The sequence below is a fragment of the Crotalus tigris genome, unplaced genomic scaffold, assembly GCF_016545835.1.
Source record: "Crotalus tigris isolate CLP2741 ecotype Arizona unplaced genomic scaffold, ASM1654583v1 scf7180000017624.2573661763:2888555, whole genome shotgun sequence".
NCBI lineage: Eukaryota > Metazoa > Chordata > Lepidosauria > Squamata > Viperidae > Crotalus > Crotalus tigris.
In genome coordinates this window covers 2,584,003-2,704,318 of record NW_024096519.1, presented here as the reverse complement: position 1 = coordinate 2,704,318, position 120,316 = coordinate 2,584,003, and the positions used below count along the sequence as shown (strand labels likewise).

Here is a 120,316-nt window from a genome sequence, read left to right as displayed (position 1 = left end):
TTCAGTATTGTTGACTCCATATGGGCCAGTAAGAAAAAAAAATCTAAAGCTGTGTGACTTTTTTAGCTTTTACCTGTGTTTTATCTTTAAAAAATCCTAAATGAGTCACGAGAGCATATTTACTGGGTTTCATCTTTGTTCCTTAACATATTATCTGGTAAGGATAAAAAGGGAGGAGGGAGAACAGTATTTGATTAAGCAATAGTCCATTTGAAACATGAAAAAAATGCTTCCATCTCTTGGCTTTGGAAGCAATACAAGAAATAAATATATTCTCAGGTACCCATCCAACTTTGCAAAACCTTATTCTGGGTAATTATTAAGAAATGGGAAAGCATTAGACACCATTGCAGTTCAAGTAAAAGACAGTTCAAGTCTTGCCTTAAAATATAGGTGAATGCAAATAATCCTATCACAGTATGGATAGCAACTGGGATAAGGCTCATAACAGGAGACTTACCAGATTCTGAGATTGTAAACAGCCTGATCATGGAACTTAAAGTCAGTTTGAAATTAAGCCATCCTGAATCTCAATTTGTTGAGCTTCACCCAATCTATGCTTAGCAAGAGAACCCTCCCCCAACAGAGAAGGTTTGCACACCTTCTCATATGCGGTAAGAAGAACCTGCTTTCCTGCTGGACATAATTGAGAATTACAGAAATATATCTGAAAAATGTCCAATATCATCAATATGGAACCTGATTGGACACTTAATAACAGACTTGGCTCTACTGGGTATAGATGTATCGTGAGTGTTAATGGAACCTGGCTCCCCCATAATAATGCTAGCAATTGTCTTTTGATTCAGTAGACTTCAACAGTCACTTCAGGAATAGTTCTCCAAGCTACTGAAAATTAAATAGCATTGAACTTGGTTAGCCTTTACCAACCAATGATGTTCTACTGCATCTCTTCCTGCTGATCACAACAGATGCCAAAACCAACCTACCAGAGTGTCATCACTGAAGAGTAATAGAATTGACTGATATATACTGGACTCATGGAACAAGGGAATAGTGGGAAAAATGGATAATCATTTGTATGCTTGTAACTATTGGCATACTCTAATATATGCTATTATTATTGATATACCATGTATCAACAATGCATATGGGCAAAATAAGACTATAAAAGAACCTCCCATCAAATGAAACTCCAAGAAAAACTTGTAGTAGACCGGGTTTACCAGAGTATGAAGGTTATCACTTGTTGGGATAATTGGTCTTATATTGACTCTTTCAAATTATTTTCCTCTCAACGTAATTTCTCAGTCCATAGAACATAGGATTAAAAACTTTGAATTACTACAGCATTGTTTTTTTCTAACAGTGTTAATTAATGAACTACTCTTCTTAAAGATGTTTCCCTTATGATGTTACAAATATACAAAATGTATGGTTATAAGCTATGCTCATTAATAATGTGTATGTTGTATATAAATATAACTAGTGGAGATGCTAATTCTCAGTCCATTGTGGATTTTGTTAATGTTCTAATGAGATATGGAAACAGTATAAAAAATAAAATACATTTTGATATAAAAGTTCTCACAATTGTCCCCTTGTACATATATATATATATATATATATATATATATATATATATATATATATATATATATATAGTGTGTGTGTGTGTGTGTGTGTGTGTGTGTGTGTATAAATGGACTGAGAATCAGTATCTCCACTAGATAATTGACAGTCAAGATGAACTAACTTAATCGAGTAAAAATAGCAAAAGGGGGAAATTTTTACTCAGACTTTCACAAACTCCCAAATAAATTATCAAGCCTAATCCACATATTAAAGGATAAAGTCTGTAAACACAAATAAATTAAATTAGATCTCCCAGCAGAATTGCATGTTCACAAGAAGAAACATCATAGTCATACCTACACACACACACACACACACACACACACACACAATATCTCAAGTATCACCCTAAAATCAGCATGTTGACATTTTCACACCAGGACAAGGTCCCATATAAAAACTGTGTTGCTATACCCCATTTCACTGCAGCTGCCACTAAAAGCAAATTCTTTGCTTTTAGGAATAAATGTTTCTTCTTTCCTCACAACTGTGTGGATCTCATTTTTATTTATTCTTGTGCAACCCCTGCTCAAGTTGGAATCTCAAATTATTCTTCTGACAAATTCTATGATGAGATGGGATATTACATTATTATTAGTTAAATTCCATTTAATATTTATTTATTAAAATTTATTTTCTTTAAAAATGTTGGGTGACTTATGTCTTTTCAAATAGTTGTGATCATAATAGATGATTGTTTAATTTACACCACATTTTAAAGTTGCCATTTCCCTCCTTCGATTTCCAGAAAGTAAGTGCAAGAAAAATATCCATTTCACAGTTGTATGAAACCTGGAAAAGTAGTTTAGCATAGTCCATGTTGTTCTTGGCAAAAGGCTTCTTTCAGATTGCTTTTTCCTATTAGAGGAAAGAATTTCCCCATTGGATCAAGGTAAAAGCTTTATCCAATATGAAGTGCCCCATTTGTATAATGCAAACATAGGTACCATAGAGAATATTATGGTTCTAATATTTTGAATTGTCCATAAAACTCTAAAGAAGAACAAGTCTTATTCAAAAGGAACATTTATTAAGCATTTCCTTTACAAAGTACAATCAATGTTTTGTTTAAATTTTTGGATTGTTCCTATTTCATTGTATATACACAAAAGCTTAAAAGAGGGGAGAAAATATCCTTATTTTTGTGTTCTGTACACAAACATATTTAATAAAACTTGATCATAACACAGAGAACTTTACCTTATTGATTTGAATACTTAATATTGAAAAATTAATACCTGATTACTAACACAAAATAATAGAAGGTAACAACTTTCCCATTTGTAAGAAAATACTGTTCACAATTCATTTTTAAGCAGCTTTATTGGATATACTGGTGCTACTCTGAATTATATCCAGCTACAAGAATCATATGCCTTTTATATTATTGTAATAATAAATTCTAATTATTAATCAAGATTTAGTTTTATTTTCATAATAGGCATGATTCTTTAAAAAATATCTTTGCTGTTAGAAAGTAAGAAGATTTGAGGAACAAGGTTTAATAATTTCCTATTAGCAGCAGTTGATAGTAAATGCAACATAAAATTTGTTTTGTCTGTGGTATAAGGATTTCAACTAGCAGACTCATTTATACTACTTGTTATATGAATGTAAATGTCTGCATGTATTCTATAACTCTGAAACACAAAACAAAAAATAGATTTAAAAAAGCCATTTATTCTCATGGGTGACTATTGCGGTCAGCTAATATGAATGCACAGCTAAAAATGGTGAAAAGTAAAAATGCGGAAAAGTAGATATATACAGAGTTAAAATATAATTCTTATCCTCTTGAGATAGTGTTTCTGTTGACACTGTGTGGAAAGCAACGTCATTGTTTGATGCAAGCTAAAGCAACAATATCTGCTCCATTGTCACTGAAAGGACAAGCGAATCTGGAATGTTCAAAAGCAAATGTATCTCCTGTTTCTACTCACAAGGCACATGGGAGGCATGGCACTTACTGAATCTAAGCACAAAAAATAATAATAGTTCAAGAGTAGCAGAAATAGTAAGTCCTAAGTTACTTTCATTTTGATTGTCAGAAAGTCAGTCACTTGCATACATCAATGTCCACATAAGCTCGCTGTGTTAAACATGGCTTTCCTGAGAACAGAGCTAGGATTCCTTCCTGCCTTATCATAAGTGTGCATGCTCAGAGCTATGATCACTGTCGTGGCTGTCGTCATTTGCCAGGGAGTCCCCTGTATGTTGGAGACTGGCAGCACCAATACCAGAAAGCTCTGAAGGGAGCAGAGTGCCTTTTTTCACGTTTACCAATTCTTTCTCTCGGGCTGCAGCTCCCTGTTGCCCTCCTTTTACCCGTTTCCATTTCATCCGTCTGTTCTGGAACCAAACTTTTACCTTTAATCAGAACATGCAAACAAATAAGAACACCATCAGTAAATGGCCATACATCTCTCATCAGGGGAAAAAGCAACAGTAGGTGCTCGCTCCTTATGTTTTAAATTGCTTAAAACAGGCAATAAGCAACCTATGGTCCTAGGCTTGATGGGCCTATGATTAATTTCTGAGATATATTCAGAAGATCCACTCAGATCTCTGGTAAGAGCTATCAGTTGGTCCTTATGTCCTGTTGAAAAGAGAAAAGAAACCTTTACTTGATTTTTATCTCATCTTTACTATTGTTTATAAATAATTCAAGGCAATGAACATACCTAATACTCCGTCCTCTTCCTATTTTCCCCACAACAACCTTGTGAGGTGAGTTGGACTGAAAGAGATTGACTGATCCAAAGCCACCTAGCTGGTTTTTCATCCTTAGGGAAGAACTGGAACTCATGATCTCCTGGTTCGTAGGCCAGCACCTTAACCACTAGACCGAATTGTCAGAATTTGGTGTCAAAGCAATAATAGGTATTTTTCTTCAACCAGACACAGCATATGGTATCCTATAAAAATGCACTGGAAGAAACTATTTAGGATAAAGTCATTCCAAATAAATGCTTATTGTTTAAAGATTCTTGTACGTATGTGTTTATAGTTTTCAAATGGTTTTATGGTATTGCAACTATTATATCTATTAGGAAATATTTATAAAATTGCATGCCTATTTCATGTTAGAAGTCTAGCCAAGGATATGTTGCTTAAAACCTTAGATTGGTAACAGAAACATGAATTTAAAATAAGCCAAGCTGAATATATTTTTTAATTTAACTATTTTTGTGGGCTTTCGTTTGATATTTATAGTTTCCAAGTAGTTGTCTGGTGTTCCAAGCATTGTATTTATTAGTAAAAAATTATAAAATACTTTTGAGTCATCTGAGGATTAAAAAATCTTCCAAAATCCTATTGGGTTTTCTGCCAAAGTGAACCAACATGCCATTATTAATATTAGTTTCACCACTGTTCAATAATTGACTGATTAGCTCACCACTGTTATAAAGTATTGGAGCACAGACATTCATTTGCACCCCTAAAAGCAGACAGACTTATTAATCTTAAATATCTATTTATACTGTGGTCCTGGGATATCCAAAATATGTCATTCTAAGGGAGAAAGAACTGGATAGAAAATTCTGCACAGTGGAAACTTGTGGAAAGGGGAAAATTGCCATATCTTTGGCTATAGCTAATTATTCATGTTTCAGAGCTTTAAAAAAGCAAACTCAAGGACTTTTAGATCATGATGCATTGTACATTAGCTGAAGAACCACAATATTTCTGTATTCCAAAGTCATATTTTATATTCACGAAATATATAAATCAAGAATATATTTGGAAATTAATTTAAATTCTATTAAAATGATTTTGTTTTTAATTTTAAAGTTGAGACTTATAATGCGAGTTTGTATAATTCACTTATTTATGTTCAGTCTGCTATTGTAACTAGATTAACTGAAGTGTCTAGAAATTGGCATAATCATTTCAGATTAGTAAAAAGCTTCTCCACCATGCTGAGCACACATTTCTTTTATACAATTTGCCAAAGCAGGCTAGTAAAACAAATCTGGTCAAATGAGGAATGTATTTAATTGCTAACTATTCTGAGGTGAAGAAATACTGTTATGCAATATGTCAAAAGCTTTCATAGAAACAGTGTCAAAAGATTCATAATGCTTGTTCTCTTCATGTACTTTTTTTGATAGATTATACTTGTCAGTTTTCACAATGAATTTCCTCTAGTAAAATGGCTAATGCCAGCCTGCATTAACTATAATACTTAGGATGATTATGTTGATACAAAATCGGTGAATTTAGTAAACTATAGGTTAATACATATCTTGGTATCTTATCAAATCCTTTTTTCATTAGTTTCATTCATAACTGAACAAACTTGTTTGGAGAAGTGGGGGAAACATTCGTTTGTCATTGTCTGTCTATCTGCATGCTGTATTTACCTGATAGAAAGACACAGTTTCCTCCTCTGTGCATAATTAAGCTGTGAATTAGAAGGATGGGATGGGATGGAATGGGATAGATTAGGATAGGATAGGAGATAGGAGATGATAGGAGATAGGAATTTATAAGATATAGGAAATTATAGGAGACAGGAGATATTAGGAGATAGGAGATAGGAGATAGGGTAGGGTAGGGTAGGGTAGGATAGGGTAGGGTAGGATAGAATAGATAAGATAGGATAGGATAGGATAGCGCAAAATAAATACAGAAATACTATTGCTAATAAACAATAAGTTATTAATTTGATGGTTTTAATTTCCTCATCTGTCCATTTTTGAAGTGTGGCACCTGACAGGCATGATCAGCCACATAGATTGCATCATGTGTACATACATATATACTTACAACCATAATTGGGACTGGAACTATGTGAGGCAGTTGTTAAGTGATATGGCTCTAATTTTACAACTTCTCCAATTTTACAACTTTTTTGCTGGGGTCATTAAGCAAATCACCATGATCATTAAGTGAATTATACAATGATTAAGTGAATATGGCCTCCCTCATTGACTTTTCTGGTTGGTAACAGTAAAGTATCCCAAAATGTTGCAACCATAATAAAAACATAGTGGTTGCCAAGCATGTGGATTTTGATCATGTGATCATGACAATCTTAAGTGTGAGGACCAGTTAAAGTCATTTTTTCAACACCACTGTATCTTTAAACAGTCACTAGTTGGTTGTTAAATCTTTCAAGGGAAATCTTTATTGGGCAAAGGAAGGATTTCAACTGGAATGTCAGCTAAATTGATAAGATGTAAAAGGTGGATTTTCTGAACTATTTTTACTATATTTATTTACTGTATGTCCCATTCTTTTGGAGTGATGATTAAGTTATATTCATGATTGTCTTCCCTTTGGATATATATATAGCCATTAGAAATTAAAGGTGGCCGGGGCATACATTTTTGTCCAAAATGACATCATATGTATTTTATTCAAATTTCTCAGTCCATAGTTTTTTTCTCTTCTTAACATTTTCTTGCAAGTACAAGATCATTTTTTTTTATTTGGATCAACCAAATAAGGTTGTCATAGGAATTAACCAAGCAGCTTATTGCCCGAGCATATGGCATAGGCTCAGAGATAGTGACTGGTCCAAAGTTACTCAGCTGGCTTTCATACCAAAGGCAGGATTAGAACTCAATTTCTTGACTTCTAGCCTGGTACCTTAACCACTAGACCAAACTGGCTGTGTTCTTAGAATACAATTAATAGAATATATACAACATTCTATAAAGTATACAATGTAGCAAAAAAAATCATGTTTAGCTCAAGAGAAATGAGCAAATCAAGATCAAAAATTAAACTATTCTCCTATCACTATGATAAATAAAAATCTTATACCCTTATTCAGCACATGTAGTCCTCAACTAAGAACCATTCATTTAGCAACCATTCAAAGTTACAACGGCATTGAAAAAAGTGACTTATGACTTGCAATTACAAATAGTACAGCAGTGCCACAGTCATATGGACAAAATTCAACACCTGGCAATTGGCATGTGTTTACAATGGTTGCAGCCTGCTGAGGCCACATGATTACCATTTATGACCTTCTCAGCCAGCTTCCAATGGAGGGGAGGGACCACATGATTTACTTAACTGCAATGATTCATTTAGCAACCATGGCAAAATGCTTGTAAAATTATGTGTGGCTCACTTAGCAACCTTTGCTTAGCAATGGAAATTCTGGTCCCCATTATGGTTGTATGTCAAGAATTACCTCTAATGGAAACAAAGACTAACAATACAAAAACAGCAACCTTCCATTATGTCAAAATGTAACCAACTCCTCCCCCCCAAAACTGAAAACTTAAAATTTTATGAAGCTTGACTGAAGGAAATCTAAGACATATTCCTGTAAAATTTGAATTGTATCACAAAGGAATATAACGTCAACTTGTATTTTGTACAGCAAACTTAGAAATAATACAAAAGGAGAGATGTTTGTTCAAACTAAATAGCTTTCAGATTAATTAGTAGGTAAACTTTACCTTTATTTATATTCAGAAGTAGATGATCATAGCCTATTACTAATATAGATGAAAGAGCAGATGTGTTCAGTTTTGCAACTGTTTTGTTTTAAAAAAATACAGATTAATGTGAAAGGAAAAATAACATTCTGTATATCTGAGAAATTCAGATAGGAGAAAAAAAGGCTGAAGTAGAATGTAAAAATGATGAAACTAATGTCAAATATAATCATGCATATAAAATAGCAAATGCTATTAACATTTATTTATTTGTTAACATTAGATTTATATACCAACTACCTTGTCTAGGGGTGACTCTGAGTTTTTAATTGCACTATGGGGTGTTCTGTATGTCCAAGCTGATTTATAGTGTTGGGCAAAAACAGGTAGCTAAAGATATCTTAGCTGAATTCACTCTAGCAAAGCATATACGTAAAAAGGATCAAGGCAAGGACCCTCTGAGGACCCAAGGAAATGGAAGTGAGAGAACAGGTCTAGCCAAGTTTTTAATAATAGTCCTTTATGGCAATGTTCTCTAGAGGAATTAAAATTGGGCTGGTCAGTTCTAATCAGACTTCAGTTTTCTTTCAGCTTGTAAGAATATATATCTACTGTAAGTCATTGTCTTTTGCAGAAGAATCACAAAGAGAACGGAAAAACATATAAAATTGCTTGAAATATAATAGGCTAAACTGCAAAGGTCATATGTAAAAAGAGGTGTAAATTGGCAAGTATTGGTTAGTCTAAGGAAGTGAGTAAGCCTAAGGGAGTCTAAGTCAATCTAAGGGAAGCTAGGTTGGCCAACACATACAAGCAATGCCTGGAAGAAAGTATAAGTTAAACCATCTGAGCTGTCTCTAAATTTAGATGTCTTTTGGCAAAATCAAGAAGTAGTCTGTGTAAAACAAGACAATCTCTTTCTCCCTAACTCCTTTTATTCACTTTTACTTCCATTAGACCAGGTTGTGGATAATGTCAATTAATTTATTATTCTCTTGGCATGAGTCTTTCCATTTAATGAAGGACATTTAAGGGTAAGTGCTCTAATTTAGGGACTGAATTGGCCAACCTATGCATTAGATTTCAAGGCTGACACAGAGGTTAGATTCACACATGATGCAAAAGCAGAGTATAATTTATTTGCAACTGATCATCATACAGGTATTGAGCCATTGACTTACTCAGCAACCCTGGTTAAATAAATTCTGCTCTACTATGAATTATACACTAAGTATAAGGGAGAGAAGTAGAAGACCATAGCTCACTGGATGAACAAAAGCTTTGCTTGCCTAAGATTCCAGGGTTGAACTTCAAGATCTCAAGTGTCCATGTTGAGAAAGACTTTAAAGCCTTGTAAGAACTGAGTCAGGGACAGAAATGGTATAAAAATTAGTCTGACAACTGAACCATGGCATAGGAACTCATTATCTGACAGACTGCTTATTTCCAATCACTTCTGAAGTTCAGTCCTCTCAGTTAAACTAGTCATCCTATTGGACCAAGGAAACATACTTTCTTTGCAGCAGCCCCTGCCTTCTGGAATATCCTCATCCCAGAGACACCTATGACATCCACTCTCCTAGGTTTTGGAAGACCTTTAAGGTCTTCCTCTTTACTCTGTTTCCAGGCCTGGAGGTAGTATCCTGTAAAGCCCTTGTCATGTTTTAATGGTAGAGTTATTTTTAGACTGAGCTGCCACATTTGGCTTCATGGGGGCCATAATAAATTTAAATCATAATAATAAACCCATGATAAAGGGAATTATAAATGAATACTTATTTCACACATATCAGTAAAGCTTTTTTGCATTCTAATAAAAAGCTGAAAAGAATTTTGTACAGAATAAATATGGGATTAGGAAGTATTATTTAGCTTTTGAATAATTTATAGTTTAAACTGGGTATGGTTGATTTGTAGTTTCTATGTACTGGAGTTAAAGTACTTTAAATTTTTTGGGATATATGTATAGTGGATTGATGTTCATTTAATTTGTATGTTTTTTTTCCTGTTTCTTTAACACTGTATTCAGCTCTGGGAAGGAGGGGGGAGGGTTATGGGGTGGGAGGGGGGTATTTTATTGTAAAAAGTTTATAAAAATTTTCAATTAAAAAAAAAAGCTGAAAAGCCACTTCCAGTATAGTCTTAATTATTAGAACAATTTTGTATATGTACCTTCAGGTCGGTGTTGATTCCTAATGACTGCTTGGATTACTCGCTGTAATTTTCTTGGCACGATATTGAAAGTGGTCTACCATTGCCTCCTTCTTAGGTCTGAGGAAAAGTGGCTTGCCCTAGCTGTATCTAAGACATGACTAGATCACAGTTTCCTGGTTTCTAGTCTGATGGCTTAATCACTGTACCAAACTGGTCCATTAGAGTAATTGCAAAATTCACATTTATCAAATCAAATTAAGTAACATCCAGTTATTAAGAACTGCAGAATTCTCTTAAAGATGGCATTGCTTTCAGAAGCCAATTCATTCAACATGCTGAAGATAATTCCCACACTATGGAAGAACTTCCTCAAATTATTTAATTAAATTAAATTAAAAATTATTTATCTGTTCTTCTTTGTTAGAGAATGAATTCAGGCTTATCATTCAACCAGGTCTTTTAAAATGCTATTATATTAGATATTTTTGAAATGTGTTTTAATGATTTATTTTTTAAAAAAATATATTAAGCTATCAGATGGAACAGCATAGAATAAATTAAACAGTGAATTGTTGTGTTTTACATTTTGTAATATGTGCTAACTCCAGCTGGTGAGCAATAATGAGATAAAGTAATGGTATTTTTACAATAATAAAAATTATTATTTTTTCTCAATCTTCTCCATGTGGAGCTCAACCAAAGCACAGAAACCTAAACTGATATTTAAGCCAACTAGGAGGCTACCTGGCATTCACTTAGCAGAAATATTTTCATAGGTTTCAACCCATTCTGCTCTGTTACTGCTAGCTTTCTGTAGATTATTTCTTAAAACTTCTAACAATTATTTTTAAATTATGTTGACATCATAAAGCATCTAGACCTCTGTAAAACTGATATAGTTCAGCTTAACAGCTTAAAACAGGGATGTCAAACTGCCGGCCTGCAGGCCGGATGCGTCATATTCCCATCCCATTGCCAGCAATGGCAAAACTGTCTCGATATGTCATGCGACGTCACATCATGTCGCGAGTTTGACATGTCTGGCTTAAAATATTCCATGACTGCAAGTCTTCTTGGTAAGTTTTTGGAAGTGGTTTGCTGTTTTCTGCTTTCTCGGCCTGAGAGAGAAAGAAAGTGACTGGCCCAACTTTGGACCTTATGATGGGATTAAAGCTCATGGTCTCTCAGTTTCTAGCCTGGTGCTGTAACCACTATACCAGATTGGCTGTCCCATGTTAATTATTGGTTTTAAACTGAATTTATAATGAGTAGCTTGAGCTAGTCATTTAAAATATAGGCTTTCAAATATTTTGTAAGTCTGCAATACTGCATGTAATTATTTAAACCTATTAAGTTTTATCATGTCAGTAGGATCTACTTCCAGGTAGATGTTAGTTAGTTAGACTGCCAAATTCTTACATCTTACTCATTAGAGAACAAATTACATAAATCTCCTTTGGAAATAAATAGGTCTGAACTCCATTTATCACTTGTACTAAATATAACATCCTGGATGTTTCATATACTATTTCCTCAGAGATCAAATTTAGAGAGATGAAATCTGAACTTCCACTGGATTTCATGATGAGTCAATAACGGAATGGATATATTATCCTGCAACATTTCAGAAATAGGAAGGATATATGAATTCTGAGAATGAATTCTCTTAAATCCCTGTAAATCTTGTATACTTGAACTTATTAAATAGCTTCCTTGAAAATCTGGATCTCTATAAACAAGAATTATCAGAGTAAGAAAAAAATGTATTCTTTTTCTTTATTTTTAGAAAAATAAATGGCTAAGTTTGTTTTGCTTTTGAAATATTTTGATCCCTTTAATTAGTCAAACTTTATTCTGCATAAATCAATATCGATTACTGTATATTCCATATTCAGATAGTCATCAACTTACAATCAAAATTGAGCCCATACTTTTTGCTGCTGAGTTAAGTGTTGTGCCACATTTTATAACCTTTCTTGCCACAGTTATGAAGTTAGTAAAATGGTTGTTAAGTGAATCTGACTTCACCATTGACTTGGCTTGTCATAAGGGTGATCACATGATCCAAGAACACTGAGGTTATCATAAATATGAGTCAGTTGCCAAGTGTCTGAATTTTGATTATGTGACCAAGGGGATACCTTAATGGTTGTAAGTGAAAAACGGCCATGAGTCACTTTTTCAAACAATAGTTGTAAGTCAAGGACTACCTATATTTTAGTGGAACTAAAACACAAATCTTATAGTTGGGGACAATATAAAAAGTATATCAACATAAAATTCTGACCACCACATTAAACAAAATTTTGCTAGATTATATATTATTTAAATACATTTTTAGAAACTTGTTTTTCTAAAATCAGTTAGATTTTAAAGCAGTTCACAAAATAATTAAAATTATGTTAAATTATCCTTATGTATGTTTAGGTTACACTTTTTCCATTAACAAAAGTGTTTCCCTAAATATTCCATCTTAAAATTAACTATGAAGAACAGAGCACATGGTTTAGTTTTTGGGATTTTATCTTAAACTTTTTCTTATTATGCACTGGATGAAAAGTTCTGGAAAAACTGAATGTTTACTGACATTTTCTGTCATTTTTATTGGCAGTAATGACCCAACTATAGATTTTTCATAGCTTTATGGCTCGAACTGTTATGTAGCTGTATATTTGCATTTGTAGTTGCAACATGGAAAATATTTTAAGTTTTAGCCAACTTTATGAGGATAGACTTTTGTTTACTTTTCTCTTCTTTTTATCTATTCTATGTGTCCAAATCTAGTCCAAAAGATTTCCTAATTCTCCAGAGTCAATTTGATTATGTGTAAGGAAAAATTAAAATCCATTGTGTTCTAGATGCTCTTTTGCTACAATGACTATAAATTTTAGTTTGCAACATTTCCAGACAATAGTCCCTCTGGAATGATGTTTTAATTTAAAAACGAAAACTGTAGTTTTTCACAGAACAGCATTGACTTTTTATTTAACATTGGTTTGGATTCTGCCAATGTAATTTAGAATTATAAATAAATAGAATTACACATTTGTGCATTATTACTTGGAAATAACCACAATTAATAACAGCAGAAATCTACTTTGAATAAACCACCTTAATACCATAAGTCATTCTAAATGCAATTATTTTTATACAACTAGCTTGTGAATCTGACAAAGAATCAAACCTGATACCATAATCCTATGAAAATATGTTTGTTAATGGTATTTTGTTCTAGAGCAGGGGTGTCAAACTCAATTTCATTGAGGGCCGCATAAGCATTGTGGTTGCCCTTAGAGGGGTGGGGGGTGGCCAGGGTGGGTGAGGCTTACTGGGTGAGCGTGGCCAGCTCTACATTGTTCGCATCAAGGGAGCCTGTGAGAGCCTGGGCAGGAGTGGGACAGTTCTGAAGATATCTGGCAGAAGGGGGTGGGACCAGGGCAAATGCCAAGGCATGGTCCATGGAGGAGCCTCACTGTTCCTCTCAGGCCATGCGGGGGGGGGGGGCTGGATGGTGGTGCCACCACAAAATTGTAAATTAGCTCCCGGCCAGCCTGGGCCAGGGCCAAGTCAGCAGGGGCCATTCCCTCACTGTTTCCAGGATGGCTTCACAGGCCACAATAAACCACTTCGCGGGCCGCATCTGGCCCCTGGGCCTTGTGTTTGACATGTCTGTTCTAGAGTAAGAGTGAAATCAGCTTAATTTTCAACAGTTCTTTATTTGAGTATATTTTTAATGTCACAGATGTACAATCCATCTGGAATGTGTAAAGGGTTATGTGTGAAGAACTACTAAATTTCTAGAGGGAACAGATTTCACAAATAAAAGATAAAAAACTATTATTTACAATGATTTTCTTTAACTTGATTCTGAATGTACCTAGCAACATTTTATAAAAACATCCTATACAGAAGAAGTCGGTGAGGTATCCAATATCTTGAAAGGGAAGTATTGTAAAATCTGTACACTTCTAAAGTTATCAGATTGGGAAGAGGAGATGCTATTGTTGTTTATTACATTATTAATTTCTGAAGATTTATAACTTGATTGCAGCTTCAGCCTAACTAAAACTGAAAAAAAAAAAGAATACGGGAGATTATGCCCAGCAGGAAGTAGCTCAAACTTCAAGCTGAGTTTTTTGTCAGACAGTGAATAATTATTTGGGGAAAATCAATACATGGATTAATGTCATTATCTTTTTTAAAAAAAATCAGAATATTTTGAGTTAAATAAATGCAAAACAAAACTTCTGGGAATAAAATCTCCAGTAATTAAATAAAAGAGAGAAAGATATGGTGTTCCTAGTAAAAACCTAATGAAAAAATGAACTATTGTCATTTTGAGGTGCTACAATTATTATTCAACAAATTAAGTCATACATGTTTTTAATATTTATATTAAATAGAATATAAATGTCCAAAGAAATAATACCTATGCATCTTTTTAATTAATTTTATTGTTTAAATATTTAAAACAAAATAGTTTATATCATCACATATGACTAATATATGTGATCATATAAAATGGTAAAATATTTATGATTATAAATATAAAAATCATGATTGTATATTTTTATCATATATGCCTTATTTTATTTTGCATGTTCTATTTTGTTTTATGTAGTAAGTTTTATGTAGTGAGTATGATATAGTCCGGATCATTGATCTATAATAAATAATTTGAATTTGAAAAGCAATCATTAAAGACAAATATCCATTGAAATGGAATTGAATTATACTATTATATTATATTATATTATAAATAATTATATAGCTCCTTATCTTAAGCATGTAACTCTGGAAGGTGAACTAAATAGAAAGAAATATAAAACCTCTAACAAGAGCTGTGGTGGTGCAGTAGTTAGGATGCAGTACTGCAGGCTACTTCTGCTGACTGCCGGCTGCCAGTAGTTTGGCAATTCAAGTCTCACCGGCTCAAGGTTGACTCAGCCTTCCATCCTTCCGAAGTCGGTAAAATGAGGACCCAGATTTTTGGGGGCAATATGCTGACTCTATAAACCGCTTAGAGGGGTCTGTAAAGAACTGTGAAGCAATATATAAATTTAAGTGCTATTGCTACTGCTAATCATTTAAATATTATATAAAAAACACAAGTAAATAATCAAAGCACCAAAAAAAAGTTCCATCAAATATCCATATCTATTGGATTCATCAGAGGACAAAAGGCCACTTTTAACCATCTTTGGGAATGTAAGAGCGTCAGAACACCTTGAGACAAGGTGTTCTATATGGCTAGTGCTAAAGCATATAAAGAAAGCTTCCTTGATCCCACAAGATGATAATATTTAAGAGAAAATAAGAGAGAACGGATCTAAAATGCACCTACTCTGTGGATACGGTACAACCTATAAACCCTTAGAGATAGACAGTACCATAAATTTCTGATAAACTATTAGGAACATTTTTAATACAGCTAATAAACGGTAATGTAATTATTCTTCATTATAGAGTTTTTCCAATGTCTTTATTGTCTTAAAATTTCATCCAGAGATGAAAATAAAATAATTTTAAAAGTGATTATATTAAAGGAAAGAAACATGAGTCCCTTTATTATAATCACTTTTAAAATTATTTTGTGATTTACCATGCCCAGATATTAGATAATGTTTTGCTTCTATGCAGTCTATTATAAACATCATGTAAGGGTTATTAATGGATCTCATTTACTTGAAAATATTTCATAAGAAGTCTAAGAAACAGAAAGTCTCACTGAGATCCAACTCTTTTCTTCAATCAGGACAATCAACATATTTCTACTGATTGACATAAGAAGGCATTTCATAGGCATGGTTAAAAATTGGTTAGCCCATTCAGAAATTTGCAATTTTCTAAACTCCCATTTATCAGAAGCTACGTTAAAGATGTTATTCCTTACTTTATCCCTTTAGGGAATTGGCCACCATCTCTTTTTAACTTTTTTTAGGTGGCTGGCACATTTCCAAAGAATACATTGGACTACAGGCATCAATTTGTTTTGCTTTATTTTATTTTTCTAAGAACAATTATGGCTATGTTAAACTCCCCCAAGACTACTACAACTTGCCACAGAGTCTGTATGGCTAGGACTCAATCTTTATTGTAATTCAAGAATGGTAGTTATTACAAATAGTAATTAGCCATTTAGGCTGATTCTGAGCATCTCATATCTGGATTCAAATCCATTCAAATCTTCTCTTTCCATGGTTCCCTCTGTGACATGATATCCTGGCCCTCCCCTCCACAGTTTTGAACGCCAGTTGCTTATTTACATTATTTGCATTTCTGATCTGGAAAAAAATAGATAATAATTAACCCTGACAAAATGGATCCCATGTGTATTCTTTGAAATAAAGACAATTGGAGATCAGTGCTTTCTTTTGCAAAGTATACCAGCTTCCTGTACTAAAGTTAAATGGATTGCAAGAGAGAGATGCCTGAAGATAGATCAGTGTCAGCAGGAATGTACATATAATTTTATCCAGGCTTTTTTTCTCATAGAACGCCCTGAACGGACTTCCGGCACCTTTTTTGGATGGAACCTTGTAGGGTAGGCAAGGCGGGTTGTATGACATGTGTGAGTTCCGGCAACTTTTTTTTTTTTTTAGAAAAAAAGCATTGATTTTATCCTATTATTGTCATTATCTAATGTTCATTCAAACAAATAATTCTATGAATGCAGTCGTAGCATGCCTTGAGCATGAAGCTTTTTAAACTAAAGCAAAAGTTTCTTGGTGTATTTATCATACTTAACTGAAAGAAATTGTCCAACAAAAAGAAAAATGTCAGAAATTCCTTTCTCACAAGCTTTGTATTTCTGTACTCTTCATATGTTTAGTCCCAACATTTTTAGAGTAGTACCACCAGAACTGATAATTCTGGACGATGATTCCTATGCATATATATGGAAGATGCCCAAACAGATGGGAATCTTTTTGCTTTGTCTTTAGAGAGGGCATATTCAAAAGTCTACAAATTCTACTACAGGTAGTCCTCAATTTACAACAGTTTAGTGACCATTCAAAGTTACAATGGTACTGAAAAATGTGACTTATAACCGTTTTTCACAATTTTGACCTTTGCAGCATCCCCATGGTCACATAAACAAAATTCACATGCTTGGCAACTGTCCCAGGGTCATGTGACCCCCTTTTGCGACCTTCTGATAAGCAAAGTCAATGAGGAAGCCAGGTTCACTCAACAACAAGTTAGTTCACTCAACTAACTTATCAACTGCAGTGATTCACTTAACAACTGTGGCAAGAAAGGTCATAAAATGGGACAAAACTCACTTAAATGGGTCGCTTAACAACAGACAGTTTGGACTCAATTATGGTCATAAGTCAAGGATTACCAGTATTGAACAATAATTGCAGCTAATTTGACACAATAGTTTCCATTCCCCCAAAAGACAAAGGAAAAAACTACTTTGCATCTTACTTTCCCATCTGAGAATTCTATAGGTATACATCAAAGAAAAAATCTGACAAATTTAAAAAAAGTACTTCACATTTTAAACATTCCCCCACCACCACCTCCAGGATAATTCTATAATTATTCAGCAAAATGAGAGAGAGAGAGAGAGAGAGAAAGAGAGAGAGAGAGAGAGAGAGAGAGAGAGAGAGAGAGAGAGAGAGAGAGAGAGAGAGAGGGAGGGAGGGAGTGGGGAGGAGGAGAAATATCTCTGCACAATACCAGCTTGGAGACTTCTTTCTTTCTCACCCACTCCCTTCCTGGAGAGCTCCTACAGGTTTGATATATCTCAAATTATGCAGATGGTGCTGCAGCAGCAACATAATCAGTTATTTCTCTATAGAGTGCTGAATCACACGAAAAAATGAATTATGGCTTTGGGGACAATGCAATCATTTCACTGCCTCTTTATTTGTTGCTTCATTTCTACCTCTTCTCTCTTCCTCTCTCTCTTTCCCTCCCTCCGTGTGTGTGTGTGTGTGTGTGTGTGTGTGTGTGTGTGTGTGTGTGTTCCATAACTTTTCTATTAAAAGCCTGAGGGCAAAGCACTGAGCACATGGTAATTATAGCCTGTCCTTGAAGTTGTGATTGTTACAGCACCTGCATAATCATGTGACCAAATTCATGTTCTTTGGAGCCCATCCACATGAATGATTCAGAGTTCAATTCCCTCCACATGCCTATCTCCCTCCTATTTGTGGTCCTTTGACTGCCTTGCACATTGTTACCCCAGCCACTCCACTCCAATACCTGCCCCATCTCTAACTGCCCCACCTGATCGTTTCCATTTTCTTCCACCCATAGCTGATGAGGCAAGCCTGTCCTGCCCTTGATGAGGCAGCTGCTGGCACCCTGGGGTCTTCCTGAGGGCATGTGCAATTAGGCATCGGGAAGGCCTTGCCTCACAAAGGCCAATCAAGACTTGTCAGCAGAAAGAGGAAGCAAATGGCAAAAGTAGGGTGGCAGAAAATAGCAGGGACAGAAAAGTTCATAAGAGTGGGTGGAGAGCAGGGCAGGGAGGGGGAAGAATGCAGAAGAGCAGGACAGTCAGGTCAGCAGCATGCAGAATGTCCAATAGGATATAGGTTTGGGCGGAGAGATAAGCAGGTGAGGGGAATTAAAGTAGAGGCAAGCGTAAGCAGGGCAGAAGAATGTGAGATCCTGGCGTAATGACCATAACTACCAAAACTGCTATTACTAAACAGTATAATCATATGATGTTCCAGCTACGTTTCTATAATAATGGAGATTCCATTCCCAATTAAGGTTGTTAAGCAAGGACTACCTTTTATTAATTATATATTTCAGGTTTCTTTCTATCATTGTTCTCTTGTTGATATAATAATATTTTGGATTAAAGTCAATTTGTTCACTATCTCATGTAATGGGCTGTAATCAATTAAATTATATGTAATAATAAATATGTTCTTTATGCTGCATAAATTTTTTTTTTGGTTCTAAGATGCCTTGGAGTTAATATGATTCTGTTTCATTTTTATCATTAACATAAATAAATGGGTTTCCTTTAAAATCAACTTTTGAATTCCTCCAAAATCCTCTGAAATGATAGATTTATATAGCTGATTTATATTTGATAGTATGAATCCCAGGTCAATGGTTTTATAGCTATTTTATGGCTGATTTGTGATTTGAATAAGCCACCAGCAGGTGGCTGACCTTAGCTAATTTTGAAGAAACAAAGTAAGGTCTGACTTGGTTAGTACTTGGATAGGCTAAAATTATAAAATGTGGGTGCTATGGATTAGAGTGGGATGGAATATAAAAATAAAGTTTTCAGAAGGCAATGGAAAATCACTTCAGTACTGTAATCAAAAAAGGGATATAAATACTTCCATAATCACTAAGAGTCTAGCTCAGGGGTGTCAAACTGCCAGCCCGTGGGCCAGATGTGTCATGGCAAAAACACGCCCACCCCTTGCCAGCAATGGAAAAAAAGTTGTGATACATCGAGACACATCATTTGATGTTGCGAGCTTGACACCCCGGTCTAGTTTAATTCAAGGAACCTTAAGCACAGAAACCCTAAATGCAATTTTAATTTATTGGAAACAAAACTTAAAGTCAAACATTGGGCTTTTGACTTCAGTACTGTCTCTATTGAGGAATATCAATTCCATAGGATCTTATATGTGGGTCTTTCCCAGATTCCAGGAGCTGATTTTTGAAACTTTCACGCGTTCAGGAATAAGACAGACATAGTCAGAGGAAAGATTATGCTACTGTTCCGTAGCTTTGTTTTGATTAAAGACTTATTGCATGAAAAGTGAACTCTCTGTTAGCTTGGAGGAGTACAAAAAAGAAAAATATCAGGTAATGTATACCTGGTATGAGATTAACTGTGTTTGTGTTTATTTATACTATTTCTATTTATACCATATCTGTTTATTTAAACTATAGTAGCATCACAGCAATAAGGCAAATTAAAACAAAGCTACAGAACAGTAACATAATCCTTCATCCGACTATGTCTGTCTCAGAAGACCTTATTCCTGCAGCATGTGAAAGTAAGTTTCAGGTATGTACAAAGATTTATAAACTTAGTAAGTTTATATACTTACTCAGGCTCAGTTTTTATTAGCAACTTCAACATCAATTCTTTTCGTATTTATTTTAAATGCCAGAATTAAATGAAGTATGAGTATAGATGAATGGGGATTACAATAGAGAGATTTGATAAAGGAAATAAAAGGAAACATGCTGTCATTGAGAGAAAGCAGGCAGAGTGAATAAATGGACAGTATCTCTGGGAGAGAAAGACTAAGATAATTAATTCTCCATGCTGTTATAGTGTGCGAATTTTGGAAATATCTTTTTTAAAGATAATTATTGTTATCCAATAGGGATACACATTATACAAATGTTGCATTATAATCGTATTTTATTCTGTATATTCTTATGTTTATTTGTAACTTGGTTTGATCTAGTATGAGGTAACTTACAACTCCACTTGGAACACAATTAGCTTGTTGTCTATCCATACCTGTCTTTCAGTGAGATCCAGGTTCACAGCTATTTCGTATCTCCGCAGTCTGGTGAGGTAGTTATGATGGGCAAACTCTGCTTCTAACTCTCTGATTTGCTCTTTGGTGAAAGCTGTTCTTTCTTTTCTTGGTTTGCTATTGACCTCAGATTTATAATTTCCCTCTTGAGAATCTGAAATAAAGACAAAATCAGGTCCAGAGTCAGGACAATTCTACAATTTATTTGCAAGGAAATATTACATATGAAAATATTGTTATAGATTAAAACATTAGTAAATATTTTATAGTAAAAATAGATGTAATAAACATGTTTCTGATTTAAAGTCATTAAAATTGACTGGATTATCATTCAAGACCAACTCAGTGTTGCATTACTGATGTCAACACTAAAAATCATATTAGTTTTTGTTTCATTGTTTTGGTATTATTATTGTTTTATGTATTTGTTTGATTATAAATGTGAGCTACCCTGAGTTGCTTAAATAAATAAATTGAAAAGAATCTACAACAAATTCCATGTCAAATATTAATGTAGAGAGAAGCAAGGAGAACAGCAGTTCATATGTAAATTATAAGATCATCTGGCCACATTGTGCTATTAATCTTAATGGCAGAATAATACCATTAATCCCAGTTTTTTAAAAAAGAAAAATACTGGTCATCAATAACCATGGCAACAGAGGGTGAACTGGAATTTTTCTCAGCAATTCACTGAGATTTTCAAGGTTAGAGTGTAGCTATCCTAGATTGGATTAGTGATTGGTATATGCTAATTAAAATCAGTAAGATTAATATGCTCCATTGATTTCACTGTCCCCTTATTAAGCATAATTAAATCTAGATGTAACTCATTTGTTCATTACAAAACGTTTTCTATGCAATAATAAGACTTTCATAACCAACTCGGGCAAAGACACAAACAGTAATACATAGACTCAATGATACCATTATAAATTATACCAAACTGCTATCTTCTCATTCTAATTGTTTATGTCATTCAAAAGGCAATATAGTCATATTTTTATAATACTTTTCTGGAAAGTTCATTTAAGAAAAAACCTTTTAAATGTTTTTAATAATTAAAGTATTATTTTATTAGTTTTTTTCATGCAGTCCTCCAAGAATGCACTTTTTATTTTTTTACTATTACCTATTATGCTGTGCATGTTCTAATCTCATAGTGCAATAATAATTACAGTCTTATACTATAAACAAATATTCATCCTCAATCAATTATACAGAATTGTATCTTATATAAGATCCATTTTCCATATCAATTTAAGGGTGCCTTTGATTATTTGATCCCTATTTCTGTTTGATTTTTTTGCATTTTTTTTACTTGATAAATAACACTTCTATGAAAAAGATAAGCACATATCCATTAACCTTTATAGCATATTGTTAATTTATGGAAGTTATATCAATATAGGAAGTCATCCCATGCAACATGCTTTTAAATCAAACTATGATTCAGCTATCAGATTTCTTTGTCCTCAATTTTATAGCTATTTGTTTCTAATCTTGGCTATGCTATCTGCTGTAAATCCAAAATTAGCTAGTGTTCCACAAGAGAATCACTGGTCAACTTTTGGTTTCATCAACCATCTTAAAAATGTCACAGATAAATTCACACTTCGGCTGATGATTTAAATAGAAACAGCTTCAGCTTCCAAAAAGACAGTCTCATAAGCAGAATCTTTATGACACTGAAGGATACAACATCAGCATTCTGCAGATTATCATGTTCTGCCACAAAATGTTTACTGACTGCAACTTCTTTTAAGCTGTAAAAGACTTGGATCCATGTTAAACAGCATTCTTTAGAGAAACAATGAAAAAATAATAGTTTTAAAAGATTTTTTGTGATAATCTAATCATTATTGGTATTAGTGTAGTGGCTATTGAGAAAATATTTTATGGAAAACCCACAGGTCCATTTATTTATTTAAAAGCACACATTTAAAAAAGAACTGTGTACTTACCTGTAACCGTAGTTTAAAGTGGTTATCTGAATTCACACCCATGACTTATGTACCTATATAAAGCCCATTAGGAATCTTCTATAATCCCATTCCCTATGTGTACCATGTTACTAGGTTCTTGCCATAGTCTTTCAGTCTGATAGCACAGAGTTCCAAAAGACCAGGAGGTCACCTGAGATCAAGTGGAATAGGAAGGAGATTATATGAATTTTCATATGACTATTCAAAGCACTGCAGTAACAAGTGAGTAGCCAGCATTTCTCCAATGTGAGCTAAACCTCAAGTTCAAGAAAATATGCTAATATTTTGAAGGCCTTTTGGATGCAAATAAACACTTGAAAATATTGCAAATAAGAAAAATGTTGCAATTTACTGTTTAGCAAATGCTTACCAATGTTTATAAGTGTGCATTATGTTTACCTACACAAAATTACATAATTCATTGCCTTTCAAGTTAGATAAGGATTTTTGCCTCTGAAATACTCTCATATATGAAATAAGACTGTAAGTCAAAAATCTTGATGCCTGGGAAAGGAAGAAAAGTATCTTGAAAAGCAACTCTAAGTGATTTTGAATAAGAGTTGAATGAAAGAAAGTAAGGAAGAAAAACTAAATAATTTCAATAGAAGAGAAAATGTAAATGCTAACTTTAAGAGATCAACAACAAATCAACAATGTTCATGGGAGCCATGCCTATTTGTGTGTCAAGCAAGAAGGGTGGAATGCTTACCAATCATTTAAATTCTAAAGGATTCTGACTGGGTTTCTGTATAGATACAGATCTACTGTGCATGAATCATATAAACTCCAATAAATAATAAAATAATGCATTAAATGTATAAACTTTAGCAGTGCTTTTTTTCTAAAAAAAAAAAAAAAAAAAGGTGCCAGAACTCACACATGTCATACAACCTGCCTTGCCTACCCTATAAGGTTTCATCCCAAAAAAGTGCCGGAACTCGTTCTGGGCGTTCTATGAGAAAAAAAGCCCTGAACTTTAGAATACAGTATAGACGGTATTTGGACACATAATGAAAGCAAGATAAAGAATCCAAAAGAAATCTCCCCCTCCCTGTATTAATAGCAATAGATGAGATTAGTATAGGATTTGGGTCTTGTTGGCTTTAATAAAAGATGTGACTAAAAGGAAATGTGATCAAAGTTGATAACCAATCAATCAAACTTTATTATAGTCAAGACCAGCAAATAAAGCATTAAAACAATAATAATAGTAAAAAAAATTAAAATAAATGACAGAATAATTATTTTTTTTAAAAAAAAGGTTAATTAAAATTAGGGGTCGTATATAATTAATGAAGGCAGAAAAGGAAATAGTTTTTTTTTCTTTTTTAATTTAGAATGCCAAGTTATCAGACAAAACTAATGAAATCAGAGCTGGCCAAGGAAAGCACTATTTTAGCCACATGCATTAAATTTACGGCATCCACAACTAAGCCTGTATAGCTTTCAAGGAAATTCACAGACAGTATTTTTTTAGTGATTACTTGTTTAAGGTTTTATTAAATCTCTCAGTTCAGAGACAGAAAAAAAGTGATTTCAGAAAAAAAAGTTGCTGAAAAAGTACGCTTATACCATTATTATCTGTTTCTGAGCTTTTCAGAGAAATCTTTTTGGGATGCTGGACTCATGGAATTTCTTAAGCTTTTGTTTTGTATCACAAAAATCTGGCCTATTTTACTAGCCTAAATCTTAGGTAACTTCATCAGCTAACCTATCTATATTTATATTCCATAACCAACATGTGGGGCAGGCATGCCTGTAAAGGACAAAATGACAGGCATAATTATGAATCAGCATCACAAATAAAAAGGGGAGTCTGCAGCTGGGTCCACCATACTGAACCTCCTTAATTATGGATCCTTTGGATATAGATTGTTTCTTCATACCTACAATAATTTGCCAGACAAAGCAATTGCCAAAATTGGTAAGACATTTTTACACTTGTTTTACATTTTTACACTTATCCATAAAGACCAGTGGCAGCAATGGTTAAAGTTTCACATTTTAAACCTCAATTAATAATAAGCCATTGGTGTATTTCTTAGTTGAATAAAATGAGTCTAGCAAAAAAATTGATTATTTGCATTGTAAACTAAATGATTAGGTATGAATGCACAGGTCACATTATGTCAATTCAGAAAGATCCTGTTTAAAGCTAACACATGAGAAAACTAACTTATTAGATCTCTTTGCCTTTACTGAGTAGCACTGTTTCATTGGCAAACTGGCAAATAATAAAGTCTGCACACTACAATTTTATTGTGTATCACTGAATATTCCTAGACTTGAAGGCTTGGCAAAGTCTTTATGTCATAATTATTCATCTTATTGTTTTCATCTCTGCATGATTGTTTGCTTTATTCTCAGTCATTTGTTTTATGTAATTAATTGAAATCTTCATAAATATATTGAAATATATTTTCATACATAATTAATCATAATTAAGAACAGTGGTAAAGAGTATACAAAAATGTTTACTATTTAATCATGAATAGTTACTAATGATCAAATAAAAACATATATTTTAAAGCTATCCACATATAACCATGCAACAGGAATGAATTCATGCTGAAATTTATATTATTTCCTCATAATTTGTATCAAAGAAGTAAATGTAAAACAGTTTGTTAGAAAGTACTGATACACTTAAAAGTATAGGATAGTTATAGTTTCTATAATATTATTATGAAATCCTTACTAAAAATGTTGCTTATAATGCCCTTTCTAATATATTGAACATGATTAACTTTATATATTATTCTTACTGAAGTATTTGAGATATAAAATGAATTTAAAAGTTACTATATTTAATATTTAATTAAATGACATATTGACATATATAAATGATGTATTTGACATATTATAACATTCAAATCAGTAAAAAAGTGAATAAAACATAAATAAAATATATTATAAAATTTCCAAAGTGCATAGTAATCCAAAATCCTGATTACAAGACCTATGCAACAGAATGAGAAAACTTTTAACACCTGCATTTTCACAAATGCATTGCTTTTATTCAAATTTCATTTGAATATTAATTAAATGAAATTTGTTAAATATTGCTTTACCTGGAATTCCACAAATCTAAGTCATCTTAAGTCACTTAAAAAACATAACAATCTTTTAAAAGAGCAAACCCCCATGCATCAAATACCTATTCCTCCCACCATAATAACTCCAAGTTCTTTTCTACAAGTAGCTCCAGCTTGATTGTTCTTTATGCTTGCAGGATGTTTCCTAACATTGCATAGTATATTAGCATTTTCTCTTGCAGCCTTCCTAGCCAGGGACCACTTGAAACCATTCAGGGACATTACAATCTTATTGGCATCATGGTGTTTAGGTCCTATGATTCTATTAATTCTGGGATTTCTGCCAGCTGAATCAGAAACCCAATAAGAACAGGCATACTGAAAAACTGCAATGGAACAGATGCCAAAAGAGATAAAGAAATGGGAATCCTAATATCTATATTAAACAGAACACTATGCTCTTTCCCTAAATCATCCTTTCAGACCAAAAAAATCCAGATTGTTCTTCTCCATTCTTCATTTACAATGGAAGCTAAATTCTTGATTGGGGCATATTCTTCTCTATTACACTTAGTTCTCCCTTCTAAATTCTAGATATACTTTGGGCACACACCTGTTGTTTCCCTTTGTACCAGTTAATAGTATGGCCCTGAACGTTATTACCAAAATTATGAATTTAGTACTAAAACAGCTGAAAGAATGTGGCTAGACAAAAAAAAACCTTTTTATATAAATTTGTTCACTTTAGGCCTATCAGCTGGTGATCCTTTCAGCTGCTGCTCAGAGGATGACATGAAATTAGTAAACATCCATGAAATACAGATTGCCAATTTGCAATTTCAGGAGTTCATCAGCTTAAAAAACAAAACACAATCTGTGTGGTATGTACTGTATGCTATTGATCTAATAATTATACCTTCAGGAACTGCCTAAGCTATTCCTAAGAATTCACTCTGGTATAATCACTTACATGGTGTATTATTGCAATGTAATTCAGAGATGCCAGTGGAGCTATAGATTTAAGAAACTAACAGTAAAAATACCCTTGAGGTTAAACATTCTGGAAGAATAGGCTTAACATGATACTTAATTTTAGGACCCTACTTTTGTTTTCTTTGTCTTTTGTTTTGTACCATATTTTCTTTATTTTCAATTAAAACCAAATTACTTCCCTTTGTTTCTCTACTTACTATTTTGCTTTTCAAAACAGATCAATGTTATTTTACTATAGTCTTCCCTTTCCATTCTTAGGTATTTTGAGCAGCAGGTATTGAAAGATTTCATTCCTTTTTGAATTCAGAATCTGTATTGAGTAGCACCTGAATATTTTTTTTCTTTGGTGGAAAATGGCTGAAAAAAACCTGGAAGAGATTTCTGGCATGATTCATGTCAGCCTCCCATATGTTTCACAGCTGTTACAACTGAAGCAAAACCCTTCAGTTTTCCTCTTCTACCTCCATCATACGCCAAATGGTAGATGTAGCAGAAGCAACAGAAGACTAAAAATCTGGAAGGGCTACATAATTTGCTCCCTCTCCCTATATAACACTTTAAGTATTAACATATGGTATGTAACACCTGAGGTTAAAGGAAGCCATTATGCATAGGATATATTGTACTTCTGCCCTTGTTCCAACTTGCATATATTTTTATAAAATGTAAATTAATCATCAGAGTAATTGCTCAGTTGTAGCTTTTGTTCTGCAAACCGTTTGTTCTCTGTGATTAAGCTAACTCAATCAGACAACAAATATCAGGAAACATACCAGTTTGCTTCCAAGAATTGTTTCCCATTTAGACTCTAGAATGCTCCAGGGGGGATCTTAAATTTAACTGCTATGGAAAGAGAAGAACCTGCAAACCTTTGCTAAGAGACAGAGGGCTTCTTTTAGTATGGGACTGAACCTTTCAATACCTAGGCAAATATTCAACTGTTCTCCTTTTTCACATATGACAAATGGACACAGAGAGAAACTGTAAGACAAATGGTTATAATTATGTTAGCTGAGAGAATTAAACCATTAGATTCAGATTGGCTTTAGAGTCTCTCTCTCTCTCTCTTGTTGTAAAGCAAAACATTTATTAAATGAATTTTGCTTCATTTTAAAACTTTTCCTGCCACTGTTGTTAAGTGAATCACTGCATTTGTTAAATTAGTAACATGAATCTGGCTTCCCCATTGACTTTGCTTGCGAGAAGATTGCAGAATCTAATTACATGACCATGGGAGACTGTAGCCATCAAAAATATGAATCAGTTGCCAAGCATCCAAATTTTGATCACATGACCATGGGATGCTGCAATGGTTATAAGTACGAAAAAAATGTCATAAGTCACTTTTTTCAATGCCATTTTCATTTTGAATGGTCACTAAATGAACTGTTCTATGTCAAGGACTACATGTATCTTGTTAAAATGGGCACATTGGAAGTCCCCTGCTGGTTTTGGAAGACTTTCTTAAATTCATCTGTGAACTGTTGTTGATACTTTTTTTACCTTTCCTTCATTTTATGGTCATATAGAATAATAAATGTCTCCTACTTCCTTTTGGCTCCTTCATGAATTACTGCCTTGTGGTGGCGAAGGGGCTTGCATAACTCAATGAAGCTATGAGCTATGCTGTGCAGAGCCACCCAAGATGGACAGGTCATGACAGAGAGTTTTGACAAAATGTGATCCATTGGAAAAGAAAATAGCAACCCATTCCAGTATCTTTGCCCTGAAAACCCCATGGACAGTACCAAAAGGCAAAAAGATATGACACTGGAAGATGAGCCTCTCAGGTCAGAAGGTGTCCAATTTGCTACTGAGGAAGAGCAGAGGGCTAGTAATAATAGCACCAGAAAGAGTGAAGTGGCTGGGCCAAAGCCGAAAGGATGCTCAGCTGTAGATGCATCTGGTGGTGAAAGGAAAGTCCGATGCTGTAAAGATATTTTTCTCCATAGGAACCTAGAATGTAAGATCCATGAATCAAGGCAAACTGGACGTGGTCAAACAAGAGATGACAAGACTGAACATCGACATCTTAGGAATCAGCGAACTAAAATGGACAGGAATGGGTGAATTTAATTCAGAGGACCATCAGGTATACTACTGTGGGCAAGAATCCCTCAGAAGAAATGGAGTAGCCTTCATAGTCAATAAAAGAGTAGGAAAAGCAATACTGGGATACAATCCCCAAAATGACGGAATGATCTCAGTGCGAATCCAAGGCAAACCATTCAATATCACAGTAGTCCAAGTCTATGCCCAATCACTGGTGCTGAAGAGGATGAAATTGATCGGTTCTATGAAGCCCTACAGCACCTTATAGAATCAACGCCAAAAAATGATGCCCTGGTCATCATGGGGGATTGGGATGCTAAAGTAGGAAGCCAAAAGATAATTGGAATAACAGAAGAGATTAAGAAGAGGTGGCAAAAATACACAGAAAAACTATACAAGAATGAGCTTAGCGTCCCTGATAACCACGATGGGGTGGTCACTGACCTCGAGCCAGACATCCTAGAACGTGAAGTGAAATGGGCCTTAGGAAAGCTGAGTAACAACAAAGCTAGTGGAAGTGACAGTATTCCAGCTGAGCTATTCAAAATCTTAAAAGACGATGCAGTAAAAGTGCTACACTCAATTTGCCCACAAATTTGGAAAACTCAGCAGTGGCCACAGGATTGGAAAAGGTCAGTTTACATTCCAATTCCAAAGAAAGGCAATGCCAAAGAATGTTCAAACTATCGCACCATTGCATTCATTTCACATGCAAATAAAGATATGCTTAAAATCCTACAAGCTAGACTCCAGCAGTATTTGGATCGAGAACTTCCAGAAGTACAGGCAGGATTTCGAAAAGGCAGAGGAACTAGAGATCAAATTGCCAACATACGCTGGATTATGGAGAAAGCTAGGGAGTTCCAGAAAAACATCTACTTCTGTTTCATTGACTATGCTAAAGCCTTTGATTGTGTGGATCACAACAAATTGTGGCAAGTTCTTAAAGAGATGGGAGTACCAGACCATCTTATTTGTCTCTTGAGAAACCTATATGTGGGTCAAGAAGCAACAGTGAGAACTGGATACAGAACCACTGATTAGTTCAAAATTGGGAAAGGAGTCCGGCAAGGCTGTATTCTATCACCCTGCCTATTTACCTTATATGCAGAGCACATCATGAAAAAGGCAGGGCTAGATGAATCAAAAGTTAGAATTAAGATTGCCAGGAGAAATATCAATAACCTAAGATATGCAGATGATACCACTGTAATGGCAGAAAGTGAGGAGGAACTAAAGAGCCTCTTGATGTGGGTGAAGAAGGAGAGTGCAAAAGATGGCTTGAGACTCAACATTAAGAAAATCAAGATCATGGTATCCGGCCTTCTCAATTCCTGGCAAATAGATGGGAAGAAATGGAGGTAGTGACATATTTTATCTTCCTGGGCTCCAAGATCACCACAGATGGGGACTGCAGCCAAGAAATTAAAAGACACTTGCTCCTGGGGAGGAAAGCTAGACAAATTCAGACAGCATACTAAAAAGCAGAGATATCACCCTGCCAACAAAAGTACGTATAGTCAAGACCATGGTTTTTCCAGTTGCAATGTATGGCTGTGAAAGTTGGACCACAAGAAAGGCTGAGCACAAAAGAATTGAGGCCTTTGAACTATGGTGCTGGACAAGACTCCTGCGAGTCCCCTGGACTGCAAGGCTATCAAACCGGTCAGTCCTAGAGGAGATCAACCCTGACTGCTCTTTAGAAAGTCAGATCCTGAAGTTGAGAAGGAAGGACTCACTGGAGAAGAGCCTAATGCTGGGAAAGATTGAGGGCAATAGAAGAAGGGGACGACAGAGAATGAGGTGGCTGGATGGAGTCACTGAAGCAGTAGGCGTGAGTTAAATGGACTCCAGAAGATGGCAGAGGACAGGAAGGTCTGGAGGAATATTGTCCATGGGGTCATGATGGGTCAGACACGACTTTGCAACTAACAACAACAACTTCCTTTTGACATTGTACATAAATAAAGTAGATATTTTGGCTGTGGTTTGTTGTTCAAGCTTGTTTCAATATAATTTCTGAACGTTTCATTACAAAACTAGGTAACATCGTCAGCAGGATTTTCTTGTCCTATTGTCTTTAGCTTATATACACTAGTTTGTAATGAAACGTTCAGAAATTATGTTGAAATAAGCTTGGACAACAAACCACAGTCAAAATCTAAAACCTGAGCTACAAGTATTCTCTATTATTTCAAAGTACATATTTGTCTAAATGGAAATGGTGCAATTCTTTAAGAGGAGCAATTGGTCCAGAAGAAGAAGAAAGACAAGGAAAGAAATGAAGATTAAAAACAAGGCTGAAACCAATTAAAAGCTGTAATTACAAGATTATGTAATAATTTATACTACTTATTGTGCAAAGGGAAACCCATAAATGAAACATATCCTACATCTTTTTCTTTCATGCAGTTAAGTTAAAACTTGTTTAGCCCAAGAGTAATGAAACTAGCTTTAGAATTCTTGTTATTCATCGATCACTTACACTCCAACAGAACATTGATATAATTCAAACACATAAAAATGTTAAGAAATATATTTGTTAATCACATATTTTTTTCTACAGAAGAATTCCTTTAGTGTAGAAAAATAATATATTCAAAAGCTTTGTGTCAAATAGGACATCTTGTAAAACTAAACAGAAAAAGCAAAGAATTTTACTGTTCATGTCTTTGTTATCATATTAAGCATTTTTTAGAACATGTTTGTAGTTTTCAGTAAAGGTTAACAAACATCTTGGTTTCTATAATTACAATTTGTGGTGATTTTTGAGTGTGATATAACTGTACAGAGGAAATTAGATCACAACTTGTGCTCACTATAAGCAACATTTATTTTACTTTTTTAAGCTTTCTCATAAGCATTTACAACCTTATCTAAGAATAAGCTCTCACAGATAATTATTTTGTATACAAAAAAAAATCTCTGACTCAATTTTATGCTAATTTGTTTACCCTTAGAAAAGCAGAAAGGTTATGGGAAAAAATGAGAGCAAATATTTACAAGCAGAATAGTTTAAACTCTGCCACCTTCAGGTAAACCTGGAAAAATTATTCTTAAACTTGCTGTGATGTGGTAAAACATAGTTCATTTACTCAAAAATAGCATTATTTTTCTAAGTGTAATTTGGAAATAAGCATAGTTCAAAATTTTACAACTACAATCACAAAATGTTAAATGTCAGTTGTTATACTGATAATATGTTCCTTCTTAGCAGTTTTTTCCTAGTCATGTAATATCTTAGGAATGTATGTGGAAAGGCATTTACTCAGAGGACCAGTTGGTAACCAAGAATTAAAAGGTTAAAAAAAAATTATACTGAAACGAAATTTTATCTTTCAAATAATTATAGTTTTTATAGAGAATAAGGCATTTAATTAACTATGATCTATTACAAGACAAAGGCTCAAATACAAAAAGTTGCAAGATTCAAAAAAAAAAATTCAAAAGGGCTAGTAATTCCAAATTTCCAACTATTATCATGCTACTGTCCAACATGGATTTCATATTTTTATGGTTCCTTTTATTCCAGGGAAATGAAGCTCTATCAGAGAGTTTGCCTAAATATATCTTGACCTATATTTACAGACATAAACAATTTATTATGCAATATTAAGCTCCTTATTAAATATTTGGGACATTTATAATAAAAAGATAAACCAGATTTCTTTCCTCTTGCTTATTTTTAATGCAAATGTATGATGACCGTGGTACTAAAAATGACAAGATATAACAACTTACTTACACTACAACAAGATTAGATACCTACATCTTTTACTATATAGGGCTTTCTACATTCACTTGGTTCCAGTTTTTTTATTTAAACAGCACACAAAAAAAAACCTACATGTACAATGGAGAATATTATTGTTTATTAAATTTATATACCACTTACCTTAGTATCAAAGTAAATACTGAAAAGTTCCATTCAATTTTAAGCTTTTACAATACATAATACTGAACAATTAGGTACAATCTATAGTTTACTGGTGAAGTATGACTTAAAAGCAGTGGTGGGATTCAGCCAGTTTGCACCAGTTCAGCAGAACCAGTAGCTAAGTTTTTGTTGCCCAGGCCCAGAATGGACTTCCAGAAGTGGCATCCACACAGAGAACTGGTTGTTCACATATTTGAATCCCACCACTGCTTAGAAACCAAGGAAATGCACTATTATATAATTAAATGGAAAATCTGAATATAGTTACCGAGAAATGGAAATTTCACTGGAAAAATATTTTCTTGAAATATTATACTCAGAGAAAACAGATATAAGGTATTTTACCACCATATATCATTCCATTTTGATTCCTAAAATAAGTGAAATTTTCATTTTTTGAAAAATACTGGAAATATGTGTATGATGTGAAGTCTCATGCATACACCAAAGGAGCAGCATTTCAAATGAGATCACACTACTTTCATCATTTGATCAAATTAAAAAAATCTTATGGTTACAACTTGTTACCATTCAGAGGTAAATCACACAAACTCTGGTGGACTTAAGGGTAAAGCAATTGTCACAAGACCTGTTTCCATTTTTTTTTTTTTTAACATACACAGCCTACCTACCTCTCCCTTCCCTTTCTCCAACACTCAGTTCTCTTATTTTTCTTAAATTCCATTCTCTACTTCCATCTGCCACCTTTCATAAAATGACCATTTACTCTTTATTTGCATAGTACCAAAGCAACAAAAAGCTGCCTCATCACATACCTTTGTTCACAGAAAACACAAGATAATCCAAAGTAGAATGGTGCTACAAACTGATTGGAATAAGGTTGATCACTGTTCTTTTGGCTCAGTTTTAACCATACTTTAAGTTTCCTCTGCCTAGCTATAAAACTGAAACATTGACAAAGACTAGTTGAGTTTTGTATTTTTTTTTCAAAAATTTTTTATTGCTTGGCTGAAAAAAAATATTATTTGTTAAGTCAACTGGGCAGGCAGGTTGCACAAAGAACAATGGCAATTTGTATTAGCAATTCTCCAATGCTTAATATCAACCTTAGATGACAACAAGGATAGGAATAAGCGTGATAGGGCCCAATTCTCAGAAATATGAAACAACAAGGGAGCCATAATGTGTACATTGTTATATCTTTTCTCCTTGTGAACAAAAGGCACTTGAGTTAATAGTAAAGTTTCCTAATGCTATTTGCTTTGCAAACTCCATTTAGTTTGCCAGAATTATAACATATGGAGGTAGCTCAAATTAATCATGCAGCAATACTAAATCACAAACATGCTTAATCAATAATAACTGTAATATAAGATATTACATACAATGAAAGAGTTAAAATTCCAGATCACTGGAAGCACCAACAATGAATATTCCCCAACTTATCTGCTTTCTTTTCAATAAATAATACAGTGCTCCTCTTTTTATTTTTTTTAATTGGAAAACATAATAAAAGAGATATAAATAAACAATATTAATTGCATGAATTCCAACTTTTTAAAAATAAATAAATAAATAAATAGCCTACACTAAAATAGTGACTGTTCCTGATACCCATCAATTCTAAATGTGCATATGTGGACAAAGAGATTATATTTAAATAGTATATTATTGTTTTTCACCAGAGAAATTGTCGAGAATGTATAAAAATACTTTGAATCTTTGCTGGAAATGTGAAATATATGAAGGGACAATTTATTATGCTTGGTGGACATATAGATTAAAAAGCGGATACAAATAGATAAATTAATTCAGAAGATTTTAAAGGTTAATGTACAATTGAAACCAGAGACTTTACTTTTGGTACTAATGGAAATGTAACTAGAAAAATGTCAAGGAACTTGTTTTTATGCATGACAACTGCAGAGAGAATACTATGCTCAAAAGTGAAAATGTTTAACAATACCCACAATAGATGTATAGTTGGCAAATTCACTTCTGATTAGAGAAATAACAGTATATTTATGTCTGACTGAAAACCTTCATATACTTTTTGCATGAAATGATAAAAATGCACTTATAATTTGTGGTTTTGCTGACTAGAAAAAAAAGTGGAATAATACAAAAGAATGATTTTGTAATGCCAATGGATAACCTCACTCGGTGGTTTCATGTAGATGTTAAAATAGCAATAGGAAACAGATAGATTTAAATAATTAAATAATTAAAATATATAGCAACCTCTTCTGAAGAAGTAAACAAAGCTGTCCAGTTAATCAGTTCTCTATCATTTATATAAAATATTTAAAAAAAACTAAAATGTTAGTGTTCCACTTTTTAAAACTGCATTACATTACCCACATCTCCACATATCTGATAAAAATAAACATTAATTTACTCAAAACGGTAGGAAAAAAACCCTCAAAAATTAAAAGGAAAGAAACAAGCTGAAAGCCAGCAGGGAAAAGAAACTACCATGAAATGTTACAAAGTGCCTTAAAAAATTCCACTTGTAATGAGCAATTAAACTCTATAAGAATAAGGGTTCATGCTGGATAAAATCCGTGTATGACTCATCTAACAATGAATCAATTGTCAGCTTGGATAATCACATTCTCAGAAGCTGTTTTAAAAAATAAAAATGGTTAAGTACTCCAACATTACTGGAACGTCTGATACTTTCCCAGAAAAAGGGTAAAAATTAGGAAGTATAATTTGAAAAATAATAGTATAATAAAAAAATGTAGGATTATAAATGTGATTAATGTGATCAATCAATCCATTGTTAGGTAAATAGACCCAAATGAAAAATCCTGGTAGACAGTATTGCAGATTAAACAATTTAAACCTCAAATGGAGATACTTTTTCATTTAATAACTGAGATGAAAAATGATGATGAAACAAAATATGATCAAGAGCATCCAACTGTTTCCCAAAGTTAATTTAAGACCTTATTCTATCTAAACCTATCACAAACCCATCCTGAAAATGTGTGTAATATGTTTATTTTATTTTTTTAATTATCAAATTGATATAGCCATCCAGCTCACCAAAGGCGATTGTGAATGACACACAAATAGATAACCCAAAAACTATAAGATAGCAAACATAAATATCAGAAACATAATAACAAATATCCTAAAAATCAAAGCATATCAATAAATGTAATGGTAAATGGAGAATCAATAAATGAAAGTAGAATAAAAATGTCTCCCTCAACAAAAGAGCTGTCGAGAAAATGGAAGCCCAGGCCTTGTCGTGCAAAAGACTGTACAAGAACTATCTCTGATAGAAGTATGCTTTAGATACTGCTGAAAAAATATAGTTTAAGATCTACACATCAAGAGTCTTGAGTCTTGACATTTCTCTTTGCGTTGAATGAAACAAATGTGTGCCCTGATATATATCTAGAATGTTTGTCCTGTTTCTGGCTGAAACACGGCTAGTGATACATTTATGCATGTGGTGCTTTCAGAAGGTATACTTATGGCCTCTGTAATGGACGAGTCATTTTACATCCGAAGATCCTGACCCACTGGTACAATAGCACTACTGTTCTAACCAAACCCTTCAACCAGCTTTTGCCCATATTTCCTCTAAAGTCGTGGAGAGGTTATTTGCTGGAACCTAAGAGAAGTGTGTTTTCCTTGGCATAAATCTACTTACATCAATGAAACAATTTCCTTACGGAAGAAAATATTTAACAAACTGAATCGAAGCTGTATTTTAGTACAAGAGTTATATGTGTATTTACTTTGCTCTATTCCAGCTTTCAAAGTAATTAGCAAATTTTCAAATAATAATACAATTTACCATAAACAACTCTACTATCCATTATTTATATTATAAAAACATATAGTTAACTGCACTAAATATGTATAAAAGCATACATATAACCATAATAAGTAAGTACAAAAGCATCAAGTAAACTATACTAAAAAAAGGAAAAAAAATATGTTTTTCCTAGCACACATCTTAACTAATGAATGAATATAAACATTCATGCTTTTCATTTAGCTAGCAACTACCGCTTTTTAAAAACAAACAAACCTAAACTCTATCAGGTGCAAAACAATCTAGAAATATGAAATTTACTTCAAATTATCTTTTTTTAAATTCTAGAATACCAGTCCCAATCCAAGCCTTAATTTTATTTAATTTCTAATCTAACATATCTTTATATGTTTAAAGATAATTATCATATGCTAGTTTAACTTATGTTCAGTGTAGTTCTTTTACAATAGCCATCAATCAATTAATGTCTTTATAGATAAATAAATTATATGGAAAAAATATTTATTTTAAACTTATTTTTAATCCAATTATGTTATGCCCCAGCAATTAATGAATTGTAACACAGCTGAAATCTTTTAAGTGTTTCAAACATAGTAATCACCAGTAATTGGTCACAGTCCCTATCTTCTCATTTTAAATGAAGAAATTCTTCAAAAATTGCTGAATCAGGAATTTATTAACAATTGGGAAAGGTAAATTTATTTGATTAAATTTTGAATAGTTTGTTGTTGTTTTTTTTCAACTGCTATTTCTCAAAGTAAAGTACATGAAATAAAATTATATCTTGTCCAGTCTGATTTTTGTTAGTCTAAGTTGCGTACTACAGATGAAGCTTTGGAATCCTACCCCATAAATTCATATACAATATATGACTTTAGTGTGCATGTATATTTATATATTTCTGCCAGAAACTACTCACAAAAAAGCATGGTCAGAGCAAAAATAATTAACATAGATTGAATTTAATCTATATATTAAAATTAACTGTTTATAAATAAGATGTCTTATTTATAAATAAATTAATTTTCATCTGAATATATCAAGCATTATATCTTGTTCACACACAAATTGTTCTCACAGACGAACAGGATGGAGATGGGGGAAAAAGGAAGGGCAATGATAAAAGTGCTTGGAGAGAGACAAAAGGCAGAGCCTAACACCCCAAGAGATGATGATCCTTAAAAACACTACTCTTCTTTTGAGCATAATTTCTGTAGCCACCTATACATCCTACCCTTGAATATGTTTTCAATATTTCTTTGTTTTTGAAGAGTTTTTGCTCTTCTCAGAGAATGTAAGATTACCGTCCCAAATTCACAGGAGGGGGAAACAATTACATAGACTTTTTTAAAAAAAATTACCTTACTTATTTTACAGGAATAAAAATAAATAAATTCAGTGGCAATTTTTTCTCCAAGGATTCTCTGGTTAAAAATAATGATAAGTAATAAAGGCTTCTACAAGTCAGATAGAATCTCCTAAAGCATTAGTCTATTCCGTTTTGTCTCTCTTCAGCCCAGCTCTAAGAATATTATCAAAAAAGCTCAAGAATAAAGACCTTAATTTGTTTGCTTGATTATTTTTTTACCCTGTGTTATTTTCTTAGTACTCCTTTTTCCTTTTTTTCCTCACAACAAGAAGACTGGGAGGTAGGTTGGGCTGAAAGAAATGACTAGCCCCAAAACAGTCTTGAAACTGCAACACTGCATTCTTGCACGTAAAAAGAACATTAACAATTGCCTTTTAAAGGAGCCAAATCTCTGATTGGAAAAAAGCTGGGAGAGGGAAGAAATTAATTTCAAACAAATATAATGAAGTCTAACCAATTTGGTTAATTGCTTGCCCTATTTTGGTCTCTTAACCAGTTCCCATATTTTTTTTCAGTGTTGGGAAAAGGATAGAGTTTTTTCCTATGTAGGTCCTGCACTATATTTTTGTGTGCTTCCTGCCATTAGCTGCAATCAGTTCAAAGGTTACAAGGTCCACAAAAAAGTATTTTAAGGACTGCATTCTGAAATAAGAAAGGATTTTTAGACACAAACATGGATTCTGAACCAGCATTGGTGGCACTGCAGTGAAAGAAGTTCTCTTTTTTTTTTTCTGTTAAAGACTGTAACAATGTAATACAAAGATATTTCATTATATAAATATAGGCTAAATATAGCTATAGCTATTTAAATGCTAAATCCAAAAATGATCAGAAGTCTTTTTTAGAAACAATAAAAGAAACTTTGCAACTATAATGGGCTTCTTTATAAGAAAGGCACAGTGAGCTCATCATTCAGACAAGAAGAAACATTGGAAATGTTGATAAGTCATTTTTCTCAAGTCTTATCAGGAAGTTCTAGCTAGTTGGATCAAAATTTCTTGGAATTATACACATGCAGATGTGGTAGGGATGATTTGTATCTTAATTTTTATGAAGAATAAACAACTCTTCCTGTTCTCATATTTGTCAGCTAACAGACATTGGGAAGAAAAAATAAATGAACAAGAGTAGGAATAGGAGAAAAGAGTGGCCTCTTGACGTGGACTTTCTGATGCAAAACACAACTCTTGAAACATTTAAAGTTCTATGGTAACTCTAGATTATTTACCAGACATGGCATGAAAGACGTCTAATTTTTCTAAGTTACTGCATGCCATGCCTCTGGCTATATGCCCAGGATCTGTAATTAAGATTTAGTATAGGTTGGCTTCATTTTTAAGCACACATCTGGAAATAAAGCCACAGATGCTGAAAAGGTTCCTGCTGATAAAAAGAACAACAGAGGTCTTCCTGGCAACACCACCATGTCTGAAGTCTGCTTGGAGTTTTTTCCCTAGTTTTTCATTCAGTTCATGTTTCAGTTTTTACATACATATAGAGCTGGAACTAAGCCAGAGCTTTACAACTTAACCTAGCATCATTTGAAATTATTACACCAACAACAGCTTATTTCTAAAATTTATTCATTGCCCTATAATAAATTGCTCTTAAAGAGATACAAGATGATACACAGGAACATAGACACATATCAGTCAAAGAAGAAACTATGTTTTGGAGAGTTACTGGCAGACCTACTCTACCTGTCAATGCCTCCTTAAAAAATCTTCATTTTCTTAAATTTACAGAATAACTGCACAGTGGGGAAAAAAATATGTGTTTGACAGTGTAGTTGCATTCTATTTCAACCTCCTTAATTCCTTCTTAAATCAAACACGCGTTTTCTTAGAACTTATATACATAACTATTTTGACTTCTTTTGAAAAACATTCAACCCATAGGAAACAATATACTCCTCACCACCACCTTCCTATCAGTATTTGCAGTTCTTAAAATTTTCCCATCTGTTTCACTATCTGTATTAAAATTCAACAATACCAAATTCATATACTCATCCATTTGCTCTATTTTTAGGTATTAATGTATAACTGGTAATTAGTCACTCCTTTATCCTGTCAATCATAGCTACACTGATCTTTAATGCATTAATTTTCAGATCCATACTCTTATTGTATCATATAATTTATCCACTGTTCACTGCAAAATAACCTCTGTCAACCAACAACACTGAGTTGCTGGTTGAGTGAAGCACACATGTCTTGTCATATTTATCCAATTTATCTGTAACACTATATTCATTCCTTACACATTTATCCATATTTATATACGATCCGTGGTAGTGCAGTGGTTAGAATGCAGTAACTTTGCTGACTGCCAGCAGTTTGATTCTAAACTGCTCAAAGTTGATTCAGCCTTCCATCCTTCCCAAGTCAGTAAAATGTGGACCCAGATTGTTGAGGGCATTGTACTGACTCTGTAAATTGCTTAGAGCAAGCTGTAAAGCACTATGAAGCAGTATATGTCTAAGTCAAGGGTGTCAAACTCAATTTCATTGAGGGCCGCATCAGCATTACGGTTGCCCTCGGGGGGCCAGGTAGGTGTGGTCAGGATAGGTGCAGCCTACTGGGTGGGCATGGCCAGCTCTACAGGGCAGGAGTGGGACAGATCTGAGGGTCTCTGGCAGAAGGGGGTGGGACGGGGGCAAAGGCCAAGGCATGGTCCATTTATTCATTCCTCACAAAGAGTGATACTTCTCCAGCATGCACCCAGGGGGCAGGGCCGACACGGCAGAGGCTGGTTCCTCGCTGTTTCTAATAGCCTTGTGGAGCTAAGACTGAATGCATTTCAGCATAGATGGCCACCATAAAATTGTACATTGGCTCCCGGCTGGCTTGGGCCAGGGCCAAGGCAGCAGAGGCTCACTATTTCCAGGATGGCTTTGCGGGTCACATGAAACCACTTCGCGGGCTGCATCCAGCCCCCAGGCCTTGTGTTTGACATGCCTGGTCTAAGTGCTATTGCTATTGCTAGGAAAAAAGACACATCCTTGCTTTACTCCCTGCTTAATATTTCTTCAACAATATATCATCATCATCTTTTTCATCATCATCATCTTCATTATCATCATTAATATAAATTAAATTTAAAAAACCTTCATAAAATTATCCATTAGAACAGGAAACAAAACATTTAAAACAGAATAAAATTTAAAACTTCCACAAATAACTATTTAAATCTGAAACACCAAATAAATTTGTTGTGCCTAAATGTAAACAAAATAAATGCAAATAAGTTAATTTTGGGGGAAAAAATTAAAACCAACTTTGATGAATTAAAGGTGAAATTGTGTTAAGAAATATCTTCAAAGTGCTTGTTTGAAAGATTTTTTTTCATTATTTATATACACGTTGTTCAAAAATTATGCTCCATAGATGATCCAATTATGATATAATTATTTATGCACTCTCATTGTTCTCCATAGAGAAACTGCCATCTGAAAGGAAAGTGTTACAATAGCCCAAGGTTAAAATGTGTAGTGGAGGAAAAGCAGTTATATCAGTTACAATCCAAGAATCAATGACAAATACTACCCTGAAACATCTTTATGATAGCTAACAACTCCGAAAGATTTGTGTCTTGCTTATTTCATGCATGGATGTAATCAGCTGGAGCTCTCTATTATGTTTTTTAAAAAATAACTTTGTGAGTGAAACAGATGATCCACTGAACTTAAATTATGGTATGACAAATCTAAAAGAACTATAAAGCAAAAGCAATCCATCATAATTAATGGATTGTGATTGGCAACAAACTTGATGAAAGTCAAATAAAGCAAACATTCTTAAACATCTTAAACATTCATTTTAATAAGAAAATGTGGATGGTGCATTAAAATGAAATTTGTTTGAATGCCAAATGCCCTGCATTTTATTTTTTAAAATAATATTCTAATGTTCTTAGCATTATTCTGATTATTACAGATAATTCAAGTGTAAAATCTATAGAACTATTCCATTTCCACACCAAATATCATAATTTTATTCTTAAATTACTAGTTTTGGAACTATAGTAGAAGACTGATATTAATTTTCTAGGAATTAATAGCTACTTTCACTAGAATACTGGCAAAGAAAATAAAAAAAGTTTGGTTAAACAATTCAAGATTTTTTCACAGTTGTCCAATTCAAAACTATAGAAGTGCTTTGCTAAAAAAACTATAAACAGAAAATGAACACATTTGGTTTTAAACAAAACTAAAACTGATTGTTCCATTATTGTAGTTAAATGGCCATTTTCATGCAGTCCATAAAGTATAATACTAAGTGTTTAAATAGGCTATAATTTTTTTCTTCCTTCCTGCAAAATGTGATTTAGTTGTTACATAAATAAATCTGCCAAGAACATGCTTCAAAACTTCTAAAAGATCTTTTTTATACTTCCTGAGAGGTACACCTGCCCTTGTTTAGCTTTCTTTGCTTCCGTTTCTACGTTTATTTTCAAACCAGTTTAAAGAGATATGAAAATATTAATCTAAATGATGATTCATATTTGCTTAGCAATGCTTGACAGAAATAAAATAAATGTAAAAGAACAAAGACACTTAAAATAGATACACTAACATCCTGAGCAAATGCCAAAGAAATGAAATCATATGCCTAAACCACTCAACAATGTTATGCAGTAAGCATTTTCAGACTTCTTTAATAACTTCAGCTGAGATATTATTTTAATTAAATGTTTTTTTTAATATCAGTTGCATTAAATTGTGCTAAAGAAACACCAAGTCTTTAATTATATAGATATTTTAAACTGCCATTCATCTGGAAATATGTGTGATTTAATTATATTCTTATATATGAAATTCATATGATTTCCTACTAATAACATCACTCTAGAATATGTAACTAAACACAACCATGAGCCAGGTTCAGCAATTGAAATTTTTCTAAACTTTATTTAAAAATAAACAAAAAATTCTGTTCCTATCATTATAAGTGGTATGTGTCTTCCTCAGTTGTTCTACCACAGGCCAGGGAGGAGTTTGACAGTTCAATGCAATATCTTAGCTGTTCCTAAATATATCCAGATCCAGATTGGTATGTGTGTATGCACATTAGTAAAAGAAATACTTTTTGTTTGTAACTGTGATATTTGGGGCTTCTATCGTAATTACTTTGTATTCTACAAGTAGTCTTTGACTTAAAACAGCTCATTTAGTGACTGTTTGAAGTTATAATGGCACTGAAAAAAAGTTTCTTAAATTTATGATCATTATAGTATTCCTATGGTCACGACTGGTCAAAATTCAGATGCTTGGCTCATATTAACAATAGTTTTCAATGTCCAAGGTCATTTGAACAGCTTTTGAGACCTTCTGACAAACAAAAGTCAACGATGCTACTAACTTAACAAATGTTTATGTTACTTATGTTACTAATATATAATGGGACAAAACTCATTTAACAAATGTCACTTAGCAACAGAGATTTTGGGCTCAGTTGTGGTCATAAGCTGAGGACTATCTGTGCTTTGAAAGGTAGGAAACTGTGTTTCAGTTTCTGCAATTGTGGGAGACTAAAGGACCCATCCTGGACTTGACCCAAAGTTCTAAACATGACAAATGAGTGAAATGTTAAAAATCTCCAGACCCTGTACTTAAGAAGTAATAGAATAACACATTCCTTTTAAAATGCAAGGACTTATTAATATAATAAGTAATAATATAATAGGGAAAAATAACTATTGTAACAGATTTTCTTTCAGTGCTAAAGCATCCATTATATCCCATAGAACTGTCAACCGCTTAGATTAGAATTCTACATAGAAATAAATATAAGTAAATCCCCTGGAAGTTGACAAAACTTACAAACACATAAGAAATCATTAACTTTTTAATCTATTCATTTACTTCTATCCACCCAAGCATAAAGTTTATACTGTATTGCTATTTTTATTTCAGGAGTAATATGTGTAGGATATTTTACAAAGTCTTGTTCTGACATCTGTAAAGATATTACAGAGTTTTAGAAGGACATCTATTAAAATACGGAGATATTCTGGGTTGTTGTTGCTCACCTACTTGTAACAGGATATATATTTTACTGAAGAATTACATTTCATGTATTCTGGTTTATTTCTCCAATTATTTTTTTAATTTTAATTTTGCAAGGAACTGAAACTCCCATCACACTGAGCTAAGTCAGTAATATATTGTATTTTATTTTAGCCATAGATTGTTACCAGATCAATGACGTAATTAAAAAAGTTAAATATTCTCTAGATTTAAAAAAAATACTATGATATACAAAATTTCTTTACAATAATCTGTGCCAAAAAGAGAGCTGCAATCTTAATAAGATAATTAAACACATTTTTATTTGTTTTTTTTTTTTAGTACAAGTAGGGGAACAAAGAATTATAACACATTTACAAAGAATTTTAACCATTCAAATTTCCTAATAGTTTTATATATTTCAACGAGCACTTCCTTGTTAAATATATAAACCAGACCTGTAGAAGGGAAGAGAGCAGATTGATAGCTTAAAAGTAATTGTGGCCCACAAATGAATAGCTGGCTCGTCAATCAGCTACTTGGTAACTAGAGCGCAGCAGCAGATCTAGTGAAGGCTGGAGGTGTTGGGAGTCCTTGCGAGGGTATCTTTCAGGGTGGAAGTAGCGGCAGAAATCTAGGCTGCTGTGCCAGATCCTTTATTGTGGCAGCAACATTTGGTGGCAGTGGATTATTTTTCAAAAATGTCCAGGACCATGCAAAGCTTCTTAGTGGCCCACGTGCAATAAATAGCCACATGTTGTATAGGCCTATCCTAAACACTTTTACTTCTACCTAAAGGCTTTTAAGACTAAAAGCTTAGGTCTCCCTCCCTTTTCTTTTTAGGACTGCAATATAACTGAAATAAAATTGCTTAATCACTGCTTTGACTTTTGTTCCACAATTACTTGCCTGAGTTTCTAGAGACACGAAAATGTAATCAGATTTACTTTTAAGATTTATACAGACATGCAAAAATGTATTTAATTTTCATAAAGGTAATAGCACCGAGAAATTAAAACTTCAGAAATAATCCATACATAAAATTTTCATGGTGATACAACTAATAAAAATTAAGGCATAGGAAACATTCAGCTTTATAAAATAACTTTTCAAGGAAGGAATTAAACTGTTCCACATTTTTATAACATAGGGTGTGCGTTACATGTAAACATCATGATGATCATTATTATGATGATGACTATGATGACAATGACAATGATACAAAACTAAAAGTGCATTGTTCCAAAATAGCTGATTTTCAGTTCTTTATTAAGAAAAGGATAACTGTCTTATTAGATGGTGACCAGCTAGTTGCATTTTCTTTTTTTATCGCTTTCCAATTTTAAATTTTCTATGTTTATATCAGACTGGCTTTATTTTACCCATTCTGAAAATGCTACCATTAATGTATTTTGGAATCAACTTTGCTCCACCATCCCAGGTGCTGGGGTTTGTTTCAGTTCCTTTTCAAATTCACTGCACTGTCCAACAGGTGTGAGCATGGGAGGATTCCTTCAGCTGCATCTCATTTCCACTTTCTGACTATTTTATCTCAATAGTTGAATCAAAGTGGCTTCTGGGTTTCCTGGAAGCCCTCTGCTTCAAAGAGACAAATAGCAATTTGTTTATTTCAAAGGAAATAGAGGCCAGTCGGTGATGACAGATTTATTACTTATGTGAACATCTCTCTCACAAACCCAGTCATGCTGGATCGGCTAGATTCTAAGCATAAATTCATAATAAAATATGAGGTTTGCATTACTAAAATTCAATTATTCTCATTCAGAATTTTATAGCAATGTAATACTCTGAATGCTAAAAATCAGCCTTTAAGGTTATCCTTTTATAATTGTGTCTATTTTACATATCTCTGAATATTATATTAAGCTATCATGTTTTATCTAAAAACTGACAACAAGCAACTCTCTGATCATTTTAGGAATTAAAATGCTTAAGGTAATTTGAAAATTCACAGACACAAGGAGAGTGCTTAGTCTATTAAAATGTATCAATAATTACTATTGCTTGATTTTGATTTTGTTGATTTTGTCCAATAAGATACTGATGTTGCTGCCCCTGAGCACTTACCCACCCATCCACATAAAACAATGAGGTCCCACCTTTAAGCCTCATGACATCTTAGGAGAAAAACCTTTTTGCATTCTTAGAACTTGCCATACTCTCATGTAGTTGTAAAGAAGGATGTTACAAGGAGCAATCTAGTAATCGTGATATAAAAATTCATAGATAAATCAAACACTGTGACTGATCAGACTTAGACTACAAAAAAAGGCGAGGAGACTCAGATGTTCTTAAACATAAAATAAAAGTATGTTATAATAAGACAGCACAAGTCCCTTTTAGTGAAGAAAATCTGAGTTTTATAGAACTTGTGCAGCCTGCCAGTAAGCAAAAAACATAATGACTATTCTAATAGCTGTATCACTGGAAAAAGGGAAAGGAATCATAGCAGCATCAGCAAGTTTGGCTAACTGCTGATTTTCCATTATATATATGAAAGATTTGATTGCAGCAGGCAATGAAATCCAATCAGGAAATAATCTTTGATCCAGATTAATTTTGATTTAAAATCCGATGTCTCAGCCAAACATCTGTAAAACTGGTCACTTGGAAAATATATGTTACTTTCATCAAGGTTAAAAAAAATAGTTTTGCCTCATATCTATAGACAGAATTAATTGAATAATATCAGTATCTTACACAGATAGAAATCCATACTAGATTTAACATTGAAATATATTTCTCCCTGATTTTTTCTTGTTCTTCAATTCATCGTTAACTCCTAGTGACTGCCTGTCTCTGCAGTTTTCTTGGTGATGTTTCCAGAAATGGTTTGCCATTGCCTTCTTCCTGGGGCTGAGAAAGAATGATCTACCCAAGGTTACTTAGATGACTTTGTGCTGAAGGCAGACCTAGAACTCATGTTTTCTTGGCCTGGGTCCAGTGCTTCAAGTAGTAAAGCGCTTTAAGCACTAAAGTGACTCCCTCCCTGGTCTTAAAAAGGTCCAAGATTTGCTTGGTACTTTTAATAACTACATCAAATTGACCCTTTTCTCTGACTGCTAGATATAACATAAACATATTTTACTAGTGCAGATTTATTTAGAGATGACTCTTCAAGATCACATTTGTGATTCATAAAGACTGATCAAGTAACAATAAGAATGAACAATCTAAAGCACAGGTCAGCAACCTGCAGCTCTGGACCCGCATGTGGCTCTTTGAGCCTTTCCCTGCGGCTCCTAGCCTCCTCTGCCATTTGCAGAGAGAGACAGAGACAGAGAGAGGCACTTGCCTTCCTTTTTCTCCCTCCCCCCCCTCTCTCTGTGTGCGTGTATGTATGTGTAAAAAAGAGAGTGGACTCACGATGTTCTCCAAGGAGCTGAAAAGCTTCTTGGGCAAAGCTCCTCCCTTTGCTGTGTCTTTGCAGGAAGCAGGAAGCAGGAAGGGCAGAAGAGACCTAGCTAGCCCAGCTATGCTGACTCAGGAATTCTGGGAGTTGAAGTCCATGGGTCATAAAAGAGCAGAGGTTGCCTACCCCTGAGCTTGTTGGAGAACAGCTTGAAGCCAGCTTGCCAGGTAAGCAGAAGATTGGAGAGAGGCAGAGGGAGGGGGGAAAGAGAAAAGGAGGGAGGGAGAGAAAGGGAGAGGAAAGAGAGACCCTTTTGACATCTAAAATGAAGCTAACACTGCATATATCCATATATATGTGTGTGTGTGTGTGTGTGTGTGTGTGTTTTCTGAGGTTTTCGTGGGTGTTTGTATATAGGTCTTTGGTTGTTCGGGTTTTCTCCCGCGTAAAATTGGAAGTGTCTTGGCGACGTTTTGACAAAGTCCCATTCGCCATCTTCAGGCTGGTGTTTTCAGCTTCGTGCTTCGAGGAGCAATGTGTGGTCTTAGCTGTTTCTTCCTTTTAACTGCCAGTGGGGGTATGAACTGATTGGGTGGGAGCTTGGCTGTGTTCTGATTGGGTGGAGGTGTGTTCTGATTGGTTAGGGGCTTGGCTGTGCTCTGATTGGTTGGGGGGTTGGCTGTGCTCTGATTGGCTGGGGGAGTGTTCTGTTTGGTTGTGCTCAGGTTAGTCTGAGTTGCAGGGGGATTTAAGATGGTGGGCTGCCTTGCTATTTTTTGGCTTCACGTTTGTGGTCATGCCTCATCTTCATGGAGGGTGTCAGTTTGCTTCATGTATGGATTGGAGGGGTTTAAAGTGGCTAATGATGCAGCTGTGGTCTGGCTTCTGATTTGTGGTCGTGCTTCATCATCGGTGTGGCTTTGGGTTTGCTTTTTGCGTGGATGTGTGGTGGTGACATCCTGTGTGGTTTTTCTGAGTGTGGGTCTGGTGTCATTTTTTGTGTTAGGGAGCCGTTTGTCAATAAGGGCGGGTTTCCAAATGGCTGGTAGGCGGGAGGTATCATCTTGCTTGTTCATGCTGTGTGGGCGTTTTTCTATCTCGATGGCTTCTCTTATTATTCTGTTATTAAAATGTTCAGTTTTGGCGATAGTTCTGGTATTTTTAAAGTCAATTTCATGTCCTGTGGCTTTAAGGTGTTGGACCAGGTAAGATGTTGGTTCCTCTTTTTTGACTGAGTTCTTATGTTCTTCAATGTGTGCATTGAAGAACATAAGATGGTCCAACACCTTAAAGCCTTTGCTGCTCGAAGCACGAAGACCAAAGACCTACATACAGACACCCACGAAAACCTCAGAAAACATATATATATATATATATATATATATATGTTTTCTGAGGTTTTCGCGGGTATTTGTATGTAGGTCTTTGGTTGTTCGGGTTTTCTCCCACGTAAAATTGGAAGTGTCTTGACGACGTTTCGACGAAGTCCCATTCGTCATCTTCAGGCTGGTGCTTTCAGCTTCGTGCCTCAAGCAGCAATGTGTGGTCTTAGCTGTTTCTTCCTTTTAACTGCCAGTGGGGGTATGAACTGATTCATACATATATATATATGTTTTACATATATATATATATATATATATATATATATATATATATATATATATATGTAAAAAAGGATATATGCAGTGTTAGCTTTATTTTAGATATCAAAAGGGTTTTGTGGCTCCCAGTGTTTTGTTTTCAATGGGAAACGGGTCCAAGTGGCTCTTTGAGTGTTTTGGGTTGCCTACCCCTGATCTAGAGCATGGCTGTCAAACTCACCGCATCACATGACATGTCGCGATGTAGCATGACTTTTTTTGCATTGCTGGAAGTGGGGCGGGCGCTGCCTCCACATAATGCAACTGGCCCATGGGCCAACAGTTTAATACACCTGATCTAAAGGTCTTTGCAACTCTTCCCTTTCAAGTTGGAACATGCTAGTTTGTTTTTTTTTAAAGCAAAAAAAACCTTTGCTGGTAATAAGACTATTTTCAAAACACTTATTAAACCTTACTTTATTAAGACAAGTCAAATAACAGAAAAAATGTGCAAGTGCCAGACATAGCAAAAGATTTCGTCTTCTGTCAGATACAAACAACCAAATCCACTTAAGAAGAGTTCAGTTAGCTGTTTATTGCTTAAATCTATACATAGGAATCTTCTCAGACTAGCAATTTGCAGCTAAATAAGCCTAGATAATGTTTATCCTCTTATGTCCATGTAGGGTTTCCAGACTAATTCTCCATTCTTTAACTAAGGATGTGATCTTGAATTTCATTTGAATTTTGTTACAGCATCTTTTATGATTTAGCTAGCTTTTGCTTTTCTATTTGGAAACTAAATTTGTAAAGTAGATGCTCAATTCAATAAACAATTATAGTCATTTACTCTAAATTCAAAAATGAAATTTAAAATCTTAGCAACCCTGCACTGTCATGACTGTAGACAACTATAATAGCAGCTAGAAGATATCAAATGTGCTGAATTAGATTAGTGGGCCAGGCTGAAAGTATCTGACATGAATATTGAATCTAAATGGTATTGTTTCAGCTTGCCTGATTTCTTAAAGATCAAGCCAAAAAAAAAAAAAATGGCCAAAGCTGCTGCTTGTAATTCTGGCAGAGATCTTTTCCATTCATTAGAATATAAATATTTAAGTAATTACTTAAATTCCATTGCTCCTTGATTTTATTTATATAATTATAACTTCTCAATTATTTAATATAAAGAAATCAATAGAAACAATATCTCAAAAAACAATAGTTCAGTGGCATGGTCTTTCAGATATTGCTAAACATTTATCCTTTCCCGCTAATATCCAAAGGAAAATTTAATACATATTTAGGCACAGTATTTCAGAGGTGCACAGACTGATATAAACAGGCCATATCTGTCTCACTTGGCAAACGATGGAATAAGAAAATAGAAGTTTGGACAGACTGAAAATCAACATGTAACTGGGAGGCCACTGGAAGTTTGCTAAAGAACAGCAACAAATAAGAAACTGCAATCTGTGGAGCTAGGTGTTTGAGAAATGCATGTGTTCTTCAAAAAAGGAAACGCATAAAGCAACTAATATAATTGCTTAAAAATAAAATTAAAATGGTGGATAAAATTGTAATTAATAGTAATTAGTAAATATGTATGGTTTGAATAGAGTAATATTTAAGGTTTTTTTTTTCTTTACTTGGTACTTCTCATACGGACAAGATTCCTGCAGACCTTAAACATCTGTGAAAATCCTTTTATTGTCTTTGGATAATATCATTATTTACTATTCTAGGATGATACTCATAAGATTGTTATTTTATTTCACAAAAGTGCCATGAAATTTGGCTTTTTATAACTAAGATTAATTTAGCATTCATAAAAATTAAACGATTTATACATGGCTAGAGGCAGGTTTACTTAGACAAAAAGCTGTAAAAATATCTCCAAAAAAATTGTGCACATGCAACTCAATCATGACACCTATTTTTCCCTTCATTTCATTCCTAAAACAGAAATCTTTGGAACTGAGTTTATATCTTTGTCAAATTGAATGGGGGATTTCTGAAATGGGAGCAGGCCCAAGATGCCTTTGGGATAAGTAATAGACCAGCCAACGTTTAATTTATATGCTTATTTCAGCTATACTTAAATACCACAGAAGCCTCCATTGCTTAAATCCTATTGACTTGGAGTTTACAGTCCAACACATTCTAAGGGACACATGAAAGTAAGCCACTTCAAACAAGGCTTAAAAAAAGAGAGAGAGGATTTTATGGAGCAGAACAAAGGAAACTGCTATATTAATTTCCACCTTGTTCTTCAGAAATTAAACAGGTTTACTTATAGTTTGCTTTCTTAAATGCCTCTGTAACCAATCTTGCAGGAATTCCATAGCTAACTTATACTTGGAAAGGAAACCTTCAGACTTGTGGAGTTGGGAAAGTGACTAAAGTTGAAAACAACAGTAGAAGAAGCTATTAACAAATTGTTTCTGTATTGTTCTCAAGAAAGCTGCAGACACATGTTTTATTGTTGTTCAGTCATCTTTTTAATGGAATAAATGCAAATAAATCAAGAGGAAGTAATAAGAATTATGGGTAAAAAACAAAAGAATTTCATGGGATAGAGGTCTGAAGAAAAGAATCAGGAATATACTTTGATCCTGACAACATTCTTAACAGTATAGTGAAACATGGAAGTAAAAGGTTTTTAATTCCCTTTTTTTAAAAAAAATGATTTTTTCTCATCTTGTTTTAAAAGTAATAAAAAAGCTCTTCTGCTGCTATTGTAAATACTTATAATTAATACTTTCTAAATAATAAAACAGCATTTTCAGCAGTTATTAATTTGAAGCCACTTTTTATGTTTACATTGGAATGATGGACAGTTGCCGGAAATGCCTTTTTTAATCTTCCTCCTTCTTTCTGAGAAGATTTTTATAATGTTGATAAAAACAATGACATATAAAGCATATGAAAATTAATCTTTAGTGGATGTTATTTAATTAACAGAATTAAATCAGCAACATGAATGCAGGATAGCTATCAATCCTATTATTTTAAATATATTATTTTTATTCAAGAATAGATTAAGAAGCTGCATAGTCCCAATTTGGATAGGGAAGGGAGAAAGAGAATCACAATAGGCAGATTCTAGAATCTCTCAGGCTATATCTAGTAGGTTAAACTTATAGCATTAATGTGTCAAGATTCTGTCCATTAGTTGCAAGCAAATAAAGGATCAAACTTGATTGGATCTCAGTGGTCTTGTCTCTGATCTTGCATCTGACATATAGCCACACAAGTACATATTAAGATATAGTAGAGTAACAGTTGAAATGAGAACCAGGGATTCCAGGCTACAGATGGTAGTTAACTGCTTGGCTTCAAGACCATACCATATCCATTATTTCAGGAAGACAGGAGCAGAAGTCCTACATTTAAGCTTGAGGACTAAAAGGGCCATTTACATCTGACTGGTAGTATTAACCACCTGTTGTATGTGTGAGTGAGTGTGGGTGTACAGCATATGGCTCATTTTTGGTCTAGAACTAAATTTCTAATCTAGTCAAACTGTGATCTTCCTACCAAGTCTTACAAGCTGTTAAGTTAAATTGCCAAGTGTTGGAAGATCAGTAATTTGCTGCCAAATCATGATTGGAAAAGGTTGTCAACATGACTTTCTCCTATGTGCTAAAGAAAAGCAAAGATTTTAGGTTACTGCATTGGCTTTTGGAAAACAGAATCGTTCATACTTTTCATTCTACACAGGTTATGTAATTAAAACTTATTGTTGAGCTTAATGCATAATTATTTGTCTAAAAGGAAAACAAGCTGAGTCTTGAATTGGTTTATATTCTATCAAATTGAATTTTGTGGCACATGTTTTTAGAGTTCCAACACAAAATAGAGTTTTTCATTTAAAACCTATGTCAACAAAAGGAGTGAGGAGAAATGACTTGTAGAATAAGTTCCAAGTTATCTGCTTAATAAATGTTTACTTCCCCCATGGTCAAAGCTATGTTCTTCTGTATTCCATACAAATAATAAAAGAGGTAAATACACTATTTACAATAAAATAACTTTGAAATCAACTCTAATCAGTGGTGGGATTCAGCCAGTTCATACCACTTCAGCAGAACCAGTAGCTAATTTTTTGTTGCCCAGGCCCAGAATGGATTTCCAGAAGTGGCATTCACAGAGAACTGGTTGTTCACATATTTGAATCCCACCACTGGCTCCAATAAAACAATTTTCAAGAAAGTTTACATTGCCTTCTAAAAAGCAAATAGATACGAGGAAAGTAAAATCATTTGTAGGACGGCAGTTGTAAATTCTGAATGCCACTGAACAGAATGAAATTCAGGAAAAAGTTGATAATCAATTCTGACAAGATCAGAAGATCCAAATGTTTTGGTAGATTCCTGCATTCAGCAATGGCATGAATTTAGTGGCCTAAACAGCCTTTTTCAACTCTTTCCTTTTTGGATGCTCTTCCTAAAAAATTACAAACGATGATTATGTGATCAGTGCAACCATTATAAATACATGCTAGTTGCCAAGGACCAAATTTTGATCTTTTAATTGTGAGGATGCTACAATGTTTGTTAAGTAGAAGAACTGTCATAAGTCACTTTTTGGCACTACTATAACTTTGAATAATTGCTAAATGAATAATTGTAAGTCAAATATAATGATGCACTATTAAATGTTTCAGAATTGTTTCTGCTGGCTCTATTACTGCTACCATGCTGCACAGCTAACCACAAAGCAACTTTGCTATCCACTGGATCAGAAAATTCCAGAAAATTTAACAGCCAGATCCAGCATATCATTTCAGATAAAACAACCTATTTCTAAAAGAGTCATGTTAGTGTATCACTAAAACATATAATATTTCAGGTCCATTAGTACGGCATTTTGGATTACAAAAATTTAAATACGGATTATGAAGATTTTGATTATTGAATCAAAATAATTGAATCATTAGTTGTGTTTCCTAGTTTCTAACATTTAAATAAAGTGAAGAGTGGAACATAAACAGAACAAGAAGAAAGTAATGGCAAACCACTTCCAAAATTTTGCCAAGAAGACTGCAGAGAATTCCCCAAGCAGTCACCAGAAATAATACTTTTGAGGTAAAAAGAGAAGACAAGACAAGACAAGACAAGACACTGTAAATATGTCTTGCTTAGAATATGAAAACACATATATTACTAGTCTTTTAAAAGAATCTATTCCTGTTTCAATCCCAACTATGTAATTTAAAAACTACACTTGGCCTTGATGTTTTTAACCTTAAGAATTTTCTCTTTAACCAGGTCTTTTGAAATATATTTATAATAAATGTTACCTTTTCCCACTGGGATTTAACAATTACAATAAAAAGCTACCACCTGTTTTTTACTGCCTTATATTTTCTATGAGTGGGAGAAGCTGATTATAAACTGAAATAATAAATGCTAAAACACACCTACTCCAACCCATAATAATTGAGATACATGTCAGTGATTCTTTAAAATGAAACTTTCCATTTTAAAGTTAAATTATTGGGATCAAGCTAATCTTCTTTTTCAATAAGTACAATTACATTAAATAATTAACATTTGTTTTCTTTTTCATTAAGCTTAAAATTAGCTGCCTGCAGAAGGGATCCACTTTTATCTGGTCTAATTTTTTAAAATAAATTTGAAATCATCTTTATTTTAAATTGATTAATATAAAATTAAAATTTTCCCCAAACCATCTACACTCTACTACATTATTGTCATAGTAGTTATGATTCCTAAATACTCTACTCTACTCTACTCTACTCTACTCTACTCTACTCTACTCTACTCTACTCTACTCTACTCTATTCTATTCTATTCTATTCTATTCTATTCTATTCTATTCTATTCTATTCTATTCTCTCTGTCCTCCCTCCCTTCTCCCCCAACAGGATCTAACTTTGATAAGACAACTCCCAGTATCACATGGAAAACTGCATTTTAATTTGGAGGGAGTTCAGAAACAGCTTATATTTGGTATTGATGTCTACCATAGACAAATGGAATAAAAAAAGTATTAGGGCTTGTACTGCCAATATTAACCAGGAACCAAATGCCCAACTTAAATGACCAAAAGATTTCCTATGGAAATTTTTCCCTGTTTTTATAGAGGACCATTTCCCATGTCCTACAAAAGTTCAAAAGCAATTCACCATGCAGCATGGAGAGTTGCTTTTTAAGAACTAGGAAGCCCAAGTCCCAATAGGCATCAAGCATGTTGATAATGAAACCCAGTATTGTTAACAAATTAACTCTCTCCAGAAGAAAATTACAAAGAATTCTATTTGCTTGTTTACACTTAGCAGCATGCTGAAAGGTTTAAGAACTTTGATGAATCAGTTATAGTGCTCCTTTTGAAAAGATATACAGATCATTTTTCTTACTGAAATGTTTTGGAGTGTAATTAGAAGTTACTAAAAGCAATGAATTCATATTGTTAACACCCATTTATCAAATCATTTTCTCCGACATGTATATCTTCGAATGTACATGTTATTTTCAAAGACATTTCTTGGAAACTACACTAAATATTTATAAAACAATCCATCAGACATTACTTCTGGACAATCTCTATCCATTGGGGTAACATAGGACTATTATATTAGGACTACTTCAGTATAGAAAACTGTACATCAATTGTACTCACACACAATTACAAAATTATAAGCCCTTTATCTAAAAGGTTAAAACACGTACATTCTGTCTTGACCTTTAAATATTGGATAACAACATATATTACACTAGAAGTCAGAATTTTAGAAAAGCTTCATTTTTTTAATTTTTGAAAAAATTAAAACATATATCTAAAAATGTATATGTTCTTTTTAATTTTGTGATCTATGGAGAGATCATTAAATATTTCAATGTGTAATCCAAAATAAATGCTAAAATCTTTTTACCTTTCAGTCATCATTTTGTTAAACTGATGTAATTGTCCCCTGAACTTAATTGGTCTTGTAGCCTTTAATTTAATTTGGATCAGAGCTTTTTAAGCCTGTGTAGCCTTTTAAATACAAACTGTAACATCACATGAAAGGAAGATGATAATATATTATCAGCCAAAAAAATAATGAAGATAGACATACGCTACATAATATTTTGGAATTCCAATAACAGCGCAGATGGTGGAAGAATAAAGAGGAGAAATTATCTATCATCTCTCTATCACTCTCTTTCACACACACACACACACACACACACACACACACACACACACACAGAGAGAGACAGACACATCTATCATCATCTAATTTCCTATTTTTTAACCATATATCTCATTTCAGAGTTATCAGTTTCACTAAATGTAAATTTATTTGTGATTTTATTTTTAAGATTTTATTATAAATATTATAAATATTACACAATATTTTCTGAAATAAAAAAGTGAAATTGTAGGCAATATGAGTCATTTAATATGAACAATTTTATTTTATTTATTTTGCTTATGTTGCGTTATATTAGAGGAGGTGGGTATATTTTGTCAGAATAAATTTTTGGAAACAAAATACAAGCAATTGTCTATTACTTTTGATTACTATATTTCCTACTATGAAATATACCATATTCTGCTTTACTGGGTTCCTGTTATATTCTTTTATATGCAGGGAAATCCTTACTGTCAATGGAACATCAGTATAAGACAGAATAAAAATTATATTTGTTCAGCTTTCTGAGACTTTCTTTTCTGTGCAGAGGTATAATTGGAAGTCCTCGGCTTCTATAGTAACAACCTTGGATGCAGTGGTGGGATTCAAATATGTGAACAACCAGTTCTCTGTGTGGATGCTGCTTCCAGAAGTCCATTCTGGACCTGGGCAACAAAAAATTAGCTGCCGGTTCTGCCGAAGTGGTGCGAACCGGCTGAATCCACCACTGCTTGGATGTTCACTTTCAGTATCAGTCATCAGCCTAGAGGTATAGTCACAGAACAGAATTTCTCACAAGAATAAACAGCAGCAGAAATAGTTCAAGGTATCCTCAGACTGCAACTATCAGATTTGAGTTACCAAAATCTCGAGCAGATAAAAGAAAAGAGAATTGGCTGTTTCTCTTTGGTACTATCTCCTGGTATTTAGTCTCCACCCTTAGTGCAGGTAGTCCTCAACTTACCACAATTGAGCCCAAAATTTATGTTGCTAAGTAATAAATTTGTTAAGTGAGCTTTGCCCCATTTTATAACTTTTCTTGCAACATTTGTTAAATGAATCACTGCAGTTGTTAAGTTAGTAACACAGTTGTTAAGTGAATCTGGCTTCCCCATTGACTTTGCTTATCAGAAGGTCGCAAAAGGGGATTGCATGACTCTGGGATACTGCAGTCGTCACGAACCAATTATCAAGCATCTGAATGTAAATCACATTCACTATGGGGATGCTGCAAAAATCATAAGTGTGAAAGTTTTTTTTCACATTTTCATTTTTTTCAGTGCTGCTGTAACTTCAAACGGTCACTAAAACAAACTGTTGTAAGTCAAGGGCTAACTATATATTCTGAGGCTATCTGCCATTACTTACTTGCTCCAGCCACAAACCATAATGCCACCCTGCACAATTGTCTAGATTTCGGTATGGGACCATGTACAGTATGTATGTAAACATAAGAAATGATCAGGTACAAATAAGGTAAACATACAGCTCCATAAAAATATTCAGATATGTAAATAAATATAATCCATTTATCATAATATATGCAGAAACATTTGGCATATGAAAATATATGGATTTTATTATCTTAAAGTTGATATTAGCAATCCATAGTTACACTTATATTGAAAATACTGTTCAAAAGTATAGTGAGTGTATTTTATACTGTATAAGAAAGATTAAAGATAGATATATATTATTAATGCTAAAGTGGTTGATATTATAATCTTATATTGGAAAGTTATTCATACTGAATTTTTTATTTGTAAAACATAACATAAAACAATAATTAAGACTAATTCCCAATCAAAGTTTTATAGAATTGTGTTCTAATGTTTAATTTAATATATCACACAGCAATCTACTGTAATTAACTTTTAATTATCTATGTATCTAAGCTTTAATAAAAGTTAAAGGAGATTAATATTTCTGCTTACTATTTATAAAGATTTCCTTTTAATTATTACATAGCACTTTTCTTACAGTGCATTAAATAACATTATTACCCTTACAAGTCAACCAACCGTTATGTCTCTGGAATATAATAATTACTTTTATTTAATTCATAGATAATTATAATTCAAATAAATCCCAATTGATGTCTCTTTCAAATCTTTAGCCTGCCACTTGTCAATTACCAGACAACAATTATGCTAAAAAAATTTAAAAATGTTATAATTTCAGTTTTCTTGATCTAATTAACATGGAAAATAGTTGAAACAATTCTAAATTGATCAAATATGGACAATTCAAAAGGCCATTTTTTTTAAGGAAATAGAATTTTCGGTAAAAGATTCGGCTTTCTTCTTATTTTTATTCATAGGTAGAAATCCTTCAGATTTCTGTATCAGCTTTATACATCCTATTGCATGTGTGTGAAGATGTTTGTGCATGTATACAAATCTATTTCTTACCTTTAGCAGTGTTATAATGAAACATCCTTCATCCAGGACTGCCTGAAGATTTCTTACCCATTTAAACATTTTTATAGAAAAGTATACTTTGTAACATAGTTTTTTAAATGCAATTCAAATCAGCTTTTCAGTTTCTCTTCCTGAACTACAAGACAGAGTACAACAAATTTCAAAATAAGTAGGACTCAAAATATTTTGCATTAAACTGTCAAGGAAATACATTTCTATATAACAGTCCTAAGAATTCAAATGTAACTATGGATAGTTTTGTACTTTTAAATTTCAAAGTAGATCATGACTTTTACTTGATCAAAACTTGGAATTACTTTCTAAATATATATATTGTACTATATGTGCACACATGCGTGCATGGACACATACATATACACATAGATACACACACACACACAAAAGCAAATTTAAACATGCATTTAATAGTATAAATATAATTCAAAAGTATCCAACTAAGCATGAGAAAACAAATATAATGAAATTAGTGTGCCAAGATGCTAAATTAAGTTATATGAAATAATTATACTTAGAGCAGGAACATACAAACATTCATAATTGTACACATACACTTTCATTTGATTATTTTGATGTACATAGGAATCCATTTTTACAGTTTCATTTGAAAAGTAGAATAGTTTGCATATTTGCGCAATCTGTCTAACCGAAGTAAAACTACAGACTTCTCAGCAGATTTTATCTCAATACTACCAGTGTTCCAGAAATACTTTAGGTGGGCAGTCCTAAAAAGAAACGGAATTTACTCCTTGACTGGCATGAATATAGACCTATCCTTTTTCTTAGGTAGGATTTTGACAAGAAAGAAAAGATATAGGTGACTGAGGGATAAACTTAAATATTAGATGTCCCCAAACTGCATTCTTTAGAAAGACTGTGATTCTGCAACCCTTCAAGGGTCCTAACACCAAGGTGTCCTAATCTGTGTTCTTAACACTTGTGACCTATCTCTATCATGAGACATCGAACAGCAACTATAGCGTTTTAATTAGTCTAGTGGTAGGCCAGTGGCTAAGCCCTTGCATGCTACAACTGGGGTCTTGTCACTACCATGCGAGGTATCAAGCGGTCATGCACGGAACGCTTCCAGAACAAATCCAATACCCGATCTCAGTTGTTTCAGAGCTGCCCGATCGCCCATCCCGGGTTTTATTTTATTTTATTTCTCTGTCTCTGTCTCTGTCTCTGTCTCTCTCTCTCTCTCTCTCTCTCTCTCTCTCTCTCTCTCTCTCTCTCTCTCTCTCTCTCTCACACACACACACACACACACACACACACACACAAAACACACGAGACACACACACACACACACACACACACACAGAGAGAGAGAGAGAGAGAGAGAGAGAGAGAGAGAGAGAGAGAGAGAGAGAGAGAGAGAGAGAATTACTTTCCCGGATAGAAGACACGCAAGGGAGGTGGCTTTACCTGAGCTGTCGCTTTTCCGCTTGCCCATTCTTTTCTCCGTCTCCACCGGGGACAGCGCTTGCCTTCCGTAATCTCCCGGAGCGCACGCTGCTCCTGTCGGGGTGCCGGTCCCCAAACTTGATGAATTCGAGCACAGTCCGGGGGGACTACTGGCTAGATCCGGGGGTCCAGCCGAATCGGGCTGAAGGCACAGACTGTGTCTGGATGAGGCGGATTGAGGCGGTGGAGGCGGTGGCGGGGAAGCCATCTGCGGGATGTGCCAGTTTGCCTGTAAAGACTGCTGCTGCTGCTGCTGTTGCTGGTGATGGTGGTGGTGATGGTGGTGGTGGTGGTGGCCCCTATGGTGCTGGCTGCTGAACATGCCCTCCTCGTTGGGGTATCCCGCTATGATGCAAGAGGAGGAGGACGCGGAGAGCTCCGGGAAGGACATGTGATCTGAGCGGCCGTGCAGGGCAAGCGCAGACTGTGAGAATGGGTGCAAGCCCTGGCCAGGGGGATGGTGGGGACTGCGCAGGCAGCCGAAAAGCGTGTGATCCATGGCATGCGGCAGGGCTCCGAGCGGCCACCCCGCTGCCAGCGAACGCCCGCCGGAGGACAAGGAGCGACTCTGTCCTCCCCTCTCCTCCCAGCCACCTCTAAGGCCGGTGGCTGCGCGCCGCGTCGCTCGGGTGTAATCCAGATCTCCAGCTCTTGGCTACCAATCCCGGCCGTGGCTTCGCTCGGATGTTTCAAGAAGCGGCCGTTCGGGGCTCGCAGGCGGCGGAACAGAGGTGGTCCGCGCTAATGGTCGGAGGGGGAAGCGCCTCGCCGAAGTTATAAATACAGGAGTGTGTAACGTGAGCCGGGGGCTGGCTTAACGGCGCGGCGCTGACCACATACGAACGCCAGCCCAACAGCCACCCCAACAGCGACCTGCAGCTGCCTTCACCCCCGACCCCAGTTCAGCCTCGCTCTTGCTTGCCAGGCATCGGATAGGTCCCAAGAAGCAGGCAGTTCCAAGACCTTAATAAGCTCTGGGCGAGAAACCTTTAGGGGGTCCAGCCTGCCCTCACCCGTGGCCCTTCCAGCGCCGAGCTCCGCCCAACACGCCCCTCATAAGGCGCGGGGCATGAAGGCTCAGACCTTGCTCTTTATGTGGCGCAGAACGAGCGTGCAGGTAAGAGAAGTACACCTGTCACATCTGGAGCTTCCTCGTCGTTCTTTGTGGCCTCGTTTGGGCTAGTGGTGGATATACTGGAAATAAGGATGTTCCAGAAAGTGCAATCAGGAAGGTCTGGAAGGGCAACATTTAGCTATTAATTTCTTTAAGAGGTTTTGTGATAAATACTGGGTAAAGTATTCTTTCTGGTCAGAATGAAGGAGAGGATTTGGGTTATTCCAGATGTGAGCAAGGAATGGTGTCTGTTTTTGCTCATATTTCTTGGTGTAACCCAGGCCTTCTTACTATATCTTCTAGAGATCACTTTCTTGTCATTTCTCATTCATCCACCTGCAATTGTTCTTTAAGTAGTGCAATGATACGAAAGAGGGGCTTTGTAATCCAGGTTCTCATTTTGTCATCCAGAAAAAAAGAAGAATGAGTAAGTGAATGGACCAAGTGACCCTGCAAACTGCCTGCTATTCTTTGCCGAGCTTTCGATGCTCTGGAGAGTGAATTGATGTGGGCTAGCTGCTCCTATATATGGCTTGATGTCTTTCTACTTTCCACTTTCTGTCACTTAAAAAGTATCATATATTGTGGGAGTATTCTAACAGTCCCAGCTCTATAGCATCAGCAGGACAAGTATTATTGTCTCTCAGAATTTGCTGAACATTCAAAATCTATATTCTTTGGGAATATCCAAATCAGAAATACCCACTATTCAGTGCATTTTTTGCCTTGCCAAGGCTTTTATGATCCAGTTGCTCACAAACATTTCCCTATCTATACATCACAATTCCTGCAAGGTCAGGTCATTACATTCATATTGATTGTGGACATTTCCTCACAAGGAAAGTAATAATGCTGAGAATGAAGTAAAATCACAATTCATTTCCAACCAATATTCAAGCCAATGTTGAAGTCAAATTAACAGCACCCATTTGTTTCAACCTGTTTATTCACAGAGGAAAAGTTTGGACAACTGCAACTTTCAATCATCAATGACTACATTTAAAACGCAACACAGAAATGTATTAATGTGACCAACCATGGTTTTAAGCATAGTTTATTATGCTAAACAGATCCCAGGTGTGTGGCTTTGTTAGAAGCTTGCCATTTGATCAGCACATTGTATGTGACAAACTTTTTCTGAATTTGATGATTTTGAAAACAATACTGAAATTTACCTTTTGAGATTCTACTTTATGGGATAAAAATGAAGACGCTTTTAAAATTCCATTGATTGGTTTAAAGTTCTGAATAACAGCTTCATTTCCTAGTTTCCACTGTTGGGAATTCTAATATGTCACATTAGCTAATGTATTTCCTATGATGTTTAGATTTAGCAGCTGTATTTCATGGTACACCTGGAACAGAAGCAGAGGTTTCTCACAGAATATATCCTATGACAATTATGATTAAGTCTTCATTAGCAAATAAATATTTCCTTGTGTCATCTTCTCAATAGAGCCTTTTCTTGGTCACATTCCATGGAATTATGCAAGCATTGTAGAGAAAGCATCATTAGATGTGGCAATGAAGCTTAGTAAAACTGCATAGGATTGGGCTGTTATCTAGAACTGTGTGAAAAGGCTTGATATTACAAAATAATTAAGGAATTTTTTGTCACAGTTTACAATATAGGAATAATAATACCTGGGTTTATATTAATATTGATTGCCAAGCCAATCTTCAGGTGTTCTCATTATTCTGTCCAAATAGTAATTCTCAGAATGTGCCACAAATATGGAATTATTTTAAATTTGTTTTAATGTCAGATAGGAACACTCACTTTCCTTCAAAAAGTCATAATATATAGATTTCAAAGGAATTCATTATAAAAATTGCCACTTCCTATAAATGATTAGATTAGGAAAAAGGTAACATGTTTCTACTGAATTTAATTCTTTGGATACAAATGCAATGAATGAACCAATAATTTTATAATTTATAATTCATTCTTATGAAGTGTCACTTTACACTAGAATATATATGATTTGGCTAATTTTTTGTGGTAAAGAAAAATAATACAGAACATTTTCCCAATAGGGCTTATCCAACCTGATTAAAGTGTACAAATGCTTTAATTGGGTTGGATAAAACCTCATTATTTGATTGATTGGTTTATATCCTCTTTTTCCTCAATATTCCTGGCTCCATTCCTTTCTCCCTTTAAAAAAAACAACTCTATAAGATATTTGGGCTGAGTGAGAGAAGTTATGCAGCAAGCATCTGAATTTGACAAGCTCTGGTCTATTAATCTAATAGAGACATGAAGTCTGTATGGTGAAGACATAGACAACTGGTGGATAATGAGTGGAATGGTTTACAGGCAATTCAATTTTTATTATAGTCTCCATGCAGATTATTTTATGGATTCTGTGGATAAATTTGGGGCATCTGGTTTTGTACCAGGTACAGAATGGCACAAAAATTATGATATAGATAAATTATCTTCCTATGAAATCATTTCTAGACTTGCCAAGTTCTGTTAATAGATTCTTGTAGGCCAGTGCTTCTCAACTTTGGCAACTACTGGTAAAATAGGTGTGAAGTTCAACTACCAGCAAGTAGTTGGGGAATTCTAAGAGTTGATGTTCACACCTTTTCAAATTGCCAAGATTGAGAAATTCTGGTAAAAACTAAACAATTGTTAAGGTCTGGATCCACACATATTGTCTCTGGAAATATCTGATAATCTCCTAAAAGCACACAGACACTTTTCAAAACATATGATTCTTATTGAGCACAATTTGTGGAGTTCTGTTTAGACCGGCGATTTGGGGAATCATGTTCTACATTTGGCACTGCTTTTTTCTACAAATTTGGGCAACGTATCGTTAAGGAGAAAGGAAGTTTAGCTTTAAACCTTTGTCATGCTGGACCTCATTTCGAAGGACAAGCCGTCCTCACTAGAAAAAGCTCACATGGATAGGGAAAAATTAAGCAAATGAAATGCAAATGCAAAACGGGGGGCAAGAGAGAGGCTGGGTCCAGAAAGGTATACCTTCGAGGCAAAGACCCAGACCTTCGGATATGCGGGGCGCTAATGGGAAGCGCTGGAGCTGAAATGCATCAGCGGCGCGAGAACCGTTTCCCGCCAGTTCAGTTTGGTTCATTTTCAGCAGATCCGGGAGCGTCTCAGAGGCAGGAGGATTGGACTCCTCCCGTTTTGTCACGCCTAACAAAAATAGAAATCTCAGGCCCGCCGGGATTACTGCAAATCCCCTGAAAATGCCCATATAACAAACAGCTCTTGACAAATCGGGTGGAACCGATGCTGCCGCTCCTGCAATTGCCCTGGAAGACTTCCATGGCGGCATCAAGGTTGAATTTTACAGCGACCCAGCTCAAGAGACTCGAAATCAAAACCAATTGTCTAGTCTCTCTCTCTCTCTCTCTCTCTCTCTCTCTCTCTCTCTCTCTCTCTCTCTCTCTCTCTCTCTCTTTCTCTCTCTCTCTCTCTCTCTCTCTCGTTCATTTATCCACAAAACACTCGTCGCAAGAACACGTGCCTGACTGAAAAACTTCGCTTGTCCCCTGAAAAGGAAAAAGAAAAAAAACCCAAGCGCAAGACACGCTAAGAGCCTTTATTGCCGTCCTTTCAAAATAATGTTTCCGCCTTCGCTTTATGCGACACCTTCCCATTTAGCGAAAAGTTTATTTTGTCTCCCTTGGTGGCCTCGTCTGCATTGTCTCAGGTGTCTGGAAAAAATTCGAGGGCGCTTCGCGAGAGGCAAGGGCGGTAGAACGAGCAGTATTAGGTCACACTAGTTCAACAAAGTAACTGTTAGTAAAAGAAAGGATCTTTAAAGACATCAGGGTTATTTTTCCTCCCTTCGCGCACCTCCAAAACTCTTGATTTGATTCTTTGTTGTTCCAGCTATTTAGTCCCAATCCATGAGATTTCCAGTGCTTTGCATGAAAACACGCACCCTAGTCATTTTCATCTAACCATTGGCGGGGCCGGCGGGGGCCGTTATGAGAATTGCAAGAGGCAGTGGCTTAAACGGAAATTGAATCTGATTTTGTGGGAAATTAGTTTTGCAGACTTTCTTTCAAAAAAAAATAAAAAAATAGAAAAGTTCAACAGATGCTCTTCAGGTCACCCGGCTCCACGGCGATCTTCTGGGGCTGGTAAAACTTTTCTCCACTTTTTGACCCTATTTCTTATGATGTTTATAATCGTCTGAAATTATTGTTTGTGATGATGCTTTCTAGTATTTCTTTCTGGAAAAAAAATAGTGATGGCTATAGCGACTGAGAAATCCAGAGTTGCAGTCCCCTTCTTTTTCCAAAGGAATATAACAACTCTGCTTGAATTTTCTATGCCTTATACTTTCAGTTGGAAGTTCCAATATATGTGGTTGAAATGAAATGCAGCCTCCTCTATTGCTGATCTTTCTGAGGAATACCTTCCTTCCTTCCTTCCTTCCTTCCTTCCTTCCTTCCTTCCTTCCTTCCTTCCTTCCTTCCTTCCTTCCTTCCTTCCTCAATATTTATTAATATGTAGCCACTTTAAAGATGCCTCTATTGTACAGTTGTGGTATGTTAGTAAAGCTGTTATTTGGCTGCAAATGCACAAACAATTAAACTTCCATCAAAAATGAGACTTACTTTTGAACGGATATAAGTAAAGGTACACTGGCAATTTGAGACCCTCCCTGTTGCCATTTGGTAAAATAGAAAAGTTTAATATAATTACTTTAATTTTCATTAAGATGGTTTGGAGAAATAACTGGGAATCTCAAAGGCAAATATCACCCTGGTGTTTCAGGTGAACTATAAACAGTGTTGCCTTTAATCTCTGATAGGTGGAATAAGCCCATGATTTGGGCTAAATTCTCTTCCCTTATTTTCCATGGTTAATGTTCCTTGAAATATCTTCCCAATCTGTTGCAGTCAATCACTCATTGTTGATGTGGGACAAGGAGCTTTGAAAGGGGGGGGGTTAGAAAAGGCAACAAAGTTGACCACTCGGTTTGAGCCATAAAATGCTTCAAGCCACTAAGTGAAGAGGCTACTTAAAATAGTTAATGTTCCAGTTCAAAGACAAATGAAATCTGGCACTTTAGTACTACAGATGGAAAGGATGCTATTATAGTTAAAAGGAATTATGCATAAGAAAAAGAGAAAAAATAGGAATGAACTAACCTTTTAATACTTGTGCATGCATAATGGATAGTGAGGGATACATAAAAGGAAAAGAAAATAATGAAAAAAACACTATTTAAATGTGTTGCATGCATCTTGTTTTGGTCTTTCATAGATGTATCAGTCACAAGGAGTGCCCTGGATTTTAAGGAATCCCTTATTTATTTTAATTAGATGGGATTATTTAGTACTGTGAATGCATAAAGTTGTACAACTGCAAAAGGTTATTCCCAATATATTTTTGTTAAAGAAAATAATATATAAAATAATTTTCTTATATATGTAAAATGTGTAATAAAAATAGATCATATTGTCTTTTAGGCTGTTTGTCCAATTATATAGTTGAATTACTAGATTTATAAAGTATTGATGTATTCACATTTTAGAATATTGTTAAATGTCAATTACAGCAAAATACCACATACTGTATGTTTTTGGAACAAATATTTATTTATTTATACATTTTTGATGATATTTATGAAATAATAGACAAAACAAGTGAGTTAGTCCAAGTATCTATTTATAAATCTGCAAACTATTTAACAAATAATTTTTCATACAGTATTGTATTTTTCAAACATGGAATGTTATATGTTGTAATGTATATATGTGTGTGTGTTATATTTTATACAGTGATCTTTATTGGTTTAAAATTGCAAAGATAAAATACTAAATCAAAATAATATGAACAAGAAAAAAATAGAAAATGCAAAACGGGAAAAAGGGGAACTGGGTGGGAAAAGGGGGAATATATAAAAGGGAAAAATAAACAGAAAATATAGAAATAAATAATTACCTCCTTCATCAAGATGAATATAAACCTTTTCAATAGCTTAACACATTCTCTAATATTTCAACCACAATTCTGTTCATCCCATATATCAACTTTTATTTATTGGCAAATAATAAAATCTCATCTTTCAATGTTAACCAGCAGATATCCATTAAAGGCTATGAGAAATACACACACACATAGAAACATATATACATATATATATATACACAGAGAGATGCACATATGCACACATATATACACATTTTAAATAAATAAATAAATTTTGTAATTATTTCCTGTAATGACACAACATTTTGTCATCTTCAAAACTCTTTTTCCCATGTTCATTAAGAGCTACTAGAAACTGGTATGATGTCCGTGAAATTCCACGTAAGTCTTCCAAACCAGAGAATAATCAAAATTTATTTCATCCACAAATACATGCCTTTAAAAGAAATTGACTGAAGTAATACTGTATTTACTTACTTATTTACTTTCTTGCTTGCTTACTTGATTTACACAGCTGCCCATTTCACATATGGGGATTTGAAAGCTTACAATAAAATAGATAAAATCAAATAAAATACATAATACAATGTACAAAATGATAACACATTGAATGATTATATATATCATCCTTCATTATTTTAGCTTCTTAAATGTCAATATGTTTAGAATAAATGACATTTTATTCATTGTTCAAATGGAACGTCAATCAAAATTGCACTATTTTTTATTGTACCTTTGTATTAAATCTCTTCCATTCTATATTATTTTTAATACATAAATTAAGATATTCAGACATTGCCAAATTCCAGATAATCACACATTCCTGTCAAGAGTTGCACACTAGCTTTGCTAATAATCAGTGGACTTTTAAAGAGATTCACTTGATGGGTTCCTTTAAAAAAAAAAAACTTCATCTACAATTGAAAAGGATTCTACAAAAATAACAGATAAAATCATAATTTACTTTCTCTTTGAACATACTATTCATACAGTTTGTTAATTGTATAAATTATCCACTTAATTTTGTATAGTGACTTTATTCAAAGTTCTTTGAATCCAATGTTGTGGGTACTTCATCAAGGTTTTTAAGAAGAGATTGGACAATCACTTGTCTGAAATGATATAGGGACTCCTGCTTGAGCAGGGGGCTGGACCTCCAACGTTTCTTCTAGATCTGTTCTGATTATTATTATCCTGACAGATTTATTAAAGGGTATGATTTATAAAGACTTTTAGAACATACATTGTTAAAAAAATAAGCATTATAAATAAAAATTTATGAAATATAATAAGATGCATGTGCAAACTTATTTTACTGTTTGCTTTGTTAGGACCAACACTTTTGATGGCTCTATAATCTCATCCATAGAATTTGATTTGGGTAAGTATAGAGAAATGAGTCTTCTAATGTTCGCTAGTTCCATCTGCACTTCCAGCTCTAGCTGCTTATAATATTCAAAAGTTATTCTTAAAAATGGAATGACTGTAATGCATTATAAACAGTAGAAATTAAAAGAGAAAAAGCCCATCCAGAATCAGCAAAAGCAATACCCTTATATATGTGTATTGCAAACTACCCAGAAGAAAAACATCTCTTAATACCAAGAAGAAATTTATAATATGAATTTGAATTCTTTTACTTTGTAAAATGTGTTCTTGCTGTGAATGCATTTGTTTTATTGTTCATTTGGTACAATAAAGTCACCTTATGAGAAATATGTCCTGCATTTACATTTATAAACACCGCAGGTCATTTTTTTCTTCTGGTAATTAATAAATTAGCTATTTAATAGTAAATATGCTACATATCTCTGTATTTTCTTATACTGAAATAATCTTCATTGGACTCAACAGAACTTTTTCTGAGTATGCACATATAGGATTGCAGTTTCATTTTGTTAATCCATGTATCTCAGGAATTTATGTAACTGCATCTTAGAGTAAAAAATGAAAATTATAATTTGAAGAGCATAACTGATTGTTTAATGCAATGTATTTTTTAAAAATGTTATTTAAAAGTTCCATTTAACTCACTGAAGTTTTAATTCATTAATTGATGTTCAGGTAATATCATTTTAAGGTGAAAAAAAGAGAATTCATATTGTAAACTTTGTTCCCAAATAAGCACAATCGGGATCTTTCAGATATTTGTATTCCTGTTTAATTATTTTTCTTATTATATTATAAACAATGTTTTCTAGAAGGTGTACCATTCATCATGTTCAGCATTTTGTCTACAGATAAATTAATAATTTTGATATGTCTTTTTCATACAGCTGCCCTGAAATATCTACAGATGTTTCAATGCACTCATAAAGTTTGAAGAGTGCTAACTACCATAATCTAGGTAGCCCTAGATAAGCAAAGGCAGGGTATAACATTACCACCAAACTATTCTGCTTACCAAATCTCAGTATAGGCATGTGATCATACTGTATGGAAAAAAAAACCTCAGCATTTGGAGGCTACTGTTTTGTAAGTGCCTGTTTTTTGGCATTGTTTTTTTGAAAATTTGGAAGAATGAAATATAATTATACTTTTTACTACTCTGAAATATTTACAAATAACATCCATCCTATTAATGACTTGCATAGTACCCTTTGTTTCAACAATATTTGAATAATTATTTTGTATAAGACTTAGTTTTTTCCTTCATGTAATAGATATAACCCTTTTACAAATCAAGTACTGAAAAATGAACAGAATTGGAATAATATCCCTCTCTCTTGTTCATCAGAAGATCTGTGAGGACTTGAATATTTCACCATATTGGAAACGTGACTATCTCTATTCATTGATGGGTATTTTTCATTCTTTTTATGGAATGCTCGGCTTCAACTATAAGGGTTGTTTCAGAAGGTATGTAACACTGTTCAGAGTTGGTTCACTAAAGCAACATATGTATTCTTTAAATAGGTAAGATATTTTGTTTAAAAATTTACTATGCATGGTAATTTATATAGGAAAAATTACAATCATAATTTATATCTTCTGATCACAATAGAATAGAATTTATCATTGGAAAATGAACATTACAAGTATGATTTTTCATGTATAAAATATATGAATATTTGTGATTACTAATAGCATATTTTTCTTAATATGTAATCTGCAATGTGATTGACCTATAGACTTCTTAATATTGATAATATTGGTTGTCAAATAATTTTTAGTTTTGAATGAAAATATATCTTTAAAAATATATAAAGTATTTTTTTCTTTAAAAGGATTTGTACTTTATATCCTCACACAACTCTACCTTTACACAATATTCTATAATATTTAATAAATTTTGTTCTATCTGTTTAAATCAGGTCAGGAAAACTTTTAGCTTTTTTTTAAAAAAAAAGATAATAATGGAAGTGTATTTCTGTATATTTTTGCGGGGGCATGTTTGCCGAGGGCATTGGAAAATTTGTGGGGTAAGGTGTTAATCCTAAAAATATTATACATACCCTTTTTATTGTTTTTATTGTTGAAAACTACTTGGTAGATGTGTCTCTGATTCTTGGTTTGTTGATGAAATGCAGTGATATAACTTCTACTACTATGGAAGTTAATCGAAAAAGGAATTCTAAAGCTATTTATACATATTTTCAAAAATATTGGAATATGTTTTTTAACTTTTAAAATTATATATAACATATCTAGTGATATCAAATTTCACATTGTAATGGAATTCTTTAAAAATAAATTATTATGTACTGGAGTATAAATCTATTTTAATAAAGTGCTTTTGTCCAGAATTTTTGTTAAATGTTTTTTTGTTAAATTGGAAAATACTATATTGGGGTACACATTTTCTACCATTTGTAAACAAAGTGAGAATTTGAGTGTTTTCCATTAAAACAGAACAATTGAATTATACCATTTCACCTTTTGGCTGCAATGTTAGCATTTGGTGATTTAAGGAGCTAAAATGTTTGTATTTCACAAATGCCTCCTTTTGTTAGATATGTGCCATTTGCTACCAGTTTGCTTTAGGATTTGATACACATTGTTTTGCTTGATTATGACTGGCTCAGTTGCATGTTAATTCCATTTTCAAATAGAGAAATTGAAAGCTCTTTTTCTTACTTTATTTTAGTTGCTCATATGGAAGCATTTCACTATCTAAGATATGCTGTACAAAATTCACAGATGTTCAGTCATAACTGCAATTAAAATATCAGAACTAACACCCAAGAGCAGTACCATTTGGCAGTACTTCCAAGCAGTTCATTTCATGTTTTGGCTTCAAGGTTTTTCTCTTCTGCTACATGTCTAGAAAATTACAATCAAGACAGAGTCTCACTGTGCAGACATGAGATGATGGTTGGATATCTAAGTCACCTATTCCATCTGCAGTAAGCCAAATAGAATTGGTATTCTGGATATTATTTGAAATAAAATTTCAATTAATTTAAAAGGAATATGTTCTATTTAAACTGTTCAGTATGAAAGATTATGGTTTTATTTCAAACACAATGTTTATTAAACTATCTAATCCTCTGTGTACAAAATTAAATATTGAGTTTATTCTGGTACAAAATGGTTAACTCCTATTTTTTTTCCCAAACTGGGAATTTTGGCTGTATCAGAACATTACTGTCTATGGAATCTGTGAAGAAATGAAATGAAACAGTCATTTCTATCTATCAGCACCAGAAACAAAGAGCATGCATAAGTTAGTGGAGCAGGAACTCACTAAATAATGAAAATAACTGTTTATCATCACTATAAACCAAAAACAAAACAAAACCCAGATTTCTCAAAATCCATGGATGAAAATTTTCTGGAGTAGAATTCTAGTAGGGCTTCTTTCCTATGAGATCTTATAGGAGTTTCATAACATAAACAATTTTGTCCCTTGTCTGGCTATAAAAAAGATGAGAAAAAGTGAAAAAGTAAAATCACCTATGCTTTAAGACTTGATTAACACAAGTCTTATATACATACACACACACACACACACACACACACACACACACACACACACACATTCTAGTTTCTGGTTATAAAAAAGGTGAGAAAAAGTGGAAAAGTAAAATCACCTATGCTTTAAAACTTGATTAACACAAGTCCTTTTCAAGGACCAAATCCCTAAGGCCCCCTCATACAATATCTAGAATTGCCTTGTCTTTCCTCAACACAATAACAGAGAACAGAAAAAAGATGCCAGAGAAAGGCTGATAGAATCATCTGCCCTCATAACAGTTTCTGATTCAGAATGATTCACGAGAAGAAAAATGTTTACTTCCTTTGCAAAGAAGAAGCAGTGCTCCAATATTTGAGGGGTTGCCACAAAGAAGGGGTTCAACCTATTTTCCAAGCATCAGATGGCAAGGCAAGAAGCAATGGAAACTGAACAAAGAGAGGAGCAATCCTGAACTAAGGAGACATTTTGTGACAATCAACCAATGGAGCAACTTGCTTCAGAAGTGTGGGTGCTCCAACACTGGAGACATTTAAGAAGCAACTGGACAACCAGCAGGGTTTGGACTAGAAGATCTCCAGTGATGATGATGATGACGATGATGATAGGAAGAAGAAGAAGGAGGAGGAGGAGGAGGAGGAGGAAGAGGAGGAGGAGGAAAGGCCTTGTTAACGAGAAAGGAAAGCAATGCTAAAGAAACAATCCCCTGTAACAAGGAAAACAGAGTAGCAGACACAGGACCCTTTTCTGATCATCTATGATAGATATTCAAATGCTGTTACCAAATTGCATTGCTTGGGGTGTTACTTACTTGCACTGAGAAGCATGTGGGAAATATGTGAATGTTTTCAGACTTTAGGCAGGAAAGCTTGTTTCCATTCATTACTGGCTATAAGGAATTAGAGAATGAATGACTGGAAGCAGTCTAAAATGTGGGTGATGGTTTCTTGGTTACTTCTTGTAACCACGTCATGCTAGTGGCTGACATAACTCTAAAAATGTCTATAATGAAAGATAGACCTTTTCAGGAATTACCAAATATACTAATTCTACTTGTAAAGTTACATTAGCAGAATCTTGCAAGTCTAAAAATACAATTTACCTATCTTCTACAGACCAAGAAACTAGGGAGGGTCTTTTCTGAACCTCTTGCTCCACTCCCAAGCCAATTGCACTCTTATCTGACTGTACCCTAGGCAGCATCCCTTCGCCCTGATTCCAAGGTCTTTCACATTGCCACATACCATTACCGTGTGTGTGTATGTGTGTGTGTGTGTGTGTGTGTGTGTGTGTGTGTGTTGGTGGTGGTGATAGTGGTAGTGGTGGTGATGGCAGCTTGAAATGTCCAACGAATTGTTCCTATTTCAGAGTTATCCTTGAACACTGAATATGGTGATTGGGAGAAAATAAATACATTCTTTGGATTATTGTGATAGAAAATAATTCTGCTAGGGTTCTAAAAAGTGACATCTATTTCTGAAATTAATTTCATTTTAAAATGAAGACTATATATTTTTGATTAGTGCAGTAAAGCAAGTATCAAAATTCCATCAATAACTAGTCTCCAATATCATTTTTACAGATACCTGAATTTGGAAGGATGTGGAAAATAACATACCAATTCCTTCCTAGTACTATTGTACTACTTTCAAATAGAAAGCAAATGATCTTAAATATTTTCAAATGTCTGCTTTGGGGCCTGCTGAAACAAATCCCCAGAGGATTTTGAATGAAGACTCATTTTGGCAATGTTACTTGGAATTTTTTCTTTTGATTTTAATGGAAATTGGAATAGATTCAAAATAATTTTACAAAACAGTAAAATAGGTCCTTACCTAGAATATTCATTTAATATTGCTTAACAAACAATGTAGTTCATGAAAAAATATTTAAAAAATATGTCTAAAATTTTACAATCTAAAAATAAATAAATATATATAATAACAAATTGACTATTTGAATACATTTGTATCCTGCATATTATTTATCTCAAGCACATTTACAAGAAAGTAGTAAACAGAATGACTCTTTAGAACCTGTTAGAAGGGATATGTTATAATTACTGTTAATTTTTGTTAAAAATGTCTTTCCAAATAGACATTTGAAAAGGCAGATCAAATAATTCATTTCAACAAATGGTATTAAAAAGAGGCATTTCAGACATGTCTATTTAATCCAGTGGTTCTCAACCTTTTTAATGCCGCGACTCCAACCGGTCGTAAGTTGAGGATTACCCAACCAGTCATAAGTCAAGGACTTTCCCTGCCCGAGCATGCGTGGTGCCGCCCCCTGCACTGGCCGAGGCATAGCTGGCAAGCGGCAGAGATGGCGCAGGCCAACCACCGGCTGGGCCACCAGCTGGCCCAGCCCAAGGGAGGTAAAGCACCCGCCGGGCCCCATGCGCGCCAGCAACCCTCCCTGTGTCTGCCGGCCTCCCACCTCCCACCCCTGGCCCTCTTTTACTTACATTTTTAGTAGTTGCTCAGCAGGGAGGTGGAAACTTCCAGACAGCTCGCCTTCGCTGCAGACAACTTGCAGCACCGTTTGCAGAATGGAACTTTTGGTGGGCTCAGCAGGGCAGAGACAGCCTGGACAATTCCTATTGGCTTTTGAAAGCCAATAGAATTAGACTCTATTCAAGAGAGTCTATTCTATTGGCTTTCAAAAGCCAATAGAATAAAAGGGAGTAGCACAGCTAAGGAAAAGGGGGAAAAATGGGGGACTGTGTTGTTTGGCGACCCCTGTGAAATGGTCATTCGACCCCAAATGGGGTCCCGACCCACAGGTTGAGAACCACTGATTTAATCCATAACATCTGGGTCAGTATTCATTCCTACACTGCCAAGGTCACATAATTCTGTATAAATCTATTGATGGATTATGTGTCTTCAGATCTGGGTTAATTCTTAGTGACCACATTGACAGATTTCCTCCATGACAATCTATATCTAACCGTCTTTCAGGTTTTATAATAGCACATCCATTGCCATTCTCAGTCCACCTACCGTAATGCTGGTTTCCTTCTTCTTCTTTTTCATGCTTCTTTCCAGCATTAGACCTTTTCTAAATTACTGAACTTGGCATAAAATCTCCAAAGCAGGATAGTTTTATCCTGGCCACTTGTTGTGCTTGTGAGAACTCTAAATTGATTTATTTAATGCTTTTTTTGGGTTTTTTGTTTTTTTTTGGTTGTTTCTATTTTCAGGACTCTTCCCCAACACCAAAGTTCAAAAGCATCAATATCCTTCCTAACCTGCTTCTTCTTCCATGAAGTATCATAGGGGACACCAGAGCTTGCATTATTCTGATATTTGTAGATTCACAGCATTTGAATAAATTTTCCAAGGTTTTCATAGTTGCTGGTATCAATGCTAGTCTATGATGTATTTTTTGATTGTATGTTCCTTTACCATTCAATAAATCAATGCAAATACAAATTTCATACACCAACACACACACATTCTTATATACTTCAAGTATTGTGCAGTCTTTCTAAATATATAATCAGACTTTTTAATCATATATCATCTGTAGCTGTGGTAACTAGATTCTTTGTTTAAAATATACCTTGACTTGAGGATGAGAATATTTGGGTCTAAAAATAGGAGATACATTTCACTGATGATATGTCAGAAATGGCATTGATCCAAAGAAGTGGGCAAAATGTTTTGTAGTTAGCTAAACATTTCCAACTAGATTTCATTAAATACAGCAAACATAATTTGTTTGTTTTACAGTATATTAAAAATAGTTTTTTTCTACTGATATTTGCAATACTTCATTCCAAAGAAACCAAAAGAAAACCATATTGCATATGATGTAGGAATATGCTTTCAAGCATTTATTGTATATAACTAGGAAATGGCTCCTAGCAACTAATCTTGAGCATCCATAAATTCCAATGTAGCATTACTTCCGTGGCTATATGCATGTACCACAATACACAAGGGTGTTAGCTCAATCTCTCTCATCCGGAATGGGGGGGATTGGAATTGAAAATGCTTCCAACCTCTTTTTTGTACCACATGTCTTGAAAACCTATCCTTCTTAGAAGAAACTGAGCCTTCTCAGATCCACTTTGCCTATCGGGGAAAATTTTGCTTCCGTCACTCAATCCAGCATAATGTTTGTATTTCAGTAACAGAATAGACTCATAGAAAGATAAAAATGATAGTCACAATATTAATATGCCAGACAAACTTTATGGAGAATATATTGCTCTCAATTCATGGGTGGGAGGGGAAGGAAGGAAAGAGTAAAGCTCTCAAAGCATCCTGATGCCCTATACGGTTACCTAACTTGTTGATGTTCCACATTCAACTACTTAGTAAATAGATTCAGTCTAATTGTGCCGAAGGCTTACTTGAATTACACTGAAATATTTTAAAGTTCCTCAAGCTTTCCAAAAGTTCTAAAAAAATTCCATACAATAAAAAAGTGCCCCAACTTCTGCCATGAATTGGTAAAAAGCAGAAATATGCTTTAAAACATTTTGTTTTAATACTTTATCTAGTTTGGGATTGTTTGCATATAGCATTATGCACCTTTGTAGCTTCTTCCGCTTAGCTTAGATTCTTTCTTTAAAAATGAACACAATCAAATCTGATCATATCAAACATGAGCTAAACAACTCTAGATTGCCACCTAGCATGGTAGCAAAGAGGTGTACTTTTCTGTACCTCTCTACTGCCATCTGATGATAACCCAAGTATTTGCTGCCCAATTACTAGTAAAAACAAAATGAAGATTTCTTTGTCAGTACTATAAAATACTGCTCTTTAATGGAGCTGTCTTCTAGAAATGATATATTGTAGTTCAATAGCAGTTGATATTAGACTTAACATAATTCACCATTACTTTAAATTCTGTAATACAGTACTTCACAAAGAAAAACAGAGGACAAAAGAAGAGCTTTTCTATGATAATCTTAATCTCAGTTGTAGAACTCACTCATATGTATTTCTTAGGCTGTATATAGTTTTCATAATATTGACTTAAATGACATTCTTGAAATGACATAGTTTTTCAGGCAGATTTGCTTTTCAAGAGAGAGGCTGTTTCCATTAGCGCCCAATACTGCGATTTCTTAATATGGACTAGATTAATCCCTTCTTTCTCCCAGAAGCTCAAGACAAAATACATAGTTTTCCTTCCTCCAGCAACACTGTAAGTTATGTTGGGTTAAGAGAGAAAATAATTGACAAACATCAGTTTGCCGAGAAGCACGCTGAGTTTTCAGTATGATTACTTCAATGCCTCCATTCCAAAGGCAAGAAGCAAAGTGATATCTGCTAACCAAATTTTCTAGACAAATTATGAGAAAGTAGAAACTTTGCATCCATTCATATTATGCAGTCATACAAGGTGGTGCCATACCTACTGAGGGCCTTGAAACAGTAACAGATTACTGATCTATCTTGGATGCATTGATTTGGCTTGGACGTAAGTAGCTTCAGTCCGCAAGAAGAATTTCATTTGGGTCATATATTTTAGCTTTTTGGTTTTCTCTACAATAATTTTAAAGTCTCAGTATGTATAGTAGGCAGGACAGTGAATTTTACAAATAGGTCATTTCCCAGCTTGTTGCCTCCTACTCTCTTATTCCTTCTCCCTAAGGAAAAAGAAATAAAATCTTTTCATACACCATCAGGAAGGGAAGCTAAAGGTCAGGAATCAGGAAAAAAGTTTTTTTTTTTTTCACCAAGTGAGTGAGAATAAAGGAGATGAGAAAAAAGATCTGATTTAAATCCCCCATTGTGCTCCTTCCCAGTTTGGTCTCATGCTATTTTATTCCATAGCTGTGGAGAGAAGGACATAATTTTCTATTAATGATTATCATCAATATGGACATGAATGGAGGACTGGGAGAACAAAATCTCTCTACAATCCCTTAGGCATAGATAGGAGCTCCCTTTGCAGCCAAGCAGGTTTTTGAGAGTAAAGTTTTGCTGAAGAGAATAAGTAGGTAAAGATCTAAAGTCCTCACCTCTTCCAATTTCTGGGCTCCAGGTTGGAGGGAATCGAGCAGCAAGATCATGTTTGTCATTCAGTATGATACTTTATTCTTACTTAAAAGCTTTCATTGCATGTTGTGATTAAGTAGTCCATCAACAAGATGTTTTATTGATCACTGTTCAAAGGACTTCTCTTTTTCCTTCCCCGCATGTCACTTTAAATTAAATATCTCATTTTAATTTTAATATTATTTTTGGTATTAATTGCAGCATTGCCATTAACTGCATATGCTGTACATTGAGGAAACAGATGATAAAAGATGTCATTGATGGTGAAAAATGGAATTGAGGAAGCTCAGACCTGACTAATCCACCTGGACAAATAAAATTTTATTCTGAATTAATTTACAACCTTTAGTCTTAGACTGAATCAACAGAAATCCTCAGTGTTATCAGGTGATTTTAAGTCATACAGATATTCTTCGACTTACAACCATTTGTAAGTTTAAAAAAGAGTTATGATCATTTTTCACAATTACAGCTATTGCAACATCTCCATTTTCATGTGATCAAAATTTGGATGCTTGGCACCTGGCAGGTATTTATTATAGTTTCAGTGTCCTGGGTTCATGTGATCACTTTTTGCAATCTTCTGTCAAATAAAGTCAATGGGGAAGTAATAGTCACTTAACAACCACATTAGCAACTTTAACTCAACAATTGTAGTCATTCACTTAACCACTGTGGCAAGAAAGTTTGTTAAATGGGGCAAAACTCACCTAACAACTGTCTTGCTTAGCAACCAAACTTTGGGCTCAAATGTGGTTGTAAGTCAAGGACTATCTGTATAGGAATAGGAAATAAATAAGTGTCCCTCGAGTTGTAATTTCAAAGCCTAAGAAAGCTTTCTGAGAAGCTCCTTCTTGGTTCAGACATATATGTTTAAGTCAAGCATATTTAAGCTTTGCTAGAAAATAGTATTTTAATGTCCTGAAAGACAGTTTGGTGCAGCAGTTAAAGGCACTAGACCAGGAGATCATGAGCTGAATGATTCTCTCTAAGCCCTAGTAAGCAAATCACTACAAAAAACTTTTGCCAAGAAAACTGCAGGGACTAGTCAAGACAGTTACCAGAAGTTAAAACTGACTGGAAGATGTACACACTCACACATGCACATACAATGTTTAATGCAATAATAGCTGGTATCAAATCAAAATTGAGAGTTTAAAAACAAAATAAACATTGAAACAAAAATATGGTTGGAATTTACAGAAACCTGAATAAAATTCTTTATTACCCATCTAGTTAGCTTTAGATAAACCACTATCTCATTGCTTAATTTCTCTTACTGGATTACTGTGAAGCCTAACTGCCTATTTTGAGGGAAGGAATATGGGATGTTAATATAGCAAATAATATAAGTGTGTTGTGTGTGTGTGTGTGTGTGTGTGTGTGTATAAACACATTTATTTTCAACACCTTTTTTATTATGCCTCTTGGAAAACAGCTAAAAGTGTGGAGTGTTTCTAGGTTTCTACGCCTTTTAATAAGGATCTATTATCCTTTCTGATTTTAATTATCTTGACTTTTAACTTTCTTTGTTCCTTGTTCCTTTGTTCATTTCCAGTAGAAAAAAAATGTATTTGCTGGAAAAGAGTATTAGAGCCGTAATATAATTTATCAAAATAATATTTGCAGGACTGCCCAGTCCCTTTCTTGATTTATACGATAGAGGTGAGACTTAGAGACTTAGGCATTTTGTTTTTATTCTGATATCTCGGAATAAAAATAAACAGCTCACTTTCGCCTGGCTACTAAAATCTTAATGACTTTAAGATTTTTTTATTTATTTCCACTTTTTTATTTTTCTTTTATTAGTAATTTGTAAATACAGTTGACCTTTTTTGTATCCTAGAACAATACAGTTTCAATCTTTTTGTGATACATTAAATCTTTTCTTTTTTTATGTATTTAAGGTAATTTAATAGCCCCCACCACAGTTTCCTTGACACTTCCTATTTTCTATGTCTAGGTTGTCCACCCTCTACAAATATTGCAATCTTGTTTTAATTGATAGTAACAACCTGATTCTACCAAACTCAGACTGTGAACTTCACATTTCAAGGTTTTTATGTTTGCCTAACATATGAAGTGAGGAACTGCCAATTATTAATTTTTCATAGACTTGAAATATAAGTCAAATCAGAGGTTTCCTCTTCCAACCCTTTCCTATTTATTTATTCCTCAAATGTCTTTCCTCTTACTGCATGTTACACTTTAAAAATCCTGACAGCCTCACAACTCTGTTTCCTCTTATCAACTCCATTTACCACACATTGGCTCAGCTACAGTATTATTCTATCACTGTGCTAATGAGAAAAGAAAGAATGAAGGCTTCTGTCTTTATTTTCTCCAGTGCCAGACACTAGAAAATGTAGTTACTGATTTGGTAACTGCTCTTGTGGTATGTTTTCCCCAATGCTACATGTGGTTTTATAAATTGGCACCCTACTATTTGGCTTATAAAGGACACTGAGACTATATAGAATATATCTGTTATTTCCTGTGGTTTGGAGTCATCATTGGCCAATATGACAGGATGAAGAAACAGTGGAATGGACAAAAAAACCCAGATAACCAAAATTTGGATTGCCTCAAAAATAAGTCAAATAATGTTCATGTAAGACAAACTTTGCTTTTCCAAAGCAATTTAGGAACAATTTCATATTCTTTATCTGTTTTGGTTTAAGAATTCCTAAAAAAATCTTTTCTAGATTAATGTGTAGAGAAAAACTGAGTAGTGATTTAAATAATCAGATATATCATTTTTGCATAGACCTAAATAAAGCATACTAAAAGCAGATATTGCAATTTGTAGATATCTTAAATAAGACAAGGCCCTCGAGATGGTAAATTTCATGAGATATGTTCAAGAGCATATATAATTATGTCTTAATTTAATCATATGATGTCCAAGGACTGCTTTGATCTTTGAGATAAATCAGACTGTGCAAAAACTGTTCTTCCAACCCATTTTTTTCAAAGACTACTTTGGCTGCTATTGTGATGTAAGTTTAAGAAGATCCATAAGGATAATTAACCATTCATCTGTTTGAAGCCCTGTTATTTCCTTTAAACAGATTATTTTATCTCCTATACACAACATTTGAGTAATCTTTTCTGTTCCAATGATTTAATTTTAATCTTATAATTGAGAATACAGATATTGCCATAATTAGCAATATTATTTTTTATTTCAATTAGAAATACATATTTGATAAATTGAAGAATCATGCTGAAGGATGGGGAAACAATTAACTCACCCACAATTTTGGCTCCACACAATATCAGAAGATTCTTTTGACTTTGACATTGTGTACCATTGCTTTACAAAAAGAAGACTTATTCAGGATAACAGTATATACAGTCGCTTTCCTAGCTTTACAAGGCAAGCATGTTCACAGTGTCTTGACTTACACCAAGAGTTCATAATATTTTGCTTTTTTTTTTTTGCTTCTTTTTACTGTAATCAATCTACCCACTTTCTCTAAGAATCCAAATACCAAAATGAATACCAATGAAAACAGCACAATGAAACTTTGGGAATGGAGGCTTATTTAGTAATGTACAACTAAAAGGTCCTGCGCATCTATGGACTGGGACTGCATCTGTCACAATTTGGGAAAACCTGACTACCATAGACATACTGAAAGATAAGGCATTGTAGCTTAACTCAGCACCGTTTTCTTTGCAGCAATGCAGCAAAAATCTTTGGGGATTTTTAAAAAATCTATTTTGAGTAATTTCCTATTCACATATTAACTAGACTACATTCAGAGACAAAACAAACTCAGTTAGGTGTTCCCACCTGATGAGATAATATCATACTCTACTCCTGCAGTTTCTTGAGAAACATTCATAATACAGTATAAATTTGTCTACCATATCTATTGACTGTTGGTTTAAAATTTTGATTTTGGGGAAAAAAATAACAGTTTGTGTAATTTATTATGGTCTATTACCCAATCAGTAAATGGAGATTTCAGACAGTCTAGCTGTATTTCAGTTATAAATGACTGAACGTGGTTTTGTGTTAATATAGTTTTATGTGTTCTGGTATAATTTCATTAGAATTATAACTATTTGGGGAAAATATCATTAAAGACATTTTACATGCATGGATCTAAAATTGGCTCAGTCCTTTTTTGGGTAATTCACTGTACCTTTAACCCAAAAGAAAAAGCTTCAAGCATTGTTCTTTAAAAATAAAAAAACCTAGGAAACAATATATACATTAATAATTGCAAAAATAGATCTCTGGCAGCCTTTTCTGATTAAGTAATACCCAGAAGATAGTTCTGTGCATTCCATTCACCAGAAGTTACTCACATAATAAGATGAAGGCCTGGAAAAATCAAAAGTCTTTTGTAACACACCAAGGGAGTTATAAGAACTTTGTGAGGCAATATGCTAGGATAGATGTTATTCTATTCATCTACATGCAGATGGTAATATGAACATTAATTTTGATATATGTAATCTTATGGAGTTTTCTACCTAATGTAATATGGCCTATGGAGAATAGGTTAGTTCACAGATAGCAACTAGATAAAAAAAATTGAATACAAATGTTATAATTCTTCATATAAAATATTGACCTCAAGTACTTGTCCAACAATTTAATCATTCCGTTCCATGGCTTTTAATGATTCTGTTCACATTTAAATGATGAAATCTGGTAAAATATCTCCATAAAATAATTTAACATAGTTCCAATTCAAGGAATATCCATACTTAGAATAGTTATAGACAACACTATGCTAGCTAAATTAAGAGACAATTTTAATTTGTCTTTTGTTAAAAAGATAATATGTCAGATTGATAATCCATTACATTTTAATAGCCAACCACCATTTGAACATTTAAGAATCATGAAAACAGTAACAATATTCAAATCCCCTAAAAATATTATTTCATTCTATTATATAATTTGACTAATGAAATTAATGCATACTTTTATTAAATGTATCTATAATGAGTAATACTTTAGTCCAATATACTTTATTACGTTAAACTATATGCAGTTTGACTATTGAGGGTATGTATGTATGTATGTATGTATATATGTATGTATGTATGTATATGTATTCCTTACAAATTCTACACTGCATTTTTTCATCGTTAGCATAGAAAAATACAGGATAGCTCAATTTTTAAATTCCATAACGTTTTTGTCATCTACTGATTTATAGTTCACAGAATATGGCAACAAGCAACTTTAATAGTTACATGAATACTCATTACTGGAATATTCAAATCTCCAAAGGGCTTCAGCTGGTTCACACCGGTTTGCAGAACTGATACCTAATTTTTTATTGAGTTTGGTGAACTGGTTATGATAAATCTGTGTTTTCTGGAACACGTCTGGTTTTCGTTCAATTTCCTTCCAGGTGAGGAAAAAAAAACCAAAAGTCCAAGAGAGAAGTGACAGAAACCAAACGGAGACACAGCACCTTCAATCATGTCAGCTGCCCACCCCCCCTTCCCTTTCATTCCCTTACAAGCCAGACTGCCATGCTATGGACAATGGGCCTTGCCCTTCTGCCATTTTGGAGCTGGGAGACTCCGTGTCAGCTGCTGGAATGGCTTTCTTCAGTCCTCACCATCTCCTTCTCCTCTCCCAACTCTCCTGTGACTTGTGTCATGACCTAGGGGCACAAGCCTCCCCTGCCGCCTCCCTCTGCCAGCCCTTTGTCGCCACCAACACACTTTCTTGTGTGCACTTTTTTGCCACCCTGCATCAGCCTGTCTTTCCCTTCTCCATTCTGGAAATGGCAGCCCCGTTTTCTGTCACTCTCCTCCCAGCAGGAGGAAGGGAAGGAAGACTCTTCATTGGAAGGACGTTACAGTAAGTTCCAGAAAAGCTACACTAGCTGGAGCTGGGCAAGGAAGGCCAGGCTCCCCTTCCCTGATGTTCTGCAAAGCCCTTGAGGAGTGGATTAGGTCAGCCCTGTGGGGAGTGAATCCACTTCTTAAGGCCTTTGCAGAACCATTGGGTGGACCAGTGATCACTGCATGGAGGAAGGAAGGAAGGAAGGAAGGAAGGAAGGAAGGAAGGAAGGAAGGAAGGAAGGAAGGAAGGAAGGAAGGAAGGAAAAGAAAGAAAGAAAGAAAGAAAGAAAGAAAGAAAGAAAGAAAGAAAGAAAGAAAGAAAGAAAGACTTAAGGACACCTGAGGAGGTGAAGGAAGATACCATAAGCCCCTTTCTCCCTTTCCCAGGCCGCTGCTTCACTGCAAGCAGGTGAGACCCTGGCAACTGAGGTTCCTCAGGGCCACTTGAAAAGTTTTGTTCCTGGATGATGGTGGTGGGTGAAACCGACCACCCTGCAGGAATTTTCCACCTCTGCTTCTTCCTCAAGTGGCTTACTCCATCCCCCCTGTACTTTTAGCATTCAGCAAAGCCTGTGCCTTTACATGTGCTTAAATTGCTTTTCAGGCAGAGAACCAATTGTTAAATTGAAACCCACCACTGCTAATAAACCAGAAAGGACTGACTGAAAGAGCTGCATATAAGTCTGTTGAAACTTCATAAAACATCTTGCTGCCTTTCACTAATGATATCACAATCATTCTTTTTTTCAGATACTTTGCGTTTTCAAATCATTAGTTTCTTTACACAAACATATAAACAGGTAATACTAATTTTAAGAATATATTGGAAACATTCTGTTTCATCATCCAGTGTAGGAAATAACTCAGTAAAGAACAGTTAGGTTATGATCTATTAAAGAATCATTCATTTAAGATAGATGACAATCAGTTCACCAAAAGTTAAACAGTAAACATATTTCTGCTCATGCATCACCGAATAGTGACCAATTTCAACTACATTGTCAGCAGGTTGTACAATAGAATCTATTTTACCTTCCAGATGGAGAAGAATGTCTGTAATACCTGGCTTCACAGTGTAATGCCAATATGCACATGTTTAGGGATGAGCAGTAGAAGTGTGCGTTCTTCAAAACTGATTTTCCCCATGCATTTTGCTTGTGGCAAGCTGGCAAGGGGCACTGGAAAATATGATCACATCGCTGCAGCTGACTGCAGCAGTGTTGTGGTATGGCAGGGTAGTTCAGTGGCACTGCAGCAGCCACAACTTTGCCAATATAACTAGTGTAAATATCCTTGAAAATTCAATTCCATGAAAATAATGGATCCCAGATTTTGGACACATTCCTTAAGTTTGTCTGTTTGAGATGCCTTGATTCAAAAATTGTTTCCACATGATGCACTGCTTCACTAAATTGAAGGTTACAAATAGGCAAACAGACAGAAGAATTATAATAGAATATATATATTTATGTATTTGTATTATTTGTGTTGTTTATTTTTAAATTCTTGCATATTTATTATGGTATTAACTTGAATGGAAACAACTCTTCTGATAATTTTTTTTTAAAAAATCATGTATCTGCTAAAGAAGTTGGAATAATTCTGCTTATCTTTAAAGAGTCAGAAGTCTCTTAGTTCCCACAGTGTGGTAAAACTACTACAACATCAAAGATTTAATGTATTTCTTTGGTATCACTGGATAGAATTGATTATTTTCTTAGAACTTAGAAATTGTTCTAGTAGGGTTTTAAAAATATATACCAGAGAGGTCAAAATATACCAATCCATTATTAGAACAAGAAAACTTTGATTCTTAGTTATTATAGGGTGAACTTGGATAAGAGATAGAATCTGCTCCACTGTTTCGTTTCTTCCCAGAAAGATCTGCATAGCCATGCCAAAAACATAATACATTCATAAATACATACGTATAATACAAAAAACTTCCACACTGATTCATTTATATCTTTGCACATTTATACAGGATTTTTTTCCCCATCTTCCATTCATATATTTCTTTTCTACTATCAACAAATCACTATCAGAGATTTGATGCGTTTCTTAGGTATCACTGGATAGAATTGATTATTTTCTTAGAACTTAGAAATTGTTCAATAGGGTTTTAAAAATATATACCAGAGAGGTCAAAATGTACCAATCCATTATTAGAACAAGAAAATTTAACTCATACACTTAATTTTTGGAGTTCTTTGATCCAATTTGAAATTGCAAGTTCAATCCCCAGGCAGCATGGAAAGTGTAGAATGGTATCCCACAGCATTAATTCTGCATATGGAGCAGAAGGGGCAAGAAGAATAGTATTAGAAAACCAAAGGAACACTGATCCAACTGCTAAATACTCATTTTTCAAAATATTTTTAGAATATAAGCATTTTTCTAATCTAATTTGTACTAAATATCACTTCCTTCTTAGCCTCCTTGTTGTTCAAGTTGCTATCTATGCTGTCAATTTAGCCTACCAAAACAAATTCATCCTCATGAGTCTTTTGTTAAGAAACCTATTCTTCATATTCTGCCAGCCAAATCTGAGCTGCAAAAATTTAAACAATCACAAGATGGCAGCAAGGGGACTTCTATACATGTCCTTGGGCTTTAAAGTGTCCGCATTCCTAATTCTTGAAAGGTCTTCAACTTCTTTTACTAGCTTTAGTGTGGGACTTCTGTCCCATGGCCTATGTACATCTCATGATTTATTTTCATCTTCTGAACACATAATCCTGCAGAAAATACATGATTACAACTTATGATCTGCTATTTACTTACTTCCTTTTCATTCTTTTCAAAGCACATGAGTCTCTGCCTACAATACTGTATGATCTCTTAGCAAGACCAAGGAGCATAAATAAATGCTGTTTCCTGGTCTGTTTCTCTGCTCTCACAAAAAGGTTGGAAAAGCTTTAAATCTTGCTTCTTCTTCTTTTTTTTTTTTTTTGCAGTCTTGATCTGTATGCCATTACTATCACTACTGCTATAATGATTGGTCCCACTGTCAGCCAGATGTTTAGACTGGATTTGACATTTTTGTTCATCTATCTAATCCTTCCTGAGGATTTGGGATAGGCAGATGTTGTTTAATAATATTGCAGGTATTGTCTCAAGATGTAAACTGTTCAAAAGCCGATTCAGATAACATTTTCTTATTAGACTTGATTAAATCAATGAAAGAAAATATTTGTAATTCTCTGAGCTTGGTTATTTTCTTGCACACGTTTCATTACCTTAATAGGGAGTGGGATTGCTCTCTCTAGTGGCTTGCTCTATCAATGTTGTTGGGAATCATCTGGTTAGTGGTGGTTCTTTGGTTAGACTATTAGCTTGTTTTCAGTCCCTTGATTGAGATGTTGTTTGCTTCTTGGTTGTTGGTCTATAAGTATGAAATTGTGCCCAAAATTACTAGAGAATTCCTGGAAGCCTGGCATTCTGACAAATAGTCCATCAACAGGCACATAGACATAAATAACATCTATATACTATTCAAAGAGTTATTTCTTTTTGTTCAAAGGCTAATCACAGCCTAATCAAGTAGTTTGACTTCAAATATTTGGGTCCTAGCTAAGAATTTAAAAATTATGGAGTTATAAGAAATATATGGTGTTGAAAAATTAGCACTGTTCACTCCAATATGTATGAGTTTAAGATTGCTAAATATTTGGTCAATCTTTTTGGTATTACATGAACATTTCTAATTAACAATTCAAATAGAATAGAATTTTTTATTGGCCAAATGTGACTGGACACACAAGGAATTTGTCTCTGGTGCACAAGCTCTCAGTGCACATACAAACAAAAAGTGATAAGTCATAGATCACAAATCATAAGATATAATCATAAATCATAAGATATAACAATTGATAAATCATATATCAATAGGAGATGGTAACAGGAAAGATGAGAGGTGAGAAAGATGAGAAGATAAGAGGAATGAGAAGATAGCAAGGATAATAGCAATATTGACTTCCACAATGGTAAAGATGTTTAACAGAGTGATTACATGAGGGAACTTCTTTTGTCTAGTTGTTTTGCATGCAAGTAGTGGCATCTTGATGGGAAAAGTTGAAGTGAAGTGTCCGTAGATATTTTTTCAGCCTTCTCTCTGGTTTGTGTAGTATACACAATTGTTTTCTCTGCAGTCTGTATCTGCTGAAGTTTGTACCTGTCCTGTTTGGTTGCTGTGCCAAACCAGACAGTTATAGAACTACAAATGACAGACCTAGTAATTCCTAGGTCTGCTAGGATCTGTATTAGCAGATCCTTGAACAATCTGAGCTTTCTGAATTGACACATGAGGAACATTATTTTGTTAGTCATATCATTATCATCATTATCCAGACTTCTATCCCATTTTTCCTAGACACACACAATGATGTACATAATATCCCTTCACCATTTTTTTCAACAATATCATGAGATAGGTTGGGCCAAGAAAGGTTGACCAGCCCAAAATTGCTTGATGAACTTCAATAGATGAAAGTGAATGTGAACATCCTCAGGTATAATCCAATACTAGGGAGGTTTTTAGTGGAATAAAGATATTTCATTACCATTGGTAAGTGAGCTATAGGTCCCACGTGTCTTTAAAAAAGAAAATCTGATTGGATTAATAATTGGCCATTGATATAACCTTAAATGTAAGAAATGAGGAAATCTCATGTTACACCGCCCCCCCAAAAGATCTTATTTCATAATGTGGCTATTGCTGTTCCATCCATTCCTTCCCTTTCTATTCCTTTGTTCTTTCTGTAGTTTGCTTTTCACAATAAGACAGATTTATCTGAAATTTACAGTGCAGTCATAATTCCAGTGCAATCATGTTGAGGAATGATTTATTTGATTAACTATAGCTTTTATTCCAAAAGGCTGGATGCCAGATCATTACAGTGTTTCTGGTGTTCTGCTGTTAAAATATATGATCTAGCATTACGATGCTGTACAGAGATTCAAACAGCCAGAGAAAAGAACTATGGCAAAATCTAATAACTAATTTATAGTGTCCTTTTTTCATCTCGATCCGGGTATTCACCAAAGGTAATAATTCATCTGCCATGGTAAGTGCATGGTTATGAGGCCTTTATCCTCCCTCCTATAACAAAATGCATACTTTATACTTTGCAGTGATTTTTAAAAAATCAAAAATTGCTTATTGCCACATTATATTTCCTGGACTTCTGTTAATATTTTAGTTTGTGTCTAATGTTTCCTGTTCCATTGGCTACTTTCACTTAATAGTTACACAATGCACATTTAATGACCATGATACTAAAATGTCTGGCTAGGTGGTAGCCTACCTAATCTTAATAAATATTAGAAAGATTGGCAGATTTTGCCTTGATTAGTTCTTGGATATTAGAAAAGCCCAAGGCTATAGACCCATGGTGGCGAACCTATGGCATGCGTGCCATAGGTGATACGCAGAGCCCTTTCTTTGAGCATGTGTGCCATCATCCCAGAAGGATGCTAGGTGGGGCTGTTCCCACCCCCCATCCATGCACGCCTGAATAGTGGGAGCTGGAGAGGGCAGGGAAACCAAATCCAATAGCGCTCTTGGTCTTTTTCTCTCTCTGCACTGGGAGTCTGGGAGCAGCTGTGAGAACTGGGTGGGGAGAGGGGAACCTATAAAAGGTTCAGTGGGAGAGAGAGCACGTGGCGAGACCAAAGGAAGCAACAGTGCAGTCAGGACAGTGAGCGAGCAGCATGAGTTTGGAGAAAGGGCGAGTGAGCTAGCGAAGCAACGTGAGTTTGGACTTTGGAGGAAGGGCAAGCAAGGTGAGCGAGGAAAGTAGTACGCATGTGTTTGGACTTTGGGAAGGTGACCGGTTTGGCATGTCACCGGTTCACTTCACCCGTGCAGTGAGAACGCGCCATTGCCTGCTGGGGTCTGGGCGGCGTAGTGCAGGTAACATGGAGTCTCATGCTGCTCACAGTGTCCATTCCCCCAGAGTCCATGGGTATGTGAGAGCCATTTGCTGATTTCCTCAAGGGATGTCTGTTTTTCTCCCTCCCTCATTACAAATATCTTCCTGCCACTCTGCTCTCATGGCTGTGCGGCTCTTGTCCAGCAATTTACAGTGGCCTTTCAAGCCATGGTCACTGGAGGCACAGCCACCAACTCTGCTGGCAGCCTGTACTCTTCCCCTTGTCCCTTTCTGGGCACAGAGGGAGGGAGGGAGAGAGGAAGGAAGAAAGGAAGGGAGAATGAGAGGGAGGGAGGGAGGGAGGGAGGGAGGGAGGAAAGGAAGGAAGGAAGGAAGGAAGGAAGGAAGGAAGGAAGGAAGGAAGGAACGGACAATGGGAGGGAGGGAGGGAAGGGATAATGAGAGGAAAGGAAAGGAAGGAAGGGAGGAAGGGAGGAAGGAAGGAAAGAAGGAAGGAAGGAAGAGACAATGAGAGGGAAGGAAGGAAGAGACAATGAGAGGGAGGGAAGGAAGGAAAGAAGAAAGGGACAATGAGAGAGAAGGAAGGAAAGGAAAGAAGGAAGGTAGGAATGGACAATGGGAGGGAGGGAAGGAAGGAAGGGACAATGAGAGGGAAGGAAGGAAAGGAAAGAAAGGAGGAAATAAGAAAGGAAAGAAGGAAGGAAGGAAGGAAGGAAGGAAGGAAGGAAGGAAGGAAGGAAGGAAGGAAGGGACAATAGGAGAAAGGGAAGGCACCCACCGCAGTCTCACCTCTTCCACCAGAGACCCACGGATCTCTCCCACAGCCCCACCTGTACCCCCTGAGGTGACCAGCAATCTCAGTCAGCCATTGAGTTCGCTTGTCAAAAACTTGCAAAAGGTGATCACATGACCTTGGGACACTTACCATCAGAAGTATGAATCAGTTGCCAAGCATCCAAATGTAAATCACATGACCCCGAGGATGCTGCAACAGTCATAAGTGTGAAAAATGATCATAAGTCACTTTTTTCAGTGCTGTAACTTCGAACAGTCACTAAGAGAATTGTTGTAAGTCGAGGACTTCCTGTACTTTATCACTTTTTTCTCCTTTTTTTGGTCAAGTTTTTGACATTTTGCTAGACAACAGTGGTACTCAAATACTGCAGCCACGCCCACCCAGTGGGCCACACCCACCTGGCATCCGGCAATAAATAAGTGGGTTTTGGGTTGCAGTTTGGGCACTCGGTCTCTAAAAGGTTTGCCATCACTGTTATAGACTATATTGAGGGAGGGGAAAAAACAGGTAGCAGTAAGCCAATTCCATGTTGTTGTCAAGAAAATTACATTAATATGTCCATGAAACCACCAGAAGCAAAGTTTAACAAGACTGAAAAGAGACTTTCCTATCTCTAGTATACATCTCTGTTTATTTCAAAGTAAAATCTATTTTTACACAATATTTATTGTTTTGTTTTTTCAAAAATGAAAATATGCTTTTGGAGAATATTCAATTTTAATTAAGGTTGACCCCTAGGATCAGTGTTTTAGGGCTAAGTTATTTGAAATACTAACGTCCCCTTGGAATAAATATCCAAATACAGAAAAAAATGTAAATTCAGATACAATAATCTTACAAGCCAGGAATATAACCTTTCAGAATGCCTCATTTGTGTTATTTGTATATCTGAACTTTTCTCTCACAAGTGTATAATTAGTTTGCCTTAGTTTGGCTAATTTAAAACATAGTTCTTTTGTAATATGCCTTCCAAAGTTGCCATGTAGGCAGATGGAGACCAAGGTAAAGTTAGTGGGATAGATGTAAATCCACAACAATTAAACATGTTTAATAAATTTTTTTACAAAACTTGTAGATTACAGACAAGTGCCAAGCTCTTTGTGATATTTAATATATCAGTGATTGTGATTTTTTTTAAGCACATAGAAAAGCACCAAAAAAAGTTCCTTTTCTATTTTCACTTGAATTTTCTAATCTGAACGAGTGTTTGGAAAGTTTTTAGTAACAGAAATATATAAAAGAAAGGGTTAAACTCTTTCCCTCCACAGTCTTAATTCACAACACTCCTTTTTTTAAACAAAGGAGGACAATCTAAACCACACGATTCAAACAATATTATGGTCCTCTGTGAATGTTGTGATTCAATGTAGCTTCAAAAACAATAGCAAAAAAAGGATGCTCAGTTTTCTTAGATGTCTTGTCTTTTCTCCATAACTAATCTGATTTATTTGTATATTTGTTTACACTTATATCCAATTTTTCTCTATTTTCTAAACAAAGAAGAATTTAAAGCATAGAATTAAAAATATTGTATGAATGATGTGAAACACCCTAACAAAACATATTTCATAGATAATTTGTCTTTTGTGCGGGAAAAATATGATATATTTCTTTATATTTACATGTATTTTCTTATTTATAGGAAACTCAAGGGACTAAAAGTAAAATAAGATAAGCAGAACTCAGTTTTTTTAAAAAGAAAAAAGTGAACCAAAAGGCCTTTCTGAAAAAGTTTATTTATTTATATTCCATATATCTTAATGAACATACATAAGAGTTTCCCTAGTTCTGTCTCCTGATCCTGTGATCAATTTGAACTGAGAAAATGATTGGCACAAAGTTTTCTATTGAACTTTCTGGCACAATAGGCTTTTAAAGCTAGGTATTTGCAATTCTACTTCAACCCCATTATAACTACAGATTTGATTGCTGAGTGGGATTAATGGTCATTTTCTCTAATAAATAATGACAGATTGTTGAATCTCAATGCTGAGATTCTTTCAATCCTTATGTACTTTCCAGAGAGAAAATTTCATTGAACAGACTGATACAAAATTATGCACGCATATTTTTCACAATATTTTGGTTTCTAGATTTTGAGAGCAGAATGGAAGAAAAAGAAATACAGAAAATCACAAAACCTGAAGACCTCCAGATAGAAGTAGAATGACTGAGGCTAAGGAAAGCAGATAGTGATAGTTGCCTTGGTACAAATCCCAAAACTCTGGAGCACCTTTAGCATTGACTAAAATACCAACAGTCAACTGCAAAAGGCAGCTTTATTTTGAACAACTTACATTCTGTGATGATACTTTCAACAGAATCAAACAACAACATCTGATTATCCCAAGTCCTTGGGAAGGACTTGATAGTGAATAAAAATGCCAAATCCAGTCTAAATATATGGCTGGCATATGCAGCAATCTATAGTAAAAATTACAATTAATAATAGTGATCTAAATGCTGATTTTAAAATCAAAATTACCCTGGCACTTATTCTAATAGTATTATATCTTACCTCAACAGCACAAATAAGTACTGACTCAGTAGGTGGCCTTTTTGCTTAATTTGTGCAGCATCTGTATTTTCCTTGGAGTTCTACCCAAAACTTGACATGGTTCAGCCCTTCCTTTAATTTATGATACAAGATGAGAACCCACAGTGATAGGAATTCTGGCACTGATTTATAAAGAAAACTAGAATTAGTTAAGAAATATGCTTTATGTTACAGTTCAATATTTAAACTTTCTCTGTGTGGAAAATAGAGATCAAAGAGCCATTCAGGACAAAGAACCACTTGTGAGAATCCTATCTGTTTTACTGAGAAATCGTTACAATTTTTGCGTTCAGTGTTCTGAACAAGATTAGTTCACACCTGATATGGTATATTTTTGTTACTTTTATTCCTAATGATTGATTATGGTTCCTATATAATTCCCACTTTCCAGAAGGAATAAATCCTAGTACATTGCATAGAATATACTAGTACACTATAAAGAAGAAAAAATTGTATAGCACAGGGGTCCTCAATCGCTGTCTATGGACTGGCACCAGTCCACATCATGCCAGAAACTGGACTGTGCAAATGAAGGCAGTACCAGAAACCATGCCCCCTCCAGTCCGTGGAAAAACCTTCTCACGGAACTGGTCCCTGGTGCCCAAAATGTTGGGGGTCACTGGTGTAGCAGTTGTTATGCTTGAATTCTATCTTCTTCAAACTTCTATTAATTTATAGAAGAAGCGGAGACAATGCAAACTAATTATATTACAATGAATTGATCCTGTACTGAAATGCTTCTGAATTATAACTAAAAAAAAATAGCTAGTCCAAATTATAGCAGTTTGCAATGTTTCCTGGTCAGTCATGATATAGTGTGTTACATTACAGTTGTATGAAATGCATTGGTTACAAATATTTTTCCAAGATGCATTGGTTGCTATCTTTAATGTCTTCTTTGGCTCAGGGCATGGGTATCTAGGACAGTGTTCTTCAACCTCAGAAACTTTAAGATTTATGGACTTCAACGTTCAGAATTTCTCTGAGGCTAAGAAATACTTATAGGATACCATCTTGGCCAGATCAATTCTGTGTTCCTGTGTCACAGACCAGAGGATCCCCATTTACCAGAAGGGTGGCAGGAAGTGTTCAAAAATGAGTATTTTCTGTGAGAGCATCTTTCCTGTTGGACAGCCTGCCTTCCAAAGTGAGGGTGGTACCCACTCTCAGGATGTTTTTGGAGCCTAATAAAAACTTTCTGAAAGCTTTTTGGATACTGAGGATGCATTGATGATTATATTAAGGCCAGCTCTAAATAACAAGCAAGCAAATCACTGACATCCAGAATTTGGACTAAAGATGTCCTCTTGCTTCCTCCTTGAGATTTGTCTTCAGTTTCTTGTTCACCCTTTCATTTGCTAAGGTTCAGTTGATACTCCCATTTGAGTTGGTTGGCATGTTTTTAAACAACCTCATAACACTATAGTTGATTTGGTCTTGTTTTGTTATTCTTCACTTATAACAGTTTGTTCAAAGTTTACAACAGCACTGAAAAAAGTGACATGACCATTTTTCACACTTACAACCATTGCAGCATCCCCATGGGTTATGTGGTCAAAATCCAGACTCTTTTCAACTGTCTCACATTTATGACTGTTGCTGGGTCTTTGGGTCCTGTGATCACCTTTTGCGACCTTCTGACAAGCAAAGTCAATGGGGAAGCCAAATTAACTTAACAACCATGTTATTAATTTAATAACTGTGGTGATTCACTTAAAAACTGTGGCAAGAAAGGTTGTAATCTGGGGCAAAACTCACTTAACAAATGTTTCATTTAGCAACATAAGTGGCCTCAGTTGTGGTTGTAAGTTGAGGACTACCTGTATTATGATTTATTTTTCAGGTTCCTTCTACTATGCATTTTGCAGCTCTTTAGATGTTAATTATTTTTTTTGTTAATTTATTTGATTAAAGTATCAATTACAGAAATTAACAAAGAAATAACTAAACCCTAATTCTAAAACAGCAGAAAAGTGCAGAGCAGAAGTGAGATGTTACAGAAAAACAGTACAAAAATATACACTGGAGATACTTATTTTTGTTCTCTGAGTTTGTGGATTGGTTTCTGAATGTTCAAAAACCAACCCACAAGCTCAGAGAACAAACCTTCATCCTCATCCTACACCCAAGCTACAGATGTTTGCCACTATTGCATATTTATTTTCATCTAATTCCAATGGCAGAGAAGAAGGCTTTCTGGTGTTCTCCACCTTCTGTGCTTCAGGTCCATTTCCTTGTCTCAGGGAGTCTGTGCTCTGACATTTGCTCATGACATCCACTTGCTAGTAATATTTATATGCCATTTTAACTGAGGAATAATGCTGAAATCTTCAACTAATCGTATTTTGAAATATTCCTATTAATTGCTAGCTAAGTGTTAATTTTGGCAGCTTCACAAACAGGACAAATTTATTTGCTAATAACCATTTCTTTGCCAAAAAAGCTCATTTTGAAAAATTTATGTCTTCCAAGATCTAGTGTAACAACTATTTTCTCGGAAGAAAACAGGTTAATAAATAATACTATGCCTGAGGTTTATTAGCCTTTTTTGTCATTCATCCCCAGTGGGAATTATAGCAAGGAACAGTTGCCCTTGTTAACCTGCAAACATTTTTCACTCAACTAGATCATTGACTCTGGCTCAAGGGTCCAATTTTCTTTTTATTCATTAAGCACATTGGGAAGCAAAGTTCCTAACCCTTTCCAGTCTAAATGTGGAACAATCACATCCCTTCACAATCAAATGCCAATGTGTTGGAAGCACCACGTTTCACTGCAATCTCTCAGTGACGCAGATTTTTAACAATTGAAGGATATTAAGTCAAAAAATTGTTTTCTAATTGAAGGTGCTCGGGGGATTTTGAGAACACAGTGGAAGTTGGTACATGTGCCTTTCCAATTATCTTTGCTGAAATCAGGGGAAAGGGCATCATAAATCTCAGGCAGCAGTTTCCAGAAGCTAAGCTTGGGAATTAAAGCCTGTTAGGATAACACATCTGATGGCCACAAGCATTACTACTGCAGCCAGCCGACAAGAATGTAGTATTTCAATGGGTGGTGTTTACATTGCAATCTCAGTTTAGAAAGAAAAATAGCTTCCGTGCACAAAGTCAATGGCTTGGATCCAAAGGTCCCCTTTTCTTTCACTGACCCAAGAGGAATGGGGTTCCTCAATTATGCCAATTTCCTGCAGCTTCCCCCCTTCTATGCTATTCCATAAGTAACCCATAGGAAAGTTACACAGTCCTCAAGGGTCTGGAATATGTGGGTAAAGAAATATTAGAGGCATAGGACTAACCTGTAAGTTAGCCAGCATTTTTTTCCACATTAAAATGTGACTACATTTTGGAATCCTGTCTCCAGTTTGAATTGTGTAAGGGCCTAATCAGGAAATGTATATGAAGGACCCTTTCACGAATCAAAAGGATCTACCCCCACTCCACCCAACCTTCAATCAATCACCAAACTCCAAGGTTGCAAAACTCCAGTTGCAGGAGTTTTATAGTAATCTGCAGTCAAGGATAAACCAAGATTGCATATTTTTTCCCTCTAAAAATAGCAATGTTACTGAGATTTCATGGGAAGATGGTTTCAAAAAGGCAAAATGATTACCACAATAGCATTATTACAGTTTTCTTTAAAAAAAATTATATATGCTTTGCATATGTAACACATATGAACAAGGGTAGGGATTTGATTACATGAGCATAACTACTAACTTGATATTTTTTTTACTTCTCTCTGCAGATATCTCTAAATGCTATCATTTGCATTAACTGGACATCTCAGAGAAAGATTATATGAATTACTGCAGCAGCTGCAGCAGCAAACTGATGTCAGTAGATGACAGCAGATCAGTGTCTCACGCTTTTACTTCATTGTACTAATAGTGAAATGGCTCTTCCATTTTTCATTCTCTGGAATACTGATTTGGAATTGATTTGATTTTTGACCATCCCTGGAATATGGGAAGTCATTTTGCCATATGCCTTGGATGATACATGAGTATTTCCAGAGTGTTCTTTTCCTTGTTAAGGAAATCTTGAAAAATAACTGGAATATTTGTATTACTTTCAGCAGCTGTAGCCTTTTGATATTACCTGCTAGGTAAAGGGCAGCATTAATATGGCAAGATCTGATAAACTCATTGAAGTACACAAAGTACTGTATGTGATTGCATTATTGACTACATAACTGATGAAACTGCACAAGTTTGATTCCCATTGAAAATGTCAGTGATGGGTTTAATACCCAGAAGAGTACTTTCTTTTCTTTTTTCTCTGTTCTGTCACAGGTCTGTCTGAAATCTAAGTCTAGGGCCCCCACAATAGCTACTTCTTTGCAGCCTACTCCAGAAGGCAATGAAAAACAAAGAAATGACATTACAAGGTGCAAAGCGGGACCCCAGAGCAGAATGTTATCAGTGTGTTCCACGTAGGCCCTAGCACCTCATTATTTCAGACTATGTGAATCAATACATCTCTGTGGCTGATCCTATATCTCGTCTATCCAATGTCAATGACCTCACACCTTTCCTAGCCAATAACAGTTTTCATTGTTTCAGTTTCATGTTTGCAATCCAAATTCTAGAGAACATTATTTAATGCTGCCACCTGAGAGACTACATTTCTGTAACTTCTCTTTTTCCTCACCATAAATCAAGAATAACATTTGTGCACATGAGGATGGCACTAAAATGTCCATCCTTGCAGTTACTGTGCTTTAGAGCTTGGCCAAAAAAAAAAGTTTTTTAAAAGAACAAGATTGTTCAGCTTAAAGGAAAAATGTCTTAAGGGAAAAAAACCCTTGAGAAATTCTAATGCATCTGGTGAAGGGCTAATGTATTCACAGTGAGTATGAGATGTATGTTAGTATCCCACCCCTTTTATAATCATCTCCAGTGATTTTCTCAGGCATTATTAAATCTCAAAGGAAGAATGTGACTATATTGGCTGTAATAATATACAGCATCAGCAAGAGGGATTTTTGTGTTTCTTTTCTGTCATATAAGCTGTCCATTTTTGCAGTCTTAAGTATTAAAGAACACTTCAAGTAGGACAGTTGACCAGGATACTAAATAATGACCAAAACATGTAATGTTCCCCTTTTGAGAGGAACAAATCTTTGAAAAAACAATATTAATCTAGTTATACCTCTTTCCTTTTATCAGCCTGTTAAGGTCAGAATCAACTAATCTGTCTCTCTATCTATATCAGTGGTTCTCAACCTGTGGGTCGGCACCCCATTTGGGGTCGAACAACCATTTCATGGGGGTCGCCAAACAATGCAGTCCGCCATTTTTTCCCCTTTTCCTTAGCTGTGCTACTCCCTTTTATTCTATTGGCTTTTGAAAGCCAATAGAATAGACTCGCTTGAATAGAGTCTAATTCTATTGGCTTTCAAAAGCCAATAGGAATTGTCCAGGCTGTCTCTGCCCTGCTGAGCCCACCAAAAGTCCCATTCTGCAAACGGTGCTGCACCAGTTGAGTAGTCCTCGACTTACGACCAGTTGAGTAGTCCTCGACTTACGACCAGTTGGGGGTCGCGGCATTAAAAAGATTGAGAACCACTGATCTATATTATCTATCTATTATCTACATATCTAAACAATTAAAATAAATTTGAAATAAGAACAATTACCATGAACTATAAATAAGAACATGTCAGAATGCATGAAAATTTCACATACCATACAACAGTGGCCACCAACCTTTTGGGCACAAGGCACCAGTTCCGTATAGAAAGGAACTGTGGACCAGAGGGGGTCTGGTTTCATGTGCTGCCTGCATTCCATGGATGGAGCTTTGCTTGTTTGTGTGGCCTGGTTTCTGGCCTGGTGCCACTCCATGGATCAGGGTTTGGGGATCCCTGCGGTATAATACAATAATCACAATCTTGTATTGTGGTTAAAGATAAAATTCTCTAACCAGCCACTCAAATATTTCAATAGATGGATATCTGAAACTATGGAAAGTAATTTTTGGTGCTTCATATGCAGCAAACAGCCTCCAAAAGCTGTACTTTAATAAATTACACAAGCTTTTAAAAGGCAGCCACTGTTTCTTGTAGTAGTTGTATAGGAATATGAATCCAGTTTCCTGTAGCCTTAGAGTTCTAATTACCTCATTGTCTTAATTTAGTTTCAAGTATACTATACTGTACATCTATAAATTTTCTGTTTCAAAGAAAATCTGTGAAATTTGTGCCTGTTAGGAAAACAGTGCAGAACAAAGGGCAATATATAAGTCATAAAGAAAGCTGTAGTGCCTAAACCCCAAGAAATCCAGTGTGTGTTTAAATGGTCTCAAATGGAAAATATGAAGATTACTGGAAGCAAATGTGTTAGTCCACAACCTCCTCATGACCTTCTGGTCAAAAAAAAAAAAAATGAGGAGGAGGTGATGGACCCCTTAGTCAGGCAGGAAGCTAAGAAGTACAGATCATTTTTAAAAATGCACACAAATGCAATATTTGAATGACTGTTGGGGAAGAGAAAGGAATCTCTAAAGAAAATGGATCATATTTTCCTGGCGGACCATGCTTATTAGAGGAAGTAAGGAGAACCCAGTTTCATTGCCAGATTACTAGGACTTACTTAGCATGCCAGAATCACTTTCCAATTGAACTAAATAGAATAAGAATAGAAAATACTCCCATTTCAACAATCTTTAACTCTTGATTACCTGAGAGCAAACCAACAAACTGAGATCTTCGTTAGTTCTTTTATAAACTGGCACTTATTGACAGTGGTGGGATTCAAGTATGTGAACAACTGATTCTTTCTGTGATTGCTGCTTCGGGAAGTCTATCCTGGGCCTGGGCAACAAAATATTAGCTACCGGTTCTGCTGAAGTGGTGCGAACTGGTTGAATCCCACTACTGCCTATTGGTTGTAAGAAATTGAATTTTATTTTTCATTTATACAAACTAGGGTGATTGAGTTGAAAACAGTAGGTTGCAAAATGTTAGAAGACAAAACAGAACTGTTTTTCCCTCTTTAAACAGAAGTGCCATGATATGTGTGTGTGTATGTGTGTGTGCACATGTGTGTGCTTGTGCACATGTGACAAATTAAGTTTTAAAAATCAATTCTCCATTCCAAACACCAACTACATGGGCTTGCTTACATCAGATTTATCTTCTTCCAAAATGAGTGCTATATCTCACTTTGGAGAAACTTTTGCCTGCAGGACAGCAGTAGCCCTGTGCGATCTCCATTCTTGAATGTACATCATGATCTTGCATGTACAGCTGAAAAGGCCAGACCTATTGTTGCAACAGTGCCATACTCATTTTGTCCTGGGGATGAAGCCTTTAGGTTTTCTGGATACTTCTTCCTTTAAACAAAGCAAATTAATTAGAGAAGCATTCCTTTCTAAGACTGCAGAACAATTAACTAAAATAAGGGTTTTCCTTTCCTTAGATCAGACATTTTGCTATTTTGCTATATGGGTGAATCCATAGTCAATTACCAATAAAACGTGAACACCAGGAATATAATAAACTATAAAAGTTTAATACCATCACCGATCACCAAGCTTTCGTCAGATACTTCTGACATCGTCAGGGTAATGCTGGTCTGTGGGAGAGTGCCTTTAAAGGTGAGCTGTCATTGCACATGGCTCCTAGATGTCGTAGGTCCTAATTGATTTAACTGCTTTTTAATTACGGCTTCCATACTGATGACTCCTCTTTTCTTGCTTTTACTGCTTGTGGGTGTGTCATTATTCCCCTCTACCTCCCACTGCCTTGAATTAGGGAGGTTCTTTCCTCCCCTTTTTTGGTCATTCATATCTCTAAGTTGTTCCCTCTTCACACCTCTGTGTCTCCTACCTTCCTCCTTCTTCTGATCTTTACTTGCTCCCCAATTGTCATCCCTCATTCTATGGGGGAGCACTCTCAGCCTTTCTCCCCATCCCTTGCTTTCCATTTCCCTCTCTTTGGCTGCATAAACTCCATTTCTGTCATTGCCATTCCGTCTGACATCTACTTGCTCTTTCACCCCATTGTCAATGTTCTCGGACTCCATGTCAGACTGAATCCCTTGAATATCTCCTTCCTCCTCCCACAAGCCCTCGTGTGCCCTCCTTTTTTGAGTATGTATGCCTGGTTCCTTTATATCCCTCCCTCCATCAACACAGTGATCTTTTTTACAGTTTCTATCACATTCTACCCTTATTTGCATTTCCCCCCCATTCACACTGCTCTCGATCTCTATATCCTCTCGGGCAGTCCGATTGGCGCTCTGTTGTTTCCGTTGATGGACTGTCATCACAGGGCAAGCCGGTCCCATCCTCCTTCTTTCCTGATGCTGCTGAATCATCGCTGTTTTGGGTTTTGGGGGGTCGGGAATGATTGTTTGTTGGCTAATTGCCTCTTTCTCATCATGCAACCGTTCTCTCACTGTCCGGGAGCATGTGCATGGTCCTGGAGCAGGGGGGGAGGAGTCCCTCAATCGTTGATTACTCTCCTGAATGTCCATGGCCGTTGCTGTTGTTGTGGGGGTGAAAATTCATTCCCTCCATAACTTCTTCCCTAGGGTTACATGATACTGTCGCAGGGTATCTTCTTCAGGGTGGGTGGTCTCGCCTGCTCCATGCTCTTAAAGTTAGATGTGCCAGGCACAAGTCGATGTGCCGGTTGACAGAGTCCCCGTCAGAGAGCCATGCCTCTTTTAGTAACCGGCCCTCTTTCGTGTTGTCACCGGACAGGATGCATACATTATCAAAGTCAAAGCAATGTCCAAAATCCGCCATGTGCGCCCATACTTGGGAGTGCTGTTCCCCCCCTTTTCACCGCTAATTTATGCTCATGGACCCTAGTCTTCATTCTTTTTGAAGTCTCTCCAACATAATTAATGGGGCAATCTTTGCAGTTGATTTTATATATGATTGCCGATTTTTCAGTGTTGGGGAGCGGGTCTTTTGGGCGCATCACTTTGGATCTTAAAGTTTGAACAGGTCTGTGAGCCACCCTCACTTTATGGGGGGCTAACAACCTGGCTGTTGCTTCTGAAACATTGCTGATGTACGGAAGGGTGACACGGGTTATCTGTGATGGGAGTTCCTTCATATCCGAGCTCATCCGGGGTTTGGGTGGTATACTACAGCATCTGATGAACCTGGTAGGGTAACCATTGCGTCTGCATATTTGGAAGAGATGGTTTCTTTCTTCCCTTTTAGCTTTGGCTGTGCTGCAATGGGAGTCTATTCGTCTAAATAGCGTTCTTATGCAGCTAACTTTGTAGGTCATAGGATGGTTACTAGCATAATGCAGAATTCTGTCTGTATCCGTAGGTTTTTGGTATACCCTCGTGCTCAGGGTCCCATCTGGCTGGCGGTGGACCATTACGTCCAAGAACGCCAGTCTGCCCTGGCTCTCCTTCTCCTCTGTGAACTGAATGTCAGGGTATACCGAGTTGAGTATGCCCACAAAGTTAGCTTTATGCTCCCTTTTGATGACCACGAATGTGTCGTCAATGTAGCGGGCCCAGAATTTAGGTTGGTATTGTGCCATCGCTACGTGCTCTAGTTGTTGCAGCACAGCCTCTGCTATGACGCTAGAGATTGGGGACCTCATGGGTGTTCCTTTGACCTGTTCATACGTGGTACCTTGAAATGTAAAAAAGGTTTTTAAGCACACTTCTAAAAGGTCCACTAGATCGTTAATTCGGAGGGAGTCCTGTAGTTGTTGTCCCAGGCCCTTCTGGTTCTAGCGGTCCTTTATTACCTCACCGCGAGATCCTGTGGGATAGAGGTGAAGAGCGACACAACGTCAAACGACACCATTAGCTCATCATCCTCTATCCTTAGGGTCCTAATCATATCTAAGAACTCCCCTGCTGACCTTATAGTGGTAGTGCTATCGCTGACCAAGTGACTGATACGGTTACTCAGCCACCTGGCCAGACCCGAAGTCGGGGTGTTCTTAAATGCCACAATAGGGCGGAGGGGGACACCATCCTTATGGATCTTGGGTAGCCCGTAGAATCTGGCCATTGCCGAGTCCACAGGACATACCCTTTTCAAGGTGTCATCCCCTATCCTCCCCCCACGTTTAAGGCCATTAAGTATCTTATTGACGCGATTTTTAAGCGCCGTCATGGGGTCCCTCTCTATTACCTTGTATGCTGTAGTATCCTTAAGTAGTTCAAGTGCTTTGTTGGTATACTGCACCCTGTCCATCACGACCGTGGCCCTTCCTTTATCTGCGGGTAATACCACAATGGAGTTGTCTTTCTTTAGTTGTTCCATAGCCTCCATTTCGTCTTTCGGTAGTACCTGATGGTTTTTGTGGTTCATCAACAGTCCTGTGACTTGTTGTCTGATAAAGTTCTTCCCCTCTTCCCCCACCTCAATACGGCCCATAAAAGGTTCTAATGCTGCTACAAAATCCAATGTATGGGCGTCCATGAGGTTACATCCTGCATCCTGTTGTAATAGGGTAAGTTGTGAGGGGGTGAGTGCTTTTGTTGAGAGATTACATACCAGCCTCACGGGGAGGTTTCTTTTTCCAGATTCTCGGAGGGCGTCCATCCTATGCTGGAGTGTCCCTTTCACACGCTGGTTTGCTCTTCTGGCAGTTGTCCGAATATGTTGCTCTAATGCCTGAAAATGGTGGTCCATCAATTCATTATGGCATCTTCCCGATGTTCCTGAGTCCATGTCTTTAGATTATTGATCCGTCTATGTAGGTCATTGATAAGCGCTCGTATAGTGCGGCGCTGATATTGACGGACAACTTGCCGGCATTCCATGGAGTTGACAGCAGGTTTTCTCCTGAGTGACTTAGGGGGAAGGTCCTCCTTGAGGCAGGCATGCAAGAATGCCAGTTTGCAGTAATTAGTCGAAATGCGGTGCGCAAATCTCTCCCACTTCCTCGCCATGAGCAATATTGCTCTGTTGTAGTGATTAATAAGAATAGTGAAAATAAAAATATGATTCCTGGGTGAATCCATAATCAATTACCAATAAAGCGTGAACACCAGGAATATAATAAACTATAAAAGTTTAATACCATCACCGATCACCAAGCTTTCATCAGATACTTCTGACATCGTCAGGGTTAATGCTGGTCTGTGGGAGAGTGCCTTTATAAGTGAGCCGTCATTTGCACACGGCTCCTAGATCTTGTCGTAGGTCCTAATTGATTTAACTGCTTTTTAATTACGGCTTCCATACTGATGACTCCTCTTTTCGTGCTTTTACTGCTTGTGGGTGTGTCATTATTCCCCTCTACCTCCCACTGCCTTGAATTAGGGAGGTTCTTTCCTCCCCTTTTTTGGTCATTCATATCTCGAAGTTGTTCCCTCTTCACACCTCCGTGTCTCCTACCTTTCTTCTGATCTTTACTTGCTCCCCAATTGTCATCCCTCATTCTATGGGGGAGCACTGTCAGCCTTTCTCCCCATCCCTTGCTTTCCATTTCCCTCTCTTTGGCTGCATAAACTCCCTTTCTGTCATTGCCATTCTGTCTGATATCTACTTGCTCTTTCACCCCATTGTCAATGTTCTCGGACTCCATGTCAGACTGAATCCCTTGAATATCTCCTTCCTCCTCACACAAGCCCTCGTGTGCCCTCCTTTTTTGAGTATGTATGCCGCTTGAACCAGAAGGGCCTGGGACAACAACTACAGGACTCCCTTCGAATTAACGATCTAGTGGACCTTTTAGAGGTGTGCTTAAAAACCTTTTTTACATTTCAAGGTATCACGTATGAACAGGTCAAAGGAACACCCATGGGGTCCCCAATCTCTAGCGTCATAGCAGAGGCTGTGCTGCAACAACTAGAGCACGTAGCGATGGCCCAATACCAACCTAAATTGTGTTCATAACCACCGTGGCGTTGCCCTTGTCTGCTGGTAGGATTATTAAGCTGGTGTCTTCTTTCAGGTTACGTAGTGCTGTCTATTCCTCTTTGGGTAAGTTGCTTTTGGGTGGCTTGCTGGTACAGAGGATGTTGGTGATTTCGAGTCTGATTCTGTTAGCGTCGTCAGGGTTGATTTTGGTCAGGCTGGTTTCAACTCCACATATAATGGTTTCAGTGGGGATGTGTTTGGGAGTGACTGCAAAGTTGAATCCTTTGGAAAGGACATTGGTTTCGGCTTTGGTGAGGATCCTACTCGTGAGCTTCGATGTCATATCCGTCTTCACCCAAGTGCCTATCAAAGAAGCCTTGACAGCTATCCAAAACAAATATAACCCCCCCCAAACACATCTTAGATCTGACCAACCACTGCCTATCCAACACATACTTCATCTATAATGGACAAAAATACAAACAAACAGAAGGAGCACCCATGGGATCACCCCTTTCACCTGTCATTGCAAACCTCTACATGGAACACTTTGAAACCCAAGCTCTAGAAAAATCGGATCACAAACCCAAACTCTGGCTCAGATATGTAGACGACACCTTCATAATCTGGCCACATGGGAAAGAAAAACTGGACAACTTCCTCACACACCTCAACAGCCTACACCCCAAAATACAGTTCACCATGGAAACAGAAGCTAACAACCAACTTCCCTTCCTGGATGTCTTAGTCTACAAGAAATCCAATGGCTCCCTAGGACACACCATCTACCAGAAGAAAACACACACAAACCGCTATCTGCACGCTCTCTCACACCACCACCCAGCACAGATCAACTCTGTAGCCAAGACACTCATCTCCAGAACAAAACGCTTAGCTGACGAACAACACCTAAAAACCGAACTACACACTCTCACCAATGTACTAACATCCAATGGATTCCAAGAAATAAGATTACAAACCTAATCCAAAAAGAAACCCCCACTAAAATCCAAGACAAAGAACAAGAAAACGGCAAAGCCCTCCTCCCATACATAAAAGGCACCACAGACAGAATCAGTAAGATCCTCCATAAACACAACATCAAAACAGCATTCTGCACAAACAGAAAAATATCCACCATCCTTAGAAACCCCAAAGATAAAATTGAATTAGAAAATCAAGGAGTATACGAAATCCCATGCACCACTTGTCCCACCACATACATCGGACAAACCAACAGAAGAATAAGTGCACGCATTGAAGAACATAAGAACTCAGTCAAAAAAGAGGAACCAACATCTTCCCTGGTCCAACACCTTAAAGCCACAGGACATGAAATTGACTTTAAAAATACCAGAACCATTGCCAAAAGTGAACATTTTAATAACAGAATAATCAGAGAAGCCATCGAGATAGAAAAACGCCCACACAGCATGAACAAGCGAGATGATACCTCCCGCTTACCAGCCATTTGGAAACCCGCCCTTATTGACAAACGACTCCCTAACACAAAAAATGATACCAGACCCACACTCACAAAAACCACACAGGATGTCACCACCACACATCCACGCAAAAAGCAAACCCAAAGCCACACCGATGATGAGGCACGACCACAAACCAGAAGCCAGACCAGAGCTGCATCATTAGCCACTTTAAAGCCCTCCAATCCATACATGAAGCAAACTGACACCCTCCATGAAATGAGGCACGACCACAAACGCGAAGCCAAAAAATAGCAAGGCAGCCCAAAATCTTAAACCCCTCTGCAACTCAGACTAACCTGAGCACAACCAAACAGAACACTCCCCCAGCCAATCAGAGCACAGCCAACCCCCCAGCCAATCAGAGCACAGCCAACCCCCAGCCAATCAGAGCACAGCCACGCCCCTAACCAATCAGAACACACCTCCACCCAATCAGAACACAGCCAAGCTCCCACCCAATCAGTTCATACCCCCACTGACAGTTAAAAGGAAGAAACAGCTAAGACCACACATTGCTGCTCGAAGCAGGAAGCTGAAAACACCAGCCTGAAGATGACGAATGGGACTTCGTCAAAACGTTGCCAAGACACTTCCAATTTTACGCGGGAGAAAACCCGAACAACCAAAGACCTACATACAAACACCCGCGAAAACCTCATATATATATATATGACTTTGAAAGTTGTATTGTGAAAACATATATATATATATGACTTTGAAAGTTGTATTGTGATTGCCTAATACTTACATGTGTATTTATTTCCTCCTGCTTTGTGGGATGAAATGTCTCTGTATTGCCCTCTTTGTTTTTTTTACTAGTACCAGAGCTGTGCAAAGCATAAAAAGAGCAAGTAAACATTAAAGCAACATTAAAGCATTAAAGCAACCAAACATTAAAGCAACCATGTCATACCTCAAATGTTTGCTCTACATGTAATGTGCATTTACAACCAGCCATTGCACTAGAACCACCAGCAAAGTGAAGACACAACTGGAGTCAGCTTTGGAACATCCCTTGCAAATGGGGGTGGTACAATACACATTCAGGCTTCTGAATACAGGAACTGGCATGCATATGTAATGCTTCTGTTGGACCAATTGCGTTGGTTGATGATTAGCTAGTGAGCCAGAATCAAGATTATATTTTACATATATAATGTTCTGAATGATTTTTTTCTTGACTAAATAACCTATGTCTTAAATGATTAAAATCATAAATTACTTATAACCAGGATACCTATCACACATATTTAATAAGTAACTAAGATGATCAGAAGTTCTGCTTTGTGCATGAAGATTTGCAGAGTATCATACTGCAATTACTTGGAGCGTGGTTGAATGTACTTGCTCAAGTGTTTCCCTGAAATCTGTGAGGAACCAAGTGTTTTCACATAAACAATGTGAATTATTCATCTGCAATGATTTCAACAGGTCCTACCCTGTATAGGTTCTGAATGAATCCTTTCTATTTAGGTTTCATTCCCCATTTCCATTCCTTTTTAATGAATTACATTTTTGTAATTTTAAAATTGTTTTTTTTTATTATTGCACCCTAATATTTTATCATAAATGTGTTTGAGATATAACTGTGGAAGAACATGTAATTTTATTACATAAATAAGCCAATCAGGAATGACCTTTCATATGTTAAGCAGCTTCTTCTGATATACCTCCTCATAACCCTTCTTCTGGATTGCATAAACAGAGGCATAGAATGAAGACCATGCAAAGTATTAGTACTGTTTTATAAAAACCTAGTGAGACCACACCTGGAATACTGCAACCAGTTTTGGTTACCATACTACAAAAAAGATGTTGCGACCTTGGAAAAAATTCAGAGAAGAGCAACTAAGATAATCCAAGGCCTGGAGACTAAAACAAATGAAGAACAGCTGCAGGACTTGGGTTTTGCTAGTCTAAAGAAAAGAAGAAATAGGGGTGACATGATAGCAGTATTCCAGTATTTGAGAAGCTGTCACAAAGAAGAGGGGATCAAATTATTCTCCAAAACACCAAAAGGCAGGACAAGAAACGATGGTTGGAAAAGCAACCTGGAATTAAGGAGAAAGTTCCTAACAGTGAGGACAATTAACCTTCAGAAATCATGGGTGTTCCATCACTGGAGGTTTTTAAGAAGAGACTGGACAGTCACTTGTCTGAGATGGTATAGGTTCTCCTGCTTGAGCAGGGGGCTGGACTAGAAGACCTCTAAGGTCCCTTCCAGCTCTATTCTATTCTAATATTATAGTTCAGCACTATCTGGACAGCAACAGTTTTATATCCCGGCTCTTTTCTACATACAAATAAGTCCTTTAAAAGTTTTACAGAAAACTGAAATAAAAGATGATTCTTGATAGTTTGCAAAGATAACTCTCTTCTGTTGAAATACAACAGAATTGTTGTATAATTTTGAAAAGAACATTTCTTAAGAGGCGCTTGCCGTATACTGTATATTCTTATTTTCATTATAGGATTGATTAAAGAATGTGGAATGTGTTGAGGACAATCTTTTCACAGTCCTTGAGATGGATCTAATATCTAAAGAATTGCTGCACTTCAGATGTGATACACTTCAGAAGAGAGAACTAGTTCTTACAAGTCAGAGGTAAACAGACTAAAATAAGACTAATTCAGTAACATAATAAAAACAGCTGGAAACGATTCCTCTGAGATTAAAATAAAAAAGAAAAGCTTCAGGTTTATTGCATTAAGCAGATGGGATAAAAGTTAAACAGAGATGAACCTCAGTTCCACTATAAATAGGGCCTGTGTTTGGAACATAGCAGTTTTTAGAATTCTTTTGTAATAGCTTCATTATCCCTTTCAATAAAATTATATCTCTGAAATCTGCATTCTTAATTCCAGTTATACTGTTTGCTGAAAGAAGCCTGGTATTAGATCTCATATTAGGAAAAATATTTACTAATGGATTTGGGGAAAGTAAAATGTGACAATTGATTGGGGAAGGGGAGTGAGTTTTCTCCTACCTACATAAATTTTACATGAGAAAGCAGAGAAAGCAAATTTTACATGAAAAAGCAGAAATTTTCTACAGTACATTTTGGTATTTTTCTTGTATCACCTTAAATTATAAAATTATGCAAGTAGAAAGATTGATTTTATTTCCATCTGTTCCTATATTTAGAAAAAAATACTGATCTTGGGAAAAATTTAAATTTAAATCCAGGAGCTGATATTTAGTGTACATTGTGTGAAGAAACCTGAACAGTTGTTTTTGTTTTTTTTAAAATCACAACGCTTCAAATGGCAGGGCAAAATCTGGACTGAGCTCCATTAACATATTGGCATATTGTTGGTGGTGTGAGAGAATTCTGTGCATCTGTTTCAGCAATAGCAACAGCATTTAGGCTTATGTATTGCATCATAGTACTTTATAACACTCTCTGGGTGGTTTACAATTGTCAGTATTATCAGTATTGTCCCCAACAATCTGGGTCCTTAATTTACAGGCTTCAGAAGAATAGAAGATTGAGTCAACCTTGAGTCAGCCAGGATCGAATTCCAGGCTGTGGGCAGAGTTTGCCTGCAATTGTGCATTCTAACCACTGTGCCACCAGCACTCCTTATAAACAGAACACCATCATGGGTTCCATTTTATTTATGATCAAAGGCTAACTTTGAATGTCAACAACACTCCATGCCACCTGGAGTGTTGGTGACATGATAATATTTTTAGGAAATATCATGCAGTGTCGGTAACACATGAAGCAGATCTGGCTATGCAGTATCATCTGTAAGAATACAGATTCTTTTAAATTTTTATGAGACTAATAAAAAGAATTGAAGAGAAAATTAGGCAATGGAACATTTTACTTTCTTTAAATTCAGGATAGGCAAACATCTAGAAAATGAGCCATTATGTGGAAGCAGAGATGTATTGCCTTTTGTTTCATTACCCTCAGCCACTTTATCTTATTAATTTCTTCAGAAGAGCTCTTTGTAATGCAATTGGCCTCACAGCACAAATGGGGCAATCTATGAAAGACATATGAAATTAAGCTTAACGTAGCATTTAAAGGGAAACCGGCTGACACAGAACTGACTTTGAGGCTTGTGCTGATGACTGAGAAATACATGCAATTTTAGGGACCATTGAGTAGTTGTCAGACAGGGGAGTTTTTTTTCTTAATACATAAATTCCACTCACATTATTAACAATATTAATTCATTCTGGTTAATCATGTGTGCCAAATGTGTTGATCAGTCTTGATTCTTGGGCAGTTCAATTATAAACAGTAATAACTGCCAGATTTGAGTTGCTAAAGAAAAACAGTTGTTATGAAACAACAAAATAGAAACAATCCATATTATCAGACCACCAAAAAAGTTAAGAGTTTGGCACAATTATTAAAGCCATTGTTCTACCAAGTTCAAATCCAGACCACACACACGCACACTGCTTCAATTAAAATAGATTTCATTTTCTAGAAAAGCAGTGGAGACTTTTAAAAATAAATAAAATAAAATATAAAATAATAAAAAATAAAAATAAATAAAAATAAAATAAATAAAATAATAAAACAAAATTCCAAATCATACTGGCAAAGGCAAAGCTGTACGATTTTAGGGGTAACACCAATATGCTTAATGGTTGATTATGAAACAGCAAAGCCTATAGTTAGCAAAAATGTTGAAACTAAACATTTATACATTCTCATGCTATATTAAGCCAGGGCAGTCTTAATTATCCCATTATTGTTTTATATGAATTTAAAGAGTGTATGCAATTCAGTCTTCCATATGTTCCCTTTAGGCCTATATTAACTTGCTTTTCTTATTTATTGATAATGTCTTAATTTCTTCCTTCCATAGGCAAAGCTCATACTGATGGCCATATTATTAGGATTAATGCAAATGTAACCTAGTATCATTCTATACATTTTTAAGAAACAATGAAACCTGCTGTAGAAAAAATGCACCAAACCAAAGAAATATTTGCACAGCATCCCTGGCAACTTAGTCTATAGGTAAATTTCTTGTTACCTACCATGTATAATCAACATTACCCAAGTATAGAAAGCATCAGTATTACCATAAACACCACAATTTTCCCATAATGCAAACTATTGCAGGCTTTCCAATGCTTATACAATGGTTCAAACTTTCTGTCAGCATAAGCAGAACATTGAAAATTCAGTAAAACTCTGACAAGACCCAGAAAGGCAAATTTAAAAGAGGAAAAGCCTTACATTTGATATAAATTAGCCAATTAATTGAAGCTTGCATACATATGGAATCCAAAGACCCATACTGACATATGAGTTAATATAGGACTCATGAGAAAAGTTTAGTCATTATACATGTCTGAAAAAGTTAATGTACCAACACAAATTAAATAAATTGTAAGATTAACTATGCAGATTCTCTCTCTCTCTCTCTCTCTCTCTCTCTCTCTCTCTCTCTCTCTCTCTCTCTCACTCACTTTCTCTCTCTCTGTAGGGATGTGTAGAACTTCTTTATGCAAACAAAGATTTGATCCTTGCTCAAAATAACAGAAAATGTTCTAAAGAAAGCATAATAGGAGTCCACTGCAAAAAGTTCCACCATCTCTAAAATTTTGGAAACATAGACTCAATAGGAAAGCATAAAACAAGGGGATTATATTTCCAAATTTTTAGAGATGGTGGAATTCTTTGAGGAAAAGGGTGACTTTTGGTATAAAATGTTGTTGTTGTTACCTTGGATGGTAAATGTTGGGAGAAGTCCGAAAACTATTGAGCAGAAAACTAAATGTCTAAAATCAACAGTGCATCCACTAAACTACTCTCCTGCTCTTGGAGACAGTGAAGATTGAGAGTGTTGAAGATGGACCTTCAGTCCTGTAAGAGGGATGTAGGAAAATCCCAACTTGTTCTTTACAACGAACAGGCAGATGTTAGTAAGGATTTGTGATGTAGAAATTAGCAATATAGGGCAAGTGAGTGTTACGAGGAAGAAAAAAAGTCAGCCATCATTTCTAGGGATCAGCTGCAGAATAGTTCTGACAGCATTAAAGAGAAATGGATTGCCAACCCTTTTGTTCTCACGAGACCACATTGATTTTAATAGAATTTTTTTCACTTAGATCATCTTTTTTTGTTGGCATAGCATTAAGCCTCACAAGACATGAGAACTTTGGAAAACAAAATCCTCTTTATGTCTATCAGCTTCTTTTGTCAATTTGTAACAATGGTGTTCTCCTGGCACTCTCTCCCTCTCTCTGTCTCTCTCTGTCTCTCATCTTATAATTTTTATTAAAGAATAAAAACTATACTTTTTAAAAATATACTATTAAAGTAAACTATACATTTACTTTGTTACTTTATTAAGAGAATAAAAACCATAAGAAAAAAAATAGATAACAAAGAAGAACAATAAATAATGAAAAAAGAAAAGAAAAATTATGAAGAGGTGATTTCTGATCTTCTGGACAGCAGTTATGGATATATTTTTACTTTGACCTCTCTCTTTAAGTCTATATCACAATTTCCTTCTTGCCATAGGCTACCTTTTCTAATCTTCTCATAATCCCATAAATCACAAGATCATTTTTCTCTTCTTTAGCAACAAATCCGTAAAGAGTTTCCAAACACTAATAAATTAGGTTAATTTTACAATTTCTGCTAGTTCCATCAGCTTCACCATCCATTCCTTCATTGTGAATATTTGAAAAATCTTTCAATTTTCACACTTCTAACCTGATTTCAGTTGAATGCTAATTTTTACAATGCTTTGTATCATTATATGTATTTGAACACATACAATGTCTGTCTCAAGCTGGTTCACTGTCGTTATCGAGGGATATCTCAGGCTTCATTGCTCAAAAGATGGTGTGTAAAAATGAGTGTAAGCCCATCTAATGAGCACAGTTAGGTATTGGGTGATGTTCAGAACTCTTTATATGCTGAAAAATATTTTGCTTGGGTTAATTTTTCCACCATTATTTAACCACACCAGGCTTGGAAATTCTCTCTCTTGGTTTTGCTAAAATATATCCAAAGAGTAGCCTATTATGAGCTTCACAACAGTATAATTTTTGTAGCATTTTCTTATATTACCATGTGTTGTGCACTTCCACAAGTTCACAAATGCATTAAAATAATCTAATAAATAATACAAATCATACAATTTAAATAATATTTGGTTATTAAATAAAGGTAAACTCTCAAATCAAGGTCATCTCCTGAAGCTTTAATAGGCATATTCATGTTGCATTGGCAAAATGTGTAAGAAGTTTGCCATTGCCTTCTTCGAGGACATTTTTGAAAATTAGTTATCAATATAGTCTACAACCATGGGATTTTCTGCTGAGTTCCATCCAAGTATTAGTAGGGTTTGATTCAACTTTGATTCTCAAATTTAGCTAGGTGCTGCCATCATGGAGCAAAAACATAAAAATATTGTAATGTTTTTCCTATTTCCAGCGTGCTGAAATATCCTTGGATAAATGCTTAGTTTGATTTTTTTGTCCTGGAAAGAGAACTCTCTGGAGACTAATGATAGCTTTTGCAGTATTTAGGTTCTTCATAACTCTTCTTACTGAATAACAATGAAGTCATGCAAGTCCATATTAGACCTAAAAAAGCATAGTCCAAAGCTCCAAATGTTTTCAACTTTCCAGAGCCTAATGCTCCCTATTTTTCAAAGTCTGTTTCAAAATGATAACTTTTCTAAGTTATTGATCCTGAACTATAAAATTCTGTATATTTTTCATAGGATCACATTTCTTTTTTGTAATTTAATAATGTTGTCTACATTTGTCTACATTTGTTACTAGTGGAAGTACTGTTTCATCTCATTTTATTTTGTTTTTATCAGAATATCAGAGAGAAAGGAAGGAAGAGCCAGAATGGTTCAGGATTCCTTGAGGATTCCAAAGTTTGAATGCATTAGGTTTACTTTGCTCAACATCTGTCTTCAGTCCTCCTCCTCTTCCTCCTTCTCCTCCTCCTCCTCCTCCTCTTCCTCCTCCATCCTCTTTCACTTCTTTGGATGTCAAAAGAGATTAAAAGTTATGTCTCTTGCTTTTCTGGCAGCCTCAATAATTGTTAATTGATATTGTTGTAATCTGTAGTCTCTCCATCTTCTTCTAGGTCTGTCTCGTGTTCTTTGACCTTCCCTTATTTTTGTCTGTGCCTTGTATGATTATGATCCTTCAATCCTTACATGCAGTGGTGACATTCATCCAGTTCGCACCAGTTCAGTAGCTAAATTTTGCTGCGTTCAGAGAACTGGCTGGCTTCTAGAAGTCCAGTCTAGGCCTGGGAGGCCTGGAGGAGGACTCCCAGGCCTAGAACGGCCCATTGGAAGTGCATGGATACCACTTTCAGAAGTCTGTAGGGAGACTTCTGGGAGACCTGGAAGAAAGCTCCCAGGCCTAGAACAGCCCACTGGAATTGTGTGGATGCCACTTTCAGAAGTCTGTTTTAGGTCTCGGAGGCCCAGGCCTGCATCAAATAAGAGAACCGGTTGGTCAGGTATTTTAATTCCACCACTGCTTACATGTCATTGCAGGTCTTTGGTTTACAACTGTTATAAAACTTGCCCATTATGTTCATAAGCCATGACAGTTGTAAAGCAGATCACCCATGTGACTCAACTGATTATTTTGCAGTGTTTATTATTCAAATGCCATAAGTACACAGCAAATGTGGGCTGTTAATCAAAGCAATTATTTTCTATGATCCAGTTTTGCCGAAAACTGTAAGTAAATGATGGTTTTTGGTAAAAACATTATAAAACATGATCACATGACTGTGAGACACTGCAAATGGATATATATCTAGGCCAATTATCAAACATCTGTCATGCAATCACATAATCATAGGAGATGAGGAGCGCTGTCATTGGAATTTTGGAACCAAGTTGTAAGTATCCCTGGGGAATTCTATTGTAACACTGATCAGTCTCTAAGTGACTGGTCAAGATTCATGTTCTACTTGCATACATTGATAAATTTAGAACAGGAAAAAGCAAAATCTTGAATGCTAGGTGGTTGCATTTATTAGTCTGGGAGATACAGAGTGAGTTAGGTGAAGAGGTAAAGTGGGAGGAATACGAGTATAATAGAAAAGGGGCAAGAACAGGATTCCTGGATTTTTAAGGGTTATTGGTGGGGTTAAAAACATGTTAAACACATTTTACACTTCATGTATAAACAGTTTATATATTTCCTCACTCCAAATATAGGGAAAGAAAAATATGGTAATAGTTAGAGTATACTGCAAATGCAAATGCAAAAAAAAAAAAAAAAAAAGTTAAGGTGCATCAGATTTCCCACATCTCTCACTTTTAAGTTTGGACTCCTCCACCTTCTTTGAACAGACATAAAATTCAGTGCATTTTTGAGGTAAATTTCTTATCTGGCTTTCTTACAAATATTTATACATTTGAATATGGGAGATTTGAACTTTTAACAAGGTACATTATATATTTTGCTAATCAAACTGGGTATCAAGACGAAATCTGTCATCATTCTGGTTTGCCTCCATATGTTAACATCAGCAAATGAAACTTATCAGAAAGATTCCCTACTTCCGTCTCAAATAACTCTAGCAAGTCATTAAACATACTCTGGCTTTTGTCAACAGCCGGGTAAACATCCAGAAAAAAGAAATCTGAATCAAATAGTTTATTTAACATTCTTCTTTTCCAACTGCTGATTAGGATAAATAGTTTGGATAAAAAGCCTATCTGCTCCAAAAATCACAAAAAAGAGAGAAAGAGTTCAGTTATCAGCTGAGTTTAGATTGGGCTCCAAATACTTAAACAACAAAAGATTTCTGGACACTCTTTGATATTTTCGTCCATCTTCAGGATATTGTGTTAGCACCATGTCAAAACAAGATGAACATAAAAAAAAAGAATCATTAGACAAACACCAATGGATTGGAACAAAAGACTGTAGGATGAAATTCCAGACACAATGCAGCATTTGGAAAGTATCTGAATAGGCTGTATGTTGAAATGGTTTTATTTGCAGGAGAACTAAGGAACTGTTATATCAGACCAATGAGAAATCTAATTTGATAATCATAATAGAGAAATTTATAAGATTATGATGGACAATTCTGTTAAGGCCTTAGTTGCCAGCTAGAATCAGTAAAGGGAGGGGCAAGTGGAACAGCATTAACCTAAACAAAACTCTGCCTGAATGGCCTCTCCTGGTTCCTCAAAGCAGGGAGATGGGCTTTGTGGTACACTGAGTTGTTCTGGAAGATGAAGTGAATCAAAATATGCCTAAAGCACAGCCAAAGTGAATCACACTGAACAAGATAAAGGACTATATATACCATGGTCATAAAAGTGCAAAAAGTCAGTATTTCTGTGCACTTTCTGCATTCACAATTTACCATCTAGAGTCTTTTTTTGAACACAATCCACATAATGTTAGGAAAGGATGGGTATAATTTTCACTGTAAGAAATTTGCTGGAAAATAACTCTGATCCACTAGGATTTAGAAGTGAGCTTTGGAAGTCTGGAAGGGATAATAGCCATTGTCCTGAGAGATTGATGTTAGCTCTTTGAGGTATTCCAGACCAAACTTGAAAGTGCCTCTCCCTTCCACTGCATTTACTCTCCAGAAAACCAGGGCGGGTCCTTTCTAATATATATTTTTTAACCTCATTCCTCTTTTGGAGTCAAATTTAATTTACCAGACCATTTTATAGGCTACAGCTCTTCCTTCTGTTTCCCAAGACTGTTCTTAATCCCATTACAGTTTTCTACCTTGCTCTCTTTATATTCATGGGGTCCATGGTGTGGACTGGGACATTTATTCACACTTGCTCTGGACTCTTTTATTTGACTATTGCCTTGGTATCAGCATTTCCTCCAGTTTCGCTAGGTCATTTCCTCTTCCCTTTATAGCTGGCTACTGTAATCACATAGATATCACAAGCTTAGCTAAGAATGGTAGCATGACATCATATCAAAGCAATAAGACTGCAATGAAACTGCAATATAGAATTGAGGCTATATTTTTTATGATTAAAGGAACATTTTTTCATAAGCATACCTGAATATTAGTGAAGTATCTGAATATTAGTGAAATAAGGATTTTAATTCAGTGTTTTTCACTATTCCAACAGCAGCTACTTTCCAAAATAGTTTTTAGATTATTAGCCCCATAGTATATGGTACTGTCAATCTTTTTTTAGAATTCATTTAATATTACTATCCTTTTCTCTTTTTATCTGATGCTCCTTATAATGTAGTTGTATTAATTTGTAGATTTTTAGAGATGAAAAGAGAACAAGTAAAAATATTTACATCATGTCAAATATTGCACTCATGAATTCATGTGTGGTCCTGGAGATATTGATTATCTCTTGGCATGAATTTCTATAATAAAAAATGTAAAGTTGCTGACTTTGTAAAAGATATAAAGCAGGTGCTGATTCACCCAAAGCTTTTCTTCCCAGTTCATTTTCTTCTGTGGCATGCAAGCTGTTTTGAGGATAGAAGTACTTTCTTTATCCATGTGGAAACCATATTTTTAATGCTATAAAGTTATTTTTAAATGCAAGTATGCCTATGCTGTTTGTATATTTGTGCAGAAATGAGCCATATGGAAAATATATGAGGAACATATTCTAAAGCTATATTACTTAAAATAATGAAAGCCTGAATCTTGTCATTTATATTTGCTCTTTTCTAATCAGTGAAGCTGAAAATGAGAACATTTTCAATCTGGGCTTAGATAATGGATTACCTTCAGAGCAAACCCTGTTCATAAGGTCTTAATGTAAAAATGGATCTATATGAATAGCTCTATTCACTAAGAGTTTATGGTAGATATCTCAACAAGCAATAGACAAGATTATTTGCATACAAGGGTTAAAAGAATGTGGAAATTCCATATAATCTGTATGCAATGTATGAACATGAACATTATGACTATGAGGATAAGCTATGAATATGAGGACAGGCCATATTAGAGGAAGGAGGACCAGTGCATTCCTTTGCTTCTTTGATAGTCATGCAGATAACTCAGGAAATCATAATTGTTTTAAATCAAACCAAGAAGGAAGGTCAGTTTTGTTATTACATTCACTAGAGAGTTAAATTGTGTCAAATGCTCATTGGCAAGATACTTTAAGAGTGCTGCTAGTATATTTATTTATTATTTATTTATTTATTAAAATTTATAAACCGCCCCACTCCCGCAGGACTCCGGGCAGCTAACAATAAAAACACAATATAACTTAACAAGACAAACAATACAGTAACATTCATCCAGGGATCAGATTTTATAAACCCCAGGCCTGCCAGAAAAGCCAGGTCTTAAGCAGCTTGCGGAAAACCAACAGAGTGGGAGTGGTCCTAATCTCCGGGGAGCTGGTTCCAAGACGTGGGCGCCATCACAGAGAAAGCCCTCTCCCGCGGCCCCGCCAAATGGCACTGTTTGGCTGACGGGACCTGAAGGAGGCCTAGCCTGTGGGATCTAACCAGACAAAGGGAACTATGAGGTAGTAGGCAGTCTCGCAAATAGCCTGGCCCTGAGCCATATAGAGCTTTAAAGGTAATAACCAACACCTTGAATTGGACCCGGAGACCAATAGGCAACCAGTGCAGCTCGCGGAGGATAGGTGTAACGTGGGTGTACCGAGGAACACCCGCTATCACTCGCACAGCTGCATTCTGGACCAACTGTAGTCTCCGAATACTTTTCAAGGGTAGCCCCATGTAGAGTACATTGCAGTAGTCCAGGCGTGAGGTGACAAGGGCATGTGTTACTGTAAGGAGAGCCTCCCGGTCCAGGTAGGGTCGCAACTGGTGCAACAGACGAACTTGTGCAAAGGTCCTCCCAGCCACAGTTGTCAAATGATGTTCCAATTTCAGCTGTGGATCAAGGAGGACACCCAAGTTGTGAACCCGCTCTGAAGGGGGTATATTTTCCCCTGCTAGAGTCAACACTGGACAGTTAACATGATCCTTGGGAGGCAACATCCAAAGCCACTTGGTCTTGTCAGGATTGAGCCTGAGTCTGTTAACCCCCATCCAGACCCTCACGGCTTCAAGGCAACGGCCCATCACATCAGCCACTTCACTGAGAGAGCTCGGGGAAGAAATATATAGCTGGGTATCATCAGCATACTGATGAAACCTCACCCCATGCTTTCTGATGATCTCACCCAGCGGCTTCATGTAAATGTTAAATAGGAAGGGGGAGAGGACCGACCCCTGTGGCACCCTGCATTCAAGGGGCCTCGGGGTTGACCTCTGCCACCCCATCAGTACCAATTGTGACCGGCCAGAGAGGTAGGAGGAGAACCACCCTAGAACGGTGCCTCCCACTCCCACCCCTCCAAGTCATCGCAAAAGGATACCATGATCGATGGTATCAAAAGCTGCTGAGAGGTCAAGTAGCACCAAAACAGAGGAATAACCCCTGTCTCGGGCCAGCCAGAGATCATCCAACAGTGCGACCAAAGCAGTTTCTGTGCTGAAGCTGGGCCTGAAGCCAGATTGAAAAGGGTCTAGATAATCCACTTCATCCAGAGACCGTTGGAGCTGGATCACCACCACTCTCTCTACAACCTTCCCCAAAAGGGGGAGATTGGAGACTGGGTGGAAGTTATTTAAATCAGCCGGGTCCAGGGTAGGCTTCTTGAGAAGGGGCCTCACAACTGCTTCCTTCAAGGGTTGCAGGAAAGACCCCTCCCTCAACGAAGCATTGATCAACACCTGGAGCCAACCTCGTGTCACCTCCTTGGTGGCCGAGACCAACCAGGAAGGACACAGGTCCAATAAACAAGTGGAGGTGCTCATCGCTCCCACCGCTCTGTCAACATCCTCAGCAGTCACCGACTCAAATTCATCCCATAAAACTGGGCTAAGACTTGCCCCGGTCTTATGGTCTGTCCGAATCCGAGCGATTTTGTCTGATAGAAACTGCACAAATTCTTCCGCCCTACCCTGTAAGGGCTCCCCGGCTTCCCAAACGTTAAGTAGGGAACGGGTCACCCTAAACAGGGCAGCGGGGAGAGATTCTGCAGACGCAATAAGTGTGGAAAAATGCGAACATTTTGCCGCTCGTATCGCCACTAAATAAGTCCTAATATAGGCTCTTAAAAGTGTCCGGTCGGGTTCGGAGTCACTAGCCCTCCAGCATCGCTTTAGACGTCTCTTCTGACGCTTCATCTCCTGTAGCTCCTCGGTAAACCAAGGTGCCCTCCGGGATCCACAATCACGGAGAG

The 120,316-nt window shown here is 35.6% G+C and overlaps 1 protein-coding gene and 1 long non-coding RNA gene across 4 annotated transcripts; one reads left to right on the top strand and one right to left on the bottom strand.

The window, feature by feature from the left end:
- Nucleotides 1–2,638: 2,638 nt before the first annotated feature.
- MEOX2 (mesenchyme homeobox 2) lies at nucleotides 2,639–60,855 on the bottom strand. Of its 3 annotated transcripts, none has more exons than XM_039332862.1 (3): nucleotides 59,743–60,842; nucleotides 20,620–20,792; nucleotides 2,639–3,963 (listed from the first exon to the last, which is right to left on the bottom strand). In XM_039332862.1, exons 1-3 carry the CDS (start codon nucleotides 60,278–60,280, stop codon nucleotides 3,739–3,741), a joined length of 936 nt encoding a protein of 311 aa, XP_039188796.1. In that variant the 5' UTR covers nucleotides 60,281–60,842; the 3' UTR covers nucleotides 2,639–3,738. The 3 variants fall into 3 exon arrangements, with proteins under 3 accessions (XP_039188796.1, XP_039188811.1, XP_039188803.1); XM_039332877.1 differs by lacking the exon at nucleotides 2,639–3,963 and adding an exon at nucleotides 3,977–6,001 and having other exon boundaries at nucleotides 59,743–60,852; XM_039332869.1 differs by lacking the exon at nucleotides 2,639–3,963 and adding an exon at nucleotides 15,829–16,435 and having other exon boundaries at nucleotides 59,743–60,855.
- Nucleotides 60,770–69,930, top strand: LOC120303404. The gene is made up of 3 exons (XR_005555452.1): nucleotides 60,770–60,898; nucleotides 68,153–68,202; nucleotides 69,559–69,930. It is a non-coding gene; the product is annotated as an uncharacterized LOC120303404 (long non-coding RNA).
- The last annotated feature ends 50,386 nt before the right edge of the window (nucleotides 69,931–120,316 follow it).

Bases quoted from the DNA above. Each gene is read 5' to 3' on its own strand.
- MEOX2 (XM_039332862.1), bottom strand. From the start codon at position 60,280: ATGGATCACACGCTTTTCGGCTGCCTGCGCAGTCCCCACCATCCCCCT. The intron at 20,793-59,742 runs GTAAAGCCACCT...TCTTTATTTCAG, and splicing joins GCGGAAAAGCGACAGCTCAG to ATTCTCAAGAGGGAAATTAT. The intron at 3,964-20,619 runs GTATGGATAGAC...TTCTGATTAAAG, and splicing joins TGGATCTCACTGAAAGACAG to GTAAAAGTTTGGTTCCAGAA.